Source organism: Ammodytes marinus, assembly GCF_949987685.1.
Source record: "Ammodytes marinus genome assembly, chromosome: 8".
NCBI lineage: Eukaryota > Metazoa > Chordata > Actinopteri > Uranoscopiformes > Ammodytidae > Ammodytes > Ammodytes marinus.
This window is the reverse complement of record NC_137212.1, coordinates 11968765-12081141: the sequence shown is the minus strand read 5'-3', so window position 1 is coordinate 12081141 and position 112377 is coordinate 11968765. Positions and strand designations below refer to the sequence as shown.

General features: G+C 40.9%; 3 protein-coding genes across 9 annotated transcripts in view; 1 reads left to right on the top strand and 2 right to left on the bottom strand.

Annotated features, from left to right (window-relative positions):
• Positions 1–2714: 2714 nt before the first annotated feature.
• Positions 2715–75981, bottom strand: nek7 (NIMA-related kinase 7). Of its 4 annotated transcripts, XM_080033060.1 has the most exons (10): positions 75666–75981; positions 43845–43932; positions 36963–37103; positions 35768–35830; positions 31891–32001; positions 28372–28480; positions 26627–26734; positions 19936–20030; positions 8259–8372; positions 2715–5645 (listed from the first exon to the last, which is right to left on the bottom strand). In XM_080033060.1, the coding sequence occupies exons 2-10, from the start codon at positions 43902–43904 to the stop codon at positions 5535–5537; spliced, it is 912 nt and encodes a 303-aa protein (XP_079889186.1). In that variant the 5' UTR covers positions 43905–43932; positions 75666–75981; the 3' UTR covers positions 2715–5534. The 4 variants fall into 4 exon arrangements, with proteins under 4 accessions (XP_079889186.1, XP_079889188.1, XP_079889189.1 ...); XM_080033062.1 differs by lacking the exon at positions 35768–35830; XM_080033063.1 differs by lacking the exon at positions 43845–43932.
• Positions 75982–81870: 5889 nt separating this feature from the next.
• Positions 81871–96835, bottom strand: lhx9 (LIM homeobox 9). 3 transcript variants are annotated; one of them, XM_080032957.1, is made up of 6 exons: positions 96736–96835; positions 92864–93094; positions 91628–91830; positions 90099–90457; positions 86221–86423; positions 83244–85615 (listed from the first exon to the last, which is right to left on the bottom strand). In XM_080032957.1, the coding sequence occupies exons 2-6, from the start codon at positions 93041–93043 to the stop codon at positions 85361–85363; spliced, it is 1200 nt and encodes a 399-aa protein (XP_079889083.1). In that variant the 5' UTR covers positions 93044–93094; positions 96736–96835; the 3' UTR covers positions 83244–85360. The 3 variants fall into 3 exon arrangements, with proteins under 3 accessions (XP_079889085.1, XP_079889083.1, XP_079889084.1); XM_080032959.1 differs by lacking the exons at positions 83244–85615; positions 96736–96835 and adding an exon at positions 81871–82967 and having other exon boundaries at positions 92864–93483; XM_080032958.1 differs by lacking the exon at positions 96736–96835 and having other exon boundaries at positions 90099–90454; positions 92864–93483.
• A 13470-nt stretch (positions 96836–110305) lies between these two features.
• dennd1b (DENN/MADD domain containing 1B) overlaps positions 110306–112377 on the top strand; it is a 101182-nt gene continuing 99110 nt past the window's right edge. For both annotated transcript variants that reach the window (XM_080032741.1, XM_080032740.1), the window contains exons 1-2: positions 110306–110548; positions 111154–111218. In XM_080032741.1, coding sequence (XP_079888867.1) covers positions 110532–110548; positions 111154–111218 — 82 coding nt within the window. In that variant the 5' untranslated portion in view covers positions 110306–110531. The remainder of the gene's footprint in view (positions 110549–111153; positions 111219–112377) is intronic.

The window sequence follows — 112377 nt, the reverse complement described above, 5'->3', positions numbered from 1 at the left end:
CTAACCTGGAAACCAAGCAAGGCCCGTACAAGACAAGCGTTTCATTCTAAATATGAGTTTAACCTGTTTAAAGTTACTCAAGTTCTAACAAAAGCAGCTTTCAAATGATGGAACAGGACTGTGCTGCTGTTCCCGCTTGTGTTTGGAGACCGTCCCTGGTGATTCTTATCTCCCAGCAAACTAATATGTTTGAAGCTCAGGCTGCCATTGCTAAGCATGCGCCACAAGCTATTTCAAATGTGCAAAAAATATTGATATTCCCGGCTTCTAAAAACAAAACAAACAAACAGAGGAGGGGGGGAAGAAGAGAAAAAAGAAATCCAAGTCAATGTCCTCTGGAACGGCCCCATTTTTACGCCTTAGAACACTCAGAGATCACCTGGGACAAATGATGAGCTGAGATATTATTCTATTTCTTCCACACATACACACCATGTTTTTTTTTTAAAGTCAAATCCTATTTAAAGAACAATTTCAGGCCTCCCTCTTTCTCGGTACAGTTGTTTTAGAAGATTCAGACTGAGGCGAACTCTTTCACATATGGACTAAATTATCCATCCAAAGCCATGAAGATGCATTTTCCCATGTGTATGTCTCATGTTTGCATTGACACTTTAATCAAACAAAAAATAAAAAATAACTGATCGGATAAATTAAAAAAGGGTTGGGAGTCAATGGGTATGTTTGATATTTGTATAAGTGATTGCGTATTAAATTATGTCTTGGACAGACTACATTCATAAACATATCAATTTGCAAATCGTATTAAATAATGTAATGCATGAGCACTACTGGCCAATTGATTTGAGTGTACATTAAACAAAGCTCTTTTTGCTATAGAGCATAGAAAGAGTATTCATCCTCAAAGGACTCCCCAGTCAAAGCAAAACTGCAGTGAAAACTTTCCACCACAAGATGGACTAAGTGGGATGCATGGATTTGGTGTGTACATATGGCAAACACCAGGAAAAAGATGCATGCTCCCTCACTTTTTCAAAAAAAGAAAATAATATATTTTTTGTCATCATTAAACCCAAAATTCAGAGCCAGTTTCTAGCGGTGTATAAATATCTTTATACTTGGAATCAGAGCAGTCCACGAGGGTGGGGCTGTAGCCAAACAACTCGTGTATTAATTCCAGATATTTACTTTTGTTTGTTTTCACTGTGTTCGGGGCTCCATGGGAGCAATTTTTGCTCTGATGAAACTGAACAGCAGTCCCCGTGGAGTTCATTACAGGGAGAGAGCCAGTGCCCACCCCCACTGCTCCTTGGCCAAGAGGGATTTGGAAGACCCAGAGGGATGGGTTAGCTCTGTAGTACAGGGAACCTACAGGATGGAGTGTGTGTGTGTGTGTTGGGGGGGGGGGGTTGACTCAAGGGAGGCAGAAAGGAAGGAGACCATAAACACTCGGCTAATGACCTCAAACACTAACAACACAGAAGAAAATTAATGAAACGGCAGAAAATGAAGACATTCACCCTGGGAGCAAGAGGCTGAATGTTTTCTTCTTTGGACTTGTGACGAAATAAAAGGAAAAAAGTTTGGGGAAGGAGAGAGAGACGGCATCTTTCTTGTGCATTTATAAAAGGTAGTTCTTATGAGGGTTCATTGCCTGGCTATAATACGGATGGTCTTTAAGTCTAAGTGAGTGAAAACACAAAGAGAGCAAGATCAGTCAAATATTTTGTCTTCTGTTTTCCGTCAAATCTGAAGTCCTTGTGAAATTGTGAAGGTTTTCAATCCCAGATCCAACTGATATTACTTTGGATACATACTATTGAGAAGGCCTCAAAGTGTACCATTTGAAAGACATAACCGCACCTATACTGTAATCTGTGAAATTGTAGTACCTGGCTAACTCAACAAGGGTTCTGCTTGCTGACACAAAACATGATATTTCTATTACAATCAATAAACAATAAATATGGAAAATATTTCAATGACAACTAAGTTTATACTTCAATTAATACAAGATCGTCACAGTTCTCAACAGGAAGATGACAAAGGTAGCCCGATGCCTCGTTTATTATATGCAGCCAGTACCATCCCATAATCCATTGTGCTGAGTGGTTAAATGGTCCATGCATGCCATCCTTATTATTAATAAAGTCAGGAAATATACCATGACATCTTATTATATCAACTCTGTGTTCATGTTCTGATGGTGTTCTATCACTGGACATGACTGTATATGACATGAACTTGTAGACCAATAAAAAACAACCGCTGGGTGTAACTAATGGAATCCAGACAAAACCTTCCAATGAGAATGTGGTGTGTTTTAAAAGAAAATTATCTGAACAAACATACCATTCGGTTGGTATCATTTGCCAGTTGTGCATCACGGTTTATCATCCCACCACTATGTACATTAGATTCAGGTAACACAAAGCTGTGATACTGATAGTTCCACCTTGTTAGTGAGAAGAGGGACAGGCAATTCTTTATTTTTTATTTTTTTGCATCGCACAAACCGTTTCAGTGTTTACTTTTTTTTTAAATAAATATTATTTTTACACATTTGAGCCAGTGATGCCTGAATGATCAGATGAGATGTGAAACTTATTAAAGATCTGTCAAGGGTTCCAAGCACTAACTGTAATGTCCAGAATAAATCTGAACGCTTTATTGCATTTGGTTAGCATACAAGAAACGGTGATGAGGGTTTTTAATTTGCCATGAAATGTACAGAAAACAAACAATCAAAACAATGAATATTAATTCCAATATTTTATTGTATGGAAAAACCCCTGGACTGTTCAATAACAACAAAGGACCTGCAGGAAAAGTAAACTGAGCCGAAGTAAAAGGCTGGGACACAGGAGATCACTGTCATGGTACATCAAGACGAAAAAAAAAAATACTCCCAATAAAGACGTTGTCATATTTAAAGTGACTTTGCAATATGTGTTATTAAACACAGGTTAAAATAAAATCCCCGTTTCTGATTGTAAACAGAAGAAAACAAAAAATACATTATTGCAAAAACACTTTTGAAGGCAATGCAACCTGACCTTTCACCTGCAAGTTCTTAACTAACAAGGTGACAGAGAAACGCAAACTACTTTAGACTTAATGTCTTGAAAAAAAAAAATATATATTTTTTGACTCTTAAAAATGAAGGTAATTGCTGATGCTTTTTCTGTTGTTATGTAGGGTTAGGGTTTTGCAAGGTGAGATAAAAGCTACATAGAGGGAAACAAATAAGGACACAGTATTCAACAGCAAACAACTATTGCAAACCTCAGACAAATAAGTATCAACACACTTTCAAAATATTCTGTTGACGAAAACAAAATAACTTAAGTTACATTTTTTGCACCTATAAGCTTAGAATTTTAATATGACATATTAAATGTTAAAAAAACAAGAGAAAAGGGGGCTTATATGTACAATAATTTCAATTAATTAACAGGCTATTTTATAATGTCAACAGAGAATTCATAAGACACTGAAATAAAGCCTTGTTTACATTATTTAAACCATTAATAGTCAATAATGGTAATGTGTGACCCACTGGTGTAAACCTATCACTGTTAAAATAATTATAAAGGCACTTCTTTGCTATGTAAAGTAAAACGCAGTCATTCCCTTCACTGCTTGTTATTTTTTCAGTACAAGTCTTTGATTTCATACCTAAACTCCCACACAAAAAACTGTGTGTGTGTGTGTGTGTGTGTGTGTGTGTGTGTGTGCACTCATAGGCCACTTTATTACGTACGCCTCGTTTGTAGAAGGTTAGACCCCCTCTTGCGTTCAGAACTGCCTTAATTCTTTGTGGTATAGATTCAACAAAGTGCACAGAACATTTGTCAGAGGTCCTGGTTGTCCATATTGACATGAAAGCATCACACAGTTGCGGTAGATATGTTGGCTACACTTCCATGATGCAAATCTCTCGTTAAAGATAGATGTGCGTGCGTGAAAACCCCAGTAGATCAGCAGCTCCTGAAAAACTCAAACCAAACATAATAAGTGAACATCTCTTTCTTTCTCATTCTGATGCTTGGTTTGAACTTCCGCAGTTCGTCTTGTCCATGCTGCCAAGTGATTGGACGATAAGATATTTGCTTTTAACGAGAAGTTGAACAGGTGTACCTAATAAGGTGGCCGGTGAGTGAGTGAGTGTGTGTGTGTATATATACACTGCTTTCTTTATTTGTGACTTTTCTCTTTGGTATCTCAAGTGAGGCCATAAGTAAGGTATTTTGCGTAATTTATTTTGCTCATGACGGTAGACGGTTACACGGTTATGATAAGGATTTGCCATCTCTTCAATATATTTATTCCTTAGAATATCTGTTACTGTTAATTTCATAATATAAAGGTGGTTGTAAGCACCTCAGGAAGATTGCTGCAGAAATGAGGTTCCTTAATAAACAAAAACACAAGACAACTACACAGCAAACTAACACAGCAACATTTAAAAAACCATTTTGTACAAATGGACTTACTTTTCTGGACCATGATACACGTTTTGACTTTTTTTTTTTTCTTCATGAAATTCATGAAAATTTTACCAGCCCTAAAAACAACAACTCACAATATGAAATAGCTGTATGTCTGAGTTAAGCCAAGGAGGAGCAAATGTTTTGGTGTCGGTGACTAAGGTAAACAGCAGACGTAGGACTGCTTTTGTTAGAGCTTCTACCACTCCTTCTAGGCTGTCAAAAAACAGGCATTTTGATTTCTTCAAAGACAATACATCGGTGTGAAACTGACTTTCATACGAAGTGTTGTTGAGACATTTGCCCATGATCTCCCCCCAAGCACTTCTCTAGTCTACCTTCTAAACAATCCTTCCTTTTCAATACATTCATTAGACATCATCACCCTGCCAGCCTTCCAGTACCAGGGTAAAAAGTGCAACACAACGCCGCTTCAACCTTCACTAACACTCAATTTCCTCTCTTAGTTTGGGCGCAGTTGAGTGAAAATCTCTCCACCTCAATTTGACCATTGTTCTTAATCGTTTTCATGGTCCTTTTTTTGCCATTTGCCCGACCATAGGTCTCATAAGACCTAACAAAGCCTACAAGGTCATATTAAGGATATCTGCATTGATGAACTGTTTGGGGAACCGGTAACTTTGCCATTTTCTACTAATTTTACGGTTTTCCAGGATATATACTTTAAATAGCATCTGATCATAGAAGCTGCTGAAAAATGGCTTTACTTAGCTACATGGAAATACAGAGAACATGTGTTTCAAAGCCATAGCAACAAACGCATCACGGATTTACAACACAACATTATTGAAGTCGAGGGTATGGGAGGTTCATTTGACAAAAGGGTATAATCTCTATCATCTTTATCCTAGGGCAAGAAAAGGTTTGGGTGTCAATCATGTAATAAACCATAACCTCACCTTGAAAATACACATCTGTTATAAATGCAAGGTATCACAAGGAGCAGAGCTCTGGAGTTAGGTATTGTATAAAAGCTGATAGATGTGTACGAATCCAGCATTGAAAAGCAAGGAGTGAAGATGGGGAGGAGTTCTGCAAGCGGAGGCGTGTGGAACTCTGGGCTTAGCTGCCCTGTGTCAGGTTCTGCATGTGTTTGGCAATGTCGTACACGTAGGTGATGTCAGGCCTCTTCTCCGGGTCAGGATTGATGCACATATCTACCAAGTTCCTCAGCTGGTGAGACAGACGGGTGGTTTGGGGGGGAGAAAAATAATACAGTTAATGACATGGTAGTAAGTCCAAACTGTGGATTTATCTTTATCTTTTTAGCAACCACAAATTAACAAAGGCCTGCTAACAGCTAACAGCTGTGTGTCTATGGACGCCAGCTTGATGAGTTATTTTCCAAAAAAGCAACAAGACAACAAGTAATCGAGCTGAGACAAAGACCAGAGGCTGGCTTAGTGCACTAATCGCTTATTGGTCCGCTGAACCCACTTTTACTTGAGCACACACACACAGACACAGACACACACACACAAACACCCACCAGCACTCCCACACCCATACACGACTACAGGAACGCAAGCAAGCACACCCACCAGCACGCACACACCGCTGCCACTCCATTGCCATCCGGAGACAGCGCTTACACTTGAAGCCGAGCGAAGCGGCTGATTGGAGCAGATAGATAGACAGGCTTGCAGGCGGAACAGCCACCACCATCATTAAAAAAAAGGAAAAAAAGACGAGAATAAAAGATGGAGAGGAAAGAAGAAAAAAGACATCTATGCGAGGTCGCCATGGTAACCGTCTGCAGACTTCCTGGCCGCTGTTGCGTGGCACCGGCTTGGACGAGTTCTCGTCAGCCGCTGTGTTTATATACGTGTGTGTGTGTGTGTGTGTGTGTGTGTAGGTGTGTAGGTGTGTGTGTGTGTGTGTGTGTGTGAGAGAGAGGAGATGCAAATTCAGACAGTCTGAGAATTAGTCCCACAGAATGGAGATGGAGGGGGAGAGAGAGAAGAGATGCAGATATGTAAAATATTCATGCGCTTCTTTGCATGGCGAGTGGGGTGGGGGAGTGTCAGGTGGAGGGACGTGTGGGGGGGAGCAGGAGTTGGTGAAGGGAGGCGTGGGGGGGAAAGCATAGACGGAGATGGTTAAATGACACAACAAAGATGAGCAGCTGACAGTTTGCTGCCGATCCTTCAGGAGCATTGTTTACATCCAGACAGGCGCTGCAGGCACCCCCCTCATCTCCCTCTCTCCATCGCCCTGTCTCTCGCTCTATCATTCCCCCTCTCTTTCGCTTTGTCTCCCTTTCTCCTGGATGGGGGTGACATGCGGGGCAACGCAGAAATCTCGGTATGGTGTTTGTGTGTGCTAGCGTGTGTGTAGGGGGGGGGAGCTCTCCCAAACAAAATATACACCTGCACAATTGCTCCTGAATATACACACGAGACACACGGAGACAGTACAGAGGCTTGAGACACCTTCGCAATAAGCCTTTATCCACCTAATGAAGTAAGCACCACAGTATATCGATAGCCTCTCTCTCAGAGTTTACTACTTGACTATAAAAAGATGAATGAGGATAGCCACTCAAAATAAGCAACTGTTGAATATAGTAGAGATAAGGAAGATTATAGATTGAGCATTATTTTGCTTTAAAAAAAAGGAGCCTACCAGTTTGTTTCCAGGTTTTAGCCCAATAACTAGACAACATGTATGCTAACTAAAAGACGCAGCAGCATTGTATGCAAAAGGGCTAGTTGTGATTTAAATGATATGTAATTTATAGTTGCATAGAAAAATGTATACAAAAAAACATTTAAAATGATGTGTCATTGCTTTTTATAAATAATAATTTGTACATTTTAAAGAAGACAATGACAAACTCTGCCTGGCTCTCAAATTTGAGCTTATATAATATTTTATTTCATTTTTAATGATTTAAAATGTAATAAATATATTTTGATTCTGTACAGTTAAACAAAAAGTTTTTTGTATATAAGGGCTGAGAGATTCAGGCAACTCTTGTCTTTTAATTGTCAAGCAATGGTAAACTTTTCTGCCTCACCATCAAGCTGTGTAGTAAATTGTAACTATGAAGCATATGCAATAACTTAAAAAACTGAGTGTGCATACAAAAAGAACAGTGCCATTGCTAAAAGGATCAAATACATAGAGTGAACGTGCATGTGTGCCTAAGAGTCAGTGTCTGAGTTTTTGGATGTGTGTACTTTTGCCTTAATATATTTAGGAGAAAGAAACAGAAACAAATGCCACCCACAACAAAGAGGGCACGCAAACACTGTGCATTCCAACGCACGTCACCGGCAATCAGCAACAAGGCGATCTTTAACCGCAGTCCGACTACATTACATTTTTGTGCAGGGGTAAAATCGACACAGAATTACTGCAGATGATTTAACATTTAGTTAGGGAAACATGACACTCTGGCCCATTTGGTTTCAAACCCACTTTGTAGCATGGCCAGATGCTTTTGATATTTGCATTTCATTTTCAAACGGTTAAAATTCTAGCTGGTCTTTTGATCACAGAGTAAAATCATACTGCAATATAGCTCAGTTGGGTGGATTTCACTTACAAATTAAAAAAGAAATTCTTTAATAGTCAACACAAGTAAAAATCAGAGAACTGGCACAGAGAAAGAGAAAGCTGCCACCACCACTGCATAAAACAGTAGTTCACTAAAAGATGTTAAAGATTTTCAAAAGTTCCTTTTATAGGAGTTCAGGAGTCTTGACTACCATCTTTTTAAAACACTGAGCAGGTCCATACCTACTTACCATAGCAGTAAAAGGCAACTGACACAGTACTTACCTCTTCTGAGTAGTGATCTGAGGGAAGAGGGGGGTAGTCACACTGTTCTATCTTCTTACAAAGAGAGTAAAGGTTCATCTTATCCCCATAGAATGGACTCTGTAGGGCTGCCATCTACAATAGAAAGATAGAAGGAAATGTGTGAGAGCAAGGTAAAACCTTCAAACACAATTCCAACAGGTGCTACACAGGAGAAACTAGACAGGATGTTAAAAGTCAAAACTTGCACTGCTATTGAGGTATATGACGGGTATATTGAGGTATATGACATACTAGCCCCTTTTATACAGCCAGTGAAAGCCGGGAATATGCCGGAATTTCGGCCCTCCGCCCTGCTGTATAAATGCGGCCGTTGCGGAACGAGGGAAGAAAGGTGCGAGAGATTGTTCCAGGAATTTTACTACTTCGGGGGTAGTAAGATTGCCGACACAATCAGTTCCGCCTCTCTGTATAAATGCGGCCAGCTTGTTGTTGCGGAACAGGGGGGCGTTTGACGTTCCATAGCCTACGTTCTAAACATGCGACCATGTTAGCAGTTGAAGGACGTGGGTTTAACATTAACCACGGCGGCCTGATGTCCCGTAAAAATCACCAAATAAAAAGGACCGGCGTATAATCTAGCTGGTCATAAGGTCCGCTGCTCAATCCAAACCCCCACGCTTCATTTTGCAGAGTGTATGAGTCTATTTCTGCCCAGGGGAAGTTGTACAATGGGAAAGCTAGGCTAAGCTAGGCTGCGACCGGATCGCCGCCGCTATTATTATCCTAAGTCTGAGTGTATATCCACACTTTATTTCTGTCTACAGTAACGTGACTTCACACACCGTGTATATGTGTATGTCTGATTGGCAGATCGCTGCCCTTACAAAGAGACTCGCTCACAGCCAACACACACAAACACACAGGTGAAGCAGTGAGCAGCGGAGTGATTTTTGTCAGTTTGGTTAAAAGTCCCAGAGATGTTGGACTCAGCGCGTAGCGAGATCAACCGGCACATCACGGGGACAGTAAAATACGGCCCTCTTAGTGCAAGCTCGAGCACTTCTGCTTTCAATTCACCAGCCAGTGTTGTTGTTGTAAAGCAGTTGACCAGCGCGGCGCTAAATGTTTACGTCACACCTGACGCTGTTTACAAGCACCTCTTTCATTCCGGAGCGCTGTGTAAAAGGGGCTACTGATGCGCCAGCAGGCCGGCGTATTGGAGTGACGTGTCCAGCCGGCATATTGGAGTGATGTTGTTCCGTCAATATGCCGCAATCTCTGTGTAAAAGGGGCTACTGATTAAAGCAAGAAGAGCTTGGATGTGAGAGACAACTAAAGCCAGACAAGTCGATATGTCTAAAGTTTTGTGTACATAACAAATCAGTACACACTTATTTTTTTTTGTAGTAGAATGAGCACGGGTCTCAAACTCAAGTGAACCACAACTGAAAAATCCATGGAAGCTTCTCTTAGCTTATGTGTTTTCCTATCGTTCGTTGACCCTTTCTGCTGCACTGCTTCCAAGAACTCGGCGATGAGAATGAGAGGGAAAAAGAACAGAGTTGAGAAAAGGAAGAGGGGAATGTGAGGAGAAGGATGCATTCATATGAGAGGAGAGGTGTTTTCAGTTTGCTGGAGCAGCAAGAACTGTCTCCGCTGGAAAACAAATGCTAGCAAGCAGAGCATAGAGGTGAGCCAGATGGGAATGGTGAAGAAGTGCGGAAAATATAAGGAGGAGTCTTCCATACTGCCTTTCTAAGAATAGTAAATATGGCACCCCATTTATGCCAGGCTTAGTGACCGATTCACTTCATAGTAATGTGCATGAGCAAGGTGACGCCTGCAACATACTTGGATAACAAGCAAAATTATATTCTTTATCTGATTGTATGGCTCATGTGTTTGGCCAAATTGCACAAAAAAACATAGTTGGAATAGCTATCGGTCTTGATGACGTTTTTTTTACTTGGTTTGCATTTGCACAGGAATAATACATAGGAAGAGGTGGGTTGCAGTAACCGATAACTAACAGTGATTTCAAAAGAAGTATTTTTTTTTTCTGGACAGAAAAAAAAGGCCATGTTTTTTACAAAAGGAGGCACAGGCAATACGTACTGTATACTGTATGTGAACTTCATATTCCAATGTTATGCCCTGCACCTGTTTTAGGGCAGGGGGAACTCCTCCTGAGCACATTGAAATGGCTTCCAGAAGAGAGGAAGTGCTTTCTGGACCAATGTGAAACATGATCTAGGGACATTAACCCAAAAGTCAGAGCTCACAGGTTTCTGTTTCCGTTTTTCTCACGGGGTCTGATCTGCAGTTTTGTATCCGTACTGTGACATATTTGCAGCTTGAATCTGATCTTGATGAATGTCTTTAAAATGCGGATGTTGATTGATTGTAACAAGTAGTAGGCCTCTGTTTTGCTATAGAAGGACAAGACAGAGAAAATGTCATCACAAGTTGGTCATAGTGCGCAGATGCCATTTTGTAACATTCCTTTTTTTCCCCCTCAGGTGTCCCCTACATTATTAACGGAGAATGAAAAGTATGCGTTTGACAGTATGTTAATTGGTAGTGTGAAAGTAAAATGTGTCTTCATATAAATCACAATGTGTCAATGTGTCAAACAAAACAAAGAATGAGTAGTCATTTGATTTTTGAAATGGATGAACTAGACTTGAATGCCTGGGTTGATTTTACATTTTTGAAATAATGTTCTATGTTTTTTAATAAACTTTTTTGAAAAGAATGACAGACTCAGCAGATTAGTATGAAGGTGCCAGTTCCCACCTAATCACACACACACATTTGAGACAACATATTGATGTGTACATATGACCATAAAGGAAATACAGGCAGAACAACAGAAGCAGTCTTTTAGTTATAATTGGGACAGGCTATCCTGTGCATTGCCAATTTCTACAGCAACCAAGGGTATGTCTTAGCATTGTTTAAGAACAGATGTCTGACCTCAGATTCACAGATACAAACTCATTGGATACAAAAACTGTGTCATTCGGCCTGTGCAATAGTTCAGCCCTAAAGTCACGACAACTGCTACAGCAAAAAGCCCTTTGACATTTCCCCTAAAAGTGCCAAGAACATCGCCAACCTGTAGGCTGCGTTTTCCTTTCAGTCTTCACCAAAAAATGAGTCAAACATTGATGGTGCACGGACAGAAAAAAATAACCTCGCTCCCTATTGGGCAGATTTTGACAGAGTCTCTGTCACATCTTCCAGCGGGAAGTTAAGATGACGGCAGCAGAACCACAGTGGTGCATCTCTCCTCTGGACATAATTTACCATCACACAGTCATCTGTGCTCTGAATCAAAGACTCACATTAAAAACAGGACATTCTCTCAAGATGTGAACCCTAAGTAAAGAGCATCTCCTCTCTGTCTCTCTAGTCCACACAATGAGTACTGAGACCGGCACAACAGGGGGTTGACAGGGATGAGATGTGTGAGTGTATTCCTGTGAATGTATTTAATGATGCACAATGTATTCAAAGCCCCATATCTGCAAATCAAGATTTATGATTGGATTCTTCAGTAGTTAAGAGACACAAACAGAAAGGGATTCATGGACAAATGCCCATACAGCAATAGTACTTTCTTATAAATGCATACTCTGTGGAGGGATACTCTCAGGGTGAGTGCTGCCAAACACATGCCTCATTTGATGAACATAAACAATTACGGTATGTTATAAAGCCAATTAAGTAGTTTAAAAGGATTTTTTTGGGGGGAAATTATTTATTTTGCACAAAAATTTACATTTATTTGTTATGTGAAAATGCAATTCACATCTTTTATATAAAATAATCCACACATCAATAAATCACCAGAGCAACGTGTCGTTAACTACAGTAACATTCCACTTATTAAATTCCTACAATTAAAAGAGTAAAAGATGCATCATGTACAATACATAATTTATAAAATACATTAATTCAGATTTTAAGTCCACTATATTTATTTTTAGCTTCCCGTTATTTACAGTTCAATTATTGAACTTTGTGATTCTCTAAACCTCTAGCCATTTCGTCAGCGGCTGATTTTTTCCATTTGCTGAATCCTATAAATATGTCATCAGTCTATTTATGTCAGAAAACGTTTGATTTTATCATGAGACATTTTTACAGATTAGGTCAACGGACATCTTGCACTTTAATATCAGACACTAATCAGTTTGCAACAAATACACTATCACAATGCAAAACTCTAGAGGGCAGTGCCCAGCGGACTCAGCTGTTTTTTTTTTAAAAGAGTATGAGTTTGGCTGGGAGTTCCATGTGTGCCCAAGAAATGTTGACTAATTCTAAAAGTTTACTTCAATAACAAAAAATAAATAAATTATTTGCAACAAATACATGTGTACACCTTCTAGTACTGTATTACAGGTAGTGTGGACGTATGTGGGTTTCTGCGTAAGGGCTACATATGTGTCCCAAAACTGTACATTTCCCAGTAGGCGAGAGAAAAAAAACAAAGAGCCGGAAACAAACTGAAAAAAAGGAGAAAATCAGCCAGCTATAGACACCAGGAGGCAAAGGGTTAAACAAGACCCCATCGTATTTTCATGCATCTTCTGCTTTTGACAGATGAAAAATGTCAACTGTCCTGTTTGTATTTGGGAGTTTTTGCACTATTCATCTGCTTCATTAGTGCCTGCTGCTCCTGGCCCCTGACAGCTGCCGGCCCCCTGCTCTCAACACACACATACATACATACACACACACACACACACTCCGTTTTTCAGACTGTGTTGTCGCAATGGGTTAGATGATTGACTCACTCTCTGACCTCTGAGGCCCTGGTGTGTGTGTGTGTGTGTGTGTATGTGTGAGTGAGTGAGTGTGTGTGTATATGGTTCATTGATATTCGAGAGATATACAATGCACACGCATGCCTGCTGTCTGTCCAAGGGGTGTGAGCTGCTGGTGGCAGAAACCACGCACATCCTCTGACACACACACACACACACACACACACACACACACACACACACACACACACACACACACACACACACACACACACACACACACACACACACACACACACACACACACACACACACACACACACACACACACACACACACACACACACACACACACACACACACACACACACACACACACACACACACACACACACACACTCACACTCTCCCTCCTTTGTTCCTGGGCTCTCCTTCAGCTGGACAGGCTGTGCTCTCCCTAGCCCAGCCATGTAAAGCCAGCATCCCTGTCCATGTAAAAGACCTGGATGGGGCCTTCCAGCTTAATTAACACTGATCCTGCTCTCTCTCCCTCTCCAGCTTCTCTCCCTGTACGCCAATTAAAAAGGAGCAGTGAGAGGCTCCCGTCTTCTCCCTTCGTCCCCCTTTCCCCTTTATCCCTGGAGCCCTTACAACCTGGGACCCAAGGGCTTCTCACAAGTTCTCATTTCTAAAACACACATACAATTATAGGCACGTGTTACATTAAAATAAACACTTACATCTAAACACACACACACAAAATAGAGAAATACATTGTATACATTCTCTCACACACTCTCTTCCTCTGTCTCCCTTTTAGACACACACACACACACACACACTACAGTTGAGGAAAGCATGACTTCTTTTTATGTGCTCATGGTTCCTTCATGTGGTTTTATGATGATATATTAATCAAGGCAATAAGTCACAGTGTAGGGACAGTCATTAAAAATGTACCTACACCCTGTAGAGTCATCACAGCTCAACTTCAACACACTAAAAAGGGAAAAAGTAAGGAAGAAAGATAAGATGGAAAATGGGCAGATGAATTAAATGTGGCAGATTGTTCCAGTGGGTTCAACTTTTGAGGAAAACTGGCAGACGCTGTGCTCCTCTGGCCCCATTTCACTGTAGCTAAACCAAGTGTGCACATTTTGAATGGTGAGGGAGTATCAGAATTATACTGATATACACCACTTTGCTTTGAGAGGTAGATGAGAAGGTCACTCTTATGTCTGTCAAGCTATAGTCATCAGCTTGTTAGTTTGCCACAAAAACAAGACAACATGGGAAAACAGCTAAACAGTTTTTTTTTTATTAGGAAATAAATATAATTGCTCTCTTTTTTTATGAATAAAAATCGATCCGCCATTACCTGTAAAGCTGCTCTGGCAGGATGGAAGGTTTTAAGACAACTTATAGAGTATCAAATGTATAGATGAAGAGTGGAAAGACCTGACATGTTACATTCAATTTAAATTTAGATGACACTTTTATCCAACTTAACGACCAACTTGAAGTAGGAAGATAGCATTAAGGTTCTTGCCTATAGAGCCTACACTGAACTTGCCATGCCATGATATGAAATCCACTCTCCCATACCATATTCAGTGGTGTTACCCACAGGTGCATATTGTACACTTTGCTAGATTAGGCAGAGCCTGATTCTGACACTGGAAGGAGGGGAATGTACACTCAACAAAAATATAAACGCAACACTTTTGTTTTTGCTCCCATTTTTCATGAGATGGACTTAAAGATCTAAAATTAATTCCAGATACACAATTGTACCATTTCTCTCAAACATTGTTCACAAATCTGTCTAAATGTGTGATAGTGAGCACTTCTGCTTTGCTGAGATAATCCATCCCACCTCACAGGTGTGCCACATCAAGATGCTGATCTGACATCATGATTAGTGCACAGGTGTGCCTTAAGACTGTCCACAATAAAAGGCCACCCTGAAATGTGCAGTTTTGTCTCACAGCAAAATGCCACAGATGCCACAAGTATTGAGGGAGCGTGCAATTGGCATGCTGACAGCAGGAATGTCAACCAGATCCGTTTCTCGTGCATTGAATGTTCATTTCTCCACCATAAGCCGTCTCCAGCAACTTCGCACAGCCATTGAAGAGGAGTGGACCAACATTCCACAGGCCACAATTGACAATCTGATAAACTCTATGCGAAGAAGATGTGTTGCACTGCATGAGGCAAATGGTGGTCACACCAGATACTGACTGGTTCTGAGTCCCCAGACCCCCAATAAAGCAAAAAAATGCACATTTCAGAGTGGCCTTTTATTGTGGACAGTCTAAGGCACACCTGTGCACTAATCATGATGTCAGATCAGCATCTTGATGTGGCACACCTGTGAGGTGGGATGGATTATCTCAGCAAAGCAGAAGTGCTCACTATCACACATTTAGACAGATTTGTGAACAATGTTTGAGAGAAATGGTACAATTGTGTATCTGGAATGAATTTTAGATCTTTAAGTCCATCTCGTGAAAAATGGGAGCAAAAACAAAAGTCTTGCGTTTATATTTTTGTTGAGTGTATGAAAAGCTACAAATACTCTTTGAAATAACTAAAAGGGTACCAAGGCTATCGCTTTGTCTGCAGAAACCTCACTCCCTTTTTTTGTCCAAAAACTTATTAGAGAGCTAGCAACAGGGCCAACTCATCACATGCAAACGCCAGCTGCCGAGAAGCCAGCATTTCTGGGCCTCATAAAACCAACAGCAAAACAAAAGGGGAGGGAGAGGGAATGAGTCTGTATGCGTGAGACAAGGGCACAGTCAGAGGTATGGATGGCTGCGCTCCTATACAGGAAGGAGACACATTCCAGTAAAGCTTTTCAAGATATTCTCCCCCCGTTAACCTTCATACAAAAACCCAGCAACCACAAGGCAGGAGACCTACAGTGTGTGTAAAATGCATCTCTTTTATATTCAACCCACTGAGCAAAACTTGAGTGAGTTACTAATGCAGATATGAGACAGTTTTCACTAAGGGCCAAGAGACTGCAGCATCCCCGTCTACCTCGGCGCGCATGTGCGGCGTGCGTGCATGTGTGTGTCTGTGTGTGTGCGTGTGAGGGGCAGGGTCAGGTGATGTAATGAGGTTGGACATGAGCAGAAAAAGGATCAAAGAGAATGGGAGATACAGATAGACGCAGATACAGTACAATGACCAGGTATTGACGGGCGGACCCCTTTCGGACCCTAAACCAACCCCCAGGCACGGCAATGAGAAAGGCAGCCTCTCTCAAATGGAGCCGTTTCAGGATATAGGAAGCTATACACGCAATATTCAGCATGTACTGTAGTTTCAGAGTGAGATCAATGAGTCCAAAAGGGCTCAGGCCTGGATTTTCTATGTGAATTCCTTATGCCTGAAGGTTAAGTGAGGGAAAGAGGAGGCATACGGTGTGGTACACGGAGGGGAGGAGAATAAAGCAAAGAGAAACTTAGGAGAGAGAGTTTCGGAGAGAAAGAGGTAGGTTTTTCTGACACTGTGAATGCACTGTGGAGCCCCTCTTACCAAGATGAGTGGAAAGCAAGGGTTCTGGTCTTCAAAGAGAATATGCATGGCGTGGTGAGTGAGCACTGCTCTGGTAACAATAAGGTTGCTCAAATCTTTATCTCCACAGACTCCTTGGCCTTGCTCACCTTGACCTGATGGCTGGAGTTCTATCTCTGCTCTTATACCTGCAGTACTCGCTCTCTGTATGAACCCCCCCACCATCTCTTTCTTCTCTTGAGCAATCTATAACACTGCTCCTGCTATTTTGTTATTTTACCCTTCTACTCCTTTCCCCCCTCTCTCTCTCTCTCTCCTCTTTATTTTCATTCTCTCTGAAGGCTTCTACTGCCAATTCCCTTCTTGTAGCTTCCCATATAGATTTCTAAACTTTTTTTTCTAACTTTGTCTTTATTCCCTCCCTCCTGACTTCCTCGGGGGAGCAACAAGTCTCCCAGTATTTCTTCACGTTTTCACTTTTGCTCTCTATCTCCCATCTCATCTCTGGTCTCTCTCTTGTTTTCTCAGTGTTTAGTCCAGACTGTGACGCCAAAGCAGTTGTCCTAAGGGGGGGATGACGTCATTAAAAAAATAAATCAATGGTCTGTACCCCCATCTGAAACTGTGAAACAATCAATGCTGAGTCTGACTGCACATGCAGTACTATGACAATTTTAAAAAGGGAACAGCTTCCTCAACCAAAAAATTTAAAAAACAACGGAAGAAGTCAACTCTCACAATGGACAGAATCTTAACTCTTTTGTACAATATTGCCTAAAAGCGGAAACATATTTAATTTCCTGCCTGTGTCTCTACTGTGGCTGTCAAATAAAGGCACAAATGCACCACCCACACTTAACCAAAGAAAAAAAAAGGTTCTCACTCACCAAAATCAACTACAACAAAACAAGCTTACTAAACAAAAACTGTGCAGAGCTGGGGTCGTTATGCAATTGTGATACCTGCAGAAACTATGCAACAGGAGTGTTACAACTAGAGCAATCTGGCTTTTATTAACAGTGGAATCCTCCATGTGAAAAACACATACACCAACACAGATATAAAAAAAAGTAGGAAAACCGAATGTGACCTGCAAGCACCCACCGCTTTCAGCCAACCACAACCGTGCGTTGCCACACTGCATTGTGGGAAGCTAATTAGCATGAAGGACTGTGGTTTCTGAGCAACCATGACCTGCAAGCTCTAAGATAAAACTTCTTCCTCAAACATTCTCCACCTCTATGCCCGGGGCGTGTGTCTGTGAAAGTGTGTGTGTGTCTGTGAAAGTGTGTGTGTGTGTGTGTGTGTGTGTGTGTGTGTGTGTGTGTGTGTGTGTCTGTGAAAGTGTGTGTGTGTGTGTGTGTGTGTGTGTGTGTGTGTGTGTGTGTGTGTGTGTGTGTGTGTGTGTGTGTGTGTGTGTGTGTGTGTGTGTGTGTGTGTGTGTGTGTGTGTGGCGCATTCAGTGCATGTGAAGGTTGGCAAGATGAAACATCAGATTGACTGCTATCATCAATGTCCATCATCATTGTGCTCCTCACTCTCTTTGTTCCCTGCTCCCCGGGCTCCTTTTCCACTCAATGTGGTCTACAGGCAGAGCACTGCGGCGTTTCGCTCCCGACTAATCAAACTAGTCAGTGTCACTGGGCGGCCTTATCTAAAACACATGGGCCGTGTCAGTTCCCTTCACTCTCAGGCTTTTTGGACGTTGCGCAGGTTCTCAGGCTAAAGTACTTTAACTCAAAGAGTCTTTAGGCCTCAGCTCAGCCGGGGCCACAGGGAAAGAAGTAAGCATCAGGAGGTTTAACAGGTAAAGAAATGTGACACAACATTTAATATAAGATTTCTTTAAAAAAAAAAGTTTAAATCACATTATCACTTAGCAGTGAATGTGATGGTCAAAGGTAAAGTCAGCAAATCGGTTGAATGCTTGTCAAAATCACTTTTTTGTCAAACTCAGTGATTATCCTCTCACGTACTGTGTGAGCTCTGAAAAATACAAAGTTAATAGGGGAGAACGGGGTTACATGTCACACGGGTTGGTTGTCACAATCGTTATATCTCGGAACCAGAAGGCGCTGTCTGTGAAATTTTGGTATGTAAATATCCAGAATTGGGATCATAGGTCACCTACATAGTCTTCCTTGAAGTTAGACTGCTGAATTTGAGGTGAGATGACTGTTTGTGTTTTTCATGTCAAATTGAAAATATTTAGCTCCTCAGTATTTTTCTTCTAGGCTTTTACACAATGGGTTTTTAACAAAACACTTGTTATCCATAAAAAGTGTGAAGGGTAAACTATAGTTTAGATTGTGGTTAGCAAGCTAATTAGTTGTCAGATGGCTGTTGGCCTTGATGCTAGCAAGAAATTCAAGTTGGGGTTGGTCGTCACATTTTTTGGGGGGTTGGTTGTCACATGTTAACCAAAGGCTGCAGCCAGAAAAGGAGAACCCAATAACGAAATAAATTGTCAAGCTGTATCCTCACTGACACCCCAGAGAAGGAGAGAATAGAGCAGGAAAAGGCAGCTAGCATGCAAAAGAAAAAAGGGCAACAAAATCAAAACAACCCAGTGCATCCTAAACTAGAACAGCTGCCAAGGCTACAGTAAGTTATATAGGCCTATTTGTAAACTTGACAATGCAATTAAACTTTCAAATTTTGTTCTGCTTTCTTGCCTTCTTTTTAAGATTATTCCATTAAGATAACATTGTGACAAACAACCCCATAGTGTGTGAAAACCGACCCCTTGATGGGGTTGGTTGTCACAATGTGTAAGGGTGTCTTTGATGATTAATTTCTTCTTTATTACAATAAGATAGAAAAAGTGAGAGGTACACATTTCAAGCCAACACCTTAAGCTTCGATTTAATGTAGGAGTGACTATTGAAAGATGTTTAGGTGATGAGCAATTCTCACTAGAGTAAGAAGTGTGCCTACTTACCCCGTTCTCCCCTACAAAGCATAGGCTCTGTGAATTGACATGTTTCTAGCTACGTCGGGCCCCTTCGGTCACATACTCTTTATTTACAAACCCGTTAACGGAGCCTAGGCTGTTTATTAACACCAGATTTATTTTTCTCAGCGCACACACAGTACGGACAGGTTGTGGATTGTGAGGATATATTCACTAATTTTGACAAAGTGATTTTTGACAGCAAGTGTTGCTGACTCCATTTTTAACACAGCATATAGCCATGTGTGTAAATGCAGTCGGCGTATATTTTTGTATACATTTTCACACGGCACTCATATCATATATCATATCATATGTGGGATTGAGGATGGTTTGTTTGTTTTGGGTCTTATTGTGTGTGTCTGAGCCATCGTGTTCTCGCGTCACTCCTACGGTCGACTGCAAGGTGACAGTGTGTGCACATGTTCCCATAGTTTACCTCGTACAGCAGGCATCCTAGCGACCAGATGTCAGATTTGAAGTTGTATCCGTTTTCATGTATCCTCTCCGGTGACATGTAGTAAGGAGTACCCACTGGAACACAAGAGAGGTGGAGGAAGACAGAGGGGAGGGACGGAGGGAGAACAGGACAAAGAGAGAGAGAGTGAGCTTTAACATTTTGCATTGCAAACCCAATGCTTCCCCCCAGTCCATCAGCATCCCTGACACAGCTCACATAGAAGAGGAATTTGTCTGGAATCTCAAACTGTGACACATTGAGAGGTTGGGTATACTCTCTATTCAACTATTGAACAATTTTATTTTAATTCAAAACTTTGATTGATGTTTTATCGTGAAGCACTTGGAGTTGCCCTTGTGTGCAAAATGTGCTATACAAATAAAGTTGCATTGCCTATAGTATAGCTGGAGTTAAATTTAAAAAAATTACCTAAAGAGGCAGACAACATGTATTGCCTATGGTATTTTTTAGTAAGCTCAAATGGGATGATATTTAATAAGGATGGATATCATCGTGCACACCCATACAGTGCAAGCGATTGTACCACTCAGTTGCATACATATGTACAGCAGACACAGACGCACACACCAAATATACATAAATCAGTTTTGATTAGCGGGTCTCTGTAATGATCTGAAACAGTAGTCAGCCAATACACCCGGGGAGCAGCGGTGGAGCCTGAAAAAAGTTGGGCCGTTTCTGGTTCTGGTTTTGGAAACTCAAGAATCCCAAACTGCCATGGCGACTGGCAGAGCTCCAGAGAATCAAGACCTTCAACCAACTGGACACAAAGAGCAAAACCGCAGCCCAGCATCACATCCATAACTCCGCTGCAGGAAGCATTGGAAATTTGCTGCTTTTCTAAGTCGAGACTGACTGGCTGCCTTTTTCTCCCCATTTGCTTTCTGTTTGCTGTGATTTCCCATGTAAAAGTCCGTCAAGCACATCCAGCAGAGGTCCTATATTATGAATCACATATGGTTAAAGGATGGAAATTTTACCAGCCCTCTAACCGGTGCTGAGCGGCTCCCAGACTCTGCTCATTCCACATCATCTCAACGCAAACGCGTTTATGGAGGCTTACTGAAATATGAAGATGACAGCTGCACAAGCCGAGTTGGTGTACAACAACCATCAGTAACATGTGTACAGGCCACATTATAGAGCCTGTGCTTTGCATCGAAAACAATATTCAACATCCTCCTGCGTGCTTGTGATCTTCACTGATTTTCAAACTGAAAACCGATTTGTTCCGCTGAAATAAATTTACTTGGATTGCTGATTGAGTTCCTTGTATTTCAATGGCTTTAGTGGCATGGCATTAACTGATTTGTAAGCCTGATTACAATACGAGATAGACGAAAACATTTCTTCTTCCTCATCTACTTCAATATGCAGTGTGCCCAATGTTTCCTCTAAGCCTGTGGTGTTTGGTACTACGCCACGGAGGGATTCTCTGATTTTACGGAAGCTTGTGTTGCTTCCTTACCATAGAGCTGAGCGCATATACATTAATGAAATAAGCTTGTGGACAAATGCTTCAGGCAAATGAATAAATGTAAAAAAAGATATTTCCGATTAAATTTAATGGGATTTTTTCTTATTTATTTTTTTATTACAGAGAAACCATATTTTAATAATATGAACCCAAACTGTCTTGCCACTAGCCTACCTTCAAACTTTGCACTGGGAAATAGGTAAATAGAGCAAAGAGGAGGTTAACTGGTAATAGTTGAGCTTCAATAGGCACAAACAGTACACGTAGATGAGAACAGCTCTCAAGTGGAAACTCAGGAGAAAAGTTGGCATGTAGGAAAAAAGGTAGAAAAAAAGCCATAACCGAGTGCTCACCAGCGATACCCACGTATACACACATACACACACACCCTCTAGAGCCATTCTGCACATTAACAGTTCGGAGGAAACTCAGCTAATGTAATTGCAATTAATACAACTATTACAGGAGGGAGCCATTACATTTGAAGTCTAGGAACTGAAATGAAAGCTAGCACTTTTAATTTGGGTGCGGATCTAATTGGGTTGAGAAAACACACTTTTATCTTAATATGTGCGGTTCTGAATAATGAAGTGTTACCTGTCATTCCAAAAATAATCAGCATCTGCACAGGCAGCGAGGAAACAAGAGAGAGCAAGTGGAAGAATAAACAGGAGAGTTGGGAATGCTGTTTTTAATTGGTCATCAGGTTGGTATTGTAGTGTGTGTGTGTGTGTGTGTGTGTGTGTGTGTGTGTGTGTGTGTGTGTGTGTGTGTGTGTGTGTGTGTGTGTGTGTGTGAGAGAGAGAGGTCTCATGGTGCAGTCTGAACAAGCTCCCCTAACATTCATTATTAGTTGATTAAAAAGAATCAGCCTCTCTTATGCTAATAGGTGCTTTAAAAAAAAAAAAAGCAGCAGCGCCGGGCCCAGGCTCCGTCAGCATGCTAAATTAATGGCACATTACTTATTCATGCAGATAAATTGGAAGCCATGTTGGGATTGATTTCTATTATTGTGAACGGCTATGACAACACTGTATCCTCTGCGAAACAGGGCAATTGTTGTTGTATAAGAGGTGAGATGTCATCCAGTGTTAAGAAGAAAACCACACACTTCTAAGCCCCTGCTGAATGAACTGTTTAATGAAGCATTAGCTGTGGTGCTCTTTTAAAATACATTTATTGATTTGACGTCGCAGAATATGTAACCCAAAGCTTTTAATAACCATCAAAAACACTGAATAGCTTCATGGGGAGTTCCCATTGATGGTGTTAGCCTTCTCTAACCCATGCTCTATTACCCCGTTTTAAATTGTTGCATTTCGAACAGAAAGCATATTATGCTAGAATCTCAAATGCCAATGTTGAGCTATTGTCTCATATTCATCTTTTGGTGTCAAACCCAAATGTTTCCAGTCTACAGCAAAAATAAGGTAACTGGCCTCACTGTTCCGATACTTATGGAGGGGACTGTATGTCCTGCTGAGCCCATTTGGCCCTCCACCTACCCCTCTCAGTTTCCCGTCTCACTTGCATCACTTTGTCTTTATAAGATTACCAAGTCTTTATATACATTTATACCCCATTTATTTTACTCTTTGTTGACACCTCTCTCATTACAGATGTTAATTGCAGATGTATACGACACTACTTATTAATGTCAAGTCACTCATTCGCCTACTAATTGCACCAGCTTCCAGTTACTACTGTTCTCTGTTCTTTTGCTATTTTTCTCTTTTATTAACCCTGCATACCCACCCTCAGCACTGAATAGCAGAAAGTGTCTCTTTTGCACGTTTGTGTGTATTTTTGTCTCATGTCCCAGAGTACGTATTTCTATGTTTCACTGAGTGTCTGTCTGTGTTGGTGTGCATGTACGCTGCAAATCTATGTGCATGATTAGCTGCCTCTCAATGTGTGTGTGTGTGTGTGTGTGTGTGTGTGTGTGTGTGTGTGTGTGTGTGTGATGCAAGGCCACATGGATATGCACATTCATCCCTGTGCATACATACATCTGTATAGGAGACAAAGAGTCAGAGTGTCTGTCTTGCAGTGTGAGCAAGAGTACGCAAGAGACACAAAACTGTAACTGTGTGTGTGTTTGAGACTGCAGGCTGCTGAGTTGAAAGCCTAGGAGCTGACAGGCTGTATGCCTGGACCTCCATCTCATCTCCACCACCCTGCTCTACTGTTCAGCTGGGCTCATTACAGTTACAGTTACAGACACACACACACACACACACACACACACACACACACACACACACACACACACACACACACACACACACACACACACACACACACACACACACACACACACACACACACACACACACACACACACACACACACACACACACACACACACACACACACACACACACACTTTCAATACATTTTTCTTGCATTCCTTTTTTTCTTCCTTTTTTCTGTCACATTGTCATATTCTCTCCTCTTTCTTTATCCCGCTCTTTCTAACTTTTTCCCTTTCTTGCTTTCTTTTTTTCCTCATCTTTTCTCGTGTCACTCTGTCACATTCTTTTCCTTCGCACACAGTAAATTCTACCTTTCTTTGTCTGTGTCATCCTTTCTCCTATTTCTTATGTCCCTTTCGTTCTTTGACACGTTGCTTTCTCTTCTATCTCTCTCTTCACTGTCTTCCATTCTGTAACTCTAGTTTTCTCACACCTTTTCTCTCTCTCTTTCCCCTTCACCCCAACCCTTTGGCACCAGAGTGATGGACCAGGCATATGGACAAACAGCAGCAGGAGAGAAGGACAGGGGACAAAGACAGACAGAAAGGAAATCATCTATTTCAAACGGTTGTCGGGGGAAACCACGGACAGATCATTTGCTTCTACAGTACACAGTCATCTACTATTTATTTATTTATATATATAAAAATAAGAGAACAGTTTGGATTTTTCTTCAATCTTCATCTCTACATAACGTATTGAAAATGCTCTTAATGACAGAAAATGTATTGGAATTTGGTAGAAGTAGTAAATGAGGGTCACCCCTCAATTGGTCTCTTGAGGATAAATAAAAGTTAAATGAAATGAAAATTAAAAAATTTCATAAAACCAAAATGTTCATTCTACTCAAACATATGCCTCTAAATAGTAAAACGAGAGACACTGAATATTTGGAGTGGTCTCTTTTTTTTCCCAGAGCTGCATATATACTGACATCCTCATACAGTTAAAATCAAATAATTTGCATATACAAATGTATCACACAACTCATAGGCATAGTTCACAGGCTTATTTGTGATGATAATGTTATGATTACAGGGTAAACGTAATCATATGTATCAATGTACAGTATATTTAAAAAAAAATCACCACACTGTGTATGAAATAAATTGTTTTCTGGACATTGGTCTTAATTGCTACAGAAACAATGGTGACAGTATTGGTGTGTGTGCGTGTGTGTGTGTTTGTCCCTTGCTTGTGGGCTGCCTAGCCTCTGTTAGCCTAAAGAGGGTGCTGTGGACTCAACATTTAATGAGCAATCACAGACTCTTTCAACCAGGCTCTGCAGGCTGCTTTAGTCTATCGTGCTTCTGTGGAGTTGATCATGTGATTCACACTTCCTCAAAAGGCTGGGCTGCTGCTGTACAGGGGCTGAGAATAGTGCGTTGTCAGTGGTCATAATAGTTTGACGCATAGAAGTGAGAATGACACCATTTTATATTTGTCTATTGAAGTTATTTTTCTCAAATGTCCTTTGTGAAGCCGCTTAAATTGCTGGGAGGGGATGTTGTATCTAATCTGCACACATTGTACAGTGTAACACTGGTTAAGTACAGTATATTATTACTATAAATCCAGATATTAATTTCAACACGATTAATACAAAATACCATGCAAGAAAAAAAACTGCCAGAATGTGTACAAAAGTTACCGTAATCAAATGTGTACCTGATGAACCTGTGTAGTTTTGAATGCTTTATAAAGACCAAACAGTTTAAAATGCAAGTAGATGTATGTGCATCCATTGCTTGTTCCTGTGGCTGTGCTGTTGAATATAGTATTATAAACAAAATCGTATAAAAAAAAGTTAAGATTTTTCTTTACCAATGACCTTAACATGATGCTTGCAAGACACTGGACGATTTGTGTCGTCTTCTCTTACTTGTACTAACCGGAAACACATTTTCATTTTAGAGTGATTGAAAAAGATCCCATCACAAAATTCGGCTTGTGTGGTGGTATTTCTTTATACTGCCGCTGTTATTAAGCACTTTCTTTAGGATGTTGGTGCATGGATCAAAATTGTGCCCTTTTCATAGTTTTGAGTAAATCCCTTCTACTAAAACTTGCATTAATTTCTGTTACAGCATATTTTAATATTTCAAGAAAGGTTGTACTGATTTTATGGATCAATTTGTAACATTTTGAGTTCATTACAATCTCTCTGCATCATGTCTTGTCTCTTTTTTGACTGCAGCATTAAGCACTGTGATGCTAAAAAGAGGACAGACTTAACCAATACTGCCCAGTGATGAAGGCTGGTAGGAACCAGCTGTTAACAAATTGTTTCGAGGTTTGCTTGTGTTTTAAACACTAGGACACCTTTGAACTGAGGTAGATGTGTGTATATGTGAGAGTCAGTGTGAATTGGTGTTAAACCCCATGTCTCCAGTTCAGTACAAGGCTCTTAGACTAGTCATTAAACCCCCTATGCCTTAGAACACATTTTAACACAGGTTTGTCCGTTTGTACAATCTCAGGTTCAGGTTAGCACATCTACTTTAGTTCTAAACTAAAACAAACATTATGGGGCAAAATCTCTCACTTCTTTTGAACATTGACAAACACAGCGATCAATGCCAACAGTAACCCTTGATTGTAAAGTTGGCTGGCTTGTTTTATGGCACACAGTCACAATCAGAGCTGTGTGTGGAGAGCCTCTGCCCAGTCTTCGTCTGTGTTGGGTTTAAAGGTCAAGGTAACAGGAAGTGGCTAAGTGGCCCATGTAGGGGCTGGGCACAGCCGTGGCTAGGCAGCGTGACTACATGACACATGGCTCTGGGCTCACGGTGCCTAATGAAACACATCCAACACCAGGTGATTACTGCATGGGGCCCGCTGTGTCTAGGTGTCTGTGTGTGCATGTGTGTGAGGAGTGTGTTTACCCACAGATTGTACACAGACTGTTGTGAATTACCTAGCGAGTGAGCGGCGGTTGTTTTGGAGCTGAAAAATCTTCCCAGTCCCAAGTCTCCTAGTTTCACTACTCCTGTGGCTGTGATGAATACATTGGCTGGCTTGATATCTGGAAAGGAGAAGGAGAGGATATGTAGTAGATATAGGGCACATGCAAAAATAAGAAATTACTGTTTTAATGTGTAATATGAATTCAAAGTTAGTGACAGAGAATTTAAGGCGTAACAATTCCTATGGAGTGATGATATGGTCATCAACAAAAACATAACAGATGACCACTTTGAAGGAGAATAGCTTGGAAAATGTTAATGTTGTAAGTATTAATTAGGTGTAGTATTGAAAATATCAATTTCAGTTCATGTGGGTGTAAGCAAACCATTTCTGTGCTTTTCCTGAAGTTATGTTAATGTGACCCGCATCAGCCTTTGAAATTTACTGCTCCAATATAATAGTAAGCGGCTTTTGAATAGGCGGCCTCTGCTAAGTGGTCATTAAAGCCCAGCGCTCAGGGTTCATTAGTGTCCCTGTGCCCTAATCAGAGTCAGTCCAACGGACGGAAGTACACCACCTGTAGGTGTGTGTGTGTGTGTGTGTGTGTGTGTGTGTGTGTGTGTGTGTGTGTGTGTGTGTGTGTGTGTGTGTGTGTGTGTGCACGATGTGTGTGTATGTGCGCGTGATGTGTGTGTGTGCAGCCGCCTAAGAGCATGAATCCAGGATTTCATTTGACTGGGCCCTACTGAAAGCATGTGTGCCCATAAACACTGTGTTCTCTGGTCTATGTGTATTTTAACACCTACACTTAAGCCTTCTGTCATATGCAACAAGGTCGTTCACACTGAAGAAAATGTACTGACTTTATGTTCTCTGCTTTATCCATTCCTATTTTAAGGACTTGAGAGGCCTGTGCTAAAATTGTTTTGCATTTTATTATGTGAACTTGGAAATATACAAGAAAGCAACAGTGTACAGCAACATCTGAAAATTATTTCCCCTCTTTCCAGACATCCCTTGGTTTCAGTTTAACTTGGTATGCTGCCGAAAAGTAACTAAGAGACTTGAAACTAGTTTGACACGGAAATTCCATCAAAGTGAACAACATCACCTTCAATATATCATGTTTTGCTCCTATTGTATGGTAATACAGCTGCAATCAAATACTGTTTTGGCAACTCTCCCTTTACGTAAATCCTGAACAACATTTGACTACATGTAAGGTTTAGAAGTCTTTAATTAACCACTCACTCCATATTAAGGATGCCTCTGCCCTTAAATCTGTTAACTACTTTGACAACACGACAGAATTTACTATCAACATGGTCATTTCAAACATCTGCAAGTTTATTTTCACACTTTGAAGAAAGAAAAGAAACAAACCACACCAATCTAGAAAATATGAAAGTGTTCAGATGTGAAGAATGCATTCTTTAAAACCAGACTGCTCTTGTCAATATGTCAAAACATTAATAGGAGATGAGAAGATACACTATATAAGCAGCTGCAGCATTTGTATAAATCTCACCAAGTAGGATGTTGTATGTAACCTTAATAAGTTCTCTAAAAGGGTTTCCAAACATTCATGGTGGTTCAATTTATAAAACACAAACTTTTAAAAAGGCATCCTCAGAATTTGATTTTAGAATTATTCAGAATAAATGAGTGAGATATATATGTGCTGGTGTGAGTTTATGTACAGTTTGCATGTGATGTGTGTGTTTGTGCGCGTGTCTGTGTGTGCAGCAACACTACCTCTGTGCATGACTCTCCGGGAGTGCATATGTTCCAGCGCACTGCAGAGCTGGACAAAGTATTTCCACACTGTTCTCTCTGGGATAAGCCTCCTCTGCTTCTTAAAGTGCTGTAAAGTAAAGGCAAGCACCAAGTACACACACACACACACACACAGAAACAAATCAGAAAATATAAGCGACATTAGCCCATCTGAAAAAAGGGAACAAATCAAATATGTTCATAGAGAAATGGCCAAAGGTCTTGTGTGGCACAGAATACAATTTTAGGATGGCAGCAAAGTGTTCATGTCTGTGTGTGTTTATACAGCATCTATCCCCGACCTCAGTCCTTTAGCTCTGACTCCACTGTTAATGGAACCCAGACCACTCTCCCCTCTGTCTGTCCCCTTGCCTAACCAACCTCCGTCTCATTTTCTCCATGGCCCGCAATGGAAAGCACATGAGTTCTCAGGAGCAGAGAGAAGAAATGTGTGGTACCTTCCCAAACGCTCGCATCTGGCACGCAGCTCTTTAGTTAGGTACAGCTTTCAGTGGCACAGTGCTGCCAGTAGTTTTAAGTTTATTTATTTTTGGAGGGGGCTGATTGAGTTGTTCTGGATCATCAAGAGTAAGATCCATAGCCAGAAAAAGCCACACTGATGACAGAGCTTCAACTTAGGCATGATGGCCCATTGATGCACAGTGACACTAATAAGTGAGGATAGGAACTGCTCCTCACACACCAGAGAAGATGTAAGAAGTCTAGCTAACAGCAGGGTGTCCACACAGTGCCATTTGAAAGAATGGATGAGATTCCTGCACGCGACAATTACAGTGTAAGCGTTTAGCCGGAGACTCTTTCCGTGAAAAACTTAAAAGTAAAAGTAACACTACAATAAGTGGTGGTATCAACAGGGAGGTAACTACATAAATCAGATCTTTAAAACATGTATTAAGTTAACAGGGAACATCCCAAAGATATTGTTTTGATGCTAAGTTGTAGGTGTATGTTTGTACACAATGTACGTACATTTTGCATAACGTCTGTACATTTCTATTTTTGCATTGGTACAGCACAATCGAAAATAACTTCCAGTCTCGACTGCCGATGCATCAGTCCCAACTTTCTCATAATTTGCAACTTTGACAAATGATCAGAACTTCACATGTTCAGAAAAACTAAATTAGCAAAGCAGAACAGTGGTGAAAAACAAATTGTATAAGATATTTGCCTGGCAACAATAAGAACTGCAACTTTAAACATGACAATCAGGCTGTATCAAACCCTATTGAAGTCTCAACAAGACAAGAACATAATTATTGTGTCCATCAGAAATCGGTTAGTATGTACTACAGAAGTAGAATAACCAGTAATCTCTAGTGAGGTCACGGGTCAAGGAGGAGAAAGTATAGTACTGTTACAATTACAGGTACATAGCCCTCCTAAATAAGAGAGAGCAGGAGAGACGGAATGAGAGAAAAGAAAAAGTCTGATAGGGAGATGGATGGAGAGACAGCATGGAAGAATGGAGGAAGTGAAAGGAAAGAGATACAGAAAAAGGAAGGGAGGTGTGAGAGAGAGAGATGGAGAGAGGGAGGGATAGACCTTGGCCTACATCCAAACAAAGCCTTAGTGAGAAACCATTCTTCCCTTGGCCTCCCATTTCCATATCAGAGGACTGTTTGATGTCAATGGGGGAGCACACAGACGCCCACCAATACCACCACCACCACCCTGTTCTCCATGACTTTAACAGCAAACACTGCACATGCAATATTCTGTAAGTGCATGCAAATCAAAACCCATTTGATTTCATTTGAATTCTGAGATTGTCCGAGAGAGAGAGGAAGAGAGGATGAGGGAGGGGAGAGAGAAAGCAGGAGAGAGCGGCGTTGAGGACGAGAAATCAAAAAGAATAAAAAATGTTAAATTCATGCACGAGGTGCATTGGTGGGGGGTTCTATTTTACATATGGCACACCGTACAAATGTGTTTACTTCACATTACTGCCCGGAGGTGTGTGTTGGGGGGAGGTGGGTGGGGGGGCTAATCCAAGGCACGCACCTCTGGACTGCCCCTGTTACATTACGAAAACAAATCATTTAGAGCAGTGCAACAGAGAAATGGGGCAGAGGAGAGGCGTGTACTTGTGTGTAAGACTGCATGTTGTCAGCAGCCATAAGGAGATGACACAGCCTGAATACTCAGTGCACCCACTGTAGCTTAGCTAAGGTAGCAGTGACACACACTAGATTGTTATCTTACCTCTTCAGGCTGCCACAATACATCTCTGTAAATTGCATCTCTGTACATTTGCGTGTGTGTTTTTTTATGGTTGCGTCGGCACAATATTTGCTTACACAGGATACCATATGTGTGTCTTCAGAGAGAGTGTGTGTGTGTGTGTGTGTGTGTGTGTGTGTGTGTGTGTGTGTGTGTGTGTGTGTGTGTGCTGGGTATATATCAATGGTGTATGAGTATGCCTGCCATGTTCACTCTCTTGTACAACTAATCCTCGCCTCTCCTAATTTGCTGTGTTGAACTGTGCCGACGTGTAGCTGCTGAGCATGACTGCAAACAGCTTGTCGAGATGTGCCGATACAACACTGCAGCATCATTTATGCATGGGAGAAGGCCAGGCGTTTTTACATGCACGCCACTAATTTGCTATACTGGCAGGTTTTTATAACAACTGGGGGAATAGGTTCAATTCATATATGAATAACAGGGTGATCCTGGGATGTTAACGACACAACTTTTGAACAACCATATTCCTTATTCTGCTGAAATTTCAACAACATTTTGAGAGTGCTTGTGGTCAAAATCAGTGAATATCTCCTTGCGATCCGCTACCACACACACAGTGTGTGTGTACTAAAAAAAACAGTGTTCATATACATACCCTAGGCTCTGTGAACAGCCATGTTGCAAGCTATGGTGGGCCCCCGTTGTTAATATACCCTTTGTTTACTTACTTTCAGTGCACACACAGCAAGTACAGGTAGCAGATTGTGAGGAGATATTCACTGATTTTGACAAAGTAATTTCGACAAAAGTGTTCTCCAGAATCACATTAACGTGTAAAAGATATGAGGAAAATGTCAAACCAAAGCCAGATAATTTATGATCACTATTTTGTCACATACACCCTTTATACAACACATGCTGGAATTGTATGACTATATTAATCATTGCTTGATTCTTAACAGCTTCCTTTTCACAGTCTAGGACGTAAACACTGCTGGGATTGAAGAGGCCTTTTTCTAATGTCTAGAGTTTGGGTTTTAGTATGGAGTCCATGAAGTCCATGAAGTTTAAATCCTATAACAATGACAAACTCCAGACCTCCTGCCACCATCTCTTTAGTTATAAAAAGCCACATCAGCAGTTAGTTTGTTTGAATCTGTGTCCTTTAAGGGTCTTGACTGCTACTACTTGAAGTATTGCATGACAATGTGAGCAAAATAACTGCACTTCCAGCAGTGTGGGCAGAAGTGTTAGCTAGTAGTGGGTTTGCTGTTGTTGCGAGTCCCTTACCTTGATCATACGTGAGAGGTCTCCTGCATCTGCTAGCTCCAGGACAATGTTCAGCTCATTGTCTTCAATGTAAGATGCATGGTACTTGATCACGTTGGGGTGGTTCAATTGCTGTGGGGGAAAAATAATAATAATAAAAAAATCAATCATGAAGACGGACAGACAAAGCAAACAGAGGACATGTTGGTTACATTTGCACACGTCACTTTCAGAGCTTCCCTGGTCACACTACCTCATCTTAGAGCAAAAATAATTCCTCGCTAAGGGCTACAGACGGAAACATCATCGAAACAACCCTATTGGCTGATATAATAACACGTGAATAACACAGGTTCATGTCAGAAGTTCTACTGCTAATCCATTCTACTGCTTCACCACCAATTAAAGAAAACAGTTGAATCCATATGTGATAAGTGTGGGCCTAATGAGACGATTTTGTCCTCCAGTGTTACAAAGCTGGGAGATATGTCACTACATCCCCTTCTGTCTGTGATGACATCAACCACTGTGTGAGACAAACACACACACACACACACACACACGTCTGACAGTCAGGAAAACAAGCATCCCATCATCTCTGGCTGAGATTTCTTCCCGTTGGTTGGTCAATAAGGCAGGAACAGCATTCCCTGTAGTAAACAAAAAGTCTCTATCCATCCAAGAAAGAGAGAGGGGGAGGGAGGGAGGGAGGCGCAACGAAGAGAAAGAAACAAGTGACACAGTGACATAGATGAGCAAGAGCAATGATGGAGACTGGGCGGGCGGGGTGAAGAGGTAGAAAGTGAACAAAGGTGAGGGAAGAGAACGAGAGAGAGAGAAGGTGAGCAGAGTTACAGAAAGGGGGAAGGGACAAGTGAGAGCTGGTGATATGTGGAGAACTGGAGACGTGGAGCTGTGTGGCATGGCCATGTCAAGAAGAGTGTGTGTGTGTGTGTGTGTGTGTGTGTGTGTGTGTGTGTGTGTGTGTGTGTGTGCGCGTGTGTGTGTGTGTGTGTGTGTGTGTGTGTGTGTGTGTGTGTGTGTGTGTGTGTGTGTGTGTGTGTGTGTGTGTGTGGGGGGGGTGGGGAGATGCGAGCAGACGGAGCAGTGTGTGACACGCGTCCTCGGCTCGGCTCTGCTTTCTCTGCTGTGATTAAAGAAATGTTCATGCTCCGGATGATGATGCCTGAGAAGAGCACAGTACAGTAGTACAGTACGCAACACTACACTCTCCACTCCGTCTCTGCATCCCTCCACCATCCCATCCCCTCTCCTAACATTTCTCTCTTTCCCTTTCCTCGTGTCTCCATCTTTCCCTCTCCTTGTCCTCCTCTCTTGCCAGATGTATTTTTGGCTCAGAGTGGCAGTTCTGCACGGCTCCACACTGTAGCCCAGCCATGGAGTGATGACAAGTCCCCCTCCCCTCCCCTCACAAATTGAACCTCAGGCAAAAGATAAAGAAATAAAGAGATATGTGTACATGCAGATGTTTTATACATGATGGATGGGAGGCCTACTGCGACACAACAATCATTAATTGGGAAATCTCATACATAGTCTTGCATGGTTAAGTAATTACACACCAGCGTGTGTAATTACTTAATCATGTACAAGACTCTGTATGATATATTTGGTGAGCTGATGATGTGCTTCAAAGAAAAACAAGATGCTGGCTAATGCAATCTGATGGCAAACAATTAACCATGATAATAAACTAGGATACAGTGTATTTATAAAGGGAATTACATGCTCATAAATATATATATTTTTTAAATTGACTGTTACATTCTAGTTTTCTTCATCTGAGAGAGATGAATTCGAAGCATTGTCTAATTCCGAGGACCAGCAGCAATGAATGATGTTTTTTTTTTTATTCAATAGGTAAGAGAATAGCAGATTTGCAATGCTGGGTTGTTTGTGTCCATTTGAAGAGATACTTAATATGTACAAAACAAACATAAAAGGTTTATTTCTTATAACGATACCTTAAGATTAAATTGAATGCATAGTGTGTGTGTTAGGTTAAATAAAGCTGGTCGCTGCCAGTGAACTGCTGGTATAATATAATAAAATGCTGGACCTAGACATGCACGAGCACTCATTTTTACAGAAACGCATGACAAATAAATGCAGAGAAGCAAACACACAGACATCAATCCAGCTTTTCTGATTAGGGCAGATCATTAGTCTCCCGAATACAATCCTGGCTTGATAGTAACCACAAGCAAGAGAAATACACAGCTGTGGGATTTCAAGAGTGGCAAAACTAGCAGATTGGCAGGGGGCAGGCTATTTCTGCAACCAACATTACTATCAGCGTGGATTTAAACAAAAGCACAGAGTGAGAAGTGAGATTCTCAAGTTGAAATCATCATGCCAGAACAGGAAAATACAGATGAATGCGCACACACAAAACACAGACAGACAGACAAACAAATAGGCTGACTGTCAAAGGGCCATGACTGAGTGTGAGTGTGTGTGTGTATGAGTATGTGTGTGATAATGTGCCAGTATGTGTGTCATTCCAGTCGGTCCATGCCAGTGTGCCTCTCATTATTCTGATTTGGCTGTCTCCTGTTGGCCTGTCTAGTGGGGAATAAGGCAGAAGGATAGTGTATCTCACACACACACACACACACACACACACACACACACACAGTCAGCCCTTTATTATAAGGCTGGCTGGGCAGCGCAGGGCCGGTCATGACTTCCACGTTCACGAGCAATCAGCTTAAAATATGAAAAGAAAGAAACGTAAAGCTTGGAGGGGTAGAGATGAGAAAGGGGAAGGGAAAGGAGGAGGGATGGATGAATCGTCATAGCAACTGGGTCAATAATGTACAGAAAGAAGTGATATTAACAAGCACAATGAAAAAAAGCAATAGAGGAAGAGGATATATATTGAAAGAAATAAAATAAAATGTGGGAGATGCAGAGATCTGGCAGAGTGTGACATTTAACCCCCCACCTGACCTCTGAAAAAGATCCAGGCGAACCCTGCTGTCTCGTGCCGTCAAGTCAATGATCTGTTCCTCATATTACAGCTCCATACAGGATCTATGCCTAGTTTGCCTACATCTGAGTATCGTTGTCTTTGATTGGCCCAAAGAGCCCCGGGAGCTTCAGTGATGTGTTTGAAACAAACTAATTGGTTTTTCTTTTCTTTCCCCTAATGTGAATGTGTGAGCGTGTGTACGTGCACAAACTGCCTGCAGTGAACACAAACATGCGCAGAAACAGGCTTCATATACAGAGGTAATCACTACTAGGAATGCATGAATGCACACACACACGCAACACAGTCAAACCACAAACACGCACAACTTTGACACACATCTAGGATCTCGCAGACAGCGGTAGATATTCAAGCTGTCATTGGTTTGTTCATTAGTTATGAGAGCAACCCAGCTGACACGTGTTTATGGTAGTTCGATAAACGTAAACAAGTTCATTAGGGGGAAAAGTAAGGTAAGGATGAGAAGGTGAAACGTCAAAAAAACACATGAGGGAGACTGTTCCATATGTATGCAGTGTTGCCCGGATCTAAACATTGCAAAAATAATTTATTTTAAATTTATAGTTTTGGCACAAATAAAAAGAGTCAATGTGAGCCTGGAGGGATCAACAATGGAGAACCCCCACCCCCACCCCCCCCCCCCCCCCCGCCCCCCCATAGTCTCACATTCGTGCACAGATACTCTAAACAACCTTCTGCACTCATAACCAAGCAAGGATGCATGCACACACATGCATGTGCCCACACACCAACACACAAATCCAAGCCGTCTGGTGCAGATCAATTGTGTTTTTGTTCCTGTGGTGGAAGGTCTCAGCTGAGGCACCTAAAGAGAACAGAGCACAGTGCATGACGCCGTCTCCCTCTTCTCTGGTTCTTTACCTTAAGGAGATCTATCTCTTTGATGCAATCTTGCCGAGCTTTGGCATCCATCAAGTCAAATATCTATCAAGAGATCAAAAGGGGAGAGAGAGAGAGGACAGAGAAGAGTGGTACATCATTTGTTTTATTTTGTATATGAGAGGGAGAGATATAGAGAAAATAAGAAAAACACTACAGAGGTACACTGAACCGAACACAAGGTTGCTGTTATCTAAAGGGTGGTGTAAGAGTGACAACAGGTGTTTCACATCTGAGTAACACACACAAATCCTTGAATAAGGTGTGTGTATACATTGCTTAACCAGAGCATTATATCCTCCCGTTGGTGTTGATGTTTGTATCTAAGTTAGTGAATACCGTATAATACATTCTGTACACAGTCATAATACATAATTCATCATGGCAAAACATGCATGTTTAAGTGTGTGAATGTGGTAGTGGCTCCTTACTCTAAGTCTGTCTAAATCTTTCCTGGCATCTTCTATATACTGATGTGTTATCTAATTCAGATTTACCATGCCTTCCTAAAGTAGCTACGAGGTGCTTTCATTTTTTGTTGATTGTAGCAGCACCTTTGGACGAAAGCCTTAGCTTGTGTTACGACACCAACATCCGAGTGCATGCCGCTGGCGAGTGAAAGAGAGGCCGCAGATGCGTCGCGATGAGCTAATGTATTTATATGTGACTATGTAAGATTTATAATGGTAATATGATGATGGTGAAGCAGATTAAACTTTGATTTTGCACCATTCGGGAACCACAGGATACTGCGGCCTGCCCGGAAAATCGGACCCATGCAAAGGCAATAAAAATAACGATATAAAAAATAGCGTTGTTTTGGCTGATGGTCTCGTTTGCTGTTACAGGTCATTTATGATTATCAGAGGAAAAATTAGACTGTTTCATGAACATTTAAACGTTCCTCATAGGAGTTTTACGTTTATGAGGTTGTGTTGTGTGGAAATGATGACGTTTCCACTGCAGTAAATAGTTCTGCATGCAGGTCAGGTGAATTCCCACACTTTGGGCTAAATTGCCCGTAAATGTGAGTATATTTGTTTATTGTCTGGGGAGGACCATAAGGAAAACAATGAAAACAACATAGAGGAATATGGATGACATAAGGGGCAGAGTTCAAATATCCTTTCGGCTTGACACACTTGCTACCCAAAGTGCACCCATTGCTGTGTTTTACCTGGACTTTCTTCAAGGCCACTGATGTGTTGTCCAAGAGGTACCTCGCCCGGTACACCTCACTGAATTGGCCACGTCCAATCTTCTTCTCAATCTGGAAGTTTGCCAGCGAGTTATGACCCATATCTGGTTGCAATGGTTTCTGAAAGCACACAGCATAGAGGCACATGTACTTATTGCAAGTATACTGATAAGAACAAACTATTTGCATACATGTTTGCAGTTTAACATGTTTTTACCTTTGAAGTGCAACTATATTGACATTATGTGAAAGAGGGAAGAATGAGGGCTGAAAGACTGTTTTCTGAAAGGTTGCTCTAGGCTACTGATGATTTGACTGGCATTAAGCGGATTTGTAACACTGTTAGAGGAAGTATTGAGGAATGTGTACACGGCACAGCAGCAGGCTTAACGGAAGCACCACATCACCTCAATAAGGCCTAGAAATGGAGTCCTAATTTTGTGTTATTTATATAATAAAAAAAAGAGCACCTAGAGCTTTGGGACTGCAAATATTCTTCCCCTATCAATTCCAATGTGTAAACTAAAATAAGCAATTTAGCTGATTAGCTTTTCAGAGGCACCAGACACTAACTTCCAATCATATTCTATAATATGTGGTTAGATAATCTTCACATTGTAGGACATCTTAGCCCCACATTTTACCGCCATTGCCCTTGTGTACGCAGGTGTTCGACGAGAATGTTCCAGAACGGACTGCGAATGTGTGAATAGTGAAACTCACTAGTGGTGCTGGGAATTTATTCCGTTAATTTCCTTGGAACTATGTGTGAAAAAGGCTATACTGTAAATATAGACTTCTTATGATGTCATGTGACTGGGTTTTTAAGTTCACAGGAATCCAGTATCATCTTCCTTCCTTTGTCTGCCAAAGTCTTTCACTAACACTGGCACTGGACCGACACACACCAGGCCCCCTCTCTCTCCTCCACATTCGGCTGTCGAGGCTAAATTCTCAACTTTAACAAAAAAAGTAATACTGTTACAAACAATAAACCAAAATGAACCCCTTGGACATAATGTGTGAAAAAAAGCACAGAGCAGTCTGCTTGCCCTTTCTAGCCTTGTGGTAAACTCGTAGGCGTTGGCGGGCGCAAACAGAAGGCGACAGATATATATCAGAAAGCCACATGTCACCAGCTCTTCTGCCAATGTGGTGCTGGGAGCAGCTCAGGGGCAAGGAACTTAGGACAGTAAAAAAGGGAGGGGAAGACGGGCAGAAGGTCAAAAAATCACCCGTGCACACTCACACTTGATCCATGCCGCACTTAACCACCATGATTGTCTCCCCATCCCCCTGCTAGCCAAGCCGGCCAAGCTTTATCACGGTACGGTTACACTCACGCACTAATGACTCATACAAGACTTTATGTGTCGTTCGTGCTTGGGCAGGGTATGATTGTGTAAAGTGTGAGTGTGTCATCCCACTCATGGTAACTCTGCTTCAACTTCTTTTCAAAGTTTGACAGAGTTGCGATGAGCACACACAAAAGGGGTTTCCTCAGCTGCAACAAGACTTTATTTCAGTTAAAAATTAACATTTCAATCCAACCAAAACAGCCTCCTAAAAAAAACTGACTCACATTTCCCTTTGCGGTTAGTAGGGTTTTACTACTAACCAATCTGACAATTTACTTTTTTTTCCCTCAGTTGACAGCCAGAGGAAGATGCGTGAGCCAATTAGATGCCCTGTCCAATTAACACCGTCGAGGTGTGTGCATTTTTCAGCATGACACCACCATCATCCTGAGCTGAACTGAGAGTCACTCTGACAGAGAGCATGACACACTGCTCCACAACCCACTGTTCAACATGAAGGCAGCTCTATTAAACTGATACAGCTCTTTGCTAATACCTACCACGGCATGCTTTAACAATAGTACCATATTGTTTCACTGTGGACTGAACATAGATATTAAAGGCAAAATGCAAATGGGCACAAAGAGCTGTGAGGTGTGTGACATTGCAAGTGTGGCCATATTGTGCACTGACTTGTCATAATGGTGACAGAAGCATTTGTGCAAGGATGCAGGATGGGGCAGTAAAGAGAGAGAGAGAGAGTGAGAGAGGACAAGAGGGCATTGCTTTCATTCGCTGCGTGGTAGCTTGACAAATGTTAGCATGAGCCTCTAAAGCGCTGTGACAACCGCCTGCTGAGAGCACAGTCTCGCTAATGTGTCCTGGCATGCCGGCCCCGTAATCACACATTTACATATGCAATGACCTACATTTGCATGTCAGATCGCACACTGTCCGGCATGATTAACAGTGGGCACCTCCCCATGTGGAGTCGCCCTGGGTGGCAGCAGAGGCCGTGCGAGGGCGGAAGAGAGGGCTGGAGGGAGGGCGGCTTTTTTGGCAGCCAAGGGGCCGGGCTGCCAGGCAGGATTATGTCAGCCGGCGGCCCCGGCATTAGACACTTCATTAGAGCTAATCTGTTTAGCAGTGGGCAGTGTATGTAAACTTCACAGGCCATTTGCGGCACCTCTTCGCCCTCTGGCCTGGCCTTCAAAGGGCAGCCGGGCCAAAGCTGACTGACAGGCCGTCTCATCTGCCGCACATGGGTGTCACACAATCAGGAGCTCCCAGCTGAAGCACAAGGCCCCAGCAAAAACACACACACACACACACACACACACACACACACACACACACACACACACACACACACACACACACACACACACACACACACACACACACACACACACACACACACACACACACACACACACACACACACACACACACACACACACACACACACACACACACACACACACACACACACACACACACACACACACACACACACACACACACACAGGGGGAGTCATAAGGGAATGACCCTGAACGATGCTGGGGTCAGCATCTAAACAAAACTGTAAGGAGAACTTGAATGGTGTGTGTTTGTTAAGTCTAATTGAAGAGCCCAACAATGAAAATGTGCCTAAAGACCTTTCAGAAGACAAGATGCTGCCAGGGATACAGTTTTGAGTCTTTCTTTGGGTGAGCTGTATTAACTCTTTGGTAAATGAATTAATATGGGATCCCATGTCAGAAATAGAACTATAACAGGCTGACACCAAGAAACAATTAGTGTAAGGCCCATTGATTGTTGCAGTCTCTTTTTAACTTCTGATCTATAGAATACAGACTTTCCTCATCTTTTTCCTCGACTAACATTGCTGTGCTGTACACCATGTGGTGTGCTTATACTCTTTTCACTCAAGTCATTCTGGTTGGTGATGGGGACAAGCTGCAGGGGATGGAGATTAAGTGGCAGCAGTGCAGGGCATTATGGGTAATGTCTGTGAGACAGTGTGTCTTGGGTATAAAGGTGACATACAACCGCCATGGGCAACTCACTAGCAGGGGGATTGAAAGAGAGAGAAGAAGAAGAGAGCGAGAGACAGAGGGAGAGGGAGAGCAGACAGACAGCCCATCGGAGGAAGTGTGATACGGGCTGCCCAATAATGACACCACTGGCAAACACAACTGACAAGACACATGGAGAGGGGAAAAGAGAGAATGCGGAAGGAGAGAGAGAGAGAGAGAAAGAAAGAAAGAAAGAGAGAGGAAGAGAGAGTCAGAAGGGGGAAGACAAGCAGCAGAGGGGAGAGGGTGTGATGTGACAGCCCAGCAGTGCCAACGGCTGCCACAGAAAGGCCAGGGGCGGCAGAGAGGTGCTGTCTCCCGTGGAGAGAGACAGAGAGAGAGAGGGCTTCAAAAACATGGAGAGAGAAACTTGGGGGCACGTCCAAGCTAAGCCGGCTACATTCAAAAATTCTAAAGCATCTCTCTCATGCACACAGTACAGACTGAAGCTGCATTCAGACTTCCCTAAACCAAGATTTAAAAAATATCTCCCACAGTTAATACATCTGAAGACCATGTACAGCCATGTATTTAGGTGTGGATGATGGGAGGAAATGAAGAAAGAAAAGATGGGATATGACATGTGCCTTAACCCCTATTGACCACAATATCACACAATACAGGTGTTGCTAGTAGCTTTAAATGAACCTTAGAAGGCTACAGTGCGCCAGTGACTAAATCTCAAGACCAAGGCAGAGTCACGTCTGTTGGTTCCCCAACAGCTGGAAGAGTCAAGCAAGATAGCCTTAGAAAACATCTCCCCTGTGTGACAAACTAATGTTTTTGGCTGCTATGTAACACTGTAAATTAAGACATAAAATGCAGCTATGATGAATAATCCTATCCTAAGGTCATTCAAAGCTATTCCAATGCATTGTGAATACGGGCCTGCTTCAGAACTGTTGCTGAAAAGAATTCCAGGGGAAACAATAAGTTGCAGGAACTACTAGACTGTCTGCAACAAAGGGTTTAATCAAGCATTTACAAAGTGCTCTAGAGGACATTTTAAACAATTGAGATATGTATTGTGTTTGATTATTTATAGGCAACATCACCCAGCCCTAGCTCAAGCGTCTCAGTATAGGCAGGGATCACTATGAAAAAGGCCTCAATATTCTTGTGTGGACGCAAATTGTTTTCACATGAACAGTGTTAGTGGGAATACTGTGTGTAGTACTGATGTAGTCTCTAAGAGAGACAGGGAGGGATACGAGGAGAGACAGAGACAGCTTCTGGCAGGCAGGATGGCCCACTCTCCCACCCTCAGCAGTCACCTGCCCCCTTGAGCACGGCACCATGCAATATTCATCCTCAGCCAGTCAGAGCAGCAGCATTCACCCCAAAGGTGCTGCGTGCTCTTCTCCTCTTAGTCTGCTCCACAACCGCACCGCCTTGTCTCAGCGCTTACAGACAGATCCGTGTCTGTCAAACTCTGCAGTTGCTATCAAAATCTGATCTGAGAGGGGGGCCTCCTTTCCAACCCTCCCACTCACTCAAAGAGCAAATGCGCCATTAAAAATGCACATCTTACCAGTTCATCTCATTTACCTAATGCATATGCATCATACCTCCGGGACCAGGAGAAATGATATTGCAAGCGATACAGAATATCCTTCATCAGATATACAATTCAGATTTCTCCAAAGACACCCATCTGAATGCTGGTTAGACAGCTATCTACATACTCTGACTGACTTTCTCCCTCTTCATCTCCTACTAAATGTGAAAATCAGTTCAGACATGTTCAGTGAAAGTGCAAAAAACATGACGCAACATAGAAAGTTCACTGTGCTACCAATATTCTAAGTACAAAAAGTGAGCCTGGCTTTAGCACTGATGTAAACTGCTGGAAATAGATTGAAAAACAGAGAGAGAAATCATTAAGCCTGAAGAATAACACATAATCAGCTGATGAGAGATCTGTGAAAGTGTATGTGTGTGGGTTAGGGTTGTGGTGGTGGGGATTGTGGTGGTGGGTGCCTAAGTGAAATTAATCATTAGAGCTTTTATCTGACTTTCTTCCGTGTGCAACCCAATTATCCTTAATTTTGCAATTACACATCTTATAATAAATTAACCCCCTTGGCAATTCCAGTTTGAATGTTGCAGTGCCCTTGCAAACACAAGAAAAACAACAACTGGGAGTACAGGCCTATTTTTAGTTGTTGTTGTTTCCTTTAAAAAATAGATTAAATAAAAAAAAAATTAAAAACCCGCATTTACTCTGGGGCATATGGATTATCCTCTTTGTTTAAAGTCTTTTCAATAGTTATGGAGGCAAAAACATCTTTCTGGAAAGAAATCAATGGGACTGATGTTGGAGGGCGGTATTAAAATCCGACAATGACCAGATCGGCACAGAGCAAACCTGAGTTTTATTGAACCGAGAGAAGCATGCAGGGAGGCGCGGCTCTGTCAGCCTCCACAGTTCTGATCAATACAACACAACTCAGCATTCATCCACTGCTGTCTATCTCACACACATAGGCCGCATTGGTATGAAGGATGCTCGGACTGAAAGCATTATTTGATTGACGGGTTAATATTAACAGTTCAAAATGTGATTGTGTGGGATACTATATGCTTGCAATGGATGGATGAATGAGTTCTATCCTCATCATTTACTAAATAATTTATTCACATCATCAAGTACGTTTTACAAACATAGATAACTTGGCCCAACATTACCCTGTTTTGGTCATATTACCAAAACCATACCATAATAATACCATATAGCAGACCTGCTGATTAATTTGAAATATTGCTTACAATGACCTAAAACAACCAGAGACTCATAAAAGGGACAGATACCCCAGTAAGATATTTAATAGTCTTTTATATTTTAAATCTTAAAATGTCATCCCACTTCACAACCCTGGTTGGCAGTGTTCATGTTTGTGTCTGGTTATTACGTTTATATGCACAGCATATTCCCATTAATGTCCATATTCCGGCTAAGACTATATTCCAAATAAGGTGTTAACATGTGCAGCAGCTACGGGAATATTCCCTTTTACATGTTAGTCAGCATATTCTGAATGAACCAGCAACGTACAGTAAGAGTGGTAGAAGCGTCAATAATTCCCTTCCCTTCCAAGGAAAACAAACTCTCCTTATTTCACCATCACTGTCTTGCATTGTATTGTCATCCAATAATATCACCTCGTCTTTGAAGGAGTCACGTTGCATGTTTACTCACGCTAGTTAAACAGCAGTAGACCAGGACATGCGTCACAAACTGTGGCAAATGCCGAAAAAATCTGTGAAAACTCCAATGGGAATGTTGCGATCAGGGTGTATACAGTACATGCCTCACTAATGCAACTAAGATTGAAGTACCCCACACGTCTTAATGCAATTATTGCTTACTCAGAATAGGACCTTAAAGTGAGCATAAACTGCTGTTTACATTGCAATGTGTTATTCAGAATATGATAATTGGAATATTGCTTTGCATTTAAACATAGTCTCTGTGTGTGTCTACCTGGGGTTGAAAGGATGGTACAGCTGCTTGCTGGCCTTGTGGCTGCGTGTCCATATCCATGGTGTTAGGAGCTTGATCCTTTGCACCTCTGAGAATAAAATACACAAAATAACTTCTGGTTAGCCGATTCAACGTTGGCAAAAACAAAACTCTTCAAAAATACCACCAATTCTACTGGTACAATAACATTTCACTACTGAAAATAATATACAGCAACAATCAACTCGGCAACTATTCGCTGTGGTTTTGCACCAAGCTATTGAGCGCTGGTTGCTGCAGGAGTGTCCTGTTTCAGCAGGACTGGATCCCACGTCATGCCGGCGGATTTGACACTCTTTGTGTGAGTCTCAAGTTGCAGCATGACAGAGATACAGCAGGCAGTGATATTACTCTAAACAAAGCAGAGATAATTCCTCTCTGTATTTTCTTGGCGGTCCTCCAAGGAACCTTTCCTGGGAATTACTGGTTATACCAGCATTTAAGCAGTTCCACTTAATTCACTGTTTTCTGAGGAAATATAGGTCACACAGAGGTGAGTGTGTTTAGTATGGGTGTATGCCACGGTGCTGTTTAATTGCATTTTCTGGCATGTAGCCTAGAAGCACATTAATTGCATAAGATACTCCACCACCAGTTGCTCGGTTTACCACACTTAAAACAGACTGATCTATAATATGAAGTGGTAAATAGTAATTTACAAAAATATTTGAATTATATTCACACATGCAGTTGGCTTGTGATTCCCAGTGTGCACTGTATTGCACATAATATGGTTACATAGGCTTACAATTAACACCAAGGCTACTACTGTATATGGTTGGTGTATTGTAGATGGGCAGGGATTAAGAATCTGTTCTCTCTTTGTAATGTTTTATTTACAAAAAATCTATATACGAGTGCAAACTAAAATCGGGCGTATTCAATTTCCACACAAAGGGACAAAGTGCAAGTCACAATGGAACATTTGCATTTTTTATCCTCTAAAGTGATGGCTGCAGAGGGTTAGGTTTAGTATGAAGGTTTAGTGTGTGTGTGGCGCCTCAAACCTCGTCGGCCAATTAAAAAAATCCCCTGATACAATGAAATCGAGAATGGCACACAGGAGCCGTCTCTCTGCTGGTGTCGTCAGACCCATTCAATAGAGGCTAATGATACTAATTATACATCTGACAAAAAAATACATATGCATACATTGTGTGTGTGTGTGTGTGTGTGTGTGTGTGTGTGTGTGTGTGTGTGTGTGTGTGTGTGTGTGTGTGTGTGTGTGTGTGTGTGTGTGTGTGTGTGTGTGTGTGTGTGTGTGTGTGTGTGTGTGTGTGTGTGTGTGTGTGTGTGTGTGTGTGTGTGTGTGTGTGTGTGTGGGGCTTTAAAATATGTGTGTATGTAAGGGAGCAGGCACATATTTTGCAAATAAGGTCATTGTTTATTTTGGATTAGTTCAGCTTTTATTTCTGTGAGTTTGCTGGCCTTCATGTGAGCTTTGAAGATCATGAAAATAAGTGTTTGCACAACACTATGCCTCCTGGGAATGCATAGACTAAATTAGGAAATTTATTTTCTGAAATGTACATTACAAGCTTGTTTCAGACAAGCTTAAATCAATTCAAAAGTTTAAAAAAATTTACAAGTAAAAGATATTTCAAATCACACATTGTTAGGGGCAAAAAAGCAAAGTTAAATGTCCAATCATAAATCTTTGGTTCGTATTTCAAATTGAATAAATCCACTATTAAAAAAGAAAAATGTTATAGGTGAAAATAGGACCTTAAACAGAGGGTGACAGGGTCGCTGAATATCTGGTTGTGTGGCCTTTTGATCGTGGTGTCAAAGGCTCATTTACAAGTCATTCACCCAGACGGCCTTCTGTTTTGTTAGATTGGGGCTGGCACCCATACTCCTCTCTCTAACCCTCTTGTGTTTCTGTGTGTCAAAATAACCAGGGGGTATCCGAGCTCCCCGACGTTTCTTTCGCCTCCTACATCCCACGTTAACGAGATCAATTAAGACTGCCACGTTAGATTAACACACAACAGGACACAGCACAATTAACGGAGTTAACTCAATCAAACAAGGCAAGGTCAAAGTCTCAGGGCTCCCATTCACAGGTTGCTCAAGTAATGTGCAGCCAATCAAAAGCAAAACCTTGTCGGAGTGCCTGCCTGGACAAATCATATCGCACAGATAAGACTTTCATCATGTGAACCGTAAATCCACTAAATCCTTCATAAACCCTGCTCTACGTATCCCACATTTCTTCTATCGCCTCTGATCTACAAAAAAGTATTTGTGTAATCACAGGAAGGAATTTTTGACTTCCAACATAGCAGTGGAAACTTAAGGTACCTGCATGCCTGCCTGCCTGCCTTTCTGTCATGGGGAAAAGAAATGGTGGCAGTTTGGCTTGGAATTTGGCAACAGTGGTAGCTTGGCACCGCCCGCCTACCTACTTCCGCTCAATTTTTTATTTCCGTTCAGCAGTCAGTCTGAGTCTGCGGTATATTCGCGGGTTTTCTCCGCTAGAGTTTTTACCTGTCAAATCTGCGAACAGAGGGAGTGGCTAAGAACAATGACTTGCGCCAGTTTCAGTTGTAGTCAGAAGCCGGAGCACCAAACGTTATGCGATTGTTTGGCAGATCCAGAGTGGCACTGGGCACATGGACATATAAAGAAATGGACACCGGACTGAAACACGGCGCTCATTCATTCCTATGAAACTGCTCATTGGCGCAGGGAAGCCACAAGGAAGTGATATGCGGAAATTCATGCGGTCCATGGTTCATGGCGATAGGTCCATGAGCATGACGTAGCGGCATTATGGACCTATCAAGAAAGAGGGCGGCAAGCGTAGCAATGACGTAGCGGACTGGTAGCGGATGTAGAATCATTCTTGTTCTGTAGCATCCGTAGCATCTAGCATTGTAAGCTAAAGGTCTTAGCGAGCAAAGTTGTATTGCTTACCGACCATGGTCGTATAAGTCACTAACCCCCCGATGAACCGCTATATGTGATCTTTGAATTACACTCCGTTTTTGTAAAGTAAAACAGTGGTGAATAAGTTCTAAACTACGACTCTGTTCAGCTACCCACGGCTGCCCCCTCCCTCCTCCTCCCTCGAAAACAAACTGAAAGCCGTTAAAAGCCGTTGGGCTAATAAGACGCTTGAGGTGGCGTTTTGAAATGAAAAAACTTCAGTTTTAATAGTATATGGTCTAATGATAAGTATGAGCCTATGTTTGATATTCAGAAAAATTTTGCGGAGACACAATCTTGTTCGCCGCTTGTATTGTGTGGACGGGGAAATCTACCTCAGGACAGCATGAAAATAAGCTCCACCCCCCAGCCCCATTCACAGCATGCAGTACTAATGGTTTGGCCACTTGTCCATGCTGGTTGCTCGGAGAAGGCAGCATCCTGGGGGCCTGACTGGGCAGATCCAATAGTGGTAAACATCAAAAGACACCTGCCTTCAAGTGAGTTAACGTTTGTCAATTGAGCGCTTCCAGACCAGACGCTTCTTTGCGGATAAAAAATTGGCGACATCTAACGTAAGTGTGCTAGCACGAACCCCATTTATCTCTCCAACAAGCTAATGGTTGTTTTTCTCTCGAGGACAGTGAAAAAAAATCCCATCCAGACCACCAACCACTCAAGTGTAAACAAACACTGTTTTCTGACTGTGTACCATGTAATGTGAGACGCCAGCCTGACATTCTCACAGCAGGCCCAATCACAAGTAGGTAATTATATGATAAAGGAGGGAAGGGAGAGACCCAGTGAGGCAGAACAAAAGGAGAAAATAAAAGGGTAATAATAACACAGCTACTCAGAAATTTTCTATGAACAGTCTTTTTCTTTTCACACTTCCTGCACATATCTCATTGGTTAATAATTAGCTTCTTCTCCCAAAATACTCAACGAAAATGTATGATTTGTTTTTTTGTTTAATGTTTCTGTGACAAATGCTCACCCGTTGTCTTAAACCTATCAGCGAGTGAAAACATCTTGTTGTCACAGCTAGGCTTAAGTGTCACCCAGGAGTTTATTTCTGTACAATCAACAACCACACCCCTGGCTAAAACATTTAGCCAAATAATACATTCCTTTTGTTGAAAAAAAAAACATTTATCTTCTTTTTAATTAAATCTTGTTGTTCTATAAGATTCCATAGCAGATTCACATATTCTCAATACATCACCACTGATTTTTGATTTTTTTTTAATAAAGAGTTCCCATTAAACACTCAGAAAAATGTCTGTTTGCAACCTGTCAACAAACATTTGAGCTTTGTCACACAATTGTTCCATGTTATCATTTCCCCCATCACTGTTGCGTATTTTGCTCAAAAATCTAAAGGCACTTTGATAAGTATGTAATAAAAAAGTATTTAAAGTGAGATTTGTGCAACAGGCGCACACAAGCGGCGTCCAATATTGATATGATATGAAAGAGGGTATCTTTAGTCAACTGGGGCAATACTGAGTGGGAGAAGACAAAAGCGAGTATAGGGCACAGCAGGGATGGAGTAGGACGGAGCATGGCAAATGTAGAACAGAGAAAACTGCCAGGAGAGAGAGGGGAAAAGACGAGGCTTGTTAGCCCTGATGTGTTCAAGGTCCTGTGAGAGATGGTGTGGAGATGTGCACCACAGAAGTTGGCACTGGCTTTAGTTCCTCTTTAATCCCCATTTCCTCCCTTCTGCATTATTCATTTAAAACAGGAGACGAGGAAAACAAAGAGAGGGAGCTGATTAAAAAAAAAGGTGGATCGATGCAGACTTGGAGGGTGGAGGTATAAATAGGGAAGGGTCCTGTCATTAAGCGGTCCCAAATAGATTGACTCTCAATCCGAGGACAATAAATATGAACACAGACTGACGGGCTCGGGTCTATAAGCGGAAGAGAAAAGAGAAGGGAAGGAAAGGAGGTGAAGAGAGGGGTTGGAGAGATAAAAAAGAAAGAGCAAAAAATAAAATGTGACACTATCCGGCCTGGGTGTATGTGTGGAAATCAAAGGCCTCTTTGAGGAGCCAGAAGACGACAGTGAAAGTGCTAGAAGAGTGTTGTCCATGATTACAAGAAGCGGAGAACTCTTTGAGTCTGCGCTCATGAAAGCCCACCCCAGGCCTCGTTTCAAACCCCTGCTCGACTTACACTGATGATACAGAAAGAGAAAAAAAAGGACGCGAGAGAGCGGAAGAGACCCACTAATGATGGAGGGGTCCTGATACTACAGAAGCGACACACTCTACAATTCATTTTAATCACTATTCTAAATCATTAGCCCAAATGTGCAAGCCCTTGTGTTTCGTTGGACCACGAGTTGAGAGACACGGAGAGTAGGGGAGGACTACACCTCAGCATGTGAGCCCGTCTTTAAGGTCTTCGAGTAAGACGCTCCAAGACCTGACGGAATAGGAAATGAAGAGAGGAAACGTCATTGTCCCTTAATCTAAAAGAAGACAAGATAAAGAGGAATACCCACTGAAAATGCTCTTTGCCAAGCCAGTCAAACACAGTACAGAGTAATATCATTTAGACTTTTCCCTGCTCCAAATCTGGCTACAAAAGCATAAAGTTAATTAAGGAGCAAATCAGAATGAGAATATGACCGGATCTCAAACAGTCATGCAGAGGACGCAAACAACAACAGTGACATCAAACGGGATTCATTATTCAACAGACAGAACATGGCTGGATTAATGGCTGGGTCTCTTTCAGACTGTGAATGTCTCATGTATCAGTGTGTTGGAAGTGGAATGTCCACATAAATGTATCTGATCTAACTTTATGTGGCTTTTTAGGTTGTTGTTCCGACTAGCCTTAGCTGAATTGGATTTTTGAGGGCATAACCATATTGTTTTTCTTCCTATACTGCAAACACACACAATAAGCAAAGAGAATGCCTTGATTTGGTTGTTCTAAAGTAGTGACCAAGTTTGTATTTTGTGGGACATTTTACCACTAAAAATACTAAATTACTTTAAACATAATTTTTCTACGAACACATAAATGCTTAAATACCAATATACTTGCAAATAGCCAACAGGTTCATGTATCAGCCCAGCCGATTTACCAATCTTACCTATCAATGGAAATGTATGTGCATGGATACGTATGTGTATGGATCAGCTTGAAATGAAGAAACATAAGGTATAAAAAATGTAAACTTTGATGCTTCTGCTTTGTATATACAGTATGTGTACGTGTGAGTCTAATATATTTGCACAACTCAGACCTTCACCCTCTCCCTAGCAGAGAGAACACAGCAAAATGATAAAAAGGGGAATTAAGACAAAGAAAAGCACTGAGGTCCATAGAGACTAGACAAGGCCAGTGATCCATAATGCCGCTTTCCAACTATTTATAGGACTCCTTTTACATTTTTCACTTTCAGATTTTTATAGGCTAATGATCATTTCACTGCAGAAGTAAATAGCACAGCACAAACAGCCTGGGCTTCATGTGAGGCCTAAATTGATTTATTCCCCCAACAATCCAAATAAACTAGCACAGTTCTCTGCCCCGGTGTGTATACATTTCACCTACTGCAGCATCTATAAAGCACATCTGCAGTTATCACCTGACCTTCCGTGAGCCAGAAATACCATTAACAACAATGGACTCTCCTCTGTCTTCGCGTGCGTGTGTGCTTGTAAAGATATCTTTGTGAGGACCAACTTAAGCTTTTAACAATCGGAGGGAGGACCTTTTTGGAAAGTGAGGGCATTTTCCTCAGTCATCTCCTATTCAAAGGCCTGGTTGAAGGTTACAACTTGGTGTTATGGTTCAGGCAAGAATCAGGTTTAGTTCACGGCTAGTGTGAGGGTTAGTCATTTAGTTGTGATCATTAAGCTTAGGTTAACAAGGGGCTAAGTAATGCATTACGTCAATGACGGTCCTCACAAAGATAGATGTTCAGGTGTGTGTGTGTGTATAGGTGTTGGTTTGTTGGTGTGTGTGTGTGTGTATGTATGTTTGTGTACGTGTGTGCGTGCGTGCCTGTGTGTGTGTACACCTGCAAATTTGTATCTGCTCCTATCTCCGTATCCCTTCTCATTTTAAGCCACTATGGATAAAAGATGTCAACCAATGAGAAAAAAAACTCAAGCACATGCAGGTGTCAGCCCCCCTCTTCCCTTTGCTCCTTCGCTCTTGTAGCTCCCCCTCCATTGCTCCTGTGAGTTGTCGACACGAGTTGGCACGTGGCTAAAGGCTCTGGCCACCTCTCTGCTCTATTGTCCTGCCCACTCCACGGTGGCATGGATGACACTATTGTGGCGACGGGCCCTTTGTTGCCGGCCTGTCACTTCAGCAGGTGCCTTACAGAAAAAGGCAGGAGCCAGCCAGCAAGCCCGAGCCTTCTTCGTTAGTGCCGCGCAGCGTTTGATGTGCTCATTTCATCCACCGGAGACTGCAGCCAAGACGGATGCTAATAATCTCTTGAAAAACAAAAACATTCCACTCAAGCTTGTAAAAGATAAATTCCAATTTCAATGATAAAAGAAGAGTGACAGACAGCCGTGGTACCAGTCAAAAAGAGACCGCCAGCCACAATACAGCTATCTTTTTTTCCTCACCACCCCCCTTTTCCTAAGTGAAACCAATTCATACTGTCAATCACTGGGAATAAACAAGGTATATTGACAAATTGCTGAGTGTGTAAGGAAAGACAAAATTGTGAGGGCAAAGTATGCAAAAACAGAGCTGCATTTAAGACAGCTGTGTGATCCCCTCAGAAGCCAGCTTAGAGTGTGAAGGAGCAGAATGTGTGAAGGAGAGAACCCCCGCGGGCGTTCAGGAGAGGGGACCCTAGGGGATTTGGGCTATGCTTGTACACCCTCGCTACATTCACAGCCCTTCAAAATGCCATATCACCATCACACCTCGGTTAAAATAGAAGCAGAATGCAAAATATGCAAAAAGAAATCAAGAACACCTTATTTAGACTGGCTAATGTAGCAGCAAGCAAAGCAACAAGTTTATAGGACGTTCAAGGTACTTCTATCATGGACGTCCTTCCAACTCCAGGATGCATTAGTGTGAGAGTTTTAGAGACTATGAACATATAGGTCAAAATCAGCATGGAGAAACTAATAAAGTACTTTATTTAGGTCTGAAATTAATAATTATTTTAAATTGTAAATGAAATTGTAAATGAAATGGTCGGTTATTTTCAAAATGAATCAATGTCAAAGACAAAAACAACCATCGCAAGATCCTGGAGCCCTCATTAAATGTTTAATTTTGTTCAACAGTCCAAAACCAGAAAATGTTAATTTTTGTTCTAAACGTATTCTCAAGAAAAGCTAAACATGAAGCCATCATGTTCTCACGGTGGAAGCTGTTCACATGTGGCACTTCAATGTGAAAACGCCCTATGGAGTTAAAACTATTCAGGTTGATTCACCACATCACCGTAAAGCCACGTACAACAAACCTCTGTCATTCAGTTCCACTCCATCGAGATTCCTATACACTGTAAGCTACCAGACATAGATTTATTTATTTGGTTATTAAAAGCTAGCTACTTGGGATATGTTTAAGCACACACCTTGAGATTCATCTGAACATTTGAACTAAATATCCACACCCAGATTTGCACACAACAGGAAGACAAAGATCACAAAGCTTTGGGTTGCATTAGGTGCCCTGTGGCAAACAACCCATGGTCTTTCACAATGCAAAACAGAGCTTGGCACAGCAGTACAGAGCTACCAGCGCTCCAGGACCAATAAGGGCTTTGTTTGTTAGCCATGTCACTTACTGACCACCAAATTAGCTTCATCACCTCTGGCACCAGGATATCAGATGTGACATTCTGTACCACAGGGCTGGGTCTCTGTTTGCATGCAAGGCTACAGGGCTTTTAATAATAAAAGAAAACATTTAATTAAAAACAAAGGTAAAAAAAATTAATGGAAAAAATAAAATAGGGTCTTGCCAGGCATACTTTTTTGTTGTTTTTTACATTATCGTTCTTTGTCTTTGTTAATAAAGAAGGAATTTAAGCTTAAAAGAAACAAGCAGCTTGACACCTCCCATGTAAACTGAAAATACATAAACTTGTGTGTGATGTCATACAAGTGTAAAACATTATTTATCTTAACACGCTAAGACCCTCACAACGAAGGCTTAAGGTGGAGTCAGCGATTCTGAAGAACGCGTGTTGTCAACATTTTGAATATTTCCTCAAGATCTGCTACCTAGCCGTACTGTGTATGTGTGTTATCTAGAACAGCTGATTCCACCTTTAAAAGGTTAAGTAAGCGGAATGGACAGTTTAGCTAACTTCCTGTCAGTGACTGCAGTTAGCAGTCCCCTCCCTCGTCCCCACATTAATGCACTGCGGTCTTCAAGCAGCGAGTTATCTAGCATCATCTCAGATCCATAAGTGTGATAAAACATGATAAAAACCATCAAAACAGACATTGGGAAGTATTTTTACCTGCTCCGCCATTGTAGGCGCATACACATTTTCCCATCTGTCGCTCTGCGCGTGCACCGGCAGTGAGACGGGTGTGGTTTGTAGTGTTCCCTCTTCTGATTGATTATCAGTAGTGGGATCCCCGAAAGGTTTATTTGCCGACTACATGCAGAGCGAGTGACAGAGATCGGCTTCATAAAACGTGGATACTATATAAGTGATCACTGTATCAATAAAGATTTAACACTTATATTAACATAAATAAATTGCTTACTTCACCTTTAATGTGTCAATGTGTGTATTGGCTGTGACTGGGCTCTTGGACATCAATGATAAAGCAGTCACTGCTGACTCATCTCGGTGTTGTTCGGAGATAATAAAGGCCTGTCATTTGAGCTTGTCATCTATGAAACGACCATAAAAAAAACATCTGGTGAATGTCGTCTATTTTCCCCTCACACAAAACCAGCAGTCTCTCTCATACTCCGTTCCAGCAGGTTTTCCCCCCATTTCTCCCCGGATAGTTTGAAGCAGTTACCCTGCGTCAGCATCGAAGTTTCTCTAAGAGGAAATGACAAGAGCAAGATGTCCAAATCATTAGTAATGTGAGAGGAGCATTTCCCAGGCATGTCTCGTTACATAGTTGAGCGCTAACGTGAGGGCTAAGGGCTCGCGTTGGGGCTTTTCTGGGCCCAAGCCTGCTCTTATGCTCTGTGGGGGACGGGGGAAGAGGGACCACAACCTTACAGCCTCTCCAGAGTCAGTAATGGGTACTTCCAAGACCCTGAACCCAAAACAACCTCAGCTCAACCATACAACTCGATTAGGAGAGATACCAACGCAAAGTGTAGTCCAGATATTAATGTAACACACATACAGTCGCTCAAAAAAAGATTCAGACACAGAAATAAAAAGGTAAAATTGGATGCATACACTAAATTCATACAAATAGTGGGCCCATGGGAACGTGGCTCCACAAAAATCAAGCTTGGCTCTGGCTTGGTTTCAGCCTGCTGTGGCTTCTGTGGTGGGCCCTGCTGCCACACACACACACACACACACACACACACACAATCTTCTAACCAGATCCAGAGCACTGCTACTCAGAGGTCAAGTACAGTGCTTTAGCTGCATGTGTGTGTGTGTGTGTGTGTGTGTGTGTGTGTGTGTGTGTGTGTGTGTGTGTGTGTGTGTGTGTGTGTGTGTGTGTGTGTGTGTGTGTGTGTGTGTGTGTGTGTGTGTGTGTGTGTGTGTGTGTGTGTGTGTGTGTGTGTGTGTGTGTGTGTGTGTGTCTAAACCCATGTTGTTGTCATACTGCCAATGACAATGGCTCTTTACTGTGAAACTGACAATAATGCAACTATTAAAGTTGATTCCAGTAGCACAATTTATACTAGCTTAGGATCACAGTGAGATTATTATTATTTGACAACATATGTAAATCTACAAAGCAAAGCCAAATTAACAGCTGGGGTTGGGTTTTTTATTTGGAATTCGAAAAAATGGAAACTGTGATGATTTATAACAGGGGTTGCAGGCAGGCATGCCTTGTTCATTTCTAGACATATGGCTCCCTCTTGAAGAGTACGTGTACCTCAGATGATGCCACAGTCAACATTTTCAGAATGGGTACTTCTTTTTCTTTACTCACTGTTTGCCTATTACACATTGAGGGGAAAAAATATGTTTTATCAATGTTGTGTGCACAGCTTTGAGGTAAGAATTAAGGCATTGTCTACAGTTTAAAACATTTAATTTGGACAGAAATTATTTTTAGAAACACAAACTAGCAAGCATGTGAACACAACAACGTGCATAGGCAGACTCATCAGAGGTCCAACGTTTATTTTTATTCCTCGGGCACTCATCCTTCTTTGCGTGAGTGCATCAGCCGGCATATAGACCGAGAATCCTAGTATGTGAGCGAGTGTGTGTGTGTGTGTAAGGAGCGGACACTCAGAGAATAACGTTGCCCCTGAGGGGTTGCACCTCTCTACTCTCGCCCTCCTCCGTTATCCTTCCCTTCCACTCGGTGCCTGCAGGGATTTCCTTTTTCAGTTCAGGAGAGATGTCAGACCTGTTCCACCATCCCTCACATATAGGCTGGACTCTGCCCTCCATTCATCCAACATCTGGAAAACTACAGGACTCTGCCTTATTTCTAGATATCAGATCCAAGTGGAGCTTAAAGGCCGAGTAAGTGATTCTGGAGTAAGTGATTCTGGAAAATGCTTGTTGTCAAAATCAGCGAATATCTCCTTGCGATCTGGTACGTGTCCGTACTTTGTGAGCGCTGAAAAGGCCTAGGCTCTGTACACTGGCTGGCATGTTGCTAGATAGGGTGTGGTTGGCCCCTTTGTTTACATGACAGTTTACAAACCATAGGATAGGGATTTTTTTTTAGGAAATCTAAGTTATTTTAAGTATGAAAGAAATTAATTTTAAGAACATAGCTATGTGATATGGCATATATTAATGTAAGACTTAGCAATTATAACGTTCTAATGTTCTGCATTCAAACAATTCAAAGCTGTTAAAAGTTCAGTAAGCGGAATGGTCAGTTTAGCCAACTTCCTGCAGTTAGCAGCAGTCCCCTCCCTCGTCCCCACGACACCACATTAATGCACTGCGGACTTCAAGCAGCGAGTTATCTAGCATCATCTCAGATCCGTAAGTTTGATAAAACATGATAAAAACCATCAAAACAGACATTGGGAAGGATTTTTACCTGCTCCGCCATTGTAGGCGTATACATTCACCCATCTGTCGCTCTGCACGTGCACCGGCAGTGAGACGGGTGCCGGTTTGTAGCATTCTCTCTTCTGATTGGTTATCAGTAGTGGGATCCCCGAAAGGTTTATTTGCCGATTACATGCAGAGCGGTTGACTGAGAGATCGGCTTTATGAAACGAGCACACTATATATGAAACATGCACACTATATAAGTGATCACTGTATGAATAAAGAGCGATTTAACACTAATATTAACATAAATAAATCGCTAACTTCACCTTTAAGATAAACCTAAATGCATTTGTGTATATTTGTTGCTCTTTTAAATTAGAATTGCTGTGTTGCTTAAGCCTTCCTAACCTTACACAAAACATCACCACCAATTAAGAAATGTACAATAATTATGATATCGGACAGTATCGGTATCGGCCGATATCCAAAACCCAGATATCAGAATCGGATCAGAACTAAAAATAGTGGATCGGTGCATCCCTACCATAGGCTGTGTATCAACACAAGATTTTGACAACAAACTTTCTCGAGAATCGCTGACTCCACCTTTAAACAGTTTTTAACCCTAATTCCCAGTGGGGAATTAATTTCTGCTGACAACAAAATTAATTCATAGACATGGAGCAAATAATGAAAACTGCCCAAAACACTTAATCACAAGTGCATCCCATGCCATATCCAAATGATCACTCACCAATAATATGAGATGGGAACAGAGCCCAGAAAAGCATGCAAGTAAACAGTCTCTTTCTTCCAGAGCATAATAGCTAATACTGTCTACCACTCTCTCAATGCTGTTGTCAGATCAAGGAAATCCATCAACTGCCGTCCATTAGAAGTCTGTATAAGTGTTAAAAGCCATGGGCCTATCCGAAAAGTCCAATCTCCTAACCTATAAGCCTCCTTTCCTATGCCTTAACCCCTAAACGTCATCGGGGTTAAGGAGAGATGAAAGGTGCTTCCTATCGAACATAGGAAAGGACAGCGCTGTTTCAAATGAATTCGACTCCACTTTTCCTAACCGACGTCATTGCGCGACGGCGAGTATTGCTGACGTGAGTCACTAGCGTGAAACTACACTATAGCCTATTCTCCGAAAATTGACCACAACAAGCGCTCGTTTGATCCATGTGTTATTTTCATATTGATTTTAATCAGGTTGTCGCCAACAGAGTGAGAATCACTCCCATATATCCCAATTCACATGTGGAATAAAAAGAGGCTACACTTATGTTGATGTTGAAATTAACTGCCCCCAGTAACTTCATTAAATGTGAAGTTGGTATTTTATTTTCTTATGGTGTACATTATGTGCTACGAAAATAACTATTATGATGTTGGTCTTTTATGAGTTCTTTATTATCTTTAGCCTGTGTGTGTGTGTGTGTGTGGGGGGGGGGGGGGGGGGGTATTTTGTTTTAGCCGAGTTAAATCTTCCTCTCTTCTCCTCTCCTCTCTTCTGTTTTACCTCTCGTTCGTATTCGTGTAGAGTCGGTAAACTCCGGCGGTGGCCTGTTGCTTTAAATCTTGCCGCCGTAAAGGATTATGGGACACCACTATCTCCTTACCTTTAGCATAGGTTGGCCAGGAGTAACCTATGCTAAAGGAGGGTTAAAGGATGAATCGAGGCTCCTTTCCTATGCCTTTCCTAAGCATTTGGAGAATTCGGATCACCTATCCGCCGAGTACTTCCGGTTCATCTCGATAGGAAAGGAAATTTCCTATGCAAAAAAAAGTTTTCGGATAGGCCCCCAGTGTTTTATTTTATACCTGTAAGTTTAATACATCCTCCAAAACAATGTAATGCCTTGGAGAGTTAGGTCCGTTTTTTCAAACCTGGAAGACACCTTAGACTTCCTGGCCATAAAGGAATATAATTCACTTCTTAGCAATGTTTGACACAAAAGTTAAAAAAAATAATAATAATAATAATTAGGATATGTCATCATTCAGTTGGCCGTTAGGTAGGTAGTTAGTAGGTTAGGTCATATAGAGCTTCCGCCTTATTCAGGACCGGCTTTGTTTGATAATACTAAAAATTTAATAACTGAGGTTTGAAAAAATTACAAACTAAAACATAACATGTTAATTACAAGAAATTGTAACCAAAAGTATTGTATCAGAGTGTAAGCTTATTACTCTGACACCATAAAGTGACAATTTTGAGAAAAAAGTAAAAGTATGTTTCAAAAATGAAAGAAAAAGACAGAAGGGAAGAAATAGAGCAAGAGGAATAGAAAGAGAGAGGGAAAAGCTCCACAACAAGGGTAGGGAAAATCTGCTATACCAGATAGGTCTTCCCTCCTTCCTTCACATATTAGAATATTAATATTAATGAACTTCCTGTCCCCACCCCCTCCTGTTTTTCCCCCTCAAACGATTTGAACATGAAAAACTTAAAAAGCGCAAATTCCAGGAGTTGCGTATCAGTTTGACCCGGAGCCACATAGCAGACACCAACCATGACAGACTTGCTGTTCAAAGCAAGCGGGAGCTGCTTTCATCAGGGGATCCGCGTGTGTGCGTGTGTGTGTGTGCGTGTGTGTGACACCACCAGCCAATGCCATCTGCCTTTTTCTGATATCAGAACTTCCAAGATGTGATTCCTGCTTGTACGTTGTTTTTAGGTGGGCTTCACAACCAAGACCCAGAGTCACGCAGGCTGCTTGCTGACTGCTGTTAACAGCCAAGCCCTGCAATGTTAAATATGCAATGTTAAACTGTCAAGCAAGAACTGGTTGGGAACCCAGCAGGACATTTACAGTGCCATTACATTGGATTGTATCCCTCTTCAAACACAGCCCAAACAAATCAGTCCCTTTTTCCTGAAATACCTCCTCTTGACTTTATAAAGTTTCTTGTTCTCCCCTGCTTCTCCTCCATTTATAATTAAAGATAATTTTCTTTATCATAAATACTTCACACAAATACATTAAAACCGTTAAATATTGCACTCTAAAGACACCTCTAAATCTTGGCCTTAGTAAGCCAATACTGACTCCTGATGCCTGCCTTCAGACATCTGTAAAATATTTTTTATACGGTGCCCCAATACCACACTGGCAAAGGTCTCCTATCCTTGGCTTGGCAGGACTTCTGTCAGAGCCAGCCGGCAGCGCCATACAGGCCTAACCCCTGCTGCTGCAGCTTCCTGCTGCCTGCCTCCCACTGACTGTGGGCCAGGCTAGGCAGGGAGGAGGAGGAGAGGACCCCCCGGAAAGGGGAGCAGAGGCAGGAATAGGGGGACCCAATGAGAGTCACAGAGGTTGTGGGAAGAGGGAAGTAGGGAAGTAGGGAAACTAAACAATGAAGAGGCTGGATGGTAAATAAGTCGGGATAACGGTCTGAGACTAGAGGCAGACATACGGGAAGAGAATAGATGGGTGGCATCATGTAAGTGGAAAAGGAGAGACAAAAGGGGGCTGGAGGGCAGGTTAGGCAGCAGGAGTGGAGGGGAGCTTCTCATTATGACTCATCTTCCTTGTTCATGGCCCTAAGCCTTGACCACAACCTCAAAGCCCCAGGCCCCCATGGTATACCGCTGTGAGTCAGGGTACAACGCTTCACAGAGGAAGGGAGGGGGTAGGGAGAGGCAACGTCAGATGAAGACAATAAAAATAAAAAATATATAAATTTAACAGTTAAGGTTTTTTGCCTGCGATCTCAGACATTTAAACGGTTTTAACGTATATCAACACCTATCGGATATTAAGATTTGTTTGAATATTACAGCTGCATAGTGCAAGTACTCTATGTTAAAATTAACAAGATAAATAAAAGTTACAAAATTGGGAGTTCCGGTTACGCCATGTTGGAGTAGGCAGCGCGGCACCTCAGCTCCCGACAGTCAAGTTTGAAAATTCCCCTAAAAACTCGAAACTTAAACCTTATAAATACAGAATTGCTGACATGAGTGGGAAGAAGAAGTCAAGGAGAAAAACCGAATCAACATGCCGAAAATCGCGGAGAACAGTGAAATGGATGACACGCTTGCTGCATGCGAAACTGATGAAGACGGCCGCCATGAAAATTCAGGCGAGTCAGGCAACGAGGCCGAGACCCTCTCGGGCTTACAAAATATAAGCAAGGAGATAAGAGGGATGAAATCTGAGATGAAAGAGCACTTTAACTCGTTTGGGGAAACTTTGCGACGTGACATGAAAGCGGACTTTGAAAACTTCAAGCAAGGAATAGACCAAAGATTCACTTCATTAGCAACCGAACAACAACTACAACACGGAAGAATGACCGAGGCGGAGTCGCAGTTGGAAACTTGAGCACTGGGCGCAGGAAGCAAATGAAGCCCTCTTGCTCTCACTCTAACAACAAAAAGTCCTACAAGAAAAGCTCACCGATCAAGAATCAAGATCGAGGCGAAATAACATTCGCATTTACGGAGCTGCGAAGGGGGCGGAGGGTGAGTCGGTCATCAAGTTTGTGGAAACTCTGCTCAAGCGTGAGTTTTCTCTACCGGGGGACTGTAATTTACGCATACAGAGAGCTCACCGATCACTCGCACAGACACCTGCAGATGGTGCCTTGCCCAGGCCTATTATTGTGAACTTTCTGGAGTTTTCTACAAAAGAGAGAATCCTGAGAGAAGTGTGGAGGAAGAACATTCACCTGGGAAATAAAGCCTTGTCATTTGACCATGACTACGCTTCAGAGATTGTGCTGAAAAGGAAACAATACAACCCAGCCAAACGAGCCCTACAGGAGAGAGGAATCAGATTCCAGAAGCCCTTTACCAGGATGCGGATCCATTGGGACACGGGGCTGCAAGTTTCAGAGATCCGATAATTTACATATTAAGCCGTGAAATGGGAAAAACAGTCTGTTAAGAATGTTCTTTTATAATTGTTGTATAGGATAGTTTTGAAACCCGAGGGATGCGCAACATATCGACTCCATGGTTATTTATTGTAACTATCGGGAGCTGGGTGTTATAAGATGTACATGGCGTACATGAATGTTGGACTCATTTTGTATGACTGTAACCCACACCGTAGGCGCAGACGTCATTTCTAAATTAGGGCCCTCTTCTTATAAGAGGATTTCCCCTCGATCTAGCAGCGGGATCGTCACTCTGGAGGGACAGAAGATTCCCTCCTTTTGGAGCTCAGCTGTTTGTTTGTTTTTTCTGTTGTTTCATGTTCATGTTCAGGTGGGGCCACCGCTGTTTTATTTTTTCTCCCTTCTCTTCTTTGTCCACATAAATGACAGTGTAATATTGTGAAGATAGCATCCTTAAATGTTAACGGGCTCAACAATCCGGTCAAAAGAGCAAAAGTACTAGCCAAAATGAAACAGGAAAAGAACCAAGTGATTTATTTACAAGAAACACATTTGTCCAAGCAAGAGCATGACAAATTAAAGAAGTTTGGATATAAAAACACGTTTTTCAGTGCTTTTGAAAAGGGGCCCAAAAGATATCTAATATATTGATATCTAATTCCCTCAATTTCGAAATCACAAAAGTATTAAAGGATAAAGAGGGTAGATACGTTATAGTAAAGGGGAAAATAGAAAATAATGTGGTTACCTTAATCAATGTTTATGTACCACCCGGTACTGATAAGTCCTTTGTACAACAACTGTTTGAAACAATAGCTCTGGAGAGTGAGGGAACACTAGTTTGTGCTGGGGACTTTAATTTGATTTTAAATGCTAAACTTGATTCAACTAACAATAAGAGAATCAGGACCCCGCTATCCAGACTGGTCAGTACCTGCCTAACAGAGCTTGGGATGTTAGACGTATGGAGGGAACTTCACCCCCTGGAAAGGGATTACACTCATCTTTCAGCATGTCACTCTGAATATTCTAGAATAGACTACTTCTTTATGAACAAAATTGATAGACACAAGATTGAGAATTGCAGCATTGGGGTAACGGACTTGTCAGATCATAGTATAATTTATCTTAGCATACATTTGAATGGAAGGCGTAGAAATACGTTATGGAAGTTAAATGTGGGCCTGATAAATAATAGGAAAGCAAAAGAGGAAATTAAAAAATAAATTAAAAATTGCATAGAAGAGAACAATGATGGTCTAGTTGATTCAACCATACTGTGGGATACATTAAAAGCAGTTATGAGGGGGAGGCTAATAGCAAGGGCAGCATACCAAAAAAAGGTTAGACTGGGAAACTATGAGAAATTGATTAACAAATTGAGAAATTTAGAACACCAACACAAAAACAATAAAGATGGGTCAATATTACAGCAGATATCATTAACCAGGCAACACATAGATGATATTCTTCGTGACGAGATAGAGAAAAAACTGTGGTTCACTAAACAAACTTATTATGAATCTGGCCCTAAAGCTAGCACGGCGTCTTAAAGTACAACAACAATCCTCAACAATCCATAAGATTTGGGACCCCCAGACAAAACAAATATTATATAAACATGAAGAAATAGATAATGTGTTCAAAAACTACTACAAAGATTTATATTCACAACCTCCAGCAGAAGAGGAACATAAAATAAAGGAATTTCTTAATTCACTGGATTTACCGTGTAGGAATTAGATGACGCGATTAGTAGATTAAAAACAAACAAATCGCCTGGTAGCGATGGATTCCCGAGTGAATCAGTGTTAATTTTGGCAGCAAATTCTGATTTAGTCTTAGTCTTAGTCTTTTGAATATCATACCATTTAGTCTTAGTCCTATTCTAGTCATCGAAAATATTTTAGTCTTAGTCTAGTCTAGTCTAGTCTACTAAATCTAAGCAGATTTTAGTTTGACTAAATCTACAGCGGACTTCGTCGACTAAGTGTTTTTCTTCATTGAATGGTATTAAGGTTTGAATATTTAATACAGACACATATTTAATGGTTGTAATACAAAACATGTATTCTATTTCATTAGTAATAATCTCACATAAAATCAGTGTACCTGACTGGATAGGGGGAGGGGGGGCTTTAAGAGCCTGTGCCCGGGCGTCCATTATCTCATGATCTGTCTATGAACCAACTGGATTCCACAATCTTTTTTCTTTTTGCGGGGAGCATGCACAAGCATTATTTATAAAAAAATAAAAAATAAAGAAAATATTTTTAAAAAGTTGGGGGCCCCACACTAGGTCTTGAAACGGGCCCCGAGATCGTTAAGGCCGCCCCTGGGCAGGAGCAGCAGCACGCAGTTGAGGTGCTGATAAATTTGAGCAACTGCGCCTTCCTTTAAGCAACACTGCTGCCGCTGTGTGTTCGGACTTCTTTTGCATCACAGCCTTTTAGATAATACAATTAGAGGATTTAATTGAACGCTGTCCATGCGTCGGAGTTGATTGTAACTTAAAAACAGAAACTAACGGACGGAGGCGGCAGTTTCACATGGCTCTGTGTATTCAAACTCGAGACAGAGCCTACTACAAACAGATCGCGGAACTTAGCCGTTCCCCTAGACATCGTTAACGGGCAGGATATCCCTGACTATCATTTTTGTCCATCATACCGCAGAGTTTTTCAGCACAGCGGCTCACTCCACCCGCTCACACCTGCGCGGTCTCCCGTCGATTTTCATCGACACAGGGTTGCATTCGCTGCTTTGCACTGATTGGATTTCTTCCCAACTTGTCCCACAAAAAGAGTAGGCCTAGTTCTGATTGGATCTCTTCTCCATTCGTCCCGCCCTAACAGTTTCGTCTAGTTCCTATTCGTAGACTATAGTGTCAGTTAAATTAGTCTCAGTCTTCGTCATCACATCTGCATTTTTATTTAGTTTTTATTTAGTTTACGTCCGTGAAAAAGGTTTGTAGACGAATATTTTTCGTCATAGTCTTAGTCTACGAAATTAACACTGGAGTGAATGGTATAAGACTTTCAGAGAGGAATGGTCTCCCCTTCTCCTCAACTCTTTTAATTTGACACTTAATCAGGGAAAGTTTCCGCCTTCCTGGAAGGAGGCTGTAATATCAGTTATCCCGAAAGAGGGCAAAAATAAAGAATATTGTGAGTCCTACAGACCTATTTCCATTCTTAATGTGGACTACAAATTATATACTTCTATTATTTCTAAAAGGATAGAACACTTCCTGCCAGATCTTATTGATGAAGATCAGACAGGGTTTATCAAGGGTCGGCAGACTCGAGATAACATTAGGCGCAAATTACATATTATAGACCACACTCAAAAACAGGAAGTTAATGCGTTATTAGTCAGCCTTGACGCAGAAAAGGCTTTTGACCGTGTTAATTGGAATTTTTTGTACCAGGTATTAGAGAAATTTGGATTTAATACACAAGCAATACAGTGCATTAATACTCTTTACCAAGAGCCAACAGCAAGGATTAAAATTAATGGTAATTTAACTGATAGATTTACTCTACAATGAGGGACTCGCCAAGGTTGCTGTTTTAGCCCCACTCTGTTCGCGTTTTATGTTGAGCCCCTGGCACAATTAATCAGACAGAGCAAAGGTTTGAAAGGGATTCAAATAGGAGGGCAGGACCATATTATTGGATTATTTGCTGATGATGTCATTGTGTTCCTTCAAGACCCAGATAGATCATTTCCCAACTTAATGTCGATTTTAGAGGAATTTGGCCGGTACTCGGGATATAAATTGAACGTAGAGAAGACTCAAATTCTCTCGTCACACTACTTCCCTGCCCCGAAAATAAGAGAAAAATACAAGATTAATTGGAAGGCAAAAACAATTAAATATTTGGGTGTGGTAATTGCAAAGAAACTTGATAAAGTATTTGAGATTAATTATAACCAAATTAACGGCAGTATTCAAGAGGATTTCAGAAGATGGTCGGCCTTCCCATTGGACTTTGGCTCACGAATTGAGGTTATTAAAATTAATATATTGCCAAGATTTATTTCAATCTATTCCACATATAATTTTAGAAACCCAGTTTAAAACCTGGGACAAATGGATATCCAGATTTATATGGGCTGGTAAGAGGCCAAGAGTAAAATGTAAAACACTGCAGTTAAGTAAGGATGAGGGAGGATTATCTGTGCCTAATTTAAGGGAATACTTTTTTGCAGCGCAATTGAGGTTTTTAGTATGTGCATCCTGCCCTCTATACAATGCGAAATGGAAAGATATAGAAAATATCATAGAAACATTTCCAGTTCATGCTACATTAGGAGATAAAGGGAATAAATTACATCAAAACAGCCAAAATTAAATTATTAAACAAACATTGAATATTTGGTGTAAAATTGTTAAGAAGTACAACATGGAGGGAGATGCCAAAATATTAATTTGGCTGGCACTAGACCCTAAATGTAAATAAATAGTTTGTTTTTGTAAAGCGCTCTGAGTGAGAGAAGAGCGCTATAAATAAAATGTATTATTATTATTAAATTCAAACCAGGAACCATAGATGTCGGATTCAGACAATGGTGGGATAGGGGCATAACAGCGTTATGCACTTTGACCAAAGGGAATATATTTAAGAATTTTGGAGAACTACAGAAGGAATTTGAATTAGGAAATAGAGATTTTTACAAATATTTACAAATGAGAGATTATTATGATAAAGAGATCAAACCTGAATTATCTGAGGAAGGCAATGAAGTTATTAATGTTTTCATTAAAGCATATAAAGAGGGCAGTAAAAAAGTAATTTCCAAACTATCAGGGTCTTCAAAAACAGAAAGGAAACAATACTGAATATATTAAGATAAAATGGGAAAAGGAATTAGAAATTGAAATATCCCAGGAGGATTGGCATTTAATTTGGGAAACAACATTCAACAACATTCTCCAAGATGTGGAGAGAATTTGGCTGGAAAAACCTGATCCGCTTCTTCATCACTCCCCAAATTAAAAGTAAATCATCAAAGTCACAACAACAGTGTTGGAGACAGTGTGGACAAATGGATGCCAATCACTCGCACATTTTCTGGACATGTCCCAAAATTAAAATATTTTGGAGTATTATGTTTAATTTTGAAAAAGGTTCTGGAATACGATCTACCTATTGATGTTAAGGTCCTGTATTTAGGTATAATAAGAGATGATGTTATTGATAAAAAGGACTGGTATTTGTGTAAAATATTGTTTATTGCCTGCAAAAAAGCGATTACAAGGAATTGGTACAAACCTGAGCATCCAAGCCTTCAACAATGGAGGGATATAATCAAGGAGATCTTTACGATGGAAAGGATGACTTTTTCTCTAAAATCTAAAGGAGAAATTTTCTTCAGAAAATGGGAGAAATGGACTGTCTTTATATCAGAAGAATTGGACGCTTCTTCACTGTGAGAGTCTGTGGACATGTATAGGTCATTTGACGTGGACATGTGGAATTATCTTAACTCAACTGTAGTGCCCCACACTATGTTCTGTGTGTTGTTTGTAATTTGTGTAAACATTTAAAAATGCTATAAATAAAGAGTTTAAAAAAAAATAAGTTACAAAATTATATTTCTACAGGTAAATAACAATGCATTTAGAGCTTATAGCATTTGGCCTCCAGCGCATTGACAATGACTTGGTGATAGGGATGGGCAATATACCGTCGTCACTGTCACATGGATTTTGCAATACTGTCATCACGTCATAAATCTTCACTTCTTGGTTTCAGCACGCAAATGTAGTTTTACTTGCTACACTGCCCCTTATTTAACAACCCATGCACAGCACATGGTGAACACACCCACAAAGCTGATGCACAGGACAGGGTGAGGCTGACTTTTTTTATATAGTCTGGGTTGACTGAACTACAGAGGTGCCCGTGTCCCACAGTGCAGCAGCTAAGAGTCTGATTTTATCCGTCAGAGAGTTCATTTCGGATACTTATTGTATTAAATCTATCAGTAACAGCCCTGTCTTTGTTTGCACACGTGTAGACAAGTTTTCCACGGGGAGATCATTTACATACCGTATATAAAATTAAGGTCAAATCGCCCAAACCTACAATGTGAATACACTTAATTGAAACTGCTCACAGTTCAGCGGTTCATTCGATTGCAACACTTTGCGTGTTTTAACTGGAATGCAATAAGGCGTTGTTAGTGGTTAGTATACCTTACAATAAGAAAATAATCTCTCTTTACAAAATAGATACAGATCAATTAGGAAAATGCTATTGCTGGCCCTATTTATAGATCACTTTGAAACGTAACAATAAACAGGGAAATAGAAACAAAATGAAAGAAAAAAAGAGTGCAGGAAAGAGTGAAATGTCTTTGGTTTTTCACCCTGAAAAAGGGGAGGGTGAAACAGACACCGTCTGTCAAAACAAGATGCTCTCAAACAAATTTGCTCTCTTCTGCAGCGAATCCCTGTGAAACTTTAAGGCTAATTTGTGATGAGGTTGGAACAAACGCCCATAGCACAAGTCAACAAGCAAAACAAAAAAATCTTTCTCTTCTATTCTGTCGGTGAGTGCAGATTGATTCTGCTTTTGTCTCATCTCATCATGACAAATGCATACTGTCATTGTCACTGATGTGGTGTTTACAGTGGCATAAAGCATCTTGTAATTATTCTGTGAAAGTGAATTTGTGTCCTGAGGGATTTGTATTTTTTGCGCGTGGGTAATCGAAAGAGATAGCGAGGGAGAGGGGACGATTGGAGAGTGATCTGATTTTTTTTCTTAAAGGAAGATGTTGCTTGAGAGCCATCTTTCCAGCACAGTTCACAATATGCCAATATGGATTTGGTATCCATGTTCAGATGTCAACAAACAGCTTATTCCTCAACAGGCAGTTCCCTTCAGACACAGTTCATACTGTATTCTGTAGCTACTTTATTTAATATTTGTTTTGCTTATAGAAAAATGCCTTTTATGTTATACAGTAGCTTTGATTAATACAATTCTGTAATAGATTCAGAACTTCATTATGTTTCATATAGAGCAGGATTTGAGAGCCAAAGACAAGACCATATATGGTTAAAATAATTAATAAAACCCATCTCCGACACCCTTAGCGGTATAAAAAAAAAACAACGATATTGTGTGGTCATGGCATATGCTGACCCAGGGGCGCTTGAAGCATTTCATAAACTTTAAGCAGGGTCCTAGGTCAGTAATTTTTGTGTTTGCATGTCTTTGTAGTTGGTTTCCCCCTAGAGCACCACAGAGTCCATTGAGAAAAGGCATCAATGCCACAGTGATATTGAGAACTTTCACGTGGTATGGGAAGCCGCAAGGCATCCTCCAAGGATATTTGAATACTTCAAACATCAGTGACCCTTTATAAGATAGAAGAAAGATGGATATGAAAAATATTGACTGGATTGCTGTTTGAGGGGAATATAAGAAGCTGTTAGACTACCCACTCTCATTGCCAAAGACCTTACTCTAAACTCTAACCAAACTGAGCCTGGATTTGAAACATTTAATTCTAAATTCTTCTAGAAAGGGCATCAACCTTCCATTATATGCCTTTTTATTTATTTGATTATACAACAATTAATGCCAAACGTATACCATGCAAGCCTATATCCCCAGCAGTGATCTGCTACCTTTGCCAGCATAATTTCTGTACAATGCTTGGCCAAGGTCTTTGACATCATGCAAAAGACAGTGGTTAATGTAGCTCAGAAATGGCCTTAGGAAGCATCTTGTGCATCAGGCTTTGCACAAGAAAAAAAAAAGTTATTTTTTTTGTTTCTTGTTAAACCCAAAGGCGAGATGACTGTTAAAGTGGTCAGATGACAAATGTCTCATCTGATCTTTAATGCTGCAGAGGAGCCAGCTCCAGGGCTAAAACAGGAAACTCTCACAGGATAAAGTGATTTGGTAAATTCCTAAATCACTGCTTTGGCTGCAGCAGATTTCTCCACAGCAGATAGAAAATCCCTCTATTAGCTCTTCTATTGAGTTCTAATTTAATCAGCCTTAACTCTACTGAAAACCGCTGTTATCAACACTTTCTAGTCTAGCCTTATTACCCTTATTACATCCAAACAACAGAACAAGGAAAAATAATAACGTTTTGCCAAGGCCTGTCAAAAGTAATCCCCTTCTCATCAGCTGAAATTCAACGCGGGATATGCAGAAATCCCTCACAGTCGCCACAGAGGCTGATGCAAACATTTGGCAGTCATTTGCTGATCATCCTGTTCAAGACACCTTCCTTGATAGTCAACTTCAGAGCCAGCCGGTGTTCATCTCCATCACCTGATGACGCTGACAGAGTCAAGCCTGTTGTCTTTGATGGTGATCAGATGTGGCAACAGAGAAGTGAGTAATAATTGGGTCAACAAGGTATGTCAGTTCCCACTAACTCTCGTCTGAATCATCTCTCTGCAGCATGGCCAAATGTGATAGTATGACGCCGGAAATATTTGGCTGTGTAAGGCATTGAGAGCAACATGGCATGTGATACTGTTTTTTAAACCTATGTGTGACCCCCAAAAATGGTGGGGCCTTGGAGAGGCCAGGCACTGCCTATACCGGTATAGTAAATATCTGAGTTTTGTGTTTCTTGCTTGTTTGTTGCTTCTTTAAGGTTGTTACTTGGTTCCTACTTATTTTTCTCAATTTATTTACCATTCAAAGCTTATTTTTGAAATCATTGTTAGTAGTATTATTATATGTCTTATTTTAAGTATTATTTAGTGCTGTCAAACAATTAAAATATATAATCACGATTAATTTATGTCATAGTTAACTCCAATAATCTTATTAGTTAACAAATTAATCTCACATTTTTATCTTTTCTAAATGTCCATTGATTTATTTGTCCCATTATTTTTTCACATTTTAATGCTCTTATCACACACATTCTCTACACCCTTGTAATTCAGTGTATTTTTTCTAAAATATCATAATTTCCAATTCAGTGTAAATAGCCCATAATGTAGACGAAAGAAAGCGCAAAAGAACGTTTATCTTGCATTTTAAAAAATGTAAGCTGTTAAAATGGGTTAGCGTTAACGCCGTTAATAACGTGTTTAACTGTCAGCACTATAATTATTATTATTTAAGATGAGCCATTACAAAATGGTCCACTCAAATTAAATCATAACTGTGAAGGCAACAAGCAGGCCTTTGTAAAGTAGGGGTGCACCGATTGCAATTTTCTTGGCCAATCCCAATTTCGTAATGAGCCTAACCTGCTGACACCGATTTTTGCTGATTCTGATTATTTTTCCACTTTAGAATGACTAACTAAACAGAATACACAAACATAAACAATACATAACGTATTTGTACAACTTGGGCTGAATTTATTAGGTTATTCCGAAATGGTTTCGTAATAGTTTCTCCACGGCTTAATTCAGACTGTGGACTCAGGCTAAAGCTTAAAATAAGCCTTTGGGCGCTCAGGTCTCAGCGATCGCGAGGCTCTTCTTAGCGAGTGTACAATGAAAATGAATGACTGCCGGCTGCCACAGATACTCATGAAGCTTTCGGTGTGAGCCCACAGCTATTGTCACTGCATTGAAATCCCAGACTGAAAACATGCTGCTACTGACTGACGCGCTACATTCCTGTTCCTGTCAGCTTCAAAATAAAAGCCAACTCACGTTTCTCCAGTTAAATGCTTTTAATGTGAAGATGCAATGTTTTGCAATAACTGTTCTGAAACCCGAGTAAAACTGCGACTCACAGGGGAAACTTTATTTCCCAAAGAATAACTCTCGATTTATTTTTCTTTAAAAAAAAAAACATTTCCTTACAACTACTAGTAATTCTCTTCCAAATAAACCCTGTCTTCCAGGCTGTAACTCTTGGGGTATAACAGCGTGAAATAGACAGCTGGAAGGAGCACTTAGGTTTAGAAAAAATTCAGAGGTGGCCTTGTGTTAGCATGCTAACTACTTTGGCAATACTACAACATTACTGTGGTGTCATGATTACATTTTTTTTAAATATCTTGATTTATTGAACTTCCTTATTATTCATTACACTCTTTTATGCTTTCTATTACTCAACTCAAATCAAAGGCCATGCCCATATCCCCTCATCAATCTGCTAGACTAAACGTTCAGGAGGTATTAAAGCCTAAAGTTAAGTTCCATCTAGGGCTGAATGGTTTTTGGATTGTTAGAAAGTTGAGAAGGTAAACTTGGTAAAATAATGTAGAAGCATCTGCACAGCTTGCATAGCAGCGGTGTATATGCTTCACCCTGGGTCTTACAGGTAAAGCAAATACTAGATGACTGGATTGTCCTACATTTGGATCACACAAAAGTGCAACAACATTAACTGGTTGAAAGTAACTGTTGAACAGAGGTTGAAAGATCCATTTATTCAGAGGTGGCAGAGCGAGCTTACAAACATGACTTCTTGTGACACTATGTAGAATTTAAACAAGAGTTTAAATTAGAAAAGTATCTGCAGTATGAAAACCAAAAGTACAGGCAGGCTATCTGTAATTTTAGAGTAAATAACAACAGAATTCCAGCTGGATAGAAGTCAGAGAATGTGTAACCTTTGTGATGACAATTGCTTTGGCGATGAGTATCATGTCCTGTTTGAGTGTAAGAATATAAATCTCCATCTATGTTTAAATTGATTTCGCTTTTGAGGTTGTAAAGACCAAGTAGCGTTTTTGTTTTGTCCATGCTGTACACCATTGTTTTGTTCTGTTATTATTTGAATGTGTTGTGCTCCATACCATGGTAATATGGTCAAGAACCGTAAATAAATGAAAATTAAATGAAACGATTCGATTCCTCAAGATCCTCGAAAAACTAATACTTAACACATTCATCTCGGCTTTCCAAAGATATGTGGCATTGTAATCCGCTTAAACATAGCAGTTGTGTACACAGCATAGTTTGTATTAAACAGCCTGATGGCCCGCGGGTACAGATATCTTATCCGCAGTGTTGGGAATAACACCGTTTAAAAGAACGGCGTTAGGTAACGCCGTTCTTTTTTCAGTAACGGGGTAATCTAACTAATTACTTGTTCCGTCGTTACAACGCCGTTATCGTTACTGAACGTTAAATGCGGTGCGTTACTATGAATTGATTGAATAAACTGTGTAATCCAAACGCACCCCTGGCTCCATACTACACAAACTGCTAGTGAGGAGACCGGTGTGTTTTAAGTTGTGTTTTATTCAGTGTGGATGACATTATAACTGTCAGTTAGCGCCGTCACGTCAGTCAGCCGGAGTGCCTGTTTAGTGAAGTTTCTTTTTCTTTCTCTCTCTGTTGTGTGAGCGTGTACGTTGCCGCAGTAACCACCTATCAATCTACGGTTGAAACGTGCTCTCCCTGAGTTTGTTTGCATCGCCCTTGTGAGTAAGTGCATGGAGTTTCCCGATCTCTATAAATTATAATTTATGCACGTTATTAAACGGCCGCGATTCGCCGGTTGCAACAGCTGTTTAGCGTGTCATCACGAGCCGAATATTGCTATTGTTCTTTTCCTGGGATCTGTATGCTGCTGTGCTTGTTAAAGAAGGAAATAAACATAGGATAAATCCTTACTCCTCCTCTCATGCTTCATAGTCTGACGTTTTTGGCCTGAAGTGGTGTTTTAGCCGACACCCCTGAAGTGAATCCAGTGATATAGTAGATCAGCACGGTACATTCAGCAGTTTCCTCTACTACTTGTGTTGAGAATAAAATACTTGAAGTGCAGGATAAACCTCTTGCTGTCTGTTGATGTGCAATAAATATTGAAGGTTATGTAGTCTACAAGTAGGCCTACCTGTCTGTTCTACTCATTTCAACTGATTTGTGAAAACTGCTCAGAAAAATCCAAATGTGTTGACATATAGCAACTTTTTTTTTTTTTTTACAGTAGGCTAACGCAAATAGTTACTTTCCCTGGTAATTAGTTACTTCTATTGTAAAGTAATTCAGTTACTAACTCAGTTACTTTTTGGAACAAGTAGTGAGTAACTATAACTAATTACTTTTTTAACGTAACGTTCCCAACACTGCTTATCCGATTACTAAAATAATCGATAGCTGCAGCCCTAGTTCCATCATTATTAACTCACCTGCTTTGAAGCACATTCTAACTAAGGAACTGACAAGCAAATAAATTAAAGTCAAAGTAGCAAGATGCTCAGTTTACATTTAATCAATTCAACAAGGGCCAGATAATGGTTAATGGTAACATTCACTTTTGTTTAATTAAAATAATAAATCAAGGCTAAGTAGGTCACCGCCTTACCTTTGCCAGGAAAAACCCTGATAACTGTCTCTGCCTTAATCAAATCGAGTGTAATTTAAAGGTCTGATGATATGTATATTGATTATGCAGTAAAACTTCACAAAATGACAAAACCAGTGTTTATGTCTCGTAATGTACTAGGGCCCGAGCGATTTGGACTTTTTTTTAATGGGTCGATGCCAATTCTAATTAGGGAGAAATTTTTCTCGATAACCGATTAATCAGCCGATTAAATTGAAAAATAAAACCCAAAAATATTTATATAAAAAAAAAGTTGTACCTTAAATATGGTTCAAACACTTCTGACCAAGATATTAATTAAAGGCAGAATATGTTAACCGTCAAAAATGTGTGCAGGAACTTTATTTTATTGTAATATGCATTGGCAAAAAAACTCAGACATTAAGTATTTTTCTTACTGCAAGTCATTAACAGTCAGGAGACCAAGATACGCATGGGGAGGGAAGGGGAAGGTTGGATAAATAGCGGAAGGACATAAATTGTATGTAAAACAAAGGCTTTTTATTGGGTAAAAATAAAAGTGTTTGGCGTTAATCGGACAACTTTTGGCCGATGATGATTATTCTGAGATGGCCTATGATCAGCCGATTAAAATCGGCCAGCAGATTAAAGCTGGGGTATATGATTTCTGATTGGTCAAAGTTTACATGGGCTGTACACTTTGACCAATCAGAGCGAGGCTCCGATTCTCTGTTCTTATTGGCTGTTGGGACTGTCCATTCACTTTGGCACGACTTTGTTGGTGTAGAGCGTGTCAGGGAGGGACCATAGGGGGGGACCAAAGAGAACAAGTGGAGCGGTTGATAAATAAAGTAACAAACTGTTTCACCCGGCCGACTGTCAATGACAACAACCCCTCTAATTCCTGAAAATTCCGGCAAAACCATACACAGTACACAACCATACTGTATACAACCATATGAATGTGTGGAAACAGGGAAGAACTGATAATTGAGTATTTTAGTTGGAATTCTAAAGCATATTTATCCCCTAAATGTGACTCATCAGATTTGCATTTTATCATTTAATTTGTAGTTCCATGAACAGCTATGGGAACAATCAAGTGAGGCCAGGGCAAGGCAGATGCAGTGTGTGTACTGACTGATAGTTATTGAGGTTTCTGCTCTCTACTTATGGTCAATGCAGATGTAACATTTGGTAATACATTAAATGTGCAGAGGCACATGAGTGTGCACTAAATAAGCTGAGCTTTTTGACTTTGAAAATCTCACTTAAGCAGATGAGCAGTAAATTTGACCAAATACCTTATGGGCCTGTAGATTTATGATGGCAAAGCCTGAAGTTATGTTCATTTGCATGGGAGTCGGTTTCTTTCCAAATTGGGTTTCTATAAATGCCAACATTGATGGTCCATCACATTTAAGTAAATAAAGCTAGTAGAGCTAAATGAGTATTGCTGTTGCAGATGTATTACATAGGGAAAGTGTATTGCTTCTACATTAGGGTAGTATAAGTTGCATGTAGTAGGGTTTTGATTATTAAAAATGTGATATGTTCTTATAGATATGTCATAACAATGTGTTGCATGTTTCGAATAGCTTACTACTCTTTTTCTTTGCTAACCCGAAACTTGCATAGGCCTAGATGTCTCTCTGTGAGAGTGACGTTTGCTGTTGCTGTGTTGAAGTTTTGTTTCTTTTTTCTCTTCATGGCTTTTGATTTGCCTTGATGTGTTTAGTTGTGTTGTTTTGGCGTAGGCTTTTGTATTGCCATTGATTTGTAAATTCTATCATATCATAGGATTTAAAATATCCTGCCAAAGGACAGTGGAAAATTAGCGAGCTGGCTACCAATGACACATACAGAGATTTTGATTGTGTGCAATTTACATGTAGGCCTACAAATTAATAAAAAGGTTACACAAAGACTTATCAACCTGACAGAGCAAAGACAAACATACATAAATCAGCATGAGTGTAACAATACAGAGTTGTGTCAGGCAAATACAGGCATTTAGGCTACTGCAACGTCAGAGAAGTTGAGTCACATCTTCAATAGCAGAGTAAATTGCCTAAGTGAGGCCTTACTGCCAGGTGAGCAGCCTATGCAGGAGTAGGCTATGTGTAGGCTTCTATGATATAATTGTAACACTGTAGCCTGGCATCAGCAACTTAATTTAGCTACTGTTGTGTTTCCACCATAAGTTTAACTATGTGGCTTTGCTCAGACGCGTGGAGGATATGTAGCCTACTTAGAATAGTATTATTTAGCTCACTGTAATCACACCGTAACAATGCCCCTGTTAACTTCAAATGAATGTGTAGTTCCGAAGTTGTAAAAGTTAGCAATGAGGCATGCTAGTGGGCTAACAATCTAAGCTAACTAGCTAACTAAGTAAGTAGAAACTTTTTTCCGAGTGAGTGTCAAGTTCGCGTTTGCGCTAGAAATAGAGATAAGGCCTACTGTGATATGTGTAACTCTGTCGATAGCCAACTGAGTCGACAAATAAGTTTAAAACAGTCTGCATGTGCTTTGTTAGCCGTCCCAATGTAGCCAGCAGCCCAGTTTCAAAAGTTGACTGTCAGCTAACGGTGTCTCGGTTTCTTACCAGGAAGTGGGACTCTGTTGCTAAGCTATTCCTCCTTCACGTTGAGACTTTCTCCTGATGGTTATGGCGGTTGTCTTTGTTTTGACTTTCCCTTTTCTCTCCAAGGTCGCTCCAAAAGAGAAGAAGAAGAAATCGACACTGCGGGCGTCTCTCTTCTCGCGCAGCACTGTTGCCTGAGCGTCTAAAAAAGTTGAGTCGTTTTCGGAAAAAGAGAGAGAGAGCCTTTGCTGTAGAGCCAGTCGAGATGGGAACGTCAGACAGTCTCTCTCCACTAGGCCCCTCTCATCACCGCACTCCTGACCCGTGTGCCAGTAATGTAAACAACCCAGCATTCCCGGAGCGCAGAGGAGGGGCAAGTGTCAAAAGAGTGGAGGCAAGCTGTCAAATACCGCGAGATTCAACAGAGAAACTTCAGCTCAATCCAGTTCACCACCTTTTCCGTTCGATTTTTTCCTCTATTCCCATTGTGTAGGAAAATGTTCCATAATATTTAGCCCATGGAGCATGTCCGATTTAGTCTTTTTGGGGCCTCAGGCAAACGCAGGCATAGGGGCACTCCAGATCCTTATTCTAATAGGCCTACACCCTTTTTTCAATCCTTAGCCTTTGAGAAATATCCTTGGATAGGCTATGTCAAATTTAAGCTTAGACTATTTGATTAAAATGCAACCCTAACCCTAGCATTCTGATGCCATTTTACAGTAGCCTATGTCCTTTCTTTAGAAATACATAATTAAGAGAAGAAAAAGAAACTGCAAAAAAAAAACATCTTAACCATATGGCCCTTGATCTTTTGGGGCCCAAAGCAATTGTCAAACTTTGCCTACTGACAAGTCTGCCTCTATACTTGAGAGGAAGGATATGATACTAAGCGGGAAAGTACATTTCTGACCTTTGAAACAGTAGACAAAAAAACATAATCACTCAAGGTCCACTTACTATTTGTATTTCTTTTTTGCAGTGCTTTCACCTGCTTCCTACAGTTTTACACATGACATGGACCTCTACAATATAGGGTCACATAATAAGGTAAGAATACAGGTGCAACATTAGTGGATTAGTTGTGCATATTAGCTGATGAAATTAGCAGTTGATTAAATTACAAAATTATTAGGTTTGTGCAATTGGTAATATAAGCGTTACGTTTTTGAGGTAAATGCATATGAATTGACACTTAAATTGCTAAGTGTAGCCCAAAAAAACTAAAATTTTGATTATTCTGTCAATTATTATTATTATTTCCATTATGCACAAATCACGATAATACGTTGCGGTTTGTAGGAATGGGTGCAAGCGAGAGATGGAGGCAACCGAGGCGTAATGGATTCTCCTGAACACACAGTTGTCTGCACACACACTGACACACATCTCTTTACACACATGCATGGAGAATACCCACACATCCCATAACACACATACACAATCTGTATTTGGGATTATCATGAGGATTTATTGACAAAAAAAACGGTAGTGCAGATTGAATCGCATGGGCAGCGAGAGCATCTGGAATTGATCAGCTTACTTTGCTTTGATAACAGTTTCAGCGCTGATTTCAGACTGACAATTCAAACAACGCGGATACACAGGAAACACATCTGTCTTCCTCCCATCCCCATTGTTAATAATCAACAAGTTAGGTGGGGTTGTGTTTTTTCTCCCTACTTCAATAGCCTTTTTTGTTAACCTCACTGCAAATATGGAAAAGGGAGAGATGCCTGGAGTGTAGGATCCCCCCCCCCCTCCTCTTTCTTCAACAACAGTTGAAGATTAAAAGAAACGTCTCACAGATATCTGTCAATTCTGTATGTGAATAATGCTGTGTGGAATTTTATGGCATGAGTTATATTGGGTTTCCTTTACACCCACATTTTCTTTCAATAAGATCAATGGCGCTCAGTGACAGATAGGGACGGTCTTTTGTATCTTCAAATTTCAGGTTTCTGAGGGAATAATTAGACAGATGGATGAAAAGTAATGTATCAGTCTGCGAGGGGAGCTGCACCCAGAGATCCTCTAGTTCAACACGCATTGCTTCCGCGTCTGTTTGGTAGAAAAACTGTTTTATAATCGCATTAGAATTTCTATTGTTTCTAAAAGCGTCTCTCTGCACTGATCTGGTGCTTTAAATCAATAGCAAACTTTTTGTGTTCTGTTTGTTGATATTGTTTATTTACCAAAGAGGATTTCCTTTTTGATTGTGGGGATCCTTTTTGAGCATGAAGATAGCATTGTCATCTACTTCACTCTCTTCCCCTTCAAAGTTTCTGGTGTCACTGGCAGGTAACCAGCGGTGGAAAAGGTTGTCCCTCCGGGGGAAATGTAAAGATGTTGAATCACTGGATTTCTAGAGATGCTTTAGACATTCTACTGTATAATGACATATAACTCTGATCTGTTGGAAGAAAGTCTTACCCATGTTTTGGTAATTTTTTTGGTAACGAAAATTGCCTTTAAAGTTAATCATATGAAATGTTAAGATGAATTTGGAATTATGTTTTTGCTCATTAATGTGATCACCACCAGAGAACATCCATGTGCACTTTAGACCAAAATCAATCTTGCAGAGAAAGGGGATTATTTGAGATCATTAGTAAGTAAAATGGTGTATTCCAATAATTAAAGGTGCTGTATTGTGAACTAGAACTGCATGAAGCACACTAGTTCATTTGTTGATCTCTTCAACTTACACATTGCAGCATTGCGATATCCTTCCCATGTTTTTTCCATTGCTAAATCTGCTGAAAATGTGTACCCAGGGGCTAAAAAGCACATTTTAAACATTGTACAAAAAGAAAAAAAGTGTTGATGTTTTCACTCATGTCTTATTTACCCCCCCCACCACCCCCCTCTGTGTTGTTGATCCGGCTCAGGGGTTAGGTATGACTGCAATGTGGTAGAGACAGAAGCTGCAGTCAAAGCTCCTGTGATCGGGTGCACACTTCATAGAGACCAGCAGATGGAGGGGAGAGGAGCCGCATGCATCCTGAAGGTTTAGCAAGAACTGAGAGGTTACACTGTGCCAGTACAAAGCTGACCTGTCACACACACAAGAAACACGCCATATCAATGCAGACGAGCTTCCTGTTTATGTACCTCACAGAGCACAGCTATCAGAGGGAAAGAGGAAGGGATTACAGATGGAAATATGTTGGGAAAATGTTGTGTGTGTGTGTGTGTGTGTGTGTGTGTGTGTGTCTCTCTCTCCTCATATAACCAGGGCGTACTCGGAGGCAGCGTTCATGTCGCGCATGCATTTCCATTTTATATGCTAATTCATTTTGCTTTGTCTTCAAAGTGCAATTGCAACCGATAGTTATCAGCCTTGATCGCAGTATTTCCAAGGTTGTCTAGATGTGAGCCATCACACAACAAATACCTGTAAATATAGAATAACAGCACAACAGAGATATAAAGGAGTTATGGCGTGTGGAGAGCGCCGCACAAATGAGGCACAGGAGAGATAGTCTGTGATAATGTGAAGGACAAAACAGACAAAACGGAATATTATTTCTGCCTAGATCACTCTATAAAATCAGTTTTTCAATGGCTGTCTTTGTGTGTCTGTGTTGTTTTGCAGTGTGTGTGTGTGTGTGTGTGTGTGTGTGTGTGTGTGTGTGTGTGTGTGTGCGTGCGTGCGTGTGTGTCTTTGGTGTTGGTGTATGTGTGTGTATGTGTGTACCTTTTCTTGGCAAATGCCCAGCACAGAGAATCTCTCCACCTGCTCTGCATCAACCAGTGGGAGACAGGCATCAGTCACAGACACACACACACACACACACACACACACACACACACACACACACGTTTAGCTGTGTCTCATACACGTCGTCACCCCTCTGACATCTGCCCATGTGTGTCAGTGTTTTTTGTGCGTCCCAATGTTGGTGTGTATTTATGTTAGCAGGGTTGGTTGGTTGGTGTGTGAGGTGAGGTGAGGTGATGTTAAATAGGCGCCTAGCAATGAGAGGAGGGAACTGAGGCGGAGCTGGCAGGATTTCATACACAGACACACATACAGACACACACACACTCACACACACACACACACACACAAGCAGTGACACTGGGAACAACACTATCAGGGGAGGCAACATGTAAACTGCAGATGAGGCCTATGCCTCAGTGATCATTCCATACTTTGTTTCCACCCTGTCCCCTGTCACTGTGTGCATATAATGTGTGGTAATGTCTGTGACCATGTGACCGTGTGTGTGTGTGTGTGTGTGTGTGTGTGTGTGTGTGTTTATGTGCCTGTAAAGAAACATTCTCCTGGAGTTTCATGTTCGGTGGGGTACTCATTCGCCATTTAGTTGATCAGCAGATCAAATTATTGACCCAAAGATGCTTTTTCCAATTCAGACCTATACTGTATTGCAAAACTCAGGCCTGTTTGTTCACCGCTTTCATATCATCCCAGATAGACTACTGTTATTGCTTTTTCACCTCACACATGCCTTAGCAAGTCATCACTTAACCCAAATGGTCCATGATGTTGCTTTAAGGCTGTTTAACAGGTCCAGAAAAACGAATCACATAAAAAGCCATTTGATCCTCTTTTGGGGTGGTAGTAGCTCAGATCGTGGGGACTTGGGTTGGGAACCAAAGGGTGGTTGGTTCCAGTTCAACATGGGACTCAGTCTTAGAGTGAAGACTGGTTGCGACTGCCTACCTGTCTTAAGCTCTTTTTGTCGTTTTACCTTGTGGCTTTGAGTCCATTGTCAATGTTTTTTCTGGTCATGTTTTTTAAACTTTTTAGTCCCACAAAGCGCTATATCTTGAAACCTTTTATGCCTGTCAAAGTGCTATACTAAACAAACTTTATTATTTAAGGTAGTGTGAACTACAGGTGTTGCCACCCACAGTGAGAATTATCCTGAAAATATCCACACACGTTGCACTGCATCTGGATCCAGTTCACAATCCACAACCTCTTGAATGCTGGGAATGACTTTGATGCCAACAAAATGTCGGACATCGGAGGTTTTGTAAAAACCCGGCCCTAATGAACCAGCACACATCTGGCTCCCAAACGTATTTGAAATGTGTAGTTTTGTAGCAACAGGTCTGTGAGGTCTTTAATGTTGTCAGTCCATGTTGAGCACCATTACAAGTGAGTAACTGTGAGTTTAATCGACAGTTTCCTTGTCAAGCCATTTAAAATAACGTCTTAAAATGTCTGAGTTTCGAAGCATCAGTCTGTGAAAGTAAGGGCCGCAGGTTGAAATGAACTTGATTTCACTTTAATATCAGCTAGATTTTGTGGTTTCCCAATAAGTTTTTAAAAGATCACAGATACCGTGGGATGGCAGTATTGTCAGAAGGGAACATCCTTCAACTCTGTATTTCAGTTTTTTGGGAAATGGAGAAGAGATAAAAAAAATTACCTGGAATAGTGTGAGAAGCAATCCTATTGGCAAGACGATGAGGTGGCTGGCACTGCTCATACATACAGACTCACACGTATGCACAAATGTTAGTGATAAGATGCATTCCAGTCACCGCCGAGCAGCCCAGCAGCAAAACCCCTGAAAATTCTTGTCAACACGAGGGGCAACATGACACTGTCCAGGCTGTGCAGCTCCAAAGCTGAGCAGGGCCGGCTGTGTTTGTTTGCGTTTCCGCTCCCCAGTCCGGCTTCCTGTCGCTTCAGTGTTGTAAACCGGCCCAACGTCCTCCCATCACAGCGGCCCTGCTGCCAAGCACACACAGGCACCACAGCCACCGAGCTTTCCTCTGGGACTGACTGAAGTGTTTGCTGTTTTCCCCACATTGTTGGAATTCAACACCAGCCTGTTTACTGGTCCCCATGTGGCTTCAGTCTCTCTCTCTCTCTCTCTCTCTCTCTCTCTCCTTCCCTCCATCTTCTTTCTTTTTTTCTCTTTCCAGATCACACACTTCTTTACATGGTGTATACATGGTATGCACCCAGTATTCATATTGAGTAATGAGACAGCTTACTGCCAAACATGTCATGTTTTTGTTTACCTATGTTACAGTTTCTGTATTCCATCTGACTCAAACTGGGCCATAAATGTGTTACTCGATAACTTGAAAAACATTTCTGTGTGCAAATGTCTGACGATACTCTCTGAAATACTTTTTTGAGCTTTGGTCAAATAATGTGTAAAATAATTGTGGTAAATAAATATGAATAAAAATCCATTGTGAGGTGCTTTACGGGTATTATTTTCATATGCTTTATTTGTGCAGCCGACACTGAATCAAAACAATCAATCAATGGAAATAATACACATCTCTGGGAAAAATGTTAACAAGATGATGGGGCGCATGCAAAATGAGAATCTCTTCTTTATCTGCTTTGGTTCTTCTTTTTCACTTCCTTCCCTCGGTACAGCCAGATGGCAAAGCTCCAGCTCTGCAGTCCTCTTCATACACTCATCAGATTTGATGGGCATCCTGCTGCCGAGTTTCAAGGAGGCCATGTGTTTATGCAATGACACTCATAACAAAAGAAAAAAACTTCTATTTAGCAAGCTGATTCTTGGGTGGGGGTGAACGGGGGCAGCAGCGTGTGTGTGTGTGTGTGTGTGTGTGTGTGTGTGTGTGTGTGTGTGTGTGTGTGTGTGTGTGTGTGTGTGTGTGTGTGTGTGTGTGTGTGTGTGTGTGTGTGTGTGTATGTGTGTGCATTTGTGTAAGTGTGTAGAAAACAAAGATTTTGGTAAATTGCTTTGTAAATTGTGTTTATGTATGAGCAAGGCAATGGGAGAAAGGGAGTGTGTGTGTGTGTGTGTGTGTGTGTGTGTGTGTGTGTGTGTGTGTGTGTGTGTGTGTGTGTGTGTGTGTGTGTGTGTGTGTGTGTGTGTACGTAGCAGTAACATCCATACCATCTCCGTTTCACACTGTTGTCATGTTGGAGGCCTGTTGTCTTGCGATCACAACCTGTGCCTTTCTGTGAGTTTTTTTCTTTGTTCACTATATTACAGTACATTTTATTATAATTGTTGTGCATTTACCATTCCAATACAGAAAGATTTTTTTTTTTCACATTGATATCCTTAATAATATCATACATCATTGTGGTGTCTCCTCCGTTGATGGGTTCAAACATTCAGATCAAACTTTTTGCTCTTTTAAAAAAATCAGCTGTTGTACATTTGCAACTGAAACAGGTTTTATGTTGGTTGTTTATTTGTTCTCAATATGCTATCACTTTTTCCTAATATTGTCTTTGTCTTCAATGGTGAGAGGAATTCCCATCAAAGTTTTCCCCCTTCTGTTAATACTTTAGGGAATTTTCAAACGTCGGGATGTATGGCTGTAATGCCCCAAGATTTGTTCTCCCTGAAAGAAATAATAGAGTAAGAATATATTAACTACAGAGCAACCTGGCTTTACGGGGTCTGCATTGACTCTAACTTCATTTTTAGAATTATCAATATGTTATGCATAAATATATACTATATATATATATATATATATATGTATATAGATATATATCAATATGTGCTTCGCAGCATTCTTATGATTTAAATTTTAAAGCCATGTTCATGCATTAAAAAAGCAATTTCATATTTTTGACTGCAGGGATTAGATGCAAATCCATGGGGCATTACGTTAAAAACCAAAAACATCATAAAATAGAAATTAAAAATGGAGGCAAGAATGAGGACGTTTAAACTGGTCATTAATAACTGAATGCTTTCTCATTTGTTGATGTGATAAAACAAAACAAAAAATTGATTCAAGATAGAACACAAAAAATGGCGAGTGTAATGACAAATAAAACCTGTTTAAAGCAAAGTATTTTTATTCACACAAATTTAATAAGATATATAACAACCGTTTGGTCCATAAATATTTAAGGGGAAATAGTTTCTATACACCATCTTTATCAAGAAACAGGAAAACATGGACAATCTTGATAGAACACTTACTGTACTCAACTATTAACACGAAGATCAATATATAAGGTTCTTGGATTACCCAACTATATCTGAAAGAGTGCACAAACGCTTTCTATGACATCGCTGCCCCCTTTTTTTAACAGGATACACCATAAAAAGATCTTCGGAAATAAGATGCAAAACAGTACAAAACTAGTGAGGCGTCAAAAGGATGTGAATCAGTTAACAAAGAACACATATATCCTGAATTTCACAAACTTTCTCCCAAGTTATAGCATAAGGCACATAGTAGAACTGAGTTAGGCATCTACTTCATGAAGTAGACATAGAGTACCACTTTGTTCTACAATAGAACAAATTGTGACGCTCACAATGAAAATGTATCAACTCCATTGAAGATTTTGCACTGTCTTTCTTTTCTTTTTGTCCCTCTCTCTTTCTCTCTTTCAGCCAGAAGAAACATGTTTTTGGTCTGTTCAGTGGCAAGTGTCATTAAAGAAAGTATAAATATGGCCAAAAGGGAGAACACATGGACAATGATTCCCCACTGGCTAGCCTCTTACGACTCCACCTATCTGAGGTCATTTGAATGTTCATGTCGGCTCTACAAATCTAGTCTGCAACGTCGCGACCACTGAATTTCTCGCCCGACCCCCTACTGCGCCTTTTCCCTTTTAAAAATCACATCGTTACCCTGAGCAACATGATAAAAACAATAATGCACTTTTCACTGGGCAGTATATTGTCACTGTGCAATTGAGTTTAGCTGTGGATCGATGGATATGTTTCCATTTGACTACGGTTAATCTATGAGGCCAAAATATATGAAAAAGTGCTCCGCCACGAAAACAATCGATTACAAAAGCGTCCACAAACTGTTCCCCAATCCAAATTTGTCTAGCCTATTTGTAATTCATACCGTTTCTATTGATGCAACTGCATGACGTGTTGAACAGTTACCACTGTACAGATGGTGGGGTTTGCTTCTGTTCTCTTTATCACAGTAGATTTGTGAATCAATAAAAATAAAAATGTGTGTGTGTGTGTGTTTTCAGCACCTAGCCGCCATATAAGCGTGGTGCTTTTAAATGCAATTTAGACGTTTTTACATGTAGTTCTGTGAGATCATCGTCTGATTCCATCCAACTCAGTCTTGAAGACCAAAAACATTCGGAAATAATTAAAGCCTGTTTTCTGGAGTTACCCATTATATGGAACATTCTACAAGTTTATTCTCCAAATGACTCCATAACAGAAAAAAATAAAATCTTTAAATTGGATAGTGCGAACACAGTGCATACATATACATGTTTCTGAAGGGCAAAATATTAATATCATTTTTGAAATTTAACAATTAAGCATAAATTAGGAAGGTCTGCTTTTTAATCATAATTCAATTCAAATGTACAAATCAAGTCAAATCAAGTGAGGAATTTAGTTTCCCAGACAAGCTTCAAGTTTAGTTCTTTTTTTCCCCCAATGAATTGTGGAATCCATGACAATTTCTCTATTGCCTTCTATTTAAAAAATGTTCCTGTTCAGAATCAATCTCTGCAGGCCCGGCTGCCACGCGGTTTCAGATGCTACACATTAAAATGACTTCCTTGTGTTTTAATGTGGCCGCTGCTGTTCTTGCTCTTGCTCTTGTTGTTCTTGTCTGTGTACACGGTACAGCACTCTCTGTTCCAAGGAGCTGTCTCTGGTAGATTTAAGGTGTCACTTAAAAAAATAAAATGTAAATTGAGGAGAGAAAAAAGGAAAAAGAAATCCCCAAAAAAGAAAGAAAATTGGATCAGATAAAAAAAAAATCCGTCTGCTAGAGATAGCTTGTTAGAAAAGGTTTGTCAAGGTAGTTTGTGAAGGGCTCCCCGAATCATGGCTGTCCAAACTAGAGGTGACGGAGGTCACTACAGTGATAGAGGGGTTTGTCAGGTCTGTTAGTGTGGCCGTGCTGGAGGGGGGGGTCATGGCCCCACTGTCAGATGAGGGTGCAGCGAGTGAGTTGCCATCAGCTTTATCAACACCTCCATTCTCCTGTCGCAAAACGTTCCTTCTGAATTTGGCTCTTGCGTTTTGGAACCAAACCTGCAAACCAATCCATGTGTGGTTTTTACTTAATTGTTTTTAGGATTAATTTTGAAAAAATCAGTTGTACAGTAGTTTACATGTCATGTTATCAAAGCTCTTACTTTATCAAGTTCCCCTCGCCTTACGTATATGAATATTTATATGGCAGTTCTAATAACATTATTTTCGGCTTATGGGGCAGATAACAATGAACCAGTTGTCTCCTGAAGAACACTGGATATACCAAGGTGGATTTTAATAGCAAATCAAAAAAATAATCCCCCTATCCTTTTAAATGTTTCAGTTGTGAGAGTTGAATTACACCCTCAAAGAATATGTGCACTCTCATTATTGATAAATAGCTGTTTCAGTTTTATACTTAAGTTTCTACTCTTATAGGAACGACTTTACTCCTTTCTTTCCAAAACAATAAAAAAAAATAATAACATTTAGGAATCTACACATTTTAAGGTAACAACCCCCTGGATATACATCTAATGACTAAATGGACCAAACAAACAAACAAAATCAAAGAGATGACTTGAATGATGGAGGGGGGGAGCGGGTGCAGACACAGATAATGGTAGTGATCAGATCAGTAAGAAGAATGGCTCTGGGCTTACCTGTAGGACTCTCTTAGTGAGGCCCGTTTTCTGGGCCAGCTGCTTTAAGTCCTTGGCATCTGGGTTGTGGTTAATGGCAAAGTAGGATTTCATTGTCCGCAGCTGATGGTGCTTGAAGGAGGTCCGCATGCGCTTGGTCTTCTGCGCTTGAGTGTAGGACTGCTGGTCCCGGTCCAAGTGATCTGTGTCGTTCTCGTTACAGCCTGCAAAAGGGGGAAGAGAGCACAGAGGATGAGTGGGGGCTAAGAGCGTGAATGAAACCACTGCAATATAAATATATTCCATTAGAATCTTGCATAGTATGCCTTTAAGAAATGCTTGTTGAAAATGACTTGCTAATATTGGGGCATGAGAATGAATGTCTATCAGAACATCAAAATCAAGAGGATGTTTATCATTTTAACCACTGAATATTTTCAAATCAGCAAGTGATAAATTCTAGTATTTTGCGTCTAAAGTAATTTCACTGGCCACTAATGTAATGCATTTTAGTCTCAATATTAAACTGAATATCTTGTTGCATTGTCAGGTTTTGCGGGGAAAAAAGAGAAAACAAAGTAAATTCATAAGCGTATGGACTTGATTGTGGACAGTTAATGCCTTTCCGTTAACATGCTGTGTAGGCTGAACTATCAAATGACAGCATGGTGAATAAATGAAAGTTTGTTATTTCTATAGAACAAAATGATATATGTGAATAAGTGACAGTCAAAAGAAATGCATAGAATTGACTCAACTGAAATTCATTAAACCTCTGGACACATTGTAACGCATTGGAAGTTGCGATTATTGTTATTGTTTTAATATAATCTGTAATATTTACATGTATGTTAAAGCAACAATCATGCATTTTAACCATAGACTGCGCCAAATGATTTCTGTGTGTTTGCAAAGACTAATAGTTATTTTGTCAATAGCATCTGAAGTATTTGTGTAAAAAGACAAAAAAAAACACTTCAATGATGGTGAAATGCAAAGAACGAATAGACTACAATAGATGTGTGTTTGATTAAAACGGTGCGGCTGAAACCTTTTTCTCTGCATTTAGAAAGAAAATCTCAACACTGTATCGTTTTTCAGATTGTAGAAAATGTTCTTACGGAGAAAAATTCCAAAGCCAACTAAAACGTGCAAGTGCAATTGGCATGTGACTGAATGTGGTACATTCATATGAATGCAACTACAATGAACAACAAAATACAATTATAGATGATTATAAGTGATTATGGATTTTGAATTCCTATAAAAAAATCTAATATTGGGGGCGCCTTTAGCTCAGTTGGTAGGGCGTCCCCTCCATGGGCCTCGGCCAGCAGTGGACCCGGGTTCGATTCCAGCCCGCGGTTGTTCTCTGCATGTCACTCCCCTCTCTGCCCCATTTCAACTCTGTCTCTACACTATCAATAAAGCATAAAAATGCCAAAAAAAATATCTTAAAAAATTAAAATAAATCTAATATTTATGTTGGAGCAGGTCTTATGATCCATATCTTATTTTACTGCAAAAGGAGCAGAAATCCAGCAAGCAAAGAATAAGAAAAGGTTTCTAATTATGCAGAACGTCGTAATGATTTTCATGTCTCCTTGTAAACAAAACTCTGACCAGTTGTTTTTCCCTCAGTGGCTGATAAAATATGAACTGAATCAAACCAACATTTCATCATGAGGTTGCAGTGCGAGCACTTTCTCAAAAATTAATAATTGGTTTAAATCACTTTGAATAGTTGCAAATTTAATAAACTGACGGACGCATGCTTTCATGTTCTGGTATCTATTTGTGGCGTGAGTTAAGTTTTTTAGTTACATGAGATTTCTTCTTGTGACACTAATATGAACCCTTAATATGACAATGACTGACATCTCTGTTTTTCTGTTCCAGCCTTCACTGGATTGTGTTTCACTAGATATTACCCACTAGGGGTCTCTATATCCAAACAAGAGACAAAGTTTACAGAGCGCTTTGGAATACTCAGTGGACCCCACACCTTTCCCTGGTGAGAACAAAAAGCAGGGAACAAAACCTCAACAAAAATCTTATCTGTCATAGATATGGGAGTCCTGATCTGCAGAAAGATATATTAACCTGAACAGTCTAAGGTTGTGATGATGAGAGAGGTATAGTAAGCTATTTGTAAAATAGAAAATAGCAATACTAAACATTTCAATTACTTTGTGATTGAATGCATCTTTTTTTTCTATTACATTTTTCCAATATTAATTTATCGACTTTAAGGTCATGAATTCCTCACATAATTGAATTAATTTGAAATTTCAAAGGTGAACTGCAAAAAAGGAATATGATTTAAGCTTAAAAAAACACCAAGTCTCTTGAGGAAAATGTTCTATCCTATTTCAATTTATTTGCTATTCTATTTCATTTCCCAAATGAAAAATAAAATATTCCCACTGGGACTTGTATGTGTCTGTGCTTAATAGGGAGTTCACGGGGACATTTTCTTAGTGTCTTTTAGATAGGCTACATAGATTTTTTCAGTCGGATTTTCTTTTGTATGTTTTGTCTATTGTAGGCTATTTCTTATATTTTACCTGTTTTTGCTGTTTCATATTTTAACATGTTGTTAGGGTTTGCTGCTTTTGAAGAAAAAGAAAAATCACAGTGCCACAATTATTATTGTTATTTTCCCAACATGAGACCTTGAGGATTTACTAATCTCTTGGAACTGCGTTTTACGTTTTCGCGAACACACCAAAACCTTTAGAGCCTGAGCGCTGACTGTACAGCAGTGTGTGTGTGTGTGTGTGTGTGTGTGTGTGTGTGTGTGTGTGTGTGTGTGTGTGTGTGTGTGTGTGTGTGTGTGTGTGTGTGTGTGTGTGTGTGTGTGTGTCCGTCCCTCCCTGCAGCAGGCCCCTCCGCACGGCGCTGCTCTGTCCATGAGAACTGTGCTGACCGCCGCACGGGAGGCCAGGGATTCCAACGTCACTTTCAATTAACGCAGAACAATTAACGCGCAGATTACCCTTATTCCTCCCCATTCACCGGGAACAGAGGAAACTTGGCGCACAATGACACACTTCCTCAACCGCGCACTAATTCGCAGAAAGCGACAGCAAAATGGGGACGCTGCAGGGGGGTTGGGAGGTTGGGGGTTAGGGTTATAACACTCAATGAACGAGTTGAGATGAAACCTACTTTTAACAGTACTTTAATGTTGACTGTGCTTATAGTTTTTTTGTATATGTAATTATATTCCAACAGGAGTCGAAGACGCTTCAAATCGTAATGTTAGCCACGGTATTTCACAATCCCAAACTTTAAGTCAATTCTACGCATTAAATTAGTCTTAATTATAAAAGTCGATGAGAAAGTTGACGGCGAGGTCAGATTTCGATCAGTCTCGATGCAACACACGCCACAGTTCACAGCACAATACAAACGGTGCGTTAAAGACGCGTGGATAGAAAGCTGCAGGTCAATTTGCCCACGGCTGCCGGCGCCGTTACACGTATGTTCACTTAAATTTGCATTTTCCTACAGGACATATGTATTCAATTCAAACGTGTTAAGGTACAGCTGGGGCACCAAGGAACCATCTGTTTAAAAAAATATATTGTGCGTAAAGGGGAGGGGGGTTAGAGTTACATGTAAATGTTCACATGATTTTTTTTTATTAAGTATTCACTTCATCTATTTGTTTAATTATTAATTAGTTTGTTTGTGAGGGATTTTTCCTAAACTGAATCATTTATGCTGCGGTGTTTTAATAAAGTCAAATGACATGAACTCTGATCCGATGACAATGCACATTTCAGACAATTTCGCACCAAACTAACTTTGGAAAACTTTAGTATACTATTTTCTACATGAAGGTCTAACACATAGCCTACTGGGTGCGCGTGTGTCATGCTGTCTTGTCTCACCTGAATTGTAGCTGGGTATATCTATCCCCATGGCCGGGCTCTTCCTCTTGCGGGGCCTTCCCTTCTGTGCCGTGCCAGTGCCGTTGAAATAGGGCAGGTTGAGGCCGCCGCCCTTGGCCGCCAGCTCGGCGAAGTTGAGCTGGGAGTGGTAGTCCGGTCCCTGCACCAGCGTCTCGAAGTGGAGTCGGCAGTACACCAGGCTGTCCTTCATGCCGAAGTGGTCGCCCGTGGTCAGCGTCTTGTTGCACGTGGTGCACGTGAAGCAGCTCAGGTGGTACACAGAGTCGCGCGCCCGCATCACCATCTCCGACGCCGATATCCCGAGGTGGCAGCGCGCGCACCTCTGCACTGAGAACCTTCTGGAACAGACAACATCGTCAAGACTTCTCAAACATATAGAGAGCGGATGGACGTATAGGCTATTTGATACGGGAGCAATGGACAGGTTTACCTTAATATAGGCCTACTACAACTGCACTGTCACCGGCTAAAACAGGCGAGACAACAGTTACCTCTGTGGCACGTCAGTGATAAACAAGAGCTCATATGTGACACATCAACTTTAGTCCAAAGGCAATACTATAACAGGCCTATAGCCTACAGCTGAGGTTACATCTGAGCAATTCTAGCCACATCTGGCCTACAACTGTGTGACGGCTGGTCGATAGGCCATTTTTGAGTAAACATGTTTTCTAACTAAAAAATAGTGGATCTTTTAAATAGGCTAAGTAAAAAGTCAGATTACACACTCAAAGATAAATTGCCAAGCTCCCTTGTTTTTGTATTTAAGATTAAACACAAAGGGTTACAGGTATAAACCAAAGACGGGACTGTAATACGATAGCATTACAATGGTGAGACAGTGAATACACTTCGCCAATACATTGAACATAATTTATTTTATTTCATGGCTAATTTCAATATTAAAGGTAATCAGCAATTATGAATTCATGGTAAAATATGGGGGGAAATGGGCAAACATATCTGACAAATCACTGAAAATTATGAATAATGCTGGGCCAGTGCTTTGCTGGCAAAGGCAACTGAAGTAGATACTTTTCCACGGCCCACTCCTTTGTTTCTGAATGGGTTGGCGCAAACATTGAGTTAAGGTAGTTTGCATTTAATTTAGAGCCAGGCTATTGCATCTGAGCCACAAGCGAACAAAAAGTACAATTCCATATCATAACTTAATTCCAATTAACACCATGCAGGGCCCTTGGGAGACTGGTATTGTGTTATTCAGCAAGAGCGAGGCCTAATTGGACCAAAAGGCTTTCAACCTAATTCCACTCAACAGCTTCAGCCTGTTGAATCAGGGTTCATTTAAGAGTGGCTCCACAAAAGTTTATCGTCAGTTAAGTCGTTATTTGTAGGCTCCGTACGATTTGAAAATTATTTTTTCCTTAAAGAAGCCAGCAGCATAAATAGCCAACTCTGAGAGCATGGGTGGGTGTTTTACGCGCTTATCAGATACTACATTTTATACCAAAAGGCAAAAATCACGCAAAAATAATTAATCTCCATACCTGTAGTAATCATCCTTGCAATAGATACTTCCATCCTTGGCAAAACAAGTTAGCTCCGACTCCAGCGCTAGTTTACATTCACAGCATTTGAGACACCGCAGGTGCCACTGTTTGTCCACGGCCAGGAGGTAGTATCTGTCCGAAATCTTTCCGCCACAGCCGGCACACAGAGCAGGCTTCTCCGGGCTCATAGAAGGCATGGTCTGAGTCACAGAGGGAGAGAGGGAGAGAGGAAAGTTAATGGCAAAGTCTTCATTCAATAGACTGTTGCGGAAACCTACTACTACATAGGCCGATGTTAAGCAAAAACATGCAGAAACAACAGTCCTTAAGAAACTGTATGGCCATGCAATCTACCAAGTCGATGCCTTTAAACTCACTGTTAAACAAACGGAGGCTTGCCCCCCCCCCCTCCCTAACGAAGGAATAACCACCAATTCTCCTAAAGCAACACAATAACAGAACAGAAAAAAACATTTGTATTGCTAACCTCGTATTTCATTAGTTTAACCTGTCCTTTGTTAGTTAACAAGAAAACAATAAATTCACTATAACACTGTTGGGGGAAAACATATAATTTAAATTATGTAAACAAGCCTCTTCAAATTATTAAAAGTATTTTTTATAGTTTATAGAAAATAGCATGTAGGTATAATAATAATAATAATAATAATAATAATAATAATAATAATAATAATAATAATAATAATAATAATAATAATAATAATAATAATAATAATAATAATAATAATAATAATAATAATAATAATAAATAAAAACGTGTTTTGCCTACTGTTTATATTTGTAGATATATATATAATTGTCAGAATTGAAATTGCTAGACGAATTTGTGGACGAAGAAAATCTTAGTGCTCTACAATGTACAATGTTTTATTTAATGTGGAATGTATATAGTTTATAGACAGTTTTCTTCAGTTATATTTTTCATTTTATGTTTTTTTATAAAGAAAATTGATAAGCTTTTAATATGAGAAAAGTTGGGAAATTAAATTATGAAATTCAACACGTGAATTTCATAATTTTGGGTAAAACATTTTTGGGTAAACATTTAGACAAAAAAAATATGTGACCGTAATGGAACACAACACCTCACTGTTACTCCACTGTAACCTATATATTTTCATGTAGGTTCATAACGGTGCCACGCCAGTCGTTTAAATCAGTGACGAAGGTCAAAAAGAGAGTTATAAGCATGAATTCAAACGCGGCTCTTACCGACTCTCTCCCGTTGAGCTGCATGCCCTTCGCCAGGCGCGACTCCGTCTTCGACCGTCTCTCCATCTCCTCCATGATCCCCTGGATGTGATCCCCGGAGATCCCGTGGAAAAGCATGGCTCCCGGTCCTGGACGCAACTTGCAACTGCCTGCCTCTGTCTTGCAGCGCACAACTTCCATATACTGTTGCTATACCGCAGCGCTGCGCCCCGCTATCCGAGTGCAGGGCTTCTGTGAGGCACAACACAACACAAACCACACACAACCCAACAGATTTCAGATCAGCAGGTCCTCCTCGGCACAGTGCAAAGGCAGCAAAAGAAAAAAACACTACAGCATGGGTGGGACGGGAGGAGTAGAGCGGTGGATGTGCACCAGCTTTTCCCTTCTCCCCGTGAAAAGTCTCTCCTCCAGGAAAAACGAAAAAAAAAGATATAGTCCAAATGATGCGGATGGTGTGGAAGTGGTGTGGTGGTGGTTGGGAGGGAGGAGGGGAAGGGGGGGGGGCTGCAGTGTGAACACTCGCCAAAAATAATGACACAAAGTTTTTGTTGTCTTTTTTTTCTTTCTATTTTTTTTTGTTAATTTCTATATCTTCCGATTTCCCAGTTCCTTGGTTCTCGGAGGTCAGATTGGGACTGCCTGGATTTGAGAACCGTGTCCTATTTGTGAAGAGCCCCGCAAAGCCTGCCCAGTCTGAATAATTCGGTAGGAGGAGTTCCCCCCTCTCTCTCTCCTACTTCTCTCTCTCTATAGGTCTCTCCCTCTCTCTCTCTCTCCATCGCCACTGATTTCTATTCACCAACAAAGAGCTGTCACTCTTCCCCTCAAAAACTCCCGATTCTGGCTGCGCGAAGGACCACTATTTTATGGTATTGACATTTTCATTACTTTAAAAAAAAATGTTGTTACCCCAATATAGGCCTATACAGGAAAGGACGCTGCCTGTAGCAGCCTATACTCGTAGGGATGCATCTACTGAAATGGGCTTAAATGTAAATATTCCATTTATCTATCGACTCTTTGACTAATAACGTGCATCTGAAGAGCATGGAAAGCCTTTTGGAGTTTCATTAAAAAAGGGTCGATCAGAAAACTGATTCCCGTCCAGTACGAAATCTGTTTATTTTGATCTGAAATACACCGTTTTGGGAGATAAATTGGTTCTATATCAGGTGTTTGGGTGTCCTGCAATAACATAGCAGGCTAACTGTTTGTGTGTTTGTGTGTGTGTGTGTGTGTGTGTGTGTGTGTGTGTGTGTGTGTGTGTGTGTGTGTGTGTGTGTGTGTGTGTTGTTTGGGGCGGGGCTGTGATCAGTGATAGGCTGAGTGGGCGGGGGAAAATAGTATTAATCTGAAAGACAAGATTTGTTTTACACAAATAATTTAGGTTTTGGTTAAAAATGAAAAAAAAAAATATATATATATCTGTTACAGCCTTACTCCTATGTAAATAATGTTGATGCTAAAGAGGCAAAAATAGGCTACTAAACTAAATGTAACGAGGCGATGAAGCAAAGTCACATTTAGTCTAAATGGATAGATTTACTCTGTTCAGTTCATGATCGATTTTCTCTCCATTAAACGCTCATTTTAATCAGGATGTATTCACTGCCGAGCGTTAATTAAAATGTGGTCTTTTCTTTTCTCTGTCTCTTGAGAAAAGGCTAATAGGCCAAAATCTTGTTTCACCTGAACGTTGATTTGATTTGATGGCAACAGAAACAGGATCGCAAACTATAAAACACGTCCGGTATCTTCATTGCAATGCAACAAGCAGTGATGTGGGAGCCTCCAGCAGTAGGCCTAGTGTGTTTTCAGAAGTCCACGTGTTTAAAAAAAATGGAAATGTATTTGGATAATATTATCATATGAGGCTGACAGTGAAGCTAAGATAAAGAGCTGTATCTATTTTATTTTTATTTTTATAACACTCTCAATTATTACGCAAATTTTGAAAAAAAAAGAAAAGAGGGCAGTGTGAATGGCTCTACCTTCCAGTATACGCAGGTCAAATATGGGTGACAAGTAACAATCCAAAAACTAGTCAGCTCAAGCCAAGGTCTGTATTTTGCAGGCCTTAAATTTAGTGCTGTGCAATGGTCGATGGCTGAACAATTCTCCATACAAAAAATTAAAACAGTAGATAGACCAGGTTGCATCTGTGACTCGGCTCTGGTCCCATTAATAGATTTACTGAGGCTCATGGGGGGTCAGGCAGGTGTGGATGCTTCATCTCAAGACGTGTTACATTATCATGTGCACATCACCGCCACCACCCAGCCCCACAGCCATGAAGTTGTGTTGACTTTAATTGGAGGCCCCTTGATAACAGCGCTATAAGACTCCCTCCCTCCTTCTCCTCTTCCATGGACGGGCTGGACCTGCAGCTGTTCTGAAAGGCACAACGTTAATTTGCGCGCTGTCAGTGTCCCAGCACCGGCCACAGAGCGGTGAAAAGAGACCCCCGAAAAGGGACACACACACACACACACACACGGGTTTAATTTCACCTGGACAAAGACACCATAGCAGTGATCAACTCTGCTCTGTATGGTATTTAATCTAGTTGACCCCCCCCCCCCCCGCCCCCAACTCCTCCTCCCTAGAAAGAAAAAGAGAGGAGCTGCACTTTTGCACAAAGTGATATAAAAATCCAGTGTATGCATCTCTCGTATCGTTAATGTCGATAAAGAGCGCTGTTTTAACCCGTTGCCTCCAGCGGTGACATTTCATTTGACTGAAGAGGGTTTAACAATGTGTCAGTGAACACCAAGGGGCTGAGGGAATCATGTCTTTTGTGTGGTCGTTTTGTTTTGTTTCGTTTCGTTTTCTTCGGATCTAATAAGGAAATCACCTGAACCAACTAAATATTCACTATAATGACCGGTTTTGTTTTGGTGTTCTTTTTCTTTCAACACAGTGTGTATCATTTGGAGAAAGTCTGCAGAGATCAACAAACCCAAGTCATTTGGCGAAATGACGCTTTTGCAAAAAAAAAAAAAAAAAAAAATATATATAGATAAATACACAGCCTAAATGTGAGAATATTTACTTGGTTTGGAAATAGCATTTTTACCTTGAAAAGTTTGTGGAAATATATTCTATGAAATAAACAATCCAATTATGTATGTTACGTATCATATTTCATTACTGGCTTTGAATAAATTGGAGATGATTAATCTGGGTGATTCTGTGTCATTTTTCGTTTGGCTTCTGAGAATGATTTGGCCCAATTTAAGACTTGTGAACTTGTTTGACCAAATCAATTTAAAAGCACATACTTCTAGCTGCCCGTGTTGCATATGGCTATATATCTAAACTTATTAAAATATATATATATTATAATTATAAAAAATAAATAAAAAATGTTAATAACCAATGTTTAAAATGGTGGGTTAACCCAAGATGCTCCAGGGAGGCTTTTTTTCCCACCTAAATAAAGGTAATTAAATCTCCTATATAAGCCAGCATTGTAAAATAAGAAGAAAAACACACGTAGCCTATTTTTGAAAGAAAAGAGCCATGGGCCTACATTTATATTTTACTGTTCACTTATAGGCTACCACTTACAAACTCCTATGTCATATAATTAGAACCAAGATCTTTTTTTATCTGGGTAAAATGATTTGTTTACAAAAGTCCGTAAATACAAATACAGAAAGGCTAGTTGGTCGTCCTCCACATGCCTGTGTATCCCGTATAGCCTAGAATAGTATCCAAGTCACGCATAGCTCCACACGCTCTCCCCCTTGATTTGTTTATTTTTTATTCATTTTTGCTAAAAAGTCAGGTTTTAAAAAAGACATGCATTGTGTTCTTATCCCCCCGCCCCCCGTCGCCCCAAGAAGACGTGAAGAAGCGGCTCTTACCTGAGGCTGTGCTTGTGCGTGATCCCCGCGCGTCGCTCCGGACTGTGCGCACTGTGGAGAGGAGGAGACAGAGGAAAAAGAAGCTGCCGGTAGATGGGGGGCTGTTCCTCCTTTCTCAGCGTGTACACTTCTAGTCCGAGCGTCAATTAAAACACAGCACATTTAAATATTCCTTTCCCGTATGCAGGCAGCAGCCCCCCCCTCCCCCCAATGCACACGTACTCACAACGGAGCAGAGCAATGGGAAGCAATGAGCCAATGGGCCTACTCAGCATAGGTTAGAAATGTGTATCGTAAATTAAAAGAAGGATAAACTGCACAATCTGGAGTAGGTGGTGCCCAAAGAAACAACTACCATTATAAACAACAAGATTTAGGAATGTTTAAGTTAAATCAGATGCTTTTTTTTAACTCCACGTCTTCATTTGGCTTGTTGGCCTAGGCTACCTGATCTTTAATTTTAACCACACACGAAAAGACGACTCAAGCTAAGTTATGTGTTTTCTAGAACGTATAGCTCTTTCAACATTATAAATCACAAACTGCACAATCACTTAACGCGTGCACACCGGTTCATAGTTTATCAGAGACAAGCCACACGGCTCTAATTTCATTGGTGTGAGATCAAAGGTTTGTGTGAATAAATAATTAGATGAGAGGCTCTACATAGTCAAAATAGATCAATTTCTCTTACAATGACGTGGCTGAATAGCAACACACAACAGTTTTGGAAATAAAAGTGCTGAATACTTGCTGAATTTTACACATTTTAATCATATGTATTATTTAAAACCAACATAAGCCTACTGTTAAACAAAAAAAAAACTAAAAACAAAACAAGCATGTTTCTTGATTTGAAAATTAATCAAACAGTATACAGATATTCAAAAAAGCCATTTTTAAGAACAATCCAAATGTATTAGTAGGCTTTTGATGCCCAAAGTCTTGTTTATATTTTCCCTCTCCAATGGTTATATCAAATCAATAAGACAAACAAAGTAACAACATTAAAACTAAATGTAATTCTTGGGTTCACATTTCCCTTTTTTTCCCCTGTCATTCACTGTGATTTATGTGTCTCCATCCCACTCACTTGGACAATGGAGTGTACTAACTCAAATGATATCAATTCAATGCAGCATTGCGTGTATTAAAGACAGACATTTTGGCCTCAACATCATCAATAAAGTGGTTTTGATGAAACATGTAAACCTATTTAATGATGTCAAGTTTAAACTAAATATTAATAATCTTTATTCTTTGAAGATGCTTTGATTGTGCCTGGCCTCAAATGAAACCATATTTTCTAATTTAAGGTGGTATATCCAATCATTATTACCTCATTATACTGTTTTTGTATTGGTGCATTTCATTGTCCATTCTTGGATGACCATTATTCACCTGGCAGGCTAAAAAAAAAAGACAAGTCATTAAATAACAAGACCAGTGATTACAGAATATAAAAACAGTTTAAAGTGCATGGTGCCTCCATTTCAGTTTCACATGTACTGTTAACATGACAAAGAGAGGTCACCCAGAAGATGTCCTATAGTCACACTGGCCACTTGGAGAACAACACACTGAGGTGCAGGCGGACTGATGGATGCCAACTGACATCAAGTGAATAGAATATTGTGTGAGTGAGCACTGGGGGGGAACAAGAGCAAAAGGGGTGACAATTAATTACACCTCTTGCACTGCTTGCATAAATGATAACGTGACGTATAATGCTAACAGTCATTTTGCTCAGCTCCTTCCGCCTGGGCTGACATCACAATGTATCTCATCAATAATGCAGCCGGCCCCGAGATCCATTTCACTGTGTAGCCGCGCACGCTGTGTTCTCTGAGCATGATACCCATGGCAGGCTCTGCCAGCACGCCAGGCTCAAGAGTGAAAGCACAGATACAGCATCATACCCGCGCTGCCTTGCCTCCCTGGCTGCGCGGCTCCTAGGGCATGGTGGTTGGATTACCACACACATCCAGGGTTCATCTGGAGTTATCATTTTGTGGGTCACCTCAAGTGACACTCAAGTCTCGCAGAGGGAGCTCACAAAGCATGGCCAAAGAAATGGAGGAGTGGCATATAGGAGCAGGAGGAAGAGGAGGAGGAGGAGGAGGAGGTGGGAAGGTTCTCCCAAGATCCACTGTGGTGCAGGGAAGCATGGGCTAAACACTGACAGAATGAAGGAGAGGGAAGGAGAGGGAAGGGAAGGAAAGGGGAGAGGGGGGTTTGGAGGAGGAACAGAGGGAGGAGTGAAGCCCTGTAAAACTGGATCTCCAACAGTCACATGGTTCCCAGTCACATGAAGAGCCGGGGTGGGTGAGAGGACGGACGGTGAGACAGCCTGGAAATATTTACAAACACACACAGTGGACATGTCTTCAGAAATATTGATGGAAAAGAAATATCAACAATACACAAACATGGTTTATATATATATATATATATATATACATACGGTATATATTAATATATATACTGTATATGATACTGATGCTTAGAATTAAAATGTCTAAGCAGTGATTTACTAAAATAATGTTAGAAAAGCACAAGCTCGTGAATAGATTTTTTGAGGCGTCTCAATCCCCATGTACTTATTCCCGTTTTTCCAGTTAAATCCTTATTTTCTGACTCCGGTTCTTTCTCCCTCACTCCCCCCCCTCTCCTCCTCCAACTACCCGCTTCTCCCACTTTCTCTTTTCCTGTCTCTTCCGACCAGCGCTCCCCCTTCCCTTCCCTTCCCTCCCCCCACCCCTTCCTTCCATCTCCTCCCTGCTCTGCTCTGCTGGAGCTCAAATCACAGACCCGGTCCCTGGCAGATGGAGGATAGGAGAGAGAGACAAGCTCTTAACTAGCCAGCCTGAGCCTCCGCTCTCTGCACACCAACTGCTGCCTGCCTGCCTCCCCTCCCTGCCTGCCTCCAGAATGGCTCCAGCAGCATAGCACACACCACAACACCTCCGCCTCCCCCTGCTCCCATCTCCTCTGGGGACAGACTATCCTCCTGAGGGAATGGTGAGGCGTATTAGTCCATATCTGGCCACACTAGAAAGGACATGGAAACATAATAGATGGATGTTCTTTAACGCTGTAACCTTATGGGGCAAAGCGTCTTTCTTTTTTTTGAGGGGGGGGGGGTTACCGGTTTTGGGAGATCCTTCTTTAAAGTGTTACATTGTCAAACAATCTCTTTCTTATTACTTTCAGTGTTCATTAATGACAGAAGGATCATAATGTGGGATAGATTGAGGTAAGAGATAGTGTGAACGCTAAAAGCAACGAAAATAATCACAGATACGCCGGTAAACAGGCCAAAGTGCTCCTAGGTGCCACAACTGGCCCTGACTCTCCTTTTATCTGGGCTCATCTGGCTGCCACGACTCGGCCTGGCGTGAGCCTGACCACCAGTTGCGGGTCTGAGGGAGAAACTGCTTCCTCTGTGCTATTTGCAGCCGTGTCTGTCCAAAGGAATCTGGTGCGCTGACTATCACTCAGGGACCATGTGTGTTTTTTATCACTAATTCTACCACAGGGACGTGGTTGTCCATATGACCACTGTGGAGGCTGCTGCCCCGAGGCGAGCTGACATTGTCTGTGTAGAAGGACCAGACGTTGATGTAGGGGGCTGCTCAAATGCTGCTTGAATATCAAGACACGCACAAGCAAGTATCCCCGCAACACACACACACACACACACACACACACACACACACACACACACACACACACACACACACACACACACACACACACACACACACACACACACACACACACACACACACACACACACACACACACACACACAGCAGCGACTGGCCAATAGCTGAGACTGATGTTCCTTTCAGCCATCATACGGCTGACACTCAAGTTTGTTTTTTTAGCCCGCCAACTGTGTGTCAGTTCCTGGCTGGTCTGGCCAACAGTGATAGAGACGCTGTAACTGACTGTGGTTGGGGCCATTGGCCGTGGGGCTGCTGAGCCTGTTTGAGATGGAGGGGGGAGGGAGTGGGCTGCTTGGCCTGTCAACTGGTTGTGACTGGAGCCTGTCTGGTCACAGTTCCAAACTGGACAGCTCTCTCTTTCTCTGCGGCTAGTGCCACCGTCCTGTGGAAAGGCACACGCTATATAGCTGCCACTCTGCTCCAGCACAGCATATGCTCCAGCTGAAGGTCAGAGATGTTCAGTCCAAAATGCCTGAAATAAACAGCTCACGTCTGGTTGGCAGTGGTAGCACATCTGCACTCAGGAAATAAAACTGTGTGTGTGTGTGTGTGTGTATAGATCTTAGTTTTTCTGATATATAAGAATATAACTTTTAGAATTTATTTTTCAACATTCCAAGCAAGAACTATATCATTTTTTAATTAATTAATTTAATTATGGTATTGTCTGGGTGGTGGCATAAATGTGATACATTTATCCAAAAAAAAAAAAAGGTCTTACAATTAATTAAAGATTTTTTTTTATCACAAACCACTCATCTGCAAGACAGGAAAGTGCATAGATGATGACATGGATGATGACATTTTAAGACAAATGCTCTCTCATTGTTGTAGTACATGACACACTCAAGGGCTAAATTCAAGAAAATGCACCAAAAGGCTTACTTACTTTTTTAATTCTTACGTTTATTGGTGGTAGAAGGCGGGGTTGATTTTCAAGTAAATCTCTCCATAAATCTGTCAAGGGGTCACTGTGCTGTGTGTGTCTCAGTCATAAACTACTAGGCTAGAACAAGATATTGAGTAGAAAAAAGAAAAACACTCTTCAAACTGTGCCATCACTGGATGGCAACGACGTGGAGGGATGAGGCAGACATGAAAGTTGGCCTATTTCATGGTCAGGCTGCGGGACCGCCGAGGCCTTGAATGGCAATGCATCTACTTTAATGTGACAGACAAGTCCCTAGGCAAGAAACCCGCAGAGCCGCGGCAGGCAAGCGGGCCCAGGTACTTGATGAGTGTGACACCTTCACCGTTCCCGCTGTAGAAATGTTGCTGCCGCACGCTCCGCTGCCTCGCTTTAGAATAACACCAAATAAATTTGCCTCTCATCCCGCCTGACGACATGTCCCCAAGAACCTGTCCTCCCCAGCACTGTCGGGATCATGAGGCTCCTTGTAGCCGCTCACAGGGCTTTTGCTCCGATCACTAAGCACTTTGCCTTTGGGACCCACCTGCTGAGGACAAAACTGTGACCGTGCCAGTAGGCGTCTGCAATAGAATTTCACGGCAGACACATCCTCTCATCCTGACGCTGTTTGCCCAATCAGGCAGAGACGGGCGAGTGTGTGTGGCAGGTTCAGAGCCAGCGCCTGAAGGCAATCGCGCTGCCTACCCACATGCACTCTCACCAATCACAAATCAAGTGGCACATCTATTCCTCCACATCGCTTGCACGCACAGGTAAACTTCTTGTATGAGCGCTTGACCTCACCTTGTATTATTACTGTGGGCTACAGAGTGCGGTGTTTAGTGCAACCTTTATTCTATATTGGCCTATTAGGAGCCACAGGGTGTTGTGATGGGAGTAAGCCTGTGCCGATGCATGTGTGCGTCTAGGCGTGCTGGTGAACATGAGCTGATCTATTGCAGTGCTGCTGGGATGAGAGGGCCCAGGAGTTCATTAGGCTGGCGCTCAGGAGAGCAGCCGCGGGGAGTTGCTGCTGTAGCCAAGTGTTGCCAGGAGCCTGAGCAACGCGTCCGGTGAGGAGGGCCGCCGTTGATGTCCATGGCATGTTTGTTAACAGCCTGATTCCATCAAGTGGTGTAAAAAGCAGCGCAGCCAAGGGTGACCCCTCGGTCCTTGCCTATTTTTAACAACACGATGTTTCAGTCAAAGGTAGACAGTTCAGTTCGAGCACTTGTGGAGTGTAAACGATGATAATATTCATGCAGTTGTACATTTGGGAGATAAAAAAATAAATAACAAGGGATGCAAAGCGAAAGAGCACAAGACTTCCATCTGACTATTAACAGTTACTTTTGCTTATATGCCCTTATTTCTTCGGGGCGTAGATCTAAAATGCTCTCTCGGTTTTTATCTCCATACTCCCACAACCCTTGTAAAAAAGCATCATAGGAGCCGAATACCACAAAGTATTAAATACTCTTTAAGAGAAAGGATTGAAATGAAGCTCAAGGCGTTTCTTTGGACAACAGAGAAAAAGCATCAGATTAAAATATGCTAAAACCAAATTGCAATAAAATACTTTATTTTACATGAGGTTCTAGTGAGCAAATCCTCTCCTTCATCTCCTTCTTTCCTGTCTTATGAGAATGAAAACAATCCTAAGAATAGCTGTGATTCACAGGAGGTAGGTATTGCACGGACGCCACCCATATTTCATCAGTCAATGCACTGCGAAGAAATGACTCTCAAGTAATCCAAATAACGACATGCTGGAGATAATCAACGTGAGGGCATTCTTTGCGTGTCCTTTTTTACCTTTGTCATGTTAGGCCTATACATAAAACAGAGAATTGAATTGTTTCTTCATGGCAGGGTCCTTCACGTTGACTTGACCATATGGACACTAGAGGAGAAAAATAATAATAATAATAATCAAAAATGTATGCTAAATGGCTACATGTAGCATAGCACATCAGTCACACAGAGAACAAGAAGGGCACAGAGGGACGAAAGATAAGGCAAGAGACCGGCGCAGACGGAATGGTATAGGGAAGGATGTGGAATAGACAGATGAGAAGTAAACAGGACAGGGATCCGTTTTCCCCAAAGTATCTTTAAGGCTAATGAGGCGTTCACAAAACTTATCCCGCATCTATGTCTAAGATTGATTTCTCTCAACTTGTAAAAAGGTTAGAAAGCTGTTTATTTTTCTTCTCCCATTGATCTTTAAGCCAATATGGTAACCACCAGTAAACTATAAACCAGTCATTATCTCGGTTTGGTTCGGTTTGGTTCAGGAGGAAAATAGATTTCTTTGCTTTTGGAGGAAGAATTGTTTGACACGTGCAAAGCATGAGGCCAAATGTTATAGCAGCCCTTGTTTGTCTTACATTGGCTGTTCTGTCACCATCCAATTATGTGAGGGTGTCTTTGCCAAACGTATAGGCAGCAATGATGTAGAGATAGTCCTCTACTGGACTTCATTATCGAGCGGATCTCACTTTGATTCTACTGTTCTTAGTGTGTGCTTTCAGTAAACCAGCTGGATTTTTGCCTACAGTTGTTTTGAAATTAATTTGGCCATCTTCTGTCCAAAATGCCAAATTCTTCTACTACTTGATTTGTTCTTATGGGCACATTGAATTGAATTGACTGATCATTAAGTTAAACTGTATATCTGAGTGAAATGACTTATGAGCATTTGTGTTGTAGGGAAAGCAAAATAATAAACAAAAAAACATAGTGAAATGAGCCCTGTAACCTAATTAAATGAATTGATCATTCTTTTCAGCACCATGGAGAGTGGTTGTGAAGGCGCTCCATAGCAACCGTGCACGTAAACTTGTTTTAATGTGTAAGAAATGAAGAACATCTGTTGATGAACGGAAGCGGATGGGACATGGACGAGACGAGACAAAGCAAAGCGTTTTAAGGTGAAGAAATAAAAAAAAAACAGGCACAGAACAAAACAGAGTGAAGTGGAGGAAGAAAACGGCTGGTAAAACAGTGAGCTTACATGTCTGCACGCGCTGCCACAGCATTTCCCTCTCTGAAGCTGGGAATACTCTGTGAACACCTTGTACCCACTGGAAGGGTCGACATACATCTGCTTCTTTGCCTGAACATAATGGAGATATTATTATTCAATTAGTATGAAACACAGGCACGTATGCAGGTGTATGACCTCAAATACACACCCAAAAACAAAGGCACGTGCAAGCGTAATAGTCAATATGAACATATACGAAGGGACAGATTGCTTTGGGTCAAAGAGAAAGTGAATGGGTGACCTCCATGCATAGAAACAGATGTTAGACAGTCTCTCTCAGTCTAACTCTTATGATGTGATTGGGACTAATTAATAAGTGCTGTCCTTTTGTCTGCAATTCAGTAGGTGAGACTGCAATGATTCATCAACTGGTAGCACTGAAATCATTTTTATATTGTTGATATGCATGGGGGAAAAAAACACATTCTAGCAACAACCGTGTGTGTACTTTGACCGAGCATTCATCTTGCAGGGCCACACAAACACCTTCTATATGTGAAAAACACTGAACTCCTCCGCCATCCCTTAGGAAGTTAGAAAATGTCATCTCTCAGTCTGCTTCAAACTGAGAGCCCACTAGTTGGGGAGCTTTGACAGGCCACAAAGGGAAAAAGGCCCCAGGCCTTTTGGTGACACGGCCTGTCATTTCACATGGCATTCCAGGGGCACATAGTGGAGCTGGCATGGCTGGGCCCCCTCTGTATTGTGCTTTTCCCACCCAGGTCCAACCGCTCTCCTCTGGTCACGGCCAACTCGCCTCAGTTTCACCCACACTCAGCAGCACAATATTTACAACAGAGATGCCTAAAGGCACGCAGATGACACCTATTCGCTACTGTCTTCACCACCGAGCTCACTGGCTGAGTTTGATGGAAGAGCGAGTGAGCGAGGTTTGGAGAATATGATGAATCTGACAAAAACAATGGTCATCATTACTTACTTGACATGTACTGCCTTAGGTTAGCTTCTAAGTAAAATAAAAATAAAAATAAATAATAAAAATAAAAATTTAAAAATTTAAAATTTAACATACTGTATCTATGGGCTATAATCTAACAAGGTGTTTTGCACCACACATGTCTACCCACAATCTCGTTGTTAATTGTCTAAAAGAAGGTATTATAGTTAAGGAGATATGAATGAAAAGATGGAAAGCTTGTATCAAAGTAAAAATATTTGACCAAGATAATCAATGTTATGTACCACATGTACTCTGCCCACATGGAACCCAGAGCCCCGGGGACACGTTGGCTGTGGAGATGCAGCACAGCTGGCATGTTGCCATTCTACGACTGATATCAGATTAAATGAACAGTGGTGTCAGAACAACACACATTATTATTTGTACTTTTTTTACAACACAATAACACAATTGTGTATACTTTGAAGCCCACTGAGGCAAATGGCTATTTGTGATATTTAGCTATATAAATAAAACAAATAAAGGGCTTTCTGGTGACACAAAATCTCAGTTTAGCGTACAATTGAATGCATGTTTAGGATTTAGGTCAGCATTTATGTACGTTAAGAAGAAAAAAAAAGGGTTAGGGTTAACCCTAAACTATCCGTTTAGAGTGCAGCCTTCATGTTAATAAACCAGTGTAAATATCCTGCATTGTAATAAACCTTTCCTACATTATAGGTCATTTTATAAGATCTGAAAGAAACCACTCTATATGAGTAGTTTCCTACTTTTACTTAAGTTGTGATTTGCATGACAGACTTGTAGTCTATATGCCTACCTGTAGGACTATAGTGTGGCTAGTGGCGGGCAGTTTAAATGAAATGATCATATGATGTAACCCTCTCCACCACGGTCTGCAGTTATGCAATTTAGTACAAATCCTGACCAACAAAAAACAGGTTGGAGCGCCTGGTTGTTGATTAATCGTGCGTAACTGCGTTAATTAGTTTGAGCAACAACACATAATTGGATTACAAGTCTATAGAGTGGATCATCTCACCTCGCATGCCTCTCTGTGGACTCTGTGGATGACCATCTCTTCCTCTGTGAACTTCCCTCCTGTCTGCGGCTCATTCACGCTGCTGGTCACTGTGTTACTGAGATCTGAATCGACCTCCAATATGTTTCTGCCTCTCAGTGGCTTGGAGCTTTCTTCTGAGAGGTTCGCTATTGACATTGTAACACATCTTTTATTCAACTGGACATGGAGGAGAGTCAATCTGCCGAAAAACGCTTTAACCTTGATATGTTGGTGCAACATGCTCCAACTACCCCAGCGCGTCTGCTTTAAAAACGGGTTAAAAGTTGGAACTACTTTGGAAAAGATAAAAGATTCCGGTAAAACAGACCATCTCTTCATCAAGCCCAGTGATGACTGATTTTTTGATCATTTGTTCCCATCATAAGTTGTCTACCGGTATGTTGCATGTTTACTTTTTATCTCATGCACAGAAATGTCTGTTTGCCACTTCCTCCTTTGCCTCGTGACGCTGGTGACATGTGACCGTGTCGTCACACTGATCCAGCTGTGCACACAGCGCCCCTGCTGTTCAACTGCAGCCACCAAATCCCTGGTGATAGGAGGATCGAACATAAATATGACAAAAACGAACACAATTTGTGAGAAATAATAGAAAATTAGAATAATTACCACCAAATTAGTATACCTTTTATCTTTTTTTCATGTTATATATCATGTTATATATTTATGATTCATTATGGTTAATTCTTAGCTCATAGTTATGTGTAGCCTATATTATGATTTAATGAACATATGAATATACTTTTTATTGTTACATTAATATTGGTATACTTTAATTGGGTTATATCTTACAGTAGGCTACATGTTTTCACTGTAAACCAATATGCTCACATTTACAGGCAAAGTACACTGCATATATTGATATTACATTTTACATAGGCCTACTTCTTATTTCTATGTTCTAAATTTGGAGCAACTGTTAAGAAAGTGAATGACACCTTGGGTATCTATGGTATTTCTGATTCTGATTTTAATTTGTGACCATCACTTATTGATCAGCAAAAATCAAAAACATATGTCATACTCCTAATACAGTTATCAGAAATAATTAATTAATTTACTTGTGATACATTTCCTCTATTGGATCATAAAGTCACATTTACTCTGATTACTGTCTGTTTGTAACATGAGGAACGCCATTTTGTAAATCTGGCTAAATGACACCATCCTTACAAAAGGCTAGTTTTGCTCTACTTGGCTGCAGCAACACTTCAGGGCAAACAGAGACACCTTTCCCTCAGTATAAAACTTATATAGTGACCGTAAGCTTGATGAGAGGACATTAATGAGTCCTCTCAAGGTTATCCACTGCTGTAAGCCAACCTCTGATGATGCGTCTACCACAGAATTCTGGGTAATGAAACCTGACAAGTGTCTTTTGACTGACCTTGTGGGGTCAATTTACCCACAGACAAATGTGCACATCACTGGTAAAAAAAAGAAAAGAAAAAAAGATCTGCATGCGAATTATAAGAAATATTGTGCATGCAAACGATGTTAAATAAAAAATAAATAAATATTAATTTAATGTCTTTACAAAAAATGTATCTCAGCAAATTAACCTGTAAATGAAAGATAATGTAGATGTATTTTAAGCTTTACAATTCAAAAGATCAATGTAAGCAATGTAACATTTTCTATCAACTCTACATTAAGCCTAGACTGTATTTTAACAGTAAAAACCTTTAAGGTCAGAGAGCTATCCAAGTGCACCTCAGCTAAGTCAGATGTTTTGTAAGTTGTTCTGATGCAACTTCAAGGCCTCAGAAGGATAATGGGACTGCATTGTTCTTTTTGCAGTGTTAGGCTTTCTTTATATTAACATACTTTTAACTGTGTACAGTTCTATGAAATGTAAGACATCACTAAGAGCTTCATGTATGTGTCTCTTTTTGTGTATGTGCCATATTTCCTTAATTTTATATTTTATGTTAAGGCAGCTGCCCTGCCATTATCATTTCATACGGATGCCTGAAACAGCATGCCCCAGTCTGCTGCCACTTAATTACCTTCCAGTCAGCCTGAAGAAATCTGGCTCAGATCCAGACAGACTCTCCAGGGAGGAGAGGCAAGTACATCTAACCCATTGGTTTCAATTTACCATGGGACAAATATTGCTTAGACTTGAAAACAATGAAAGGAAAGTCCATCCTAAAACAGAGTTTACACTGCAGTGGATATTGGGTGATTTTGGCCAGAAAAAGTAAAAAATATTTGTATTAAAAAGGAAAACGGAGCATCATCATCAATTCATGATTTCATCAGGTGTCACTCGAAGAAAACTGGTCCACAGACAATTTATTTCTTAGTGATTCTGTGGGTTCACACAATCTATGGTTGAGACATTACACCTAAATACATATGAAATTAATGATCTACAGCTGTGAATCAGGACATGAAGTATACCCATCAAACAAGGACTTCTGTTGTTTAAATTCCCAAATTAAATCCTTGAGATTAATTATAAAAATTATATAAATTACTTTGGGATGGATTTCCCCTTTAAGAGGTGACTCATCTGAGTCATGAATGATTTGTTAGAGTCAGCCTTTATTTCATGCACAAAATATTTTCATCCAACGTGGGTATTGTAAGTAGCATTTAGACATGAGTGACGCTTTATAATTATGCTGGGCAAACCAAGTAATCATTCAAGTCATCTACCGTCCACCACATGTTGGCCTCAGCTTCACTGAAGCAGCCAGGGATTAGGACTTTGCTCAAAACTGGTAAAGAAAATTGATAAGATTATTATCCATATTTCAGTCCTCTGTTTGAGGGATTTTAAGAGCAAGACTCTGGCCATAAGCCTGTTTCCTCGAACTATATGCTTGTTTTTTTTTTCATGCCACGTTTGATAAACTGGGGTCATGAATTGCGTAGCCTCTTGTGGCCAAATATTAATTTGCTGATGGTCTCCTGTTGAACTCCAAATGCAAATAATGTGTGCTGTGTATAATGTGTGCTGTGTATGTAGCCTGTTCCCTCCAAGTGCAACACATGGCAGCTTCAATGTTTGCAGAGAGACCCAGAGGACTCTTCTGCTGGAATAATAAACGCAGGTTGTCTGTGTGTCAGTAGTGATTTCATTCAACACGTCTTTATTTTGGAGTATGCTGCCAACATTACACTGCACAATCGCAATGTATTTTAATAATTAAAGTATTAAGATTATACTGTGACACAGTGGCCCTCTATGATACAGAACAACACAATTGGGTTATGATAGACCCAACTTAATCTTGTAAAGGGTGCATGCAGTTTTGAGCATGGTTCAAATAAATGAATTATACTTTTAGATTTGTTCAGTTTTTTGTCCAACAAATGGCTAAAAATAGAGGCAATATTGATCTTAGTTATATTTGTCAGGAAGCCAGAAACATGACACGACAGAAATAAAGCTTTTTTGCTTTTATAAATATTTCCCATAATAGCATGTAGGCCAAGGCAAGATGGTAGTAATATGTTGTGTCATGATGTGCTTTCAGGTTGTCAAAGTGAGCCCCACTGCAAAAAACATTTCGCCTAATAATTCTGCTCTTAACAGCTCATCTTGAAAGCCCTCATGGTCCCAGGACTCCACTTTGGGAGCCACTGCTGAAGGCTACCGCTGCCACAATAATTGAACTAATAATGCAATGTCTCATAAGGGGAGCACAGGTTTTTTTTTTCAGAAGCTTGAATCACGCGGCTCAGGTGTGCTGTTACTCACTAAAAATGGAGGAAACGATGCTCGCAGGCATAGGAAGCAGCAGAAGCAGCGGCAGCAAGGTGCTCATCATCTGACGCGCTGACGTCACCACATCTTTTGACAGCACTTCCTGGAGTGGCGTTTGTTGTGGGAAATAACACCGCGGTGCTGAGCCTAGGGATTCTGCCGCTCCATAACGGCTCACAAACTACAACTACTACTCCTGCTACACTATCGCCACCTCCGAGCATGTGGTCGCGGCGGCTTTCGACCGGTATCAGCGTTGAAAGACGGAATAAGTGACGGCTGAGACTGAGAGGAAAGGGGACGAGGTGGAAAATACTCTCGGACAGCCAGTAGAGCCGAGCCCGCCGACAGCACGGAGTTGTCGCGATGTTGTAGCTAAACCATGGACAGCAGAATAAAGTAAGACCACCGAGTTTCATGTTTAACTCCCTAACCTTTCTGTCGTGCCTCGAGCTAACAGGCTAGTAACGTGTGTGGTGCAGGAGGAGGCTACGTAACGTTAAACTGTGAGAAATACGAAGGAATGTTTGGCCGTAATTTGAGCCATCTCCAGCAGTGGATTTAACGAGCCATGCCAGGCCAGCTGGCCACCGGCTCGACAGCATTTGGGTCAGTCTGTCGCTCTGTCCAGTACTAGCTGACCACCAATTAGCAGCTTCGCTAGCCTGACAGACAGCTTTAAGTAGGCTGCATTATGGACCAATGTCCTGTTATCCCAGTGCTGTCACAGATGAGGAAAACTTCTCATCCTCGCACTGTCAGCTTTCAGCCAAACCCTGCTGTTAATGACACGTTCGGTTATTGACAGTGTGACTCACGTAAAGTAGGACAGGTCCATTATATGATAACCAATATTATACCAAGGCACATGATGTAGGCCTAATGAAATGTAACTGTAGCCTATGTGTTCATGCCTAGTAGCCTAGGCTGACACACTTGTTGCCCAGGATTGTATGCATAACAGGTGATTTTCCACTTAGTAAACAGTGTTTTGTTCTTTGCAGGGAGACCCCAGAAAGAACCTTTGATCTGGTTGTACAGGTGGCATGTCCAACATCTGAAAATGAGGGTAGGTGATGTCACTGTTTCCATTTATAATGTCAATGTCTAATTGTTTCCACAGAAAATGTTGTATCATTATAAATTACATATGTTTTGCGCTGCTGTTCATTTAAAGACCTATGGAAAGTGTGATGGGCATTTTCTTTCTATAGGTCTACTTACATTTTATAGAGCAAAGCATGTATTTATTAATCGGCAAACTATCAGATGAATTGATAATAATAACAATGATCATTTGGTGTAGCCCTGAATAGAGCTAATACTTTCCATATGATTGTTGTATCTATCAGTGCTTGATGAATTGTCATCTTTTTTAATCATCGTTATTTATTTGAAGTAATTTGCCATTCGCTCTTTGTGTCCAGTGTCTCAGTTTCATCTGTACATTGAATGGGCTATATGGGGTTTGACTGCTGTGTAGGAGATGTTTATTGACATTTAATTATTATTTCAAATTTTTTATAGAACAAACAATTCGGTCAATATGATTTCAAAAATAAACATAGGCCACTAGCTTATTTTGTAGTTGCAAAATCCATCTTGTTAAAGATGTTTATGTGCAAGTTATATTTTTTTGCTTGCCATGTGTTTAAAAAAATACTGTTTGTGGTGTAATTACAGTTATTGTAAAGGCTGCACAGCCAAGATGTCATGTTACGTGGCAGCAATGTTTACCAAATGTACTTGCAGAGTATTTTTAAGTAAGACTGTGAGTGTAACACAATTACACTGCATGACTGAGTGAGCTCAGTCTTGCACAATGAGAGCAGTCATTATACCTCTCTTATTTTGTGTTCTCCAAAGTGTCCCACGCTAAGATCCCAGCAAGTCTTGAAAGTCAGGATTTTTCCAAGATAACGGTATCGGCATTTGTCTTGCAACCCTGACCCCACAAAGACTGTTTAAGAAAGATCACGCTTGGGCCAGCAAGCTGCATTAACGGTTCTGCTGTTTGCAGTGGTCAAACATTCCAGCAGTGGTGTTCGCACAAAAAGGGTTCAGATAAGCCGAAGAAATGACTGTTGTCAATGAAGAACAACACCAAACTCCACCTTTATGATTATGGGAAATAAAGAAACCTTTATATCACATCAATATCCAGTGTCGCCCGTAAGCCAAATATCATGTAATAACATTTTCTCTCTACATTACACCAGCTGTCTTAT

Bases quoted from the DNA above. Each gene is read 5' to 3' on its own strand.
- nek7 (XM_080033060.1), bottom strand. From the start codon at position 43,904: ATGGATATGGACACGCAGCCACAAGGCCAGCAAGCAGCTGTACCATCC. The intron at 28,481-31,890 runs GTAAGGGACTCG...TTTACTTTACAG, and splicing joins ACCTCTCACGTATGATCAAG to CACTTTAAGAAGCAGAGGAG. The intron at 20,031-26,626 runs GTAATTCACAAC...CTTGTGTTCCAG, and splicing joins AACCGCCGCTCACTCGCTAG to TGGGTACTCCTTACTACATG.
- lhx9 (XM_080032957.1), bottom strand. From the start codon at position 93,043: ATGGAAGTTGTGCGCTGCAAGACAGAGGCAGGCAGTTGCAAGTTGCGT. The intron at 90,458-91,627 runs GTATGGAGATTA...TGTCTGTTCCAG, and splicing joins TGCAAGGATGATTACTACAG to AAGGTTCTCAGTGCAGAGGT. The intron at 85,616-86,220 runs GTAAGCCCAGAG...ATTGGTTTGCAG, and splicing joins TCACTAAGAGAGTCCTACAG to GTTTGGTTCCAAAACGCAAG.